General features: G+C 47.7%; 1 protein-coding gene across 1 annotated transcript; it reads right to left on the bottom strand.

The window, feature by feature from the left end:
* Nucleotides 1-84,124: 84,124 nt before the first annotated feature.
* Nucleotides 84,125-86,640, bottom strand: LOC144132571 (protein Skeletor, isoforms B/C-like). Its single transcript, XM_077665063.1, has one exon. The coding sequence runs from the start codon at nt 86,349-86,351 to the stop codon at nt 84,291-84,293; it is 2,061 nt and encodes a 686-aa protein (XP_077521189.1). The 5' UTR covers nt 86,352-86,640; the 3' UTR covers nt 84,125-84,290.
* Nucleotides 86,641-144,179: the final 57,539 nt, after the last annotated feature.

The following is a 144,179-nucleotide window of genomic DNA, read 5'->3' as shown; positions in this document are numbered from 1 at the left end:
AGCCCTTCGCTACGGCGTCCTCACAGCCTGAGTAGCTTTGGGACGTTAAACCCGATGAACTAACCGACTATCTTTTCTGCATGACATCGGCAGTGAAAACAAAAAAAATGTACACACGATTACGATAGTCGGTAGTGCAAAATTTAAGCGCAGCTCTTCACACGTCACCTGCCAGCGGCGGAAGGTGGCGTATTACGCTGCTAGCCACCCTCCTGGAAGTTCCCGTGGCAGCCACCTTTCGATTGCACAATTCTCCGTGGTGCTCGATTCAAGCCGCGGTGGTCGAATGTCGATGAAGGCGAAATTCTAGAGGCCCGTGTACTGCGCGATGTCAGTGCACGTTAAAGAACCCCAGGTGGTCGAAAACCCCGGAGCCATTCACTACGGCGTCCCTCATAGCCTGAGTCGCTTTGGGACGTTAAAGCCCCATAAACCATAAACCGAAAATTCCTACGTTCTCGCCGTGCAAGGTGGCGTTTCGCTCTGCTGCTACCTGCCACGGTTGTCAGGTGGCGCTACGCCTACGCCGGCAACGACAACTACGACGCCGAAGTCAGAAACGGGCGCCTAAGAGATTAGCTCCAAAAAAAAATATCACAAATCCTCTTGACTGGCCTTTATGTGAAACCCGCGGCAAAAAGCTTATACGGAGTTGTCAATAACCAGGATCGTAACTGAAAAATTTGTGTTTGCTTGCTCTGGCTTTCACGTATTTGAAACTGGTTGGTTTTTGAGGAAAGCAAATTGCGCATAGACTGCCTCGCGCATCGCGGTGGACACCTGAACCGCGCCGTAAAGGAACGGATAAAGGACGGAGTGAAAGTAGAAAGGAAGGGAGAGTTGCCGCAGAACGGCCATTTTTTTATTTCTCAATTGGATTGCGTCCAACGGCGTTACATGATGTTAAAGCGGCTTTCGAAATCTCCTGGCTTATAGTCTGATGTGTATTGTACTGTTTCGCATCGTCATAAATCAATTTTGTGTCAGAAAATCTACTGTAATGCCCTCAGAGCACAATGTAGAAATAAATGAACACATAACCCCATAGCTTAAGAGAGGAATTAAACACTGGAACAAGAAACGGCTCGAGATGCGCTAAAGAAGCATCTTGTGCAAATTTCTAATGCGTTGTCCAAGCAGCAAAGGATACTTTTTTCATTGCACAAAAACAGGTGTTTGTGACGCAGTGATTTGCGAGTGTCTTTCGTTTAGTTCTATTTGTACCTAATAAAAAATAAGCTTACTCCGAAAGAGCCCAAAAGCTTTTGAACGTATCTACATATGTTACATACCTTAAACATTCGAAAGTTATAAATAAAATAGCAGAACCGAGCAGTTATAAACTTATATTTGCGGTGCATACACAGTTTTCTCTCTCTAGTACTCATCATAAAACGAAATCGAATGGGTCTTGGATGAACACAATAATTCAGCAGTTTTGAAACTCTTGGCATAAGTAGTAGGCTTCACACGGAACTTTCTTTGTTAATAACGAAGCTTATTTCGCTTTTATAGAAGACATCTTCAATTGTGACGCAGACCAGCGTAATATAAAACAATAAACAACATAACTTTTGAAGACCCAGGAATTTATTCTTTGTGGTCTTGGATGGAGCACGCTGGACACCAAAGAAAAATACGTATAAATTTCTAAGAATATATGAGAGGAGGGAGCAGCATGCAAGTTACCATTGACTGGTTAGCCGAATGCGGAGGCAAGTTCGGAGCCCATGTTACAATCCGTTTAAGCTTGAAGCTTTTAGCGCTTCCAGGAAAAGTGAAATTATAACTAGCTACTTTTATACTTACAAGTTAGGACTATATCAGTGCTCTGCCTACCATAATATAAGCCTTATTTCCGACCCCTCTAAACACATGGTTTTTTTTAATTATTCGTATTTGACCCATGTAGATTGAACACGCACTATAATTTTAAGATATTTTATCGGCAATACATTGACACACCAAAAGAACTTGCGTGCGTGTTATTGAAACTATAGTTTTTCTTTGTTTTATGAATTCTGTTCTGGGATGTTTTAATGAAAACCTGAAAAACTGCCCATGGCAAAAGCGGAATGCCGTAATCTTGATTGCGGCGACTGCTTATCTGGTGAGAAAAAGGTTACATTTTTAAAATATCGATTTCGTTTGACATTAAAAAAACTTCCTCACAGTGACGTTTCGGCTAACGTCCTTGCTCCTAATAAACAGTCTGAAGTACAAGCAGCGCTTTTATGCAAGTGTGAGAATGTAGTGCAGTCACCCTGAACACAGGTGTGGATTGAAGATGGCAGATAATACCTGAGCCTTCTATTATGGACGGTTCACTGGATAACGAGAAAAGGTATTTAGGCAAAGGCTATTTTTCGTCTAATGGCTGAACCCAGACTGTTCTCAAATAAATATGTGACAGAACGAATCGTCAGACGTCAATATTAACACGTTAACTCCTCAAATAGCACTTCAAAGCCGCTTTAATGAACTGATGCCCTACAGATCATCACACAGTATCAATATCGAATCAAACTTCTTGACGGTTCCTTGGTTTTCTCTTGGTCGCAGGCACCCACACACCTTGGGCGCCTGTGCATACCTCTGCCGCCACGCATTACAGGAGACAGTGTTTGGCATTCGACGGCCGACCCGCGAGCACTTGGCTAGCCGAATGTTCCTTTTGCACAAACGGGGCAGCACCACTTTCGCGTACGAGGGAGGCTCCTTGCCAGGGATCTAAACGAGGAGCCGAGCGGCGCTTGCCCCTCTGTTTGCTCACTGCTTGAGGAACAGCGGCCACTTACGCTACGCAGAAAGCGGCAGGGCGACACGTGTAAACATATCGTCAGGCGCACTTTCATAAGACCGCGCTAGTTGGGCTAGCTATAGGCGTCTCGTGCTCGAGTGTCGCTTCTGCTTGCACTAACACACTAACACAGGCTTAGAGAGGGGCTTTAATGAAAATCGAAGAGGTAGGTCCCGTTACTTGCCACTCGAGATTGTGTTGACAGTGGGGATACAAAAACATAGGAGCTATAGAAGAACCACCCATGAAGAAAGTGTGCGAGAGCGAGATAATATAAGACCTATGACAGAATGCATAAATCGACAAGTATCCACAGCCTTGGTGCGGTGCGCTCTCCAGCTTGCCTTGCGTTCAGGGGTTCCTTGTATATCGTGCGACAGAGCGGTCGTTCGATATTTCTCTGCGCAAAAGACGAGGACATGGAGAACGAGCAACACACAAAACACAAAACGAGCGCAGACTTGCTGCCTCTTGCTTGGATTGGGAACACAAATTAGAGCCCGCGTTCTCAATCCAAGCAAGATGCAGCAAGTCTGCGCCCGTGGTGTTTTGTGCGTTGCTCGTTCCCTATGTCCTTGTCTTTTGCGCAGTTTTAACCGTTCAAGAACTATGAACCATCAAGCCTGCAAGAGCGTGCTACTAAAACATATATCTCTGTATTAGAATAGCTTGCACTTCGCTCGATGTGGCGTATGAAAAATATTTAACAAACAAATTAAAATTCAAGATGCACCTTCTTACTACCAACCAGCCAACGCCGGGTCTTTTAACAGAAACCGCGCTAGTGTTCCGGCCTGACATGGTTCTTTCCACCTCCCTCTGCAAATGCGGATAAAGAGTAATTATGCACCTAGAAGCGCAACGCCTGAACTTGTATTCTTACTGCGTAACTTGGCGCAGAGTTATCCGTTATATGTAGTACAGTGACCTGCATGCTTAGAGCTAAAGCCCTGGTTCACGATCAAAACTGCAAAAGCCTGCTCACCGCTGAAGCCTTGAATAAATAAATACTGCTGCGAGTGGGATTCGAACCCGTGGCATCGCGAAAACATCAGCTTCGCTGGCCACTGCTCGAGAGCACCACGCTATCGTATGTCGCAGTTTAACACGAGGCATTATCGGCTGCGGCGATCGCATGCCTTTCACCATGCTATCGTCGCAGCCAATAATACCGCGCGTTAAAAGTGCAACACACACTCGCGCTGTGCACTGCACATCGTCGTCTTCATCAGCTTTTATCTGGGGCGCGAACAGATCACATCAGTTCATCTTAACGTCTATCAGAGCTTGAACTGAATCTAATACCGTGGCCAGATGTGCCAACGACCCAACAAAGCAGAATCAGAATCATGGGCCAGTCAACCTAAACATGTGCTTTCGCGCATACACTCGTCTGAACTACTTTAAAACCCTGCCATTTCTTTAACCGACCCAGCTTTACTTGCTATTTGATGGGTATTGAAGGAAGTGCTCAAAATTCTCAGTGCTAGCCGGAGCCATTTCATACCCACAGCCGAAAACGTTCCGCTACTTAAAGCCTCTGTGTCATGACTGATAACAGAGCCAAAAATTGTGCACCGCACGTTCTCAGTCTATGTGCGTGGCTAACTGTGTGCACTGAGCCTGAGAAGTGGCGCGGGCACCTGTGAATATATTTTGCGCAAAGCAGTTTTGAGCGGTGTATATTTACCCTAAAACAATGCGTCATTGTGCTTGTGTTAAATGACGCGGGAAGGCCAAAGCCTACACACAGCGGTACCGCCTGCTCGAGCCCTTTCAAGAATTGTGAGAGACTGCGCGAAAAAGAAGGGAAAGAAGGGAGATGATACATGCACGCATTTACAAGGAAAGGCACGTCAAACGTACACGTCGCTGAAGTCGTCAAACTGACATGCGCAAGGTAGGAGCGAAAAAAATAGAGTAGAATAAGATAGAATTGTCATGATCATACAAATATATGATACATTCCAGATCCTTTTCAATGAGGAGCATGGAGGGTGTGCTAGCACAGGTGCTACGTGCGCTGGTTATTTAGGCGGTCGCTACTTTTTCGCGCGTGCGGCGATCCTTACGCTCGCTCGGGACAGTGCATTCGCCTAACAAAGCTGATGATCCCCTAGACGTATAAAAGACAACCACTCTGGCAAACCTAAGCGGCGACGTTGCTCCTCCTCAGTAAGCGTCCCAAATTAAGGGGCACCAATAATGCGGCATCCGGCATCTCACACTCGCATACGTAAGCCCGGCCGCCGTGCCCGGCTACCTGTCTGCCCGCCCTCGTTAACCGACGCATCGAACGGACAAAAAAAATAGCTGTGGCTCAACCCAGCTGAACAGCGAAAGCTCTGTTAAGGTAAGCGCACGAAGCTAAGCACACGCCACGGGTTTTTATGTAGTGAATGGCACGCCACACGATTTCCGTCAGCTGCGAGAGTGCCATCGGCTCCGCATACACAGCTGTGGCGGGGCCCAGAGAGTCACGTGATTCAATCGTTCCGAGGTGAGCGAGCGCCGTCGGCTCAACGCGCGCAGATGTGGCGAGCCTTGGCGAGTCTCGTGGCATGTCTTCAGATCCAAGCCTCCACTCCTCCTGGTTTGAAGGTCAGATTTCAGAGCCACATGACCTTCAGCTTTCTTACGGGCGGAGTAGAGCTTTCGCTCCAAAAAAGCGCTGGCGACTGCCAAATTGAGACAGCGGCAGCCTCGCATTCAGTTACGGTAAACCGCACGTTATTCACACCGCCTGTCGTGCATGCGTAAAATTAACTTGCCCCAGCCCTTCGAAGCAGTAGTGCTTTATAAAAACAACGCAAAAAGGAAGGAAACAATGTTGCCCGACACAGCAATTGCTATCTTATATCCTAAGCGCCCGAGCTACGGGTGTTGCAAACAAAATGGACAGGAAGTGGATAGCGAGAAATACAGGGGGAAGCAATAGCTAAAGAGAACAGGGAAAAGGTATGAACACATTTTACAAAATACAAAAAGTAAAAAAGTTTGCGCTGCTCGAGCACGAGTTTTCAAGCACTGTCCGAAATGTAGCTGCGTGCGAGTGATCACCTCACGTATCTACAAAACGCATAAAAGCACTACACATACAAAACGCATAAAAGCACTACACATACAAAGCTGTGCACACGTAGCGTCCTGTCGCTAATAAATCGCGCGCGGCGCACTGCACGATCTATACCCCGTCCATCTCCGTCACCGTCTTCCTGGAACGCAAGAAGGATCGACGCCGTGTGCACGCGCGGAAAAAAGATTAGCGCCCACGCACAAACGAAACGAACGGGTGCAAAGTGGGTGGGCACTATGCTTGTTTGCAGCTGGTGCCCTTCTGGGAGCCACACGCCCGGCGTTCAAGTTGCGCGAGCAACACTTTCAGCTTCGGAATCGGTAGTTGGTAGGCAGGACACCATCTGCCTTGCCTGCAACGCCAAACGTCCGCGCAAAATAACAGAGGCCAGTGAAGGTTATCAAGATGCGAGGACAACGTTGTGGGCATACATGATGCTATAAGCCATCCCGAAGACACCGGGGACAGAAAGTGACGGACACTGAGGGCAGTGCTGCCAGTATAACAGTTAATGGCCTCCAGAAATAGTTAACACTTTAATATGAGACCCTAAAGGAGGGATATAAGAGCATACTGCAATCGGATGAAAATGAGAATAGACTATGAAGCTAATAAAAATTGGAGGGCACGCTTTAGCTCCGCTTTAAAGGTATGACGCGATAGCGTTGATGGGTTTCTGCCCATATGGGCGGAATTAGTCATTCTCTACTTTACAATCATTGATGCCTGGGAGTCTTACCACACCTGGCGCAGTGGGGCAGCGGTTAAGCGATGCACCACTACCCTGTGATGGTAGGTGCTGCCATAGGTGGAGCTTGTGCAACTCAGTTTGATCTTTCCGACCAACCTCTCCCCGCCAATCGTTAATTTTACTGCAGCCTCTCACGGTGGCCAGTTTGCTCACAATCCGGAGGTAAGGTTGTGATGACGCAGCGGGGATGTTTCGCTCACAACGCCGACACCGAGGGCGCCGACGACGAAGCCGGATTTTCTGCATAACGGAAGCCTTAACGCTGTCCCGTAGAAAAGGGCACCTGGCATTTGACATCACAGCATCCTCTGCTACTGGGACACAAGAAATCGGTGAACTCTCCGTCAGCAGCTGATTTCTTCAACATTTTCCCATTTACATAATTATTCACTTCAATGTCTCTAGGCAGTAATCACGGCTGGAAAAAAATAAACTCCGCGTCCCTCTTGAGAATTTGTGGGCCTTACTAGGGTTCTTGGTTGAGCCCTTAAGGCAGGTGCTATGGGCCGTGCTCAGTTGTTCACAAGCTAAGTTTGGGCACTGAGATAAGTGCCTATAGTACTCATTGAGCACTTGTGCTGCGATTTCATTTGCGCAGTGCTTCCTTAGTCAGTAGATATCTATATATCGTCTCCTTCTTCGTTGTCTTTACGATAATGCATCGTCATCATCAGCCTGACTACGCCGTCAGCAGTACAAAGGTCTCTCCCATATCTCTTCATCGGTATCGTATGGAAATTATCGATATCAAAGCCTATACGTCCCCCTCCTTATGTAATGCTTTCGGGTCTTAAGGACACCATAATTGAAATGACATTAACCCTGCCCTGTTCCAGCAGTGGCCTCCTTATCCCTGAAAACTTTCTCGTCGGCCCCGTGCTACGCTTGCCTTCTCTTGGTATCCAGTCTGTTAACCTTAAACACCATCGGTTACCTCGCCTTCACATTAAGTGCCCTGTCCAAGCCCATTTCTTCTTCTTCAAGATTTCAATTATGATGTCATTAAAACTCGTTTTTTACCCGACCCATTCTACCCTCTTCCTGTCTCTTAAATTGTTATATGCACAAAGTATATATACATAGAAAGCCCGAAAATGCGTAAAGCGAAAACGATGGCCAGCGTGCTCCGCACAGTGATTTTACCATTTAACCAGCTAGCATGCTCGCCGTCTATCTAGTGCAAGCCTAACCAGTGTGACAGCGATGGTCGGAAATTAACAGGCAAGTCGAAGGCCTTTATTCTTTAATGTCGCACTCCTAATTACTTTTTTCACAAAGTGGCTTGACAGCAGCTCTAAGCTCCTTGGATAAAATGGTTCCCATCATTTATTTATAGGAGTATTTCCAAGGAATGCCCACCAGCTGTTGCGAAGATCCACAAAAACTACGCGGCAGTCACCACGAGATGCCTGTACCTAGGTCCAGCTTAATGACATGGCCAAAGACGGCAACTTTCCATCGTCTGACTGGTTAACACTGCAATGCTTCATTTTATCCGTTTAAAATTTTACTACGCGAGCATTTTTGAATACTCCACTCAGAAGAACAAGACTACACACCCGAAACACCACCGAACTCTGCAGAACTTACCTGATACACGAATGGCTGCAAAACAATAGCATGAAAAGAAAACGAGCTGCGTGATTTTTGGCAGGCCTAAAGGGCCAGGAACATCATCACCATCATCAACTTAGCTACGTGCACTTCAGGACAAAGGTTTCTTCTATAACCCTTTCCTGTGAGAGCTGCGGCCACCTCAACGGCGCAAACTTCCTACTCTCATCTTCCTAAAATTATTTTGAACCCTTTTCAATGTCCTCTAAGTTCCTGAAGTAGTTCTAAATTCCGACATATATTTCTGGAAATAGAGCATACTTCTTAAAAGGATTACTCCGGAAAGCACTTAAACCTGAAACTAACTCCCATAGCAGCTCCTCCGCTCAATCCTACAGTAGGCTGTACCCTAGATCTGATACGCCAGAAGCGTGGTGGCTGATGGCCTGCTATAAAATATTCACTCCCGCAGCATTCTAATTACCGCTCAGAAAACCTTTAGTGGTTCCGATACTGTGCGGTGGTACAAAGCCTGCTCTCCAGACAAGGTTGACGTCGCCTCCGAACCACAATGTCCAATGTCCGAAACCAATGGGCGCCTCTTTCAGACTTCAAAGGAAGTCCTTTGTTTCGCTGTCTGCTGCGTTGTTTCTGCTGGTCGGTTACTAATGTGATTCAGATGACGCTGACCCTCGCAGAAGGCATTGTAAGTTACGCCACAGTTGAGCCGTGAAAAAGAATCGGATTCCTTTACACTTTGAGCTGTTTCGTGCCGAACTTTCGGCGCTTTTTTTTCGTACATCGAACGTAGTTCAGCGCGTGGGACGTTCCCTTAGTTTTGTACGGCTCCTAATAATTAATGAAGGGAGGAAGTCGGTGGGTGAAAACAAAAAAGAGAAAAAGTCAAAAATAACGGTAGTGCTAAAGTCTCAAAACAACACACATAAATCAAGCAACTGCTGCTTGTGTACAGTCTAATCCCTATAGTTCGGACGTAAATGCGGACCAGAAAATTTCTTTGAATTATCCAGTCTTTAAAAGAAGGGGAGCCAAATCGGGATCCCCTTCATACATGTAGTGCTAAGAACACCAAAGTGCTTCCAATAAACCTGCAGGTCGAATTAAGCGACTTTGGATCAGCCTGCAGATATCGTTGCATTTACCAAAGTCGCTTCAAGCTGAAATGCCGAAAAGTTATCCTCCTAAAGGGCTTTTTTTCCAATGAACCAGTAGCAAGTCGTGCAGTTCATCATCTTGATTCGTGAAGTCTATTATTGTGCCATTTTCGCACTAACATTAATGTCGCAAGTACAACCCGAAGTGTAGCCGGGAACTTCTGATGCAGATTGAGTTACTCGATCGGCACTAACACATCGCCTTGTTTCTTTCATAGCCGGATCCAACTCAAGAACGAAGCGGCAAATACCCCTCAAATGAGGCACTCCAAGAAATTGCGTCGATCCTTTCTCATGACGATGTGGTTAATCTTTTTGGACCCGCTGGCGTTACATCGCAGGCAATGGCGGAAGAATTTTTTTTTTACCACGGCTTAATCGTATCAACTTCGGCGTCAAGAATCTCGGCCGACGACATTGGCTGCAGGGCCAACTGCAGCTCCGTTCTAGAGTCATATACAACTATGATAGTGCACGGGCTTTACCCGCGTGCTTTCCCGGATCTCACCAGGCTTTACCACACAATGTGGCTTTAGCTCTTACGTTGTGGGGTTTCAGTGAGGCTTCAACACATTTTTCCCGCTTATTCGCAGCTGACATTGCAAACCGCCGATCCCACCCCGTGATCGCGAGCGTTACTGACCGCAGGCGTACCACGGAGGGCCACGTTTCTGGGAAAAAATGCGAAAACACGTGCTGACACATAAAAAAGCCATTTATTTCGGCTACAACAACAACATCGACAAGAAACAAAAAATGCTATTGAACAGATGTCTCCCAACTCACCAGCAGGGTTACGAGCGAGTGTTCGCACATGCTAGGGCAGGGGAGACGCTCTGTGGTCGGATGGGATGAGCTCGCGGGATGCATTCCGCTAGGCTTCTTCTCGCTGGAAGAGAGCAGAGACACGGCGTAACATCAGTGCGCATTGACTTCCAGAGGCCCAAGAGAGAGAACCCTCTTCCTCCAGCGCCCGCAACACTCACGCCGTCTGTGGCGCTAATGGTGCTGTGACGCAGGTGCCGCCCATGATAATTAGGACATCTTAACGCGCCATTGTTGGGAAACTTTACGTAAACAGATCGCGAGTCCCCAAACTGTATACCAACAATCCGTCGAAGGAAGGGGATGGCCAAAGGCATCTGTCCAAGCATTTCTTCCCTGAAAAGCTGAGTACTAGGCTGGAGGAAGCTTGTTTCGATTAGAAAACTGTTGGATACCAGGTAGAACAGGGGATCGAACTCCACATCTCCCGCATATGAGGCAGATGCTGTACATTTAAACATAAGGCGATGGCGCCCGAATGCTCTCCCGTCCGGCTGATCTCGTCCTTGACTGCTCAGCCTTATTGATACGAGCCTCGAAGTTGATCAAGGAAAGGAGGAGGGTGCGTGAGGAGAAGTACCTGCAAGGAATGCTGCAGTATTTAAAGTTCCTCAAGTTGTCATCGCTGTGAAATATCTCATTCGATACTAAGTAAAGTGATCTTGCTTTGATAACTGATCACCGATTTATGGTTTATGGCTTATGCATTTTTATGGGGTTTTAACGTCCCAAGCGACGCAGGCTATGAAGGACGCCGTAACGAAGGGTTCAGATAATTTTGACCACCTGGGGTTCTTTGACGTCCACTGACATCGCACAGTACACAGGCCTCTAGCATTTCGTCTCCATAGAAATTCGGCCGCCGCGGCCGGAATCGAAACCGCGTCTTTACGTCATAACCACTCAGCCACCGCGGCGGCTTTAAATACCGATTTGTGATACAACCAGTATCCTTTTAGTAGTTTGGATTCTATGGAAGGAAGCAGGTATTTAGGAGCGCCAGACAGTCAAGTCGAGAAATGAGATAAAGAAAAAATTAGCTGGGATATAATGGCACAGAGGTCAAAAAAGATATCAGTGGGAAACACGTTTTTGCTAAAATAGGCGCAACTCGGCAGGTGGTGAAGATGCTGATCACACATTTGATAATCACGCTGTTTTGCTGAGAAGTCTACGGGCTCAGAGATCTAGCCACCGGGGGTGGGTGGGGGGGGGGGGGCAAAACAGGCTGAACGTCACGCACAAGGAGAGCCAGCATGCCATTGCAAGCTGCCGTAACCTACTGTCCAGAGAGAAGTGCATTGCGCTGAACGCCTAAAAGTGCCCGCCACGGCGGTTCAGCAACTACACCTCTCCGCCATTCCAGTGCGCGGTAATCTTCTCATTGGCTCACTACCGATCCGTAGCCGTTACATTTCGATGGAAATGGAGTCCGAAAGTGCGACTGTATTGAAACCTCGGTTTACATTGAATAATGGCAAGCAGACAAAATTTATCTGAAGTCGTACACCATGACGCTCCTGATAGCCCATCTGTTACATAGATTTGGTATTTAAAATGCGTATATGGGGAGAAAGAAGCATCGTCAACCACGGAAGGAAACACCAGGCAGCTCATGATGGGACTCAATGATAGACCAGGTCATCGCTCTATCTGCCATGAGAAAAAACCGATCAGCTGTGCCTCGCCCTTCTTCGGAAGGATGCCGCATCGAATGTGAAATGCGCGTAGCGCGAAGCAGAAGCTCTCAACGGTCCACACATAACTAGAGGCGCGAGCACAGTTCAGCCATGCATCTAAAGCCCTTGTGATAAGAGGAAAAAAATAATTATACTCTGCAAGCCTCATCGCAGCTACAGATGCTCTGACCCCATTCCACACGAAATAGCCAACACTTCGGGAGTGCTAAGTGAAAGCGCGGTACGCCTCCGCCCAAGCACGCCGACAAGGCAGTAAACAAGCGGAACCGAAGTAACTTCCGTTCGCATCGCTGACAGCCGATTCATTACCAGCCACGAGGTGCGCAGTTCCCCTTTGTGCTTGAGTCCACTCGATCAGTCGAACCGGGAAGCTGGGAACCGGAACCAGTCCCCTCTGCCAAACATCCGACCTGGCTGAACAGTAGCTCGCCGCGTAAAGCCCGGGATACAAGTGATGTTTTTTTTTTTGACGAAGTTCGTACGGCAGAATGCGCCGTGGCGGAGGGAGGCCCGGCTGGAGATACATGGAGCGAATAAACGGCGGACGCCACCGCGTATCCCATGATGCGAAAGCAAATGCGATCAACAAGACGCAAATACCACTGGGCGAGGAAGTCTTTGAGAGCATCGACGCTGACCTTTCTTAAAACCAAGAAATTGTTCATTTTTACACCACTGTGATAACTTTAGCGCACGTGCATCGGTATCTATAAGGATTTGCATTCTTGAAAGCAAGAAGTCGCGTACCTTGGGATGCCCGCTCAGCGGCGGAACCAGCGGCGCGGTTTTCTTCGACAGCTTTCGCTTCAAGGAGGAAACAGGCATTCCGATCCAATATTAGGTCATGTTCTCTCAAAAAAGCGACATTCCATCCTTGAAGAAGCGCCTATTTTCGCGATAATATCATTTACGTGTCAAAACCACTGCGCAGCTCGTCGACCATGGTGGCCATGTTGGCGGCGGCCGGCGCCAGCAGTCGAATCGGAAGAGCGGACTTTCTTCGCTGCTACTGGCCGCGGCCGCCGCCGCTTCCGGTCTCACCGGACGCCGGGCGTCAAAGATCTAGCTGGTCCAGATCGGCGGCGGCGGGCGTGTTTCGCGACGCCGGGCGTTGAGTGCGAGCCATTGGACGTAAATTGCCGGCTTGCTGCCGTAAAAACGCTCCAGATATTCCGGCCTGAACGCGCGATAGCATCGCGCTGTCAGAGCTCATAGTTGTTTGGTAGGCGTTTTGACTGGCACACGTTTTTTTTTTCTTATTGCAAAGACTACTCGCACTGAAGAACGGACCCTTCTTCGAAAAAAAAAAAAGCCAGTGTTCAGTGCAAAACCGCGGTGACAGGCTACTGAGCATTTTTAATTATAGTCGAAGAATACCATCAAATCTGCGCTAAAAGTGGTTTTAATGCGTTAGCACTTATAGTGTCACCCCCGCATTCAGCCGTTGTCTCTGTCTGTCCGTCCGTCCTTCCGTCCGTCCGTCCGTTCGTCCGTCTGTCTCAAGCCAGTTTTGTGGCAGGTGAGCAGCCTGCCCAACGTGTCAGGCACCAGCTTAGTTAATAATGATTGGCTGTTCTGGAAGAGTAACCTGGATCGCAACCCAACTCAAGCAACCCAAGTCTCACCGACGGCAGCACCTGCCATAAAAGGGCAGTGGCAATCACTTGACCGCTGCACCAGAAGTGGCAGGAAGACTCCCAGGGATCTATGAATGGAGAGATTGACCAATTTCGAATATATGAACATTAACCCATTACGCTTTCCGAACAACTGCCATCCGTGAATACTTGATCTGAACACCGGAACCGAAGTGAAAACAAGACTGCTAGCGCACCTAATAATAACAATTGGTTTTGGGGAAAAGGAAATGGCACAGTATCTGTCTCATATATCGTTGGACACCTGAACCGCGCCGTAGGGGAATAAACTACCACCGACTGCTGTAAACTGCAACTCAATCGAATCATTCATAGAGCATGTTAACAGAGTTGAATCACTGTCAGTACCACCGTGATGAACCTATGTCGCCCAATTTCCATTTGTATTTTCTTTGCAATTACATGTGTTTCCTTTTCAACCCGCTAGTTTCTTCTCCTGGCTTTGACGTCATTAGTACCCTGTGCCACTATAGCGATGAAATGTTATTTTGTACCCTTGTACTTTACGTATTCCCTTTGCTTTATATTCCCTCCTTGTAACCACTCCTGCATGGGCCCGAGAAGGGCCTGCAGTATCTGTAAATAAATAAAATAAATAAATAAAGGAGGGTGTGAAAGAAGAAAGGAAGAGAGAGGTGCCGTTGTGGAGGGCTCCGGAATAATTTCGACCACAGCACACGGGCGCCTTGGCGTTTTGCCTCCATAAAAACGCAGCCGCCGCGGTCGGGTTCGAACCCGGGAACTCCGGATCAGTAGCCGAGCGACCTAACCACTGAGCCACCGCGGTGGGTATAGCGCACCTAATTCGCATTTGGCCTAGCTACGCAAATCAAGCAACGTTCTTTAATTAAATTTTAAACCAAGCAAGCTCTTTGCTCCTTCCGGAAGGAAAAGAAAGCAAAATAACGACAGAAGCAGACGCAGTAGTAAACAATGCTACGGAATAAAGCGATCTTGACGCGCTCACATCATAGATGATTACGTGCTTAACATGAAATCACTTCGTAACTGAAAACGTAAAAATACCACACACTGTTGCTATAGAAATCGTGCTGTTAATTTGCAGTCAAAAGACGCAATAATGATCTCCACTAGCCGGTTTGCTCAATGCGATACGTGCAGGAAAATAGCCGTTTCACACTTCATCGTTATCTTAGTGGTTGAGCCTCCACCTCGCATGCGGGAGGTGCGGGGTTCGATCCCGAGTGCCCAGCGGTGATACAATGGGTACAAGGTTTCCATTGTCCTAGTGCTCGGCTTATCTGGGGTGAAAATGCTTGGAAAATTGGAAATTGGGTATGGAAAATGGGCCCTACCTTCAGAAGACGAAACACCTTGTGCCATGGCGCTCTTTGGCCACAGATGCCCTTGAGCCGTAAAAATCCATAAATGTCATGAAAATAAATGTTTGCTACTGATGACGAAAGTGAATAAACTACCGTCACATCCCATGAAACAGGCGAGAACTACGCTTAATCTAAGGGCAGCAAGATCGAGCATCAAAGCAGTCTTTGCTCAACCTTGCCTTGGAAGCCATGCAGCTTAACTCATCCGTCAGCAAAAACTCATGTAAACTTGCCGAGACGCTGATTTGCGCATTCTAAATGCGGCTTTCTAAACGCTTTGATACCTCCTTTGTGAGTTAACTTTTCCTGTCTGAGCAAGTATCAGGCAGCTGAAATTTATTGACATAGCCAAAAAAATTGCTATTTTCTTGTTCAACCAGTTGCCTTATAGCATTGTATACGTGGTTTATTGTGTTGTAAATAATAATCCTTTCTTTCTTGTTCCTTTATACCTAATATACTTGTTATAGAATGTATCAGTTCCACAGGGGAGTTTTGCAGGAATTAGTTCCTATTGTCTCTCTTTGTACTATACACTGTTCGCGTTTTTGTGTGAAATCCAAGAGTACATGTTTTGCTAGGATCCCAACCTGTCCTCACTGTATGCCATAGAAAAAGAGAGCTGGAACGCAATCAAGTGAACATGCTTCACTTGTTGTTCGAGCCTCCTGCGTCGTTTTACGGAATATAAACTGAATTTGATTTCGATTTGTGTTGTACTGCACAGGATACACCTGCAGGCTGTCAGTGCAATATTTCGTAGAAATCTCCTGTGACCAGAAATGAAGCTTCTTTTGACTTCACTTACGTAATACGCCGCCACTCGTGGTTCTTCTCGAGGACAGCGATAGATAGACTCCCGAGAGAGGCCATTCAAAGAATGGTGTTAATGAACAGTGACACGAAGTAACGCCTAAAAAACCAGGGGCCTTCTAAATTAGCACACGGGAGCTTACTCGCAGAGACGAAGGACGGCGGGGAGAATCCAGTCTTCAGAGTGAATAAATAAAGAACGACGAAGTGACGCGACACAGCAGCGGGGCACACAGCAGACACGCTTGACCGAAGTCAGCCGCTAACATGTCGCCACATTTGGAGGGGAGCCACAATTGGGGCGCTATCTTGCAGGCGCACGAGTCACCGGGACTCCCACTCCCCAACTCCATCCGCTGTAGAGTTTGTACGAACAAAGCGGTTTCTCTCGCGGGACGCGGACACACCCTAATTACGAAAGCTCAGTGAGATTGAGTGAATTAAAGTGGTCCGCGAAGCTCGCAAACCTTCGTGTCCGCAGTTCCGCAGCAGCAGCTCCTGAAATCGCTTTTTCACGGCGACTGGGGAAGCGCTTGGAACGTTGCAGCTCTCACTAATTTCATCGGCGTAAAGAGAAAATGTTAATACATTTCACACGTTGCGACCTACCGTTAGTTTCTGCCACTTTCCGCGTGGCTCTGAACATTCAAAATCACCGCGGTATTCAAAATCACTGCACCTATTCTCTATGGCTGTCGAAAATTATTGGTGTGAGCACAAGGAGCAATTTATAGGTCGGATTTTGTAGGGTAGAAAAAGAGTCAGTCACGATAATAACCATGCCCACACAGAATCTCTTGGAACTCGCGATTAGCGAGTAAACTCAACTTCAGGGGGGTGCTCCGAAGTCTGGCAACATGGCATGAGTGGAGTCATAGCTTGTCGCTTATGGCTGTATGGGCGTTGCTTGCTTGTGCCGAAATTCTCGCTGTTTATTGGGGGCTAATCGCTTTTTGACGCTAAGCACTTAATTTTGACATCCTTTTAGGGCACCAGAGACTATCAGACCAAATTTAGGGCGACGGCATGGCTGCTGATACTCGCACAATCGCGCTAAAAGACGAACTTCTTTGCAGAACCTGCCGTGGAGAAAACGAGGTGTTCCTGTGTTGCCGGTGTCTGTGAAAATGGAAACGTGTTGGCACCTTGTTTATCCATTACTACAGGTAAGGACCTTGGCGTATTTGCCATTATTTAACGCGGTGGCATCGCCGCGCTTGCCGGAGGTGACTGCGGCCGCGTTTGTTGCCGCTAACTTCTGGCAGCAGTCTGCAACGGACACGTCGAGTCGACGGTAAGATGTGTTCTCAGTTGAGAACATGGAGCTATCTGTGTCGAGAAGGGGCAGTAAATTAAGTCGGGATGAGAGTGTGCAACGCGATGGCACAAAGATAAAGATGATTTCGAAAATATTTGGTCTTGTGCATGGATAGAGCGTTCAAAGAGCATTTTCGCCGAAGTACGACAAAATTTTTGCGTGACGGATCGCGTCAGTTGCCTGTCTCGGTGGCGTTAGTTTGCCTGTGCTAACGGTAAATCCGAAATGGTAACTCTTCAGAGAAAGTTGAGAAAGCGGAGGTGGCAGAAGTCAAAGACTAGATCGTGTATGGGGGGGGGGGGGGGGGGCGTTTACCGTGACAACGCGTGCGTGAAACGTGATGCCAAAAGTCCGCGTGCTGCGTAGCCTTTCTTTTTCCTATGTGTATCCATCACAGTTATCGGACACCACAAACTCGCTTCCAAGCGAGGGCCTCGGGAGCTGTCGCTTACGCAGGCATTCTGCTCAGAAGCCCACCAGTAAAAAGATGATTGCATGCTACTCGAACTACATGCTTCGAAATACATGCCGAGAGAAGCTTAGAGAAGCAAAAGTAGATTGTCTTCATCTTGAACCAGCGGGGGCACAGTATGTTGTTTTACTTTTCTGGAACTTCACATATTGTGGTGACGAAATTATAATTTTTTTCACCAATATCGTTTGGCAACCCCTTTGAGCAGCTGTCGAATTTGCATGCCCTTTGAATTTTTATTGACCGTGAAAACACAAAGGTTAGGCGCCCTGATACTTTGCCGAAGCTGTCTTCAAGCATAATTTAATTTTCATGCAATTTCTACAAATTTGAGCGTTCCTTCGTTTACAGCTAACAATTTTCACTGTTCTGATGTTGTTTTTTTTTCAACAACGCAGCTGAAAATGTCAGTCAGCCATGCTCAACTACCTCGCTGGGGGTGCCTAGGCACCAAGCTATATACAGAGCTCATGCAAAAGGCTGGAAAACATCCTGAAGCATGTACGTGAAATATATAGCACAGAAACAGTGGTAAAAGACAAATATAGTCTGTGACATGCAACATTCTCTAGAATGGGTCAGATATCGAAATGGCGCCTTCACTGCAAGTATTGCGTATACATCTGTAGTCTGTGAAAATACTCATGCAAAATTCACATGACACATTTATTCATTCCTCACTCAAATCCTGAGAAGCAAACCTATCAGCCCTTTAGCCATTGTTAACTGAAGCACGAAAGATGAGAGTGTGTTTTATACACGAATGGCAAGAAATAGAGCCAAGGACTTGAGACGTGCAAAACAGGTATGGCTTCACACCAGTTCCCTTTCATAGGGTGTTCTGCTGATGGCATTGTCCGTTTCTCATGTAAGCGCTATAGGGCAAAGAGATGGTTTAGAGATCATGTGCCCAATGAAGCCACCAAATATCTCTAAAAATTATGAAGCAGTGACTTGGAGGGCAGGTAGGTGGCTCAGCTCACCTTAACACCTTATAAAAGAGGCCGCTTCGCTTTTTGCAGTTATGATTATTATTACTGTACTAGTGTGCATTATGATGCTACTGCTTTTCAGGCATTGAAGGACAATTGATGGAATGTACATAGCACAAGTCATGTCACATTTTGCTACAGAAAGTAAGGTGTTGGGCATTCCTAGTTGACACTGGCTTTCACACAGGTAGTTCATAAAGTATTCAATCATCACTCACCATCCTGCAGCTTAATATAGTGGGCATCCACAATGGTAAATGCTACATAAATTGGCTCTGATGTACATAATAATTGGTTTTTGGGAACTGAAATGGCGCAGTATCTGTCTCATATATCGTTGGACACCTGAACCGCGCCGTAAGGGAAGGGATAAAAGAGGAAGTGGAGGAAGAAAGGAAGGAAGAAATGCCGTAGTGGAGGGCTCCGGAATAATTTCGACCACCTGGGGATCTATAACGTGCACTGACATCGCACAGCACACGGGTGTATTAGCGTTTTTCCTCCATAAAAACGCAGCCGCCGCGGTCGGGTTCAAATCCGGCTCTGATGTACAAAAAATATAAATGAGGGTTACATTTCATGTAAGAGATCAATCTGTACAGTATACAGTAAAAAAACACCAGAATGAATGCCTGTTTATAAGTTAAACATTTTCTGGACCCTCATGTCCAGCACACATTCTCTCTGGTGGGCTTCGTTATGGTTTCATAACTTAAGAATGATATATGCTGCCAAGAAGGCTTCATGCGGCTTTATGAAATCCCACAACACTTTACTGCCACACATATTTTATATCTCATTTGCATATTCAGCTTATTGCTTTCAATCAAGTTGCTGTGTGTACTCTGTAGCTCGAGTTCTGCAAGGATTCACGCGAATAACGCTTTTGTGTTGCTGCTCTGTAATTTATTCACTTGAGGTTTCACTTTGCGTTGATGTTCACCAACGTTGTGTGGACACTGCTGGTGAATACTGATATGCATTTTTTACAATGCGCTTTAATAGGCGTGATAAATGTTTTCCAAGTTAATCTGTGTTATTGCTGTGAAGTCTCATTCTTCAACAATAAAAGCCACTTTGCACTTACTATAAACACTAGTGTCGTTTCTTTGACTACTCTGGTTTTTGGTGGGAAAGATATAATTGATACTGAATGACACTGTTCGCTCTCTGCTGAAAACCAGGAGAGTGTGATGATGTGTTTGGCACTTCTGTTTGATGTTAAAAATTGTGTCATTTTTCTGTGGTTTATAATGAAAATATGCCATGCGTAGTGTCTATGTGAGTATGCTTACTCACGGAAAAACAACAAAATTCCTTCCTAGTGCAAGCTCATTATAATGATGCTCTGGATGATGCAAGATAACACTGGTGTAAAAATTGAAAATTCGAAAATATTGATTTGTACGTCCCCTCGAAGTGAAAGCATAATGCATGAAGCGCGGCTCCAGTGGCAGTGCAAAAACTATGTGGGTACACAGCAGCCAATAACTACGATAATAACCTTGTCTATGCGTGTGGTCGAGTTTCGCATATGATGAAGCTCCACCGTAGGGAAAGTCCTAACACATGCTTGTGAGTTATGCCGCACGGCTCCTCTATTTTTTTTCTCTCATCGTACCATTTTATTATTATGCACAACTCGAAAATTGCCGCATTTGCTGCCGTTGCCTACTAAGGCTTAGGAACGATATACGAAATAGATGAAAATAGTGAAGAACAATAAATAACTGCGCAATAAGGACGGGACAAGAGAGATGAAGCACACGGGACTTGCGGTTCCGTCCTTTTTGCGCAGTTATTTATTCTTATAATGTCTACCAACTACCACTGCACTTTTCCAGTGAACGAAGCAATATCAAGAGAAATATGTCGGATCCAGGCACATCATTATGTTCACAATGTGCCTATCATAGGGCTACTGAAACATATATGCCTTGTTACAAAAATGTGCAAACCTACTGAAGGGAATCACTGACATCCTTCTCGGCTAACTTGCTGCTGAGCCTGTGTGGATTATCTATTATTCAGTGCTTAGCAGGTTTTAACAGCAAGTGGACGCACATCAGATCAAGAAGGAGTTCCTCCATGCCAACGGTGCCTCCTTGCGAGCGCTGCTGCAGCGCATACGTTCCCCCGCGCGTCTCGCCGCTGTACGTGACGGCTTCGCACCTAGGCGTGCGCCCTTCGCGGAATTTATTTGGAAGAAAGGCACTTGTGAAACGGTTGCGGTGTCGGCCGGTCGTCGCTTCCTCGCAGTCCACGCAATACTAATACGGGGACATAAATTTGCAGTCCGGCGATCGGCTTCAAATATGCGAACGATCGTGCAACTCGCAGTAACGCGCTGTCCAATATTGAGTCCGGTGCCACTGACCCGTTGAGAAAAGACACGGCGAAAAAGCCAACAACCGTGAATTGCTTCCCTACAAGCATTTAGCGATAGCTTTAACTTAGAAGCACGAGCTTGAAGTGCGCTCCGATCCCCTTTGTTGCAGTTTATGCGTGCCGACGTTGCGATATAGCAAAGGCGAGTATGAGCACAACAGCTGCGCAGGAGTTTCGCTCCTTAGTAACCTCTGGAGAAGATATTAGGTACTAGGAGACACGAAATCGTACCACCAGAACTAGTGAAAATAGTACTGTTGGTGTGACCTTTTTTTCTCAATAGGCCAATCCTGCGGCGCCGATGGTTTGAGCACGAAGGTGATTTATGAAATAATGTGTCACTGCGTTGACACGGACTGCGGAACAGTGCAGGTATCGTTCCCCGTCCGCTTTTTTTTCCGGTTTTTGCGGCCCGATGAGCGTTATGCTAAAGTGTTTCTATTAGGCTAGCGAGTGTCGTCTGCTGTTAGACCACCACTCTTCGTTTCTTGCCTGCGGCGCTAGGTGCCGCATGGATTGGAGAGTTTGCGAATAGTAACCTCCAAATTACGAATGTAAATTGTTCCCATCGAGTCACGCGCTGTTCCTTGCTCCCGGCTAACTGATCACGCTAGTTGGTGATGTCCAGGAACGCTGGGCATGGGCGGAGGCCAGACCTGGTCAGCAGCAGCTTCCAGGAACATGGGCGAGGAGAAAGAGCGGAAAAGCTGAGGAGGGCAGAATAAACTGTCTGGTGTTGCCCGACCATGTGAAATAATGAGTTCCAGCGCCGATGAGTTCGGTTTTGGAGAGATACATTTTTCAAGTGACTCACCGTCAGTAGCGCTGCAGAGAGTTGCGCGATGGCATTCAGTAGTGGTGCCAAAGCGACCAAAGCAAGAATGCGCAAACGAATATGGGAGAAAGACCGCCAAGCAGTGCGCGGGAGCCGCTCACAGTTGGCGGCGACGTTTGCTCCCGAAGCGGTTATGGGAATAACTAAAAGACAGCTCGTTCAACGTCCAATGCGCATCATCTAGCTCCTCTCAAATATACCCTACACCAAGCTACAGATTACATTACCAATACGCGGCTTCCGGACCTCATCGTGAAGGAATGTGTCATCACAAATTCTACGCTGGCTGGTCATTTCACGCTGTTTACGACATTTTTGCGCCAAGGATCTCCGCTGTTAATTGAGAGGGTGAAATATATATATATATATATATATATATATATATATATATATATATATATATATATATATATATATATATATTAAGAGCGGCTGAAGAAGGTGGACGTAAACCGACACGCCACTTGTTGACTTACCGGGGGGGGAGGGGGGGGAGAGAGCTTTAAATAATAATGAGCACGAATCGTAAGCTCTAAGAGGCAGGGCGTGTGATCTGAATAAATTTGACGAGAAAGAAGGTGGCTACTGCTCTATGCCGGTAAAGAGCAGGAAGAAGTGAAGTTTAAAAAGTTTCATGTTGATTCAAGAACCATTGCCCTAATGTTTGGAGCAAGGTCAGGACGCCTTACAACGCGCAGTTACAAAAATAAATACGCCCCAGATCATTATTCATATGCAGTGTGTCTTAGGCATGAGACAATTGAACACATCTTGTTAGAATGTTGCAGCACCCGTCTAAATGTCGATACCGGGCATAATCAGTAGTTCTGAGGCAGTAGGATTGAGTCATAGCAAAGGTAGAGCAAATGTATCCGCTGTAGACGGCAGTAAAAGCCTTTTGGAGGATTGGCGGCTGAAAGGCATGGAAGTGGCGTAATGAGGAATGTAGCGATCCAATTCGATGCAACTAAATGTCATTCGACCGCATATTAGTAAAAAGAAGGGTGACATTGAAAAATCAAACCTGTTAAGCTCGAGGCAAATTTTCAGCTCTCGCGGCACCCACCACCGGTCTGTTTCAAATGGAGCCCTCATAGCATTTACCTATCCAAAGGAAACGGGGCAGTTCACGTCTCACGTCTTCAAACACTCTAACAACTGAGGAGGGTCCTATGAAAACAAGTGCACATGTCAGTATCCAGCGCGAGAGGGCTGTGGAGGAGCAGAAGTAGAAAGGGAGAAACCCATCTGTGAAGAGGAATCTCAAATATTTTATTCCTTTTTTTGTTTGTTTTTATCACTAGAGCACTGGGTTCGAGGCTGTGTCCACCCCTCACGGACTCCTATAAGAACTCCATTGCTTTATGGAAGCCTGTGGTGGTCATTTATTAACGGGACCTTTATAACGGGATGCAAAAGCATAAAACAGCATTCTAGCTGAGGACTCCGTTCTTAGCAAGTACTTCCTTCAAGGCTTTAACCTAGGCTTTAACCTTTGGTCGATAATTAAGGTCATGTAGAGTGATTTCTCAGTGGTAGATCGTTTTCTTTCGATTGCAGTTTGTATTTGTCTGTGTGTATTTAATATTTCTGTAAACATTTTTTTCGCTTTACAATCTGCATCTGAGCCTCCCGCTTTATCATCGCCGAATCATCCACGTTTGGAGGTGTCTCATCCCTCCCTAAGAAAGAGCACGAACCATTCTTAAATATACTGTCTATGAAGCCGCGCCATTGCTAAATCGTTAATTTAGATGTGCCATGATTGTGCCTAAACACTGGCCTGCCGTGGAGTGCCTTTATGGCTTCAGAAATGGTTAAGGAAGATCGCTTCTGTTCTCTTTCTTTACATTAGATGCAAAAACCTTTTCCTTATATGTTATTATTATCTTAATAAACCACTTACTACTGCTAACAGTCAATGCGAGACGTCGCACCGAACCAAATTAAAAGAAGATAGTAAAGTTAGCAGTAAAATGAGGAGAGTCGAGAGGAATAAGAGAATACTTCGATGTTGCCTGCAATATTCTTTACGACGAATATGTGGGAAATAACGCTGCTCACTTGACACATCCTAGACATGCTCGACGCACCCATTTTTTCTAAGTTTTTCCAATACGAAACTGTACATACCCCTGGGTGAACAAATATTTTACCTTGCAGGGGTAACTGCAAGTGAAGTATCAGCTCCAGCACGGCTCGTTAGACGGATGTTTGCTGCCGCTGTGCCTTTTATTCTGTGAATAAATCTATAACATTCTTTTTCTTTGTGTAGATCAGCAAGCTTTTCCTTCTTTGATATCGGTAGGATAGCTAAATACACGTCTGTCTTTATTATTTTGAGCCGACGGTTTTCAAAATCACAATGAGCACCTGCGCTTCGTACTTGAAGACACAAAACAGAATGCGCGATTCAAGCGTGATGTGTGTTACGTTGCGTTCACCTGCAATACGCAGGATACATCGGGTGCATACGGGCTAAAGACGTCCTTACTGCGGATTCGGTGCTCACAGTCGTGACCTACCAGAGCGGGACATTCCGAACTATGGTGTCATACAAAATGGGACGAGTTTACAGGCTTCATGGTTAACCTTTATAAAATTTGAAAAATGTCTAAAGAGTGTTAAGGTAACGAGACGAAAGTCGCTGCGTCAGATATATATTGTTCGTGGGCGATGTCGAAGGCGAAATATCACGAGAAAAATTGCAGGGGACACTTAAGCTCCGCCCTACAGATATGACGGCACAGTGTAATGGGTTAATTCCCATACATGCAGAAGGTCATTCTCTATATTCATAGATCCCTGAGAGTCCTCATACCCTTTCTGGCGCAATGGTGCAGCGAGTAAGCGATGTTCCACTGCCCTGCGATGAAAGGTTAAATGTATGTGATGTTCGCCTCCTTCAAGAAGACAGGAGCCCTTCACAGTACTGTTCAGGACATTGCCTACCCGAATGGAAACCAGGCATGCAGAAGGGAGGCTGCACACCTTCTTTTAACATTTCTGCAGGACACTGATCTTGTCTCTAAATGGTGACAGCAGGAACGGACTATGGTTTACTGTGATTGAATGTGTGCGTAGATGGTGTCTTCCGGAGTGGACTATGTTACACTGTGAGTGAATGTGTGTATGGCACTGCAATAGACTATGTTCTACTGCGACTGAATATGTGCATAGATGATGACTTCTGGAGTGGACTATGTTCTGCTGTGAGTGAGTGTGTGCATAGATGGGGACTGCGGGAGTGGAATATGTACTATTTTAAGTGACTGTGTGCATAGCGGGGCAGATCCAAAAGGTTTAGGTCATTATTAACATATATGTGACGCTACGGTGCAGCATTTGCCGGAAGAACAAGCAAGGCTAATCCCACTTGTAGCATACAACAACTGAACTCAACTCAGGTGCTCTCAGTGATGGGCCATGTGTAGCCCAGGTTGCTCTTTCTGAGCGACCGGTTATTAAACTGCCACCTGCCACTGTGCGATGGAGAAATTGTGATGACACCACAAGGTCACCTAACCTAGTTTGGCCAACGTCCTTCTAGGTTGCTCTCTCTGGACCAGTTGCCAGAGCCATGCCCTTGATTTTTAGCTCACTATGCCGATGTTGACGGCGGCACCTGATTTTCTGGGGAACGGAGCCTTTAACGCTATCGCAAGGAGGCTTCGTTTTTCAGTGGGTCGCATGGTCATGCGGGTCACATGGTAATGTCGTCTGACGCACTGGTCATTGATCCTTGGTATGGGAGGAAGTCATTTCATGCACACGTCGGCTACAACAGGTAGTTCTGTATTTAACAACTGACGCTCTTAAGAGTGTAGTACGAAGAGCCACCCATGCCGAATCACCTAACGAATCAGTAGTTCTGAGGTGAGGGGTATAGTTGGAGCTATGAGCGAATAAAAATTTCCCCTCCATGGTTTCTACGATTTCCCCAAACTGTCATCATTATTCCTACTGCGCTGAATGGTAGTGCGTCGGCGCAGCCACTGGGATAGTTGCGATGCACCAACTAGTGTCATTGTTTGTTTTTTTTCGCGTGTACCACCATTAATGCCTGCTAAGGTGCACTACAAAACAGTCCTGCTCAGTCTTCTTTTTCTAGTATTTGAAACACCCATCGGCGCCTGCAGTTCGCGAATCTCAACGAATCCATCCAACATCCAATTCTTTACCGTGTCTTCAGAGCACAGGGCTAAAAGAGACGCCGTAGTAGAGTGCTCCAAATTAATTTCGACCACCCGGGGTTTTTTGACGCGCATGACATCGCTGAGTCTTAAGTACTAATACTGGATGATAATGATTACGGCTGTACAGCTACTATAGCCCTCTAAAAAGTCAGCATTAAAATTCCAATAAGGAAGGGGGTTAGACAGGGAGACAAATAAGATCTCGCTAATGCTATTCACCGCCTGTTTGCCGGAGGTATTTTAGGGGCCTGGATTGGGAACCGTTGGCAATAAGGGCTAATTATGGAGTATTCCATATAGCAATATGACATTCGCTGATGAAACTACCAGGCTAAGTCACGCAGGGAATGTAATGCAGAGCAGAATCAATAACTTAGACAGGCAGAGCAGAACAGTGGGTCTAAAAATTAATATGCAGGAAATCAAAGTAATGTTCAACCGATTCACAAGGGAACAGCAGTGTGCAATCGGTAGCTAGCCGTTCAAAGTGGTAAGAGAATGCCTCTACTTGGGGCAGGTATTGAACGCGGATCTGGTTCAAGAGATTGTAATAACTAGAAGAAGAAGAATAACGTGGAGCGCATTTGGCATGTTCTCTCAGATCATGAAGGACACTTTATCAATATCCCTCAGGAGCAAATATATAAAACAGCTGCGTCTAACCGGTACCCACCTAAGGGGCAGGAACATGGAGGCCAATGGAAAGGGTTCAACTTAAACTGAGGACAATGGTGCGTGCTATGCAAAGGAAAATTATATGTGCAACGTTAAGGCACGGAAAGAAGGCAGGGTATACTTCAGCGGGAACAAACACGGGTTAATGACATCCTAGCCCAAATAAGGAAGAAGCAATGGGCTTGGGCGGAGCATGTAATACGAAGGCAAGATAACCGATGGTCATTAAGCGTAACGGACTGGATTCCAAGAGAAGGCAAGCGTAGTAGGTTTCGGCAGAAAGTTTAGTGGGCGGATGAGTTTGCGCGGGTATGGTGGCCGCAGCTGGCACAGGACAGGGTTAATTGGCGCTCTGGGAGAGGCATCTCTCCTGCACTGGGTGTAGTCCAGGTGATGATGAGGTTGACAACGCAAAGTATATGGGCACCTTGCGTTTCACATCCATCGAAACGCAGCCGCCTCGACCGGCATCGAACCCGTGTCTTCGAGCTTATGCACTGAGCGTTATATAGGCTGAGCCACCGCGGAGGAGGTTTTCAGAGAAGGAATAAGGGTGTTCGGCCGTTTATTAAGCAGTTTCATTGGGCTCAGTATTTTATCGGCGTGTGCCACATCGAGTTGGACAGCTTACGTATCGTCTTAAAAAGACTTTTGAAAACTACTTTAGTTGTGAATCTGGGCTTCTTTGAGCGTGCGTAACTTTCGAAATTCCGTGCATGCTATGGCGGGGCCTGCTAACGCTGCCCATTATTCATTACTGAGAGGACGCTAACAAGAACCGGCACTGCGCGTATCCCTTACGAAAATGAGCCTCGAGTTTCCGGTAGCCGTTTGTTGGGCCTTTCTGAGCGAAACGTCAAGTCCTTGAGTTGAATTTACAAAATTTTTGTTGAGCACTTCAGGACTAAATACTTATTGTGTAGTAGGTGCCAATTTTTCTTTGTGTAATAACTGTGGCGTCCGCAGCGCCGCGCGCCATCTTGCCTCGTTCCCTCGTGATCTGTCCCGTGAGCCGGCGGCAGCCGGTTTATTTTCCCACATTTAAAATGCAGTGCGTGCCAACGTGTTTCTCTACGCTTGTTGGGTAGTATTTTGTGAATTAATGTGATCAAGTGTCGTGTGTTTCGTATACATATGTCATAGTAAAAGCTTGTGCATTCACGTAAATCTTTCAGTGCGCTGTATGAGGCGCCCGACGAGTGTGAGCCGATATAGTAGCTTCTTTGGTGTGCACTTCTTTGTTCTTAGCTTCCGGTAAGGTCGCTGTCCTGACGCTGGAACAGGGAAAGCATTTGTGAATTTATTCACCGTGCATGCTCGCTATCCTGTATGCGTCGATAACGATCCACTTTTCGTCCTGAGAACGCCATGATTGTTGAGGTGCCGGTGACGTGATTTTTGCACGGCGCCGTGTCTTCAAAACAGGTAAGTGACGTCCACGTTCAGAAACGTTTTCTGAATGTTTTTTTTTTGAACAGCGATTTCCTCCACGAATGCTTGTTCGCTGTTGGAACGAAGGGGACGTCTTCTCTTTGCTGCATGTCGAAACGTGATACTTTGACTCTGCACGGATTCGGAAAAATTAACATTGTGCACTTGAGAGAAAATGACTATTTAACGCGCTGTGCATCGCAGCTCGCTGAAACCATTTAAAGTACAATTGTAAATGCCAGGAGACACGTTTTGTTAATCATTTTCGTCTGCTGCGAACTGTTAGCCATTCCTCACCGCGTTGTATCTTCATTCCTTTTACTTTACAGGCACTACCACCACGTTGCCAGATTCGGGAGGTCGAGCTAGATCAGAGGCGCATCCCTAATGAGAATCGCCGACTACATTCCTCTACATTCCTCCGAGCAGTGCATGTTGCTTTCTGGCGCCTCTACCACACTAGTAACTCTAGCCGCTTAGGCGGCCCGCGCCCCCTTTACCAGAGCCTTAAGGGTGTGCGCTGTGTCACTGCTAAAAAAAAAAATTGGCTGTGGTTTAGGTCTGGTTAAACCCGGTTGAATTGCGAAAGCTCGCTTAGCTGCTTCGGCTTCTCGTCGTTTCCGCAATCGTTCTTCTCGTTGTTCCTCTGATTCCTGGGCACGTCGCAACCTCTTTCTCCCATACTTCCTAGCTTGCTTAGCTTTCGCCTTAGAATTCAACTGTTCGGAAGCAGTAGAGCAACTAGATCCAGATATAGACTCTTCGTCGGTGACTACCATGGCGAGACTGATCAACCAGCGCGTAGCGCACCGCTATATATCCCAGTGAAGCCGCCACGGAGCGAGCGCAAGGCGAGGAGGTCGTCATATCAACGGAGAGACCACCTGTTAGGCGCGGCGCCGGCTCGGGGGCCACGGCACACGCGACGTGCGACTCCCTTCTAGCTGCGGCGGGGAGCAATATGACGTCACGCGTCGTCATAGCAACGGAAAGAGCTGACGTCACACCGCCTGCTAAGCGCAGCGCCGGCTCGGGGGCCATGGCACACGCGACGTCCGACTCCCTTCTAGCTGCGCCGGGGAGCAATATGACGTCACGCGTCGTCATAGCAGCGGAAAGAGGTGACGTCACACCGCCCGCTAAGCGCAGCGCCGGCTCTGCGGGGGCCACGGTATACGCGACGAGCGGTTAGACCTGGCGTAGTATTGATTTCGCAATAAAAAATGCTGAATATGTGAGTGCGTAAGGTTGTGAAGGGCCCCGAGGGTCGCCTACACGGCGATCGCCATATCCCTCAGCGTGATGCGCTAGCGCCTCGGCCTCCAGAGAACTCGGCACATGGTCTCGTAGCTACAAACTTGAGCTTAGATTTCGCATTTGTCGTTGCGCTGAGAAAAACATCGTCGCTACCCTGCTGCTGCACCACGGTCTTTCAGCGGCATCAAGCAGTTGTTATTTGCATTCACCGAATTCCTGCTTTACACCAGCGTTGAGCTTTCGCTCTTGATCGCCGCATTGGCGCAAACCAGCCGTGCCCAAGGAGCGCGGTCGTTATTGCGACACAAATCGGCGCGCGCTTCGCAAGCCGGCGCAGCGGGGAAGAAATCTCGCCTCTGCGCGTGCCGCAGACGGTTCGAGAACATACATACATACATACATACATACATACATACATACATACATACATACATACATACATACATACATACATACATACATACATACATACATACATACATACATACATACATACATACATACATACATACATACATACATACATACATACATACATACATACATACATACATACATACATACATACATACATACATACATACATACATACATACATATGTATACGCTTAAACGGAGAGCGGGTAACCTCGAGCATGCTGTGTGATTACCTCTCCACTTCCCCTTTGGATATCCTCGTGATCCTCCGGTCATCGGAATGTCGCAGTGCCCGGTGGAGAAATTGTGTTCTGTTTTCTTTGTCTCTCTTGTTTATTAGTGCACTTTACCTACAAGATCTCTCTTACGTTGTAGCCTCTCTATTTTGTTACTTTGCATGCGTTGTATTGATTTGTAGATCACTTTGTAGTTGTCCTTACGAATGATTGTGAATTCCTCTGTATCGCCTGCTATATCTAGTTTGTTTTGTTTGTGAACCTTTGGCTCCGACTCATTCTCTGGCTTGCGAACGCCGAAAGCAGAGCACCAAATGACCACCACGTTTGTCACTTGGTGGCTGGTCTCTGGCTTAGCTCGCCAAGCTGAGTTGAAGGCAGCTCTTCTGAGACCGAGACCGCTACGCCCCCCCCCCCCCCTCCCCCCTGTAAGGCTGTATGGGACCGCATGGAACAAGTAGCGACAGATGGCACTTATGTGTGATATGACCAACATTGCCGAGCTGTTCAGTGGCGCCTACACAAGAAAAAGAAACGTTTTGTCGGTGGAAAAGCGTGCGAACGGAAGTGGTCCATGCCAGGCGCTAGGGTTACGGGCCAGTCCGCGTGCGCAAAAATGCCACTAGTGAAGCGATGCACGCTGTAGTCTGGGTTTTAATGTAATTTGCGAGTAAGCACGGAATGAAATGCTTTCGTTAAGGCCTCAGCAGTCCTCCCTCTCCATCTAGTGTCTGGTTTCGGCTTTTAATGTTATGTTCACACGGCTTCCTTATTAAATACATGAACAATTCATATGGACCGCCATAAGCTCAGTGTATTTCCACTGGCACTATTGTCCAAACATCAAGTTTACGTGTTAACAAGACATAAATGCTTTGAAAAGCTTTGATTCTCAGGGAATGCTGTCGATCATTCGAGATGGCCATATTAGCGGGGACACCCAAATAACCACCATCTTGACTTGGCACCATGTCTCATAATTACAACCCAAAGAGTATCATGAAATACAAATGGGCAGCTTTCTCCAGACAATTCGAGCGGCATGCTGCGCACTGCTCCAAATGCGCCTGCCGTTTCTATCTTGATTCCAGAGATCTCTTAGCGCTGCGTGAGTGCACCGACTAGTTGCCTCATACACTTCTGGTCACCAATTTCTAAACCCGCCTCGGGCTATCAGAAGCGTAGTACCTTGCAGTGGGCGAAATCGATGGTGCGGAATACTTGCGGTGTCACGGGGAAGAGATCAAAGAAAGGGGCATTGCCACATCTTCCCAAAGAACGAGTGCCTCAGGCAGCAAGTGGCGCGCAGAGTAACTGCCGGTGTCTCCTACATAAAACCCTACTTCGGCAGAATCAGGATTATCTGAAAAAAAAAAGCTTCATTGAACCCGAAGGCGAACGGCAGTCGTCCGTGACGGACCACGGAGCAGGCAGCCTGAACGCTCTTCTCAACTGTGTGAACGTCTGTCCACCAAAAAAGGAATAGAAAGGATGTCCAAAAGGCGTGTTGTCCTCTCTGCAATGTGCTTCATACAAATGCACATAGGTCGGCTTTCCAATCGCGGTTTCATTTCGCCTCCAAAACAGGAAAAACGGTAAAGTAAGTCTAAGGGGATGTAGGCAACAGCAATGTGTCTTTCCCTTTAACAATGGTGGCGCCTCTTGTTGCAGCTTTTATATCTCAGTTTAGTTGTCGGGAATGTTCAGCTTCCCCTGTAAGGACAAGAACTTCTGTATGCACTCCTGGCACTAAACTGAAGTTTGAAAAAAAAAACGTTTAGTGATCACGCTTAAGAGGAATGTAGCGTTGAAAGCCAAGGAAGTCAGCGATGCCTGCGTATGCGCCCGTGTTTGCAGTAGCGGCAAGTAGCCATCCACGCGAGCCGTCTCTAGACCCAGCGGCGTGCGCGCGGCGAATGGTGCTATTGAAAGTCAGCACATGTCCTCCTGGCTGCTGTGACGTGTTCGTCAAGCCATGTAACATACTGTACCGCTACTACTACATGGGCAGAAAAGGCTAAGGACACATATACGCACCGCCTAACGATGCGTAGGGATCGAGGGTAACGTAATCAGAAAAAGCAGTTCGTTAATCGCCAATCAGAAAAATTAATTACTCGCAGTAACCGTCCGGCTATCACAAAGGTAGCATGCATGTATATGCGCGCATGACCAGTTCCCTCTATAAATGTTCAAGGCAGCTCCGATATCATGTTTCTACGTTTCAGTTCTAAGAGCATTGGCTCTTACTATTTACTTTAATCAAGGACGCGTGTCTGCAGTGAATACACATTGACCAAAACAGTTACCACACTACATAACATAGCAACAGTGGGTGCACGTAGTGCCTTAGTTCATACCCATACCGCCCATAATTTCGATCAGTTTTATATGTGCCAGTATAGCAGCCACCGAAATATTTGTTAATGGTTGCTGGCTGCGCGACAAATTTCTAATTTGCTGGTTTTTCGTTCGTTCTCTTAATTTCTTTGCTTTTAGATGCCCATTTCTATGACTATATATTGATTTATGTAATTTTTTTTACGGCTTGAACCTTGCAATTTAAATTTTTCTTTCCCTGAGTCACAGCGCATTCTAAATTCTGTTGCGTGCTCGTTGACTTGTTTTCACCTTTCCTTGGCCCCTGCAACATATAAGGCTTTATCTCCCGATGATGTAATAAATCATCAAATTATCAAAATATGTATTGCACAAACAAATTTTTTTATCGCGTGCGCAGAGCGAAGGGCAGAAAATATGCTTCACTGACAATTATCGCGGTCGTTTCTGGCGCATATGCTTTCATTATTTTGCCTCATCCTCTGTGCTCCCGCTCACTCTCTAAAGAATTCCCAGCCTTTGAGTTCTTACGTACTTTTCAATGTTAATATTACATAACATTTTCACGACCGTGACTCCCCGTTACTCCTTCGAAAAGGTCATCGTTCGTGCTAACTACGCATTCTTCACTTAGGTAAACATCTATGCAAGGCGCCCTTGCAAAAGCAAGACGGCCTTCTTTGCAGCTCGTGATAAGAGTGAAGGCTCTCATGTTTAATCTGTGTTTGGAAATTGCTTTGCTGATGGCAAAATATTTTTTTCCCTTGTGCCTTCTTCACGGAAAACGATATTTTCATCCCGCCCATGACGCAGCGCTATTTAAAACGGCCCTAAGTATGAAAACAGCGCATACGCGGTTAACGACAAGCATCTGTCTAAACACAAAAGGCTTTTAAGGCACACGCCCGCGGTACGAGAAGTAACGGCAAAAAAGCGCTGGCAACAACACTTTTGGAAAGGTTCAACGTTCTCGCCTGGATAATTCGTGCTCGGCAGCGGGGCAGCCGAAAAGAAAAAATCGACGGCGACTTTGTCAACACGTGCACATGGGCAAATGCCGTGTAGCGGGCAATGCCGTTTCGACAGCTCTGTGTTGTTTGAAAGCTAGCTGCTTTTCAGAGTAGCTGTCCTGAATTTTTTTTATCTTCTTTTAACCCCTTCGTCTCTGGGTGAACGACCCTCACGCCTCTCGACACGTGTGCTCTATGACCAAGGGTAAAATTGGATGACGCTTAAGCTTCGCCTTTAAGGGTGGAATGCGGCAGCGTGTTGCAGCACTGCCAGGGAGTCCACGTAACGCCATCGCCCGTTCGGCGCGACGCGTGGTCCGTTGGATATTTTAAGGAAAGGACGCCTGTCTCACATATCTCGATGGACACCCGAACCGGACCGTAAGGGAAGGAAAATCAAATGAAAATTGCTTTTAAGGAAAGGAAATGACGCCTGTCTCACATTTCTCGCTGGACATCCGGGCCGCGCCGTAAGGGAAGGAAAATACGTTGCGAGGAGGAGGAAGAGAAATTTTTCGCTCATGGCCGACGCCGACGACACCTGCTTTTCTGCGATACGAACTCCTTAACGTTGTCGCGTTAAAATCACTAGCTTTTCGCAAAGAACTCTTGAGAACGGAACACTTTCATCTGTCAATGGCGCTTTTGTTATCTTTCGAGAGGGATATGGGCAGTATCCAGAGAGCGGAATAGAACAACGGCCATTTTTCAAATCTCCAATCGGATACTCCTCTTACGTTTGTCTCATTTCAAAGTGGAGATGTAATTACGGCTTCGGGTTGGCCTAGTGTAGAGCATCGTCGTCGTGTCCTGACAACTTCGTTACGGGCACACCTGTACTTTCGAGGGAACCGAATGTGTGCGGCCGTGAATGAAATTTAGCAAGAATCGGCTCAGAGGAAAAATAGGTTATTGCAGCGTGTCCTCGCCACCCAGTCAGCTGGTATTCATGCAACCAAAGAAGTTTGCGCCCCCCCCCCCCCGCCCCTTGCTGCGTTTTCAGCTGCTTGTTTCGCCTGGCCCTGGAAGAGCGCCTCGTAAAATTTTCGTCATAAGTGCAGGCGTGCGCCTTGGGCCGAAAGTTTTCGACCAAACGGCTTGCTTTTGTGCTGTGTACTTGCGCAGTTACTGCACACTGGTCATTACAAATAGCAGGATGAAAAGGAAGCATATGTAAGAAGAAAAAATAAGAGAAAGCCTAACGATACTATTCTGAAACGAATCAAGTGATGATATATGGAAGGGAGACAACCATTGACGCCTTTCACTGGCCAGGGCCCAATTTGCCGTGTCCGAGAGAGAAAAAGGAAAGGGGACGTTTGGCTTGATTGGCTGGCCGCTTGATAAAACACTCCGTCCCGATTTTTTTTTTTTTTTGCCTCCATAAGTGAAAGGCTCTTGTCCGCACTTGCATTCTATTATCGCGTATAGAAGCTACCTGAAGTGCGAAACTATCGAACTAAAAAACAGATCATGCGGCCTGAATCATTTTTATCGGGACTGTAGATGCTACCAGCGAGACGAGCCGGTCTCCCCGTGGCGAAGTCCGCGCCCTCTGAATGTCGCCGTTGCACATTCTCGAAACACATGCCCAACGCTCCAACTCTCGCTGTTCCTTGCGCTCGTGATTCCGAACCGTAGTACCGAAGAGTTTCAAAAAACAGACGCATTCGGCTTGCAAGAGTCGCGAATGATGTTCTGGTATTTTTACGCGCCCTAAAAAGGCACGCTGGTTGCTCGCTTGGCACTGAATGTAGCCCAGTTCCACCGACTGAGAAAAATATCAGAAAAGCATCGCGCGCTTTCGCACTGCACAGGAAATATGCTGCAAGTTACCACTGATGCTCTAACTTCATGCACTTATATACAGATGAGATGCATACGTGAGAAAGCGCCAGCTGTCGCAAAAAGCGACACCTAAATGGTGGTCGCTGAGAGTTTAGTTTCACGATACATTGCCATGCGTTTCCGACTATGCCCTAGTTATTTTGTTACCATAGTTCACAGTACTCTCTTGTCGCAGCAACGACGCGGAGGCAAGCAGGCAGGCAAGCTGATGATGGCTTCCAAAACGGAGTCCTAATAATGCAAACTTATACCGAAGGGAACTTCACTCGGCGGCGCTGATGCCGTCGCGCCAACTCTCAATTCGTCCGGACCAGAACCTCCCCTAATGTATAGTGGCACTCGGTATAATCATGTCTCGGTACTGTCTAGCTAATGTACTGGAATTATAACGGACAGCCCCTATAGAGCAACCTAAAACCGACAGACTGCCATCGCTATTCTCTGACAACCATGTTGTCGCGTTAGCAGGCCTACACAAGATAGGACGCTCTCTGCAACGAAGAGAAAATTATAATCCCGCGTGACAGCGATAAACAAAGAACACCGCGTAAGATACCCTCGGCATTATTTACCGAGTCAGAAATGTCATGCGAAGCTTCGACCACTTACTTCCGAGGGTTTGTCATTATAGCTGTTATGCATGACTCTAGCATAGAAAGGGAAAAGTTTGAAACGAGAGGACGTGCGCAGTAAGTTCAATGTGGAGCAAAAGACTGAGGGTACGGCTTCTTTTCAAACTGCCTCCGCGCATGCTCAAGGTTTCGGGTCTCTGCTGGCGAGCACTAGGTCGAAGTTTCGACACATGGCCGCTGTGGCCGTCTTTCGAAATTGGCGAACTGTATACCAGCTCGTGTGCTTGGATTTCGACGCAGGCAAAATGTCTCAATATAGGCAGTGAAACATAAACCCTACTTAGCCACCGCAGCTGGCGTATTGTCCGGTCCATCTTTGACACGTAACACTATTGAATTATTTCCTTGATTATTTCATTTTCTGCCAGGTGGGCTGTTTTGTTCTCAGTGTACAGAGAATGCGATTGGATTAAAGTGTGACACACAGTTTTGAACCACAAAATAGCTTTACTTTTTACGGGGACTCAGAGGTATAAACCCGCCAGTTCACACATCACACTGATAAATGCCCCATCCAAGTTGTTGAAGTGGCCATACTTATTCAACTCAGTTCACGGTTTGTTTCACTCGACCAGCCGGTTCGAAATAAAGGACCCTAGGAACCAGATCGGCAAAGAACAGCAGACGAAGACACAGCACTGCAGTACGAACAACGTTTATGTATCACCACCACACGTTTTATACAAAGAGCATGCGTGTGTACCGAAAGTAAACCATGACGGGAGGTTGAGGACCGGAATGATAAGTGACAGGCGAAGAAAATCTTCTCTAGGGAACAGCTTAAAATGAGAGAGGAATCGCTGAAATGGCCGGACTAGCGGATTTCAGGAGTAGAGTAAAGGAGCAGCCAATATTTTCTGATCAGGACAATAGAAGGCACGGTGAAAGAATCTTGGCTGCGAGTCCACACTGTAAGCACGAATACACCTACATGGGAGCAAAAATTGGAGTAATCTCTCCTCTAGCTGCACTCCCTTTCATTAAAGAGGGTATACTAGAGGACAGCTCACTCACTGACTCATCTCTGTTTCCAATGGGCGATGGCGGCTGCCTCGACAGTTTGTTTTTCAAGTGTCCCCTTCTTTCTTTAAATGGTTTCACTGTCGCTTATTTTCGAACAACACGTATAGTCGGATACAACCTAAGACAGCAGTTTACACCACAGTGAATTTCTCCACGACACAAAACATTCCGCTGTTGGAGCTTTTCTTGTTACCTTAACAACAAGCTAACCATCAGACGAAATTATAAGCTCTGGAATTTTATGCCCCTGGCTTCTTTGATATAGTCAAACACCAAAAAAGCTTATTTAATTTACTGTTGTGACGGGTCAGCGGAGTAGTGCTAAGCCGTGAACCATGGCCCATTGTTAACAAGTGCTGTTTTTTAAGTTGTATCCAACTAGTACAGTACAACGCTACTTTGAGCTGGCAAATGGGACCCACCAGCAGCTTTCCAGGACGCCGTGTGCACTTGCAACTGGTAACTGAAATACATACCTGTCTTTCTAATATAAAAACGGCCACAGATAAGCGCAATTATGCAGATGGCTTTTCTCGCTCAGGAAGCCTGCATTTCAGAGCGTTTCTTACTAGGGACCACCTTGCTTTGAGGTCCCTTTTTCACCAAGCAGCACAGTTTTTAAACTATACACTATGCAGAAAAAACATTGTCAACACAGTATACTTCCCAGAAATAATTTCGTGAATATGCGGTGTCCAGTAAACGAAAGTACATCCTTCAGTGTTTATTGTTAAAGGAATTTTTTTGTTTACTTACGAGGCATCTTCAGTAAGGATTCCTGCCAGGCATGAAAATTATACCAGAGCCTGCAAAACATCAATCAATAGTGCACAGAAGGGCTTTGAAATTGCCAGCGCTCCGCATCGGGCCAGACAACAATCCAACGATGCAAATGATCGCTTCGCCGATACTTGCAAGCATGACAGCAGTCAACCATTGCAAAGCGCGGCCTTTGGCTTGTCTGCTGTCGCCAAGGAATTCTCCCGGCCGGCGAACATTTCATTTAATTTCATTTTATTCGGACATACATAGATGACATAGAATGTCACCAAGGAGTGCCTAAAGGAGACAGCAATGCCTTCTGACAAGGTCTTCAATTCGGGATTACGCATCATGATAGCAGGTTGGCATTCTAAGGAATAATATGACACCTCACAGAATGCAGAACAACATTAAGAAAGCAAGGCGGTTCAATGGCAGTTTAAGAATACACGCTACTTCGTACAGTATAATAATGCAATTATTGAATAATTCACAACTCACAAAAACAAAGAGTACGTTGATATTATTTGGAGTCCTCACAGGAGATATTTAATAGTCACATTAGAACGAATTCAGAACCTAGCAGTACGCTTTGCATACTCGAACAATTCCAGGCATTCAAACATATCTAACCTACTAAAGAAAGCGTATATACACAGCCTAGCTCAGCGTAGAGTAGTATCAAGATTTAAGTTCTGATGATGATGATATATTTTTTATGGCGCAAGGGCATATGCGGCCAAAGAGCGCCATGACACAAGGTACTTTTCGTTGCTCCAGGTGGGGTCAAAGACCCAGTAAGCCGTGCACCGAGCCAGGGGAAGCTTGTACCCATTTTATCTCCGGTGGGTACCCGGCGGCACTGGGGATCGAACCCCGCACCTGCTGCGTGCGAGGCGGATGCTCAAATACTAAGCCACCGCTGCGGTAAGACTTAATAAGTTCCTGTACCTAATTTATCACGGACACGACCACACAACAAAAGAAACATACCTTCAAGAACCATTCCGCCACTCCTCAAGGACTAACAATAATATGAAAGCACTTCGCCAACCCATAAGCCACATTAATGCTCACAAATATTCCTTGTTCCCATCAGCTACTCATTACTGGAATAAACTACACTCTACTGTTGTGAACTTCAATACAGTCGAATCTTTCTTAGAACATGTTAATCACTTCGATCCAACATAATTCAAACCGTGATGCTTCTGTAATGATGAAATTGTTTTTTGCATTTATTTGTGCATATACCTGTCTGCCTTGTTCAATCCACCATTGTCATTTTTTCTACCCTGTAAGCACTCCTGCATGGGACCGAGAAGGGCCTGCAGTATTCGTAAATAAATAAAGTAATAAAAACGAACGCTGCTTTTCGCCTGTTATTGTTGCACAGAGCTATAGAACCGAATACCCTTTTGAACGCTTGTGACTGCGCATACCTGCGACATGTACAACCCGACACGTGTGACTCGTTGCCTTGGATCACTAAAAAACTTCCATGTTGTTTTTATTTTTGTTTTTTATTTATAGATAACTGAATAGCTCCTATGTGGGAATTTACATGAGGGGTGGGCGTGTGCACAGCGATAAATGGTGGCAGACTTTTGGTAAACATGGCTATGCTGAGACAGCTTTTCCGGTGGCAGTCTTGAAGCGTGCAGGATTACCGATGAGCACCAGATGGTTGGGAAGGCCGCTCCACTCCTGAGTGCTGCGCGCGAAGAATCACTCGTTAAACGTAGTTGTGCTGACACGTGGCGGAATGAAGCTGTCAGGATGGGCTGTGCGAGGTGTTCGGTGCACTGGTTGGATGAGCTGACTGTCACGGGGAGGTGTATAGAACGCTTGTGATAGAGGCACAGGCGTGAAATTCGGTGGCGAGAAGCGAGAGGTGGAAGTTGTAACTAAGATTTTATGGCAGAAATGCTGGAGGGGCATGAGTACTTCGAGAGAATGAAACGAGAGGCACGGTTTCGAACAGATTGAAGAGCTTTAGTAAGTTTAGTGTGGCGTGGATCAGAGATAGTGCTGGCATGTTCAAGTTTAGGTCGCAAAAGGGTTTTGTAAGCTTGTAGCTTTACGGAAGAAGGTTCCATGGGCATGTTACGATGAGGTATCCAAAAGTTCGATTAGGTGACTCAATTAAATGCTTTGCGAGGCAAGACCATGTAAAATCAATAGCAAGATGTACACCAAGGTAGTTAGAAGAATTGGTTGAAACAGTAATACTGTTGCCAATTTTGTAAGTAGGTGGTGTGATGACCCCCATAATGCGCAGGTCCACACGGGACGGAGAGGCAAAGAGACACCGTATGGCTCAGTTTAAACAAACAGGTATATTCAATAATTACACATGATTAAGATTATACATCAGAGGCTGGGGCGTCCGAGCTTACGTGCCGACGACTTCATGGGGGCGATGGAGTGGCTCCGGAGTTGGGCTCGAGCGGTTGCTGGCAGAAGCTGCACGCCGTCGGGCTTCGGCGCTGAAGGCCCTCTTGGCGAACGATGTCGTCCTGAGCGTCCTCCTTCCGTACTGCTCCTCGATTTTTATATCCTCTTCTCCACACTCCCTAGGGTGAGGACGCCCACGCCGGAGGGGAAGGAGGGGGGGCTAGGGCTTTCACTTGGGCGCACAAACATACCACCGCACTTATTGTCTCGCCCCCCTCACGTGTTGAGTCCGAGGGAAAGAATGTTGTCTTCGCGGTAGCGCATAGCGTCGGCTGTGGTACGGCGCGCTCTGGATCGCTGACAGTTCCCTTGTCCTGGAATGTGCCCGGGAGGGCCGCCCCTGAAACCGCCACGCCAATTGGGGAGGATAAAGCCTGTTTCCCCGCGGCGGCGGCGGCGGGTCCGGTTGGGTCCGGTTGGGCTTAAACCCCTTCGTTCTGGTTGTCACTCTCAACGAGCATGGCTGGGTAATTGATGATGCCTGTCATCTGGGTCTCCGTCTACGCCGCGCCGTCGAACGTGGAACCTCGTAGCACACACAAGGAATGTACCTCGTAGCACACACAAGGAATGTACCTCGTAGCACACAAGGAATGTCACACTCGCTCACCCTCCAGAAGAATGTTCTCCGAACATTTGAGTCCCTGCAGCTCCCCTTGTCTTTCTGAATCGCCTCGCACAGTGCGTCCGACAAAACACTTTTCGCTGCACTCAACACCACTGCACAACACCATATGCCTCCGCTGTCATAACTGGCGTCTCCAGGGGCAGCACTGATCTTCTTTTACAGATAAACATGAAACTCAGCACCCAAGCCTCTCCTTTCTAGTCCAAACTGGACGAAATAAATTTACCACAGTTACAAAGGAGCTCCCACTTCTAGCACGATCACGGCACAGGCAAAAATATAGATAACGAAAGGAAGTAGGGCAGGTTCTGCATGCGCTCCGCATGCTCTCCTGTGAAGGTGTTACTTAAAGACAGAAAGGTTTAACTACTAACTCCGATAGCTTAACACATACGCATATAGCAATGTTATGAGCTGCGGCATTACACAATTCTGACCAGTTCACAACTCCGCTCTGTTTACACCATTAGTCCGACTTAGCTTTCCGATTTCGCAGCGGATATCGGCCTTCATGAGTCATACTAAGTAAGTCTGTGACCCTTTGTCTGCTTTGGGACTCGCGAGGGCTCGTGGCAGGAGCCTCTCCTGGCGTTATCTGCGCGGCAACCTTGCGCGCTTCTTCTTCTAGCAATGCATGAAGTAAATCCGGTGGCATTCTGGCCGTCACCTCTGGCGCCTGCCGAACAAATGCAGGAGAGGGCGTTTCTTGCGAACTATCTGCGCGCTCCGCTTCACTTCTGTCCCCATCAAAATCCGCGCTTTCCCTTTCCTCATTTCGTGAATACTGAACCGGTGCCGACTTGAGGCGATTTGCGTGTATCCTTATCAAGCGCCGGTTCACGTCTCGGACTCTGAAGTTTACCGGAGAAAGCTTCTCGACAACCTCGCACGGTCCTCTCCACTTCGTCTGGAACTTACGAGCTAGCCCAATCTGCCTTTGGCAGTTTTCAATGTACACGCTGTCCCCCACATTAAACGGCGCGTCTCTAGCACTGCGATCGTGCACCTCCTTCCTGCGCTTCGCCGCTTTCTTTAAGGCCTCCTTTGCGATGTCCCTCGCCACTTGCAAGCGCGATTCTAGCTCCACCTTATAGTCGTCCAGTGAAGCGTATGGGACACGACGGGGGCCCTCTGGCACTTCACTAGGCTGGTCCGGGTCTCGGCCGTAGAGAAGAAAGAATGGCGATTCGCCCGTGCTCTCGTGTGCTGCGGAACTGTAGGCAAACATTGCATACGGGAGCCACAAGTCCCAGTCCCGCTGGTCGCGCGAAACAAAATGCGACAGGAACCCGGCCACGGTTTGGTTCAGTCGCTCCACCGCGCCGTTGCAAGCCGGATGGTACGGTGTTGTCTGCTTCTTAGCGATCTTAAGCAGCTCGCAAACTCTCCTCATTAGCTGCGACACGAAGTTCGTTCCCCGATCTGTCAAGAGTTGCCTCGGGGGTCCATGTCGGAGCACGATCTGTTCGACAAATGCTCTTGCAACCGTGTCTGCCTTCTGATCTGGGAGTGCTACCGCTTCCGCGTATTTTGAAAGGTGATCGACAAATACTAAAATGTACTTGTTTCCGGAAGTGGTCGCGGGCAATGGGCCCATTATGTCCATACCTGTCCGCTCGAAGGGAGCCGAAACCTCAGAGAACGGCTGAATTGGAGCTGGTCTTCGTCCCTTGGGTGTTTTTCTTTCGAGACAGGAATGACACTTCGCACAGTAGTCTCTAACATCCTGTCGCATGCCACTCCAAAAGTACAAACGCTCCACACGCCTGCGTGTCTTCGCTACGCCAAAATGACAGGCGCATGGCGCATCGTGAAACGCGCGAAGAACCCTTTCTGTCCACGACCGAGGTATGACGACTCTCTCCCAAGCGGTTTTCTCTAATCTCCCTTTCCTGGTTGGCCTCGTGCGCCGACACAGGGTGCCGTCTTTGTCAATGAAATAACCTAGCTGTTCGGGGTGAGACGGTGCGCCCTCTAAGTTTTCGATTATTCGCTTAAGGTCAGGATCTTTGCACTGCTCTGTGCGTAATTCGGCGCGGTCGACTACGGGGACAAACTCATCTATAGCTGCCACGGCAGCTGTGCGGCTGAGTGCATCAGCATTCAGATGTGTCTTTCCTGACTTGTGCTCAACTTCAAAGCAGTATTCCTGCATGTGTAGATTCCATCTAGCGAGTCGCGAGCTAGGGTCCCTGACACTCATCACCCATTTCAGAGGATACCAGTCTGTGACTAGCTTGAATTTGCGGCCGTAAAGGTAGCATCTGAAGTGCTTTACTGCCCAGACAACGGCGAGGCACTCCCTTTCCGTAGCTCCGTACTTTTTCTCTGTGGGGCTCAGCTGTCGGCTAGCAAAAGCAACGGGATGTTCTTTGCCCTCGATAACCTGAGATAGCACGGCATCAACTGCGAACTTTGACGCATCTGTGGCCATAACGAAGGGCAAACTAAAATCCGGGTGGCGCAACAGCGGTGCACTCATTAGCTTCCTTTTCAAAGCCCCAAAAGCATTCTCCGCGTTTTCGTCCCAGCGAAAGGCGACATTTTTGGCTGTTAAGGCGGTGAGCGGCTTAGCGAGCTTGGCGAACTCCTCTATGTGCCTTCGGTAGTAACCGATCAGGCCGAGAAACTGCCGGACCTGGCGGACGCTAGTCGGGGATGGAAAATCCGAGACACACCTTAGTTTCTCAGGGTCCGGTCGCACGCCGTCAGCTGAAACAACGTGTCCGAGGTATTTCACCTCGTTTTTGAGGAATTGGCACTTAGAGGGCTTCAGCTTGAGACCCGCTCCTCTTAGTCGCACCAAAACCTGCTCAATATCGCGCAAATGGTTATCAAAACTGTCACTGTATATGATAATGTCATCCATATACACGAAGCACAGCCTCCCCAGAAGACCTGCCAGGATAACATCAGCGGTTCTCTGCCAGACAGCAGGGCTGTTGGCCAGACCCATCGGCATTCTTTTCCATTCATAGGGCCCTGAGGGCGTGTTGAATGCCGTTTTCTCGGCATCTGCCGGATCCATTGCTATCTGCCAGAATCCCGCCGCCATGTCCACTACCGTGAAGTACCTGGCAGAGCCCAGCTGAGAAAGCGTCTCCTGTATATTGGGGATGGGGTATGGATCGATGCGAGTTACGGCATTTAGTTTGCGGTAGTCCACTACCAATCGATACGAGCCATCTGGCTTTTCCACCAATAGTGCTGGTGCTCCCCAGGGTGACTTTGAGTGCTCGACAATGCCGCGATCAATCAGGTCCTGCACCTGTCGCTCTATCTCCTCACGTTGGGAGTAAGGAATCCTGTACGCACGCTGGTAAACGGGCGATGAAGTGCCGGTTTCTATCCTGTGCTTTATAACGCCACAGCAGCCCAAATCCAGGTTGGACGCGGCGAATACTTCCGAGTAGTCGTTCAGCAAACCAGCCAGAGCCTCCCTCTCCCTGGATTTTACGTGAGAAAGATCGAACGACACCTTTGGAGCAGCCGAAGGACTAGCATGCTCTACAGTTGCGAGTACCGTATCGGTGGGCTCACGTTTCTCTATCGCAGAGGTGAAGAAAGCCAATGTTTTGTTCTTGGGAAGGCTCAGTGGCTGCTGGCTACAGTTAACCACCCGTAGGGGCACTCTGTGGGCGTCATTAACTGTCACGAGGCACGCGGCTGCCTTCACGCCATTGCTGAGAGAGTCGACCGGCTCAAGCACTCCCACGGCGCCGCTCTCTACATCTGAAGGCACAAACGCGTACAAAATGTGCTCCGACCAAGGAAGGACGACCGCCTCCTCGACCAGCCGGACGGCAACCCGCGAATATACCTTCTCCAATGATCCCACTGTTTGACGGGTGTCAATATCGGTAATGCGAATCTCAGCCCCTCTCCTGTTCAAAAACGGAACTTTTGAGCCGCCCGCATTAACCTCTTCCTCAGAGAATGAGACTACTACCTTCCCTTTTGTCAAAAAATCCTGCCCTAATATACCTGACACTCCGTTTGGCAGAGACACCGTGTCCGGGCATACGTAGCAGGGGTGCTCCAATGCAATTCCGCCGAGAGAGAAGTGTAACCGGTAGAGTCCACTTATGCCAAGAGGATCCCCCGTTATGCCTACAAATTTGGTTGCCATGCCACCAGACGCTTCCAACACCTCGCGGTCCCCCTTCCTTCGAAGCGTGTTAAAACTGCTCTCCTTAAGCAATGTCACCTTTGACCCCGTATCTATCAACAATTCCATGCAACAACCATTTAACTTGCAACGCACAACAGGGCATGCCTCGTCGGCCACACAAACTACCACCACCTCATCATCCACTGCTCCCTCCCCACGCTCCTCAGGCTGGGGAGGACTAACTAGTTTTTTCACTCGGTATCTGGAGCCCCGCTGTAGGCTTGCTTAGGGCGTGTCTCGCCTGCTTCTCTTTGTGGCTCCCCACGGCGCACGTTTTGGCAGAACCTGGCGATGTGTCCGCGACCCTGGCAAGCGAAGCATACGATTTCTTCAAAATCTCGCATACCGCGCCTGTAGCTTTGTGGCGGTCTCCGGTTTCCAGCGAATGAGCGCTGTTGAGCGCGCGCTTCAACCTGGCGTTCTACCTGCTGAGATAGCAGCTGTTCCAAGCGATCTAACCGCTCTGTCAAGAGAGCAACCTCAGGGTTGAGCACCGCTCTCTCTACGACGCGTACTCTCGCTGCGGCTGTCGTTAACGCCTCATTTCGTTCCTCATCCAATGCGGCCTCCACGGCTTGGTCGAAATTGCTCGGCTTGCGCGAGAGCACGAACCGGCGCACGGGGTCTTGCAGACCAGCCACGAACAAAGCGGTCATTTCCTCTTTAAGTAGATCCTCCACGTATTTCTTCCTTAGCTGGTCTCCTTCCTCCTCCCTGCTTAACGTATCGCGTGCTAGGCGCTGAAGCCGCGACGCAAATGTTCGCACGTCCTCCCCTACCATCTGTCCGGCGTCACGGAACCTCTGTACCCGCACGTGACGTGGTTCAGTGTCGAAATGCTCAAACGCGAGCTTCTTAAATTCCGCAAATGATTTTGTGGATTTTACTTTTTCGTCTCGCCATGCAAAGTCATGAGCAGCTCCTGCCATCTTACACCTCGCCATTCCCAGCATTTGAGCATCGGACCATCCCCCCATTTTCCCAATCTATTCTAGCATGGAAAAGAAATCGCAGATTGGAACCCCTGTCTTATCTCCCGTAAACGTCGGAATGACGCTTCCTAATGCCAGCATGCTTGCTCCGAGCGACGGCTGTGGAGTGGGAGCTCCCTCAGATACAGACATTTTTTTTTTCAAGCCCTCCAGTGCCTCAAGCCTCTCAAATGGGGGTAAAAGTCCCACAATCAGTCCCGTGATTCCCTTTTGATTACAATTTTGAAGTCATGAATGTCACAGCATTCAGAGGACATTTGCTTTTGAGACCCCACTTCTGACACCAGTGTGATGACCCCCATAATGCGCAGGTCCACACGGGACGGAGAGGCAAAGAGACACCGTATGGCTCAGTTTAAACAAACAAGTATATTCAATAATTACACATGATTAAGATTATACATCAGAGGCTGGGGCGTCCGAGCTTACGTGCCGACGACTTCATGGGGGCGATGGAGTGGCTCCGGAGTTGGGCTCGAGCGGTTGCTGGCAGAAGCTGCACTCCGTCGGGCTTCGGCGCTGAAGGCCCTCTTGGCGAACGATGTCGTCCTGAGCGTCCTCCTTCCGTACTGCTCCTCGATTTTTATATCCTCTTCTCCACACTCCCTAGGGTGAGGACGCCCACGCCGGAGGGGAAGGAGGGGGGGCTAGGGCTTTCACTTGGGCGCACAAACATACCACCGCACTTATTGTCTCGCCCCCCTCACGTGTTGAGTCCGAGGGAAAGAATGTTGTCTTCGCGGTAGCGCATAGCGTCGGCTGTGGTACGGCGCGCTCTGGATCGCTGACAGTTCCCTTGTCCTGGAATGTGCCCGGGAGGGCCGCCCCTGAAACCGCCACGCCAATTGGGGAGGATAAAGCCTGTTTCCCCGCGGCGGCGCCGGCGTGTCCGGTTGGGTCCGGTTGGGCTTAAACCCCTTCGTTCTGGTTGTCACTCTCAACGAGCATGGCTGGGTAATTGATGATGCCTGTCATCTGGGTCTCCGTCTACGCCGCGCCGTCGAACGTGGAACCTCGTAGCACACACAAGGAATGTACCTCGTAGCACACACAAGGAATGTACCTCGTAGCACACACAAGGAATGTACCTCGTAGCACACAAGGAATGTCACAGTGGTATGTTCTGGTGGCGGTCGAAAGAAAACAGCACAACACAGGGACATAGGCCGTGTTGCGCATCATTGCTGTGCGCCATGGGATTTAATATTTGCTACGGGTCCTATTGCGACCCAAAATATTACGCTTATTTTTAGAATGCGGCAGAGTGCTCGAAGCGCTCCGGCATGGGTTGGCCCTGTATTGCACTGCCTCCGGGATCGGCCCGGGTTATAATAGCACGCGCGCGTCTTTTCTTTCTACCTTTGCACTCCTATCTTTCAACTCTCCTGCTTTCAACACGAGGTAGCGATTGTGGCCCAGCTTGAGAGCCAGTGGGCAGGCTCGTGCTCTTCCCTTTTCATTCTTCCTGTCAACAACAGCAACAGCCATTATTGTATGCTAAATAGGTCATTTTGGAATGCAGAAGCATCGGACGAGTTAGTTACAGAGCGGTATAGCAACGGTGCTAGAAGTACTTTAGGTGATACGACGGCGCGCCTGCGCCGTGCAACCGCCGCAGAAAACATTCGAACGAACTTCCCAGTATGCCGAAAGAGGGCGCCACTGTGTGTCGGGCTGGTCAGGCCTACCGTGTTCCTCCGCCGCCCTATTCTAGCCCTATCTCCGCGCGCGATGCTCACGTCACTTGCTAGCTAGCCTTAGTGCTGGGCATATCATTCGCCGTCGCTCTCGCCCTCTTCACAAGAAGCGTCGCTCCGAGAAACGGTTATTCGCACCGATCATTGGGCCCAGTCTCAGAGTGATGAAAAAGTGACGGCATCGGGAGAAAGTTCTTCGTTCCTCGATGTAACTCCGGTTTCAAGACCTGCTCCGAGAAGGTGTCCCTGTTAGCATCTCCAAACAACGAGGACCGCCAAAAGCTTGGCTACATGCCATACCGCACAAGGACCGCTTGCTACAGCCGACTGACCATGTCTGCGAGAACTTTGAACCGAGCTTCGTCACTAAAACATGGGAGGCTCATTTCAACGGTCAAGTGTTACCAACTGCGCCTGGGATAGCTAGTTTGGCTGGTGACGCCGTTCCTACTTTTCCCGAATGCCCGGATTACTTGTCAAAGAAGACAAGACGAAGAAAAGAACCAATGGATCGTCAGCGACCCGCCGCTCCTAAACGTCACCGTGCTGCAGACGACGGCCCATTGGGCACACATGCGCTCAACTACGCCAGAATTTCAATCGAACTTCTGCAAGTATCCACTGTGGACAATGTAAGTGCGCCTGAAAGTTGCTCAAGCACGAACAGTCCTGATTCTGAACTCAGCAAAAGGCCTTTCGATGAGGTTTTTAACAATCCTCGGTGCATAACTTTGCCGACTGATGCGTGGGCATGCCTTAAGACTGACATCGATGGGCTTCGGGCTATTGTGTTCTGTGAGGTGCAGATTTCTCGAGCCGCAGTCGTACTGCCCGATGCGGTTGAGGCTGATGGCAGGTATATGGGTGCTCCTTCTAGCCATATAATAGTAAGGAAAGCAATCAGCGTCGACTCGGACCTGGTTGTAACTGTAGCCTTGCTAGGTAAGCGTGTGACTCTTAAGTCTCTTGAAGTTCCTTGCGGCATAACATGTATTGCTGATATTGAAAATCTGTTGTTCCATGTTCACCAGATGCGCTTGTGTGTTGGTGCGCCAGGAATCAAGCAGTTCACAAATGTTCACCCAGCTACTGCCTTTGTTGACGTCACTAGCCGGTGGCGGCAAAATAACTGTGCTCTCTTTGTAAAGGGTACCGAGACTGCATGCCTGCGCTGAAAGTGCCTAGAAACAAAGCTTCGAATACACTACAAGCGCATGCTGAGCAGAAGTACAAAAAATAAGTCTATACGATACGTCCGCATGACTACCGCTAAAACGAACGAAGGTGGTCTCTTCAGCAGGGCTCATTATGCTTTGAAGAAATCGGTTAGCTGTCTGGCAAAGAGAGTGAAGACACTGACGACTCAACTCTGAGACGCTAAAAAAATGTTATTGTTCATTTCTGATGAGGCTCTAGATGACAAGCTTCGGCATTTGAAGCTTCCAGAAGGACAGACAACAGCTATTAAAGAATGTATAGCAGCTGCCAAGTGCACCAACAAAAACAGCAAACGCTACACCGAAGAATGGCTTTTGCTCTGTCTTCCCTTGCATATACGCAGTCCATCGGGGTACTCTTTCCTTAGAGACAACACCATCTTACCACTTCAGTTAAACGTCTTGCGCTCCTACTGATGGGATGGCCGGATTGGGCTAGTCGGTTGCTCCTCGCGAGCGGTGAATGATGATGGCACGCTGGCCGGTGATCCAATATACGGCGGTTAGCGGTGCGAAGAGCACTCCGGGTCTTCGTCCGCTCGTCCGCCGACACGTTGCCGGTTGGGGCAGCAATTCCAACTTCTTAAGACAAAGCTTATTTATTAAAGACGGGATTGATAAAAAAACAGGCATATGAGCAAGGGGCAGTTTAAAAAAGGCTGTTAAAAACGGCCGAGCTTGAGACGGCGCGCTCGCACCAAGTCGTTGTTTCCCGCGGGTTTTAACCCGTTCGATAATTGAGCGGAGCTTTACCAAACCAGCTCTCGCCCAATTTGAATCAATAGCCATGCAATGTACAAGTGGGCGGAGCCCAGGGCTCTCCGGTCTGAGTCCAGTGGACACCGTTCCTCCTGAAACGTGCAGGACGCGTGACTCCGCGTACGCAGCTCGCTGCACGCGCATTCCATCGAATGCCACGCATCAGATTGACAGCCAAGGAATGTCTTCCGCGGGACATGGTTGACTCGGCGCCAGAACAGGAAAGGATTAGTTCCGTAGCTGGCATCGAGGCACCCTAAGCGGGGGCGTCACGCCTCGACGTGCATTCCTCTATTTCCCCCATGGCATGACCGCTCCTGGGAACAAGTGCGGGAGGGGGAACGGCAACCCATCGGCGCCGTGGGCTTCTAACTTAACACCTCCCCACCTAGAATGTTGGAGGAACGCTTGCTGTACACACAACATACCGAAGCCCACAATAGCACAAAGGATGCGGCCTTCAACAAAATATAGAACGCGCAAAAGCACAAGGGTCCCGGCCCCCACTGGCCGCTGTAGCAGCACAGAAAAAACAAAGGAGGGGCACTTCACATCCTACTTATGACGATAGAGAAAAGAGTATGTTCACAAGGATATCTTGTTGCATGCATTTACACTCACAAATTTACATATTTTTCTCTTAGCGACCAAATAACAGTCGAAACACTCATCACACAAGGAGTCCACCATTAATGCACTTGAGATGGCAGTCCACAAGCACTCACACACACACTCACTGTTGGGCCACCGTCCCGTACGTTCCTTGGCCCGTGATGTCTAATCCATCTACCTAGCACAGGCGGTTCCCTGATTTGTTCCTGGGTCAGATGCGTGGACTCATGTAGTGTGGATTCAAAGGTGTAACTCCCACTATGCAATTCCGGAACACCTTTTATATCCCCAAACTCTCCGTCAGACTCAAAAATTATGCCTACGCTGTTCACACTGGCGTAATACTTTCTTAGTCTATTGGCGTGCACCAACCGCTCAGAACCATTTCTGAACTTGACAACATAGCTATCGGGTCGTCTTTGCTCTTTAATCGTTGCTGGGTCCACCCATTTAGGTCGCATCTTGTTCTGCTGGTTCCTATCTAACACGAAGACTTCCTCACCTTCACAGAACCCTTTGGCCCATGCCCTTAGATTGAATTTCTCCGCATACGCTTTCTGCAGCCGCTTGATTTGGTGATCTACCCTCTCTGCTACTTCAGCCATTTGCTTCCACAGCTTGATCAGATACTCTGACGTAGCCTTATTTAGGCCCGTAGGTGGTGTCCAGTTCCCTGTCCATGTCTTTTGAAGGATGCTTAATGGGCCTTGAGGGACGCGCCCATACATAACCTCAGCTCGCGTTACGGATTCGACCGCGGCTCTCGCTTTCATCTTTGCGTCCTGCTGGTGACGACCTAGCTCATTACCAGACATTACATTAGGCCTCTTCTGTGGGCAGTTTCACTGCACGTGACCGAATTTACCACAACCATAGCATTTTGGCGGTTCTCTGTGCTCGTCCTTGGATCGATTTCCTTGGTTCCGTGGCTCGCGCGGCTTTTCCTCATACTTTTTCGGCTCCTCTGCAGCCCCTTGACGGCGCCCACGAATACTGCCTTCATATTGTTCGGCAAGTTGCGCAAGCTCCTTGGGTTTCAACCACTTATCTGTCTCCTGTTGGAGAATGTACTCGCGCATTTTGTCCGGCATAATCTGCTTAGCGCGGTCTGCCACCATCAAGGCCCGAACGTACTCTAATGTTTTCACTTTCCTACTCTGCAAGTAGTAACCCAGCGTTACGTCCAATTTGGTGACAAATTGACCCCAGCTTTCGACATCCTTTCTACAAGTGTAGAACCTCCGCTTGTATTCTTCAGCAGTTAATCTGAGCTCCGCGAGTACTAGCTCCCGAATTTCCTCGAAACTCATTACCGTGTCGACCGACTGGTTAGCCACGAATTCTCGAGTTTTTTCATTCAGAAAGGGCATTATAATCGGCCCCGCGATGTCATTCGGGATCTCACAGGCCCTTATCATATTTTCGGCGCTTTTGAACCATGCAGGAATGAGGTCGTCCAACTGTGGCATTGGCGCGAGGACTGCCCTTAGATCATCCGCGTGCCGACCCAATTTTTCCCTTCTGCTACCATTTCCCGAAGTGCCCTGACCTCTCTGAATCAGCGTCTGGAGCTGAATTTTTAGCCTAAGAGCTTCAACCTCGAGCTCCTGCTTCGTCAAGCGCGTGCTACCCTGGCTGCTGTCACTCGCCGGGGTGTTAGCGCTCTGCCCATCCATAATCGTCACGTTCTCCGTGTATTCCCCGTCAGACTCCGTGTCACTAGCGTTTTGACTTCCCACGCGCAGCTTCTGTGCTCGGGTAGTGACTGGCATCGCATTCCCGGAGAAAACGGGAAAGGGCCCACCTGTGTTCTGCAGACTTCTTGTTCGTGCTGCGCTGGGTCGGTGTCTGTCTTTCCGCTGTCCCCGTTCAGCTGGTGGCGGAAGGGGTGGGAGTCCCACCGGTGCTCACTGCGGTGCCCGTCACGTCCTCCAGGCCGAAGTCGCCAGCCACAGATGCCGCCGAAGCCGCCGCGCTTCGCTCCGTCGGTCCGCTTCTCTCGCTGTCAGCGCTGACGTGGAGCCTTGACTCCGAGGCCTCTCGAAAGAGTATGGCCTCCTTGATCCTTGGTCCCCGGTGCTCACTGCAGTGCCCGTCACGTCCTCCAGGCCGAAGTCGCCAGCCACAGATGCCACCGAAGTCGCCGCGCTTCGCTCCGTCAGTCCGCTTCTCTCGCTGTCAGCGCTGACGTGGAGCCTTGACTCCGAGGCCTCTAGAAAGAATATGGCCTCCTTGATCCTTGGTGCCCGGGGCTTCTCACCAAGATTTTGTGCCCCGTCACTCTTCCGGAAGGTACTGCCTACAACCGCTCTGCAGGAAGCCGCTCAGACGATCTTGGTCACGGCACCAGTTAAACTTATTGCCCTTCTACTAATGGGATGGCCGGATTGGGCTAGTTGGTTCCTCCTCGCGAGCGGTGAGTGATGATGGCACGCTGTCCAGCGATCGAATATACGGCGGATAGCGGTGCGAAAGAAACCAGTAAAGAAATTTTTGGAGGGGAAGCATTTATTTCTACCTTGGGGATCACATCGTTTAATCTGTAAACAACCGGAGACAATAGACCACGTTTTTTTTGCATTGTTGGGAAGGGGTATACTTCTGGGACATCTTGCAAAGGACTTTAAAAAAGGAATTTCCGCTAGACTCTCATGGAATACGGTACTTGCCTGTAGAGAGTGAGGATGGGACACCATTCGACCTTATTAGGCTAATGGGACTCCACTGTATTTGGCGCTCCAGAATGGCAGGATATCATTGCGATCCTGATGCACGGCCAGCACGGATCTATTTTCAGGAGTGTATGTATAAGTATACTGAAATTCAGAAAATCGCTCCTGAAGCTCCCGAGTGGCTCGAAAGAGTAGAGCCATTGGTGGCGCTTAGAGAGTTTTGAGTTTTAATATGACGAAGCCACAACCCACCAGGCGGATAGTGTTAAGTATTGTTCATTGTGCCCTGTAAATGTATTTGTGTATTGTAGTTCTTGCCGAAGTCAGGCAATAAAGAACAAAAAAAAAGGTTAGCGGCGCGAAGAGCACTCCGGGTCTTCGTCCGCTCGTCCGGCGACACGTTGCCGGTTGGGGCAGCAATTCCAACTTCTTAAGACAAAGCTTATTTATTAAAGACGAGATTGATAAAAAAACAGGCATAAGAGCAAAAGGCAGTTTAAAAGGGCAGTTTAAAAAAGGATTAGTTCCGTAGCTGGCATCGAGGCACCCTAAGCGGGGGCGTCACGCCTCGACGTGCATTCCTCTATTTCCCCCGGGCATGACCGCTTTTGGGAACAGGTGCGGGAACGACAACCCATCGGCGCCGTGGGCTTCTAACTTAACAACTTCCTTGCACGTCAACTATAAGGAAGTAATTATCTATGGGGCGTGTTAACTCTGGTTTTGACACCCATTTCTTCTCTGCCTTCAAAAGAAAGCTTGCGACAAAAGACACTTTAAATCGGCATGGAATTCTGATATTTGTTGAGATCCATGCCCGCAAAGGAATTAAAGTGAATGTGAGAACAATAACCTACATTGGTCATGCAGAGTTCGAAAACGAGATACAAGCAGCCAACCAATTGGCAGACCATGGAATAGTCTTCGCGTTCTGTTCTTTTGGTGAAAGTTATTTCCAACCTATTGCAGTCTTTGCAAGCCGTGGGCCAACAAAAGGGGCAATACTGGCACAGCTTATAATGAAGGCTATACTTCTACTTGAAGATGCTGGTGCACTTGTTGATGCAATTGTGTGCGATGATGCTGCAACCGACCGGTCAATGTGAAAACATTTCAGTGCAACAGGAGTTCTAGACAGCGCAATAAATAGCTTTTTGAACCCTGCATGTGATTACCGTAATGTTTTTTTTTGCTTTTTAGGACGCACCACACCTCATCAAATGTGTGCGCAATCGGCTGTTAGAGTACAAAATGTTTTGCATGAAGAGGAGCCGAGTGTTTCGGTCGCATTATGATAAGCACTTTGCGGCGGACACTAAAGGTGAAGGCCGACTTAAGGTATGCTCAAAACTGTCGTTTTCTCATTTGAACCCAACTAACATAGAAAAGATGAGAGTAAAGCTGGTTACTCAGCTTTTTAGTATGAGCGTTGCAAACGGCCTGCAGTTTTATTCCAAGATAGGGATCGAGGGGCTCCGAAATGTAGAAAGCACAGTTGAGTTAACGGTCAGAATGAATATTTTGTTTGATGCACTAAATCGCAGACATCCAAACGAACGGCTGAGGTTTGGTGGCGAGGATTTTTAAGTGCTGGAGTCTTCTTTGCAGTGGCTGAACGAGTGCCAGAAGGAAGTCAAGGCTGGAAAAATTGATCGCCGTAACGTTTTATCACACTCAACTGCCGAAAGGTTGCAAGTCACCATTCTTTCCACAATGCATCCTTCTAAACACCTTTTGGAAACATGCGACTTCAAGTATGTCCTGACAGCAAAACTTAATCAAGATGTTCTGGAAAAATTTTGGCATAGTCTGCCATGCAGGTGGCCAAAATGAACTCCCCTGTCTGCCAGCTTTTCTGCAGCTTTACAACATGCTGTCTGTTTACAGTCTTATGAAACCGGCTAAGTACAGGAACTCCCAGTTGGAGGTTAAAGAGGAACCGCGTCTGCTGAGTCCTTCAGATCTGACAGCTGCATTTTAGAAGATGCCCCCAGTCAATCTAGATTGAAAGAGCTTAAGGCAAAACTTGATGGCTATGTCGAGAACGAAATTGAATGCGAGGCTGTATTTGAGAATGTCTCCATGGCAACCAGTGAGACAGATTGCATCGTGTACTATGTGACAGACTTTCTGTCGAAGAAGCTACTGAAAAACACGGGTTGCCCACAATGTGGAATCGGGTTATTTGCAAAAGATAATGTGGAAAGAAAGACTGAAGCAGCTCTCGTAATGTGCAAAACACGTAGAGGTCTTAAACCTCCTCACTCTGCGCTCTTCTACTTCATGAAGCAGACAAAAGAAATATTTCAGAACCACGCTGATCACAAAGAATTGCATGACACAACCATTGACTACGCGCTAGAAAACTTCAATCTGCCTTTTTCGTGTCCGTTACATAAAAGAGATATAATATCACAATTGTTGCACTACTACGCCAGATTGCGAATGCGCCAGTGCTGCAAACACCTTAAAAAAGGAGCCCCACAAAAGTCAAAACTTTCGTAAACTCTCAAAGCTGGCATAGGCGGTAGTCCGCCTTTTTACTGAACAATGTAATCGGTTGTCATGAGATGATAATGTGTGTAGGACTGTGGTTAAAGATGTACTGAAGTACTTTTAGAGTTCATAGTTGCCATGTGTTGTGTCTTTTTCTGCCATTGCTGTAGGTATTTCGTTAAAATTTATGTCACTACCGTCTTTGTCACTTGTCAAGAACTGCTAGCATCGTTTATGGTTGCTCTCCTTCACTGGCATTCGTCAAAATAAACCATGTGTATCGCAAACTCTGCCACTTTACTTGCCTCATTTCCTCAGTGTTGCGAAGTCGCATCTGCAGCTTGTTTGCGGCTTCACACAAGTACCAGCTTCAAGCATTAAAAATAAAGATATATATTGTCACGTTCCTTCGTAGAACATCGACGGAAGAAGAAGATCAATGGTTGGACGGATCGGTATAGAGGAAAAAGAAGAGGAAGGGCAGAAGGACGTTTGTAGGCTTCGTCACGGTCCTGCTTCAATCAATCCCTCTGTAAATAAACCACCGTGCCTGCTAAGCAAGTAACAGTTTTGGTGAGAGGTACCGGGTATCGACCACGGAGTGTTCCTTCTATCGAAGTACGCGTAGACTCGCTGGCTTACCACCTATGCCACCGGACATGACTGGAGACAATACCGAGCAACCAGGGCCATCCAACAACTGGCCACATTATCGAGAGCCCCGGACATTCTTTGGAAAGCCTGAGGAGGACGCTGACGAGTGGCTGAAACACTACAAAAGTGTGAGCAAATAAAATCGCTGGAACGCTGTTACTAAACTGGCTAACGTGGTGTTCTTTCTTGCCGCCACTGCCTTCGACTGGTTCGACAATCACGACAATTCACTAAGTACATGGGCTACCTTTATAAGCGAGATCAAGAAAAATTTTGGCGACAAATCGGCAAAGAAGAAGCATGCGGATCAGACATTGCTTTACCGGGCGCAAGCTCCCGAAAAAAACTTGCACTGCATACATCGAAGCTATCTTAAAGCTGTGCAAGCTAGTGAATTCCAGTATGCTTCAAGAATACCAAGTCGGCCACCTCCTAAAAGGAATTACGGGAGAAGTTTATAATTTCCTGATTAGCAACGAGATCCTGAGCACCAACGCCGACGTTATAAAACATTGTAGAGCATTTGAAGCTCTCAAGCTGCGTCGAATCACTCTTGAATTCTGAAAACTGGCCAATGTCACCTTTGAAGCCAGTGTTGAAGCCTGTCCTCCACATTATATTGCTGATATGATACGAGAGATAGTGCCCGAGGAATTGTCCAGATTTAGGGACACCTTCTGCCGTGCAGAATATCTGCGGCACAATTGTGCACTGCGGGTAGATGTCGCCGCCCTGTCCACTCCGTGGGCCCAACCTAGCGGCGCTTCGCACATGGAAGATCGGAGCAACTTTGCCCAACGTTACGCCCACCAGCCGACGGCAAGGAGGCCTGCCTACCCAGAAGACCTGGTTCGTCAGCAGCGAGAGCCTGGCTACCACCAACGTCGCGACTTTGTTCGCCAGGACTCTTATGGCGATCGCTGGCGCTCTCAACCTTTCTGTCACCGGTGTATCATTGTAGGACATATTGCTAGATATTGTCGTCGCCGTTTCCCGACTGCTCAAGACTGCCGACCCCCGGCGAATATTCACGGACAACTGCGCACCGAACAGCAGCGATCCCCGACTATGTCCGCTTGGGACGCGTACCATTCAACACATTTGCGGAGTTCATCGCCTGCATCTGATCGCAGTGTGACGCCATTACCTCAGCGCCAACGGCAGTCAGCTTTCCCTCGATGTCGTGTCCGCCCCCCCCCCCCCCCGCCTCCGGGAAACTGGGTGGCGCAGCCGATGGAGGTGAGGCCGCCGGCGAGTCCATGACGTCCATACTCTACCCGTGTTTATGTTGACGAACAAATTGGAAGTGTTTATTAGGGGTGGGAAAACAATGGTTCTTGTAGACACTGGTGCTACAGTATCCGTTGTGAGTTTGGGGTTTAAGAACCGTTTAGGCAGGGAAGTAATGTTTAGTGGTGTGTGTGGGGGGGAGACCGTGCAGCGTTATTCCGTGGTCTCGGTGGTGAACCTTTGGTTCCACTTAGTGTGTGTGCCTCGGATGTTGTTATTGGTGGCCTAACGTTTCGAACGGAATTCGCAGTGCTACCTCAGTCAACGCATGATGTGATTCTTGGAATCGATTTTCTGCAAGAGTGTGTTACAACTTTAGACTGTCGTACGGGAGAGATTGCTTTGAATTCTTCACTACTTTCGGCTCTTGTGGATGACTCGACACCTGATTTTGGAGCATTTGCGGTATTCGTGCGGGTTTTCTCTATTCGCAATCAGTGCGAATCTTTTTAAGCTGTAGTAGAACATAAGAAGAGCTTCCTCATGCCTCGTTGCGTCATTCCCGTGTTCAGAGGCCGCACCGAGCTGTGGACAGCCAACACTCTGAACAGCCAGCTGTGTTGCCTCGGGGCCTAAAACTCGCCCGTTTCGAGGAAGATGTGTCAGGTTCCGCCGCGGCGTTAACCAGCCCTGTCATTGAGCAGCCCGTGCAACGAGATATAGAGACGCAAGTTAAGGCTATGATTAATCAGTCTCTTTCTACAACCGAGCTTCGCATTCTAGTGGAACTACTTTTGAAGCACGTGATCGTGTTCGACTTTGCCAACGATGGCTCAACACCGCTGCTTACCAGTCGTATTCATCATACGATCTACACCGAGTCCGCACCTCCGATACGCCAGAAGCCCTATCGAGTCTCAGCAACTGAATGTAAATTAATAGATGACCAAGTTCAAGGGATGTTAAAGCGCGGCATTCGAGAATCTTCAAGTCCTTGGGCAGCTCCAGTTATCCTTGTTAGGAAAAAAGATGGCACATGTAGGTTCTGTGTTCACTACCGTCGCTTAAATACAGCCACGAAGAAAGACGTCTACCCGCTTCCACGTATGAATGACGCAATTGACTGTCTGCACACATGCAGCTTCATACTTTTCTTCTATTGATCTGAGATCAAGCTGCTGGCAAATCCCCATGCATACTGCAGATAACGAAAGAGCGGCCTTCATAACACCAAGCGACATTTATGAATTTAACGTTATGCCTTTTGGCTAGCGTGAGGACGTGAGTGCGCAAGCACCCTTCGGTACCTCTGCTTGCTCGATCCCCTGGCCGGAAAACACTTGGTATGATCGGAATAGGATTCCGTCTTCGAAGTGAAACGTATAGGCGGTGTCGTTCTTGCTTGTATAAGTCTCGCTGACTTTGTTCCGGCACACATACAATGTTGCGTCCTCCTCTTGTGGGTCTTGATGCCTCCAACGCGTTGATGGACGCGTCCCTTCACGCAATAGGAACTTCGCCGTCCCCAGCATGACAGGGCCTTCAGTCTCTCTCGTCCCATCTGGGACAGTCAGATGTCTTGGTGGCACCATCCGGTTGATGGAAAATGGCTCCTTGGCGCTTGGTACATTTCCAATGATGACGTCGTACAATGGGGTCTTTAAACATCGAGCGATGGGCTTGCCCGAAAAATATGGCGACGAGATCAGGACCTCCGCCTCTGGGACCTCCGAACTGCTGCCATCCACCAGGAACAGAGTAGCTGCATCACCAGTAAAAGCTGCTTCGGGAGCCAGGTCCCTACGCACCACGATACTGTTGGTACCGGTATCTCGCAAAACAGAAACCGGCTGCCCAAACAGCTCGCCTTCCTGCACAGGCATGCTGACACTGAGGCCCGCTGGCCGGTAACCCGCGTCAACATTGGTGAGATCAGGCCGCAGTTCAACAGGAGGACTGGCAGGATGCATACAACAGGTTGACGGCTCGCGGCCTCCTGGGTTCTTGCGCCTGCAAGACTGTGCACCGTGCCCTTGCGTGCGGCAAACCGTGCAGTACGCTTGTTTCGGCCGCGTCCGGCAGTCCGACGCTTTGTGTCCCGCTTGATCGCACGGAAAGCATCGCACCTGTGATTTGGATCTCGGAGTACTGTCCTTCGCCTTTGTGCTGTTTGGTTCCAACTTATCCTTGAAAATGAGAAAGTTAGTATGCTGCTCGGCCTCCAGAAAATGATCCGCGGCTACCGCGATCTCGTCGACTGTCTTACAGTCAAGTTCGTGAATGAATGTCGCAAGCCTTGCGTGGCAGTTGTTCAAAAATTCTTCGGCGACAATCATGTCGCGAACCTCTACGAACGTTTTGCCTCGTCCCCTCCTTTCAACCTAACGATAAAAAAAACTAGAGTCTCGTAGCGTACTGCCTACCGGTCTCGCCATCGTGGGGCTTACTGTGGCGAAATTTTTTGCGGTACCCCTGCGCCGTGAAACGGAACCGTTGCAGGAGCGCTATCTTAGCTGTTGTGTAGTCTAGAGAGTCTTCCGGCGATAACCGACCAAAAACACGAAGAGCTTCTCCTCCCACGCATAGGCTCAACGCCATGGCCAACTTGTCTCTTGGTCGACCAGTGGCCTCGGACTCAAATCGCTTGAGGTAAGTGTCGAGATCATCGCGACCTTCATTGAAAACGGGAATGAGCCCGTAAGGGTTTATGGGCCCAGATGATTCGGCTCTGGGAACACTTGGTTCAGCAACTGCAAGTCGCTCCCCGCCCTCCATAAGCCTCACTCGTATCTGTAAATTCTGTGCCTCTTTCTCCAAACGCTCTTTCGAAGCTTCCCACTCAGCGGCCCTCTCATCCCGCGATCTCTTGAGCTCCTCTTCAACCCAAGAGCGTAACTCTGCACCTTGGAGCCCCATGCGCTCTCCAGCCGCCACAAGCTCGGACGCGCTAATCGTGTCTAAAAAACCGTACAAAAGCAATAACAGACGGCCTCGTCCTGTCGTAGTGGACGCCAAAATTTGTGAGGGGAAGCACTGCAGGTTACATTACCGCACGTTAAACGGAAGAAGAAATAGACCAGGTGGATGAAGAAGACGGAAGAAGAAGCAGATCAGTGGTTGGATGGATCGGTAAAGGACAAAGAGGGGGAAGGGCAAAAGGACGCTTGTAGGCATTGTCACGGTCCTGCTTCGAGCAATCCCTCTGTAAATAAACCCCGGTGCGTGCTATGCAGGTAACAATATTATCCACCCTCATGAAATTGAGTCCGAGGCATTGGACAAGTGTAAAAATAAAAATTAAAATGGTGAAAACTCAATGTATAAATCACCATGCGCCACCCCAACAGCAGCTGTCCGTTGCGACTGCAATCCGGCACATCGTGATCAATGCCAATTTCGCGTTTAAAAGCGCTTATATTCACTTCTCATGAAAACTGAAGTGTTCAGCGATGATAATAGTGCCGTGCAACGTTAATAGCATCCGCTTAAGGCGCGTAAATCAGCGCCGCAGCGCCAGAGTTCACTCGATCACCCATGAGACAGAACGTGAAACAGACTCGGCAACGGGCACGGCCGGCCCGACTCATGCTAACGCCATCTCGAAGCGGACGAGGGAAGTAGGGACAAATGTGGCTGGTCTCCGGGGGCGTCGTCGTATCACCTGAAGTAGTTCTAACAGCGTGGGTATAGCACACAGCCAACTGCGAAAAAGCAGAAGAGAGGTTACTGATGAAAGGAAATCGTTAATGTAAACTACAAAGAGTAACGGTCAAGGGCAGGGCCTTGTAAAAGAGTAATTTAAACTCACAAAAGTAACCGAGGAAAAACACGCGAATAGCCACTTGTATTTTGTGGCGAGGGATTTCACAAAGTGGTAACGCTGAGGCATCAGGTAGCAACTAAAAAAACTATTATAGAAACAAATGGTGCCTTTCTTCAAAGACACCATTTTCATCTTAATCATGTTCAGAACTTTCATGCGCTTCCTCACGACCGCAGCACTCACTCTCACAAGCTGCAATCAGTATATGGCCAGCTGCGACGAATTTTTAGAAGACCGCCCTGTTTGCACATTGGAGAGGTGGATATTCGAGGTGACGCAACAAAAGACAAAAAGAAGCATCATAAGCAACTTTGTTGCTTCGCGTGCAACCAGCCTAACCAACGATTACACGCACAAAACAAAGCATTAGTCCTCAAGTAAACTTTAAAGAATATATACTAGCCACCGGTCTTGAAATCAGCGAGAGAAGTTTTTTCCTTCCGCGTCTGCGTTCTTAGATTTCAGTACACGAAAATTAGTGCCAAAGCGTGGTGCGCCTCACTGTTAGAAAAAACCCGGACGTGTCAAGCATACGCGAATCAGACAGCCGTGATTCTGCAAAATCTATTACCGCATGCAGTTAGACCGACGTGTGATCGCTATTTGTTAGAAAACCCGTACAGCCATACGAAATGACACATGTGCTTAATGGAATGCGAATATCCTTTTTTTTCAAACACAGCCCGCCTCCAGATTACTGTTGAACTCCTTACCCTGCGTCGCCCTTCAAATTTTAGTGCGTTTTTTTTTTCATTTCGTTTCGGGTTTCCAGGAAACGCTGACAGCCGCTGCTGACGTACACCGCACCACGCCGGATGAAAGAAGCAAAAGAAAGGCTCTGACAGCGTTCGATTCTTTCTATTCCTTTGTTCGAACTGTTGTGCTGTTATAGCTATTCAATATTTCCATAAAACGGGAAGCTTTTTCTTTCGCAAATTCCTTTGGATCCTTTCAGGCGACACGTCGTTGCGGGACGCTGTCGTCTCTGCTGCTGCTGGCAGCTCATGAGTTGCGTCGTCACGGCATTGTTTTGCCCCGACGTTCACTGGCGTTCTGTTTTCGCGATAAAAGCGGCTCCAAGGCAACAAGTTGCCGCAACAAAGAGTCTTTTCATTCGCTGTCGGATGAGCTCACCTTATCGATCGCGTAGAAGTGTATACTTTGAACATTCGGAGGTTTTTCGCTCGCTTAGGAAAGCGTAACACGTAAGCACTTTAATCCGCTTAAACAGATTACGCAAATAAACGAAAACCACAACGTACAAGTCAGAATTTAATAATTGCTTAACACATAAAAGATTAGATTTTTATTTTGGTCACGATCGAGTCTTGACTTACATAAACTAAAGTCACTGTCCCTGGTAAAAATGCGTCAATATAGTACTTCCACTACCGCAACCACAAACATCAGGGGCCTTGACTGATGTCGCCAGGGTGAAAGATAAGCACAGGAGAAAAGGCTCCACCATATCCCTGCAGAGAAGCGATGAGCGATGAAACACCGTAGCACAAACTTTTAACATCAGTGTTGTGTTCGGCTAAGTTTTCTTCTCCGGAAGAAAAGCAATAGTAATGTCAAGACAGCGTTAGCCGAGTCTTAATATTGCCCTCATTAATGCACGTATTCTGAGCCTACCGGCTTGGAGCGGAAACCGTGAGAGCTGTCTCCATACAAGGACGCTAAGGGAAGCATTCCAATTTAAAAGTTTGCCGATGTGTTCACACACCACAGATACATGGCATTGATGAGGGAGAACGAACGACTTTAGCGCCATTAAGATTTATGCGTATTTTTATGCGTCAAAGCAGGCAGCTCGGGACGAACATAGGCTAAAAGGAATTAGTGAATATCGACGGCAAAAATAGTGAAAGAGAGAGGTTGAGTTCCCGCCATGTAACTGCTATCATTTATCCATCAAATAGTTTATTCCCATCAACCATCAAAGAGATGGGGGGGGGGGGGGAGGGGGGGGGCTGCAGGTGAAAGCTGCCCGACGGAACGGCAGCTTGTCCAAAGTGCACAGCCACCTCTTACAAGGCGACAGTAAGCTCACAGGTGGAAATCCAGCCAAGGAAAAGGGAGTGAAGTTCGGCAGCGGAAGTCTGTAGAAGGCAAGCCGTGAAATACGCCGATTACACTCAAATCTCCCGTTTGAATGCGACCATATTTGCAAAGAAAGAAGTCAACGATTGTGAACATTGTCTTCGGCACTATTGATTATTTTTACTTATTCAAGATCACCAGATATGCGTCCCTTTATGCCCTGTGTTAGGAAGGGAAGTAGTACGCCATTGAATATAAGCACTAATTCGTATTCTAACGCCCACAGAAATCGCTTATTCTCTTTGGAACTCTTCCAACCGAGTGCAGAGAGGACAAGAACTTCACATTAAGTATTCCGAAGCAAACAGGAAATTTCAAATAAGCTCCGATAAACGGGGGTGTCATCAATAATAAATAGGACGGTGGAACATAGCCTATTCGGCCATGCAAGAGCCGAATTTTTTCGCTTTGAGGGGCACGGTAGGGTAAATGATTACCTTGATTTCAGTTGAATATCTGAATAACTGCTGCGTATTTTATCATTAAATTGTGTGTGAGGATTAGAATTACTTTCAGCCTTAACGCTATGAAACCTTTTTACTGCAGTATGCGTACGCTTTTATTATGTGTGAGAATATAGGAGGACATCTAATAATAAATGAGTCTTTTTGATATAGCTAGAAATTTCATTCGCATTACATTTTGCATGCAGGCCCGACCTGTTCGCAGCTTTGAATCAAGAATAATAAAATGCTCTTCTACATGCGTCGTGCTGATAAATGTATTACTGTCAATTGTCATGAGCTTAATGAGAGGGCTCTAAACATATTTTCTACAACAATTTAAACAAAGGTACATTTCAAAAATTTCAGATTAAGATTATTCCCTGCAGGAAATTATAATCTGAAAATGGCCCCGTATCATCATCATCATCATCATCATCATCATCATCAGCCTGATTACGCCCACTGCAGGGCAAAGGCCTCTCCCATGTCTTTCTAATTAACCCTCTCATTTGCCAGCTGCGCCCACCGTATACCCGCAAACTTCTCAATATACCTAACTTTTTGCCCCCCCCCCCCCCCCCCCCCCCGCTATGCTTGCCTTCTCTTGGAATCCACTCCGTTACCCTTAAGGACCAGCGGTTACCTTGCCATCGCAGTACATTCCCTTCCCAAGCTCATTTCTTCCTCTTAATTTCGACTAGGATGTCATTAACACGCATTAGTTACCTCACCCACTCTGCCCACTTCAGGTCTATTAACGTTACGCCTCATTTTTATTTCCATAGCTCACTCTGTTGTCCTTGACTTAAGCTGAACCCTTTTCGTTAGCCTCCACGTTTCAGCCCCGTAGGTAAGTACCGGTAAGGTACAGTTGTCGTACACTTTTCTCTCGGGGGTTACTGGTAAATTGCCGTTCATGATCTGAAAGAACTTGCCATATGCACTGCACCCCTTCCTATCTTTCTAGTTATTTCCCTCTCATGATCCAGATCCGCTCTCTCAGCCTGCCCTAAGTATATTACTTTAGCACTTCCAGCACCTCGCTACTAACTGGGAACTGCTGTTCCCTTTCTAGACTATTGAAGATTGCTTCGCTTTTCTGCATGTAAATTTTAGACCCATCGTTCTCCTCTGCTTATCTTACTCATTGAATATTCTTTGCAATTCATCTCCTGAGTGAGTCAGAAAGGCAATCTTATCAGCGAACCGCATATTATTTAGGTATCCTTCATTAACTCTTATCTCAACTGTTCCCTAATCAAGACCTCGAAATACCTCTTGCAAGCAGGCGGTGAATAGCATTAGCGATATCATGTCACCTTGGCTGACTCCCTTCCTTATTGGAGTTTTATTGCTTATTTGATGGAGGACCAAGGTAGCTGTGCAGTGGCTAAATATATCTCGCACTTTTTCCATGAAAACATAAGGCTCTTCTACACCCCGATTCCGCAATGCCTGCAAGACTGCTTAGGTTTCCACTGATTGAAATGCTTTCTCGTAATCAATGAAGGCTAACTATAGTGGTTGGTTATACTCTGCGCATTTCTCTATCGTCTGACTGATAGTAGGAATATGGTCTGTTTGGGAATATCCTTTACGAAAGCCTGCCTGATCACTTGACTGATTGAAGTCTAAGGTTGCCCTGACTCTATTAGCGATTACCGTAGTGAATACCTTGTAGAGAACGGGCAGTAAGCTGATCGGTCTGTACTTTTTCAAGTCCTTGGCGTCCCCTTTCTTAAGAATTGAGTAAAGTTAGAGTTCTTCAAAGCTTTTGGTACGGTCGAGGTCATAAGGCATTGCGTATGCAGGGTGGCTAGTTTCTCTAGCACAATCTCCCCTCCGTGCTTCAATATGTATTCCGTTACCTGATCCTCAGCAGCTGCTTTTTCCGCGCCTCTCTCATTAGCGTTCTGATTGCATTGGTTACTGTATTGATTTGTGTAGAACTCTTCGGCTACTTTAAGTATCTTACTCATATTGTTAATGACACTGCCCGCCTTGTCTCATAACGCATGCACCTGGTGCTTACCTGTGCCTAGTTAATTTTTCACCGCTTTTAGGCTACTCGGTTTTTTAGAGCATGCTCCATTCTCTCCATAAAAAACTTCCTTATGTGGACAACCTAGCGCTTTTTTATAAACATCGATAGCTCGGGAATGTGTTTTCCAAGAAAATTTAATGTGTGAAAACAGTCCCGTAAACGGGAATGTTGTCTCCAAGAAAAGATACAATCTCTGGAAATGGCCCCGTTATCGTGAATGTACTTTCCAAGAAATTATGTGCGTAAAATTAAAAAAATAATGAGAAAAGTTTAGTAATCAGAACAACACGATTCTATGTTTCTATATTGCAATCTTTCAAAAAGCACCAGTAGAATGCACAGGTTTTCCTGCTTTCTTGGCGTATACCGCAAAGGCCTTCAGTTTTGTTTTTTCCATGTCGCTCCTTACTTTCTGAGGAGCTGCGGAACTCTGCCTTCTCTACGAGCTCTTTCACAAGCTCATTCAGAGTGATTTCACAGAATACACCTGATCTGAATCCGAGTGTTTCTAAAACAGCAGTTCATGCTTCTTTTTTTATTATTATAGTATGCAGCAGCATCAAAAGCAACAATGTTAACGGAGTAAGCTCCAATAAATGTTCTTTAGGGGCAGCACCACGAGATCAGCTGGTTCAGTCAGTCATTGGTTGTCTGGTGTTCTGCACCTTGCCATAGAGGTACTATCAGCAAGAAATCAAATGCGAACAAGGCAACTGAGACACGAACTGCGAAATAAGAAGCACTTAGCCAGTGGAAGGTCACTACAAGCTCAGGGTATCTTAACTTCGAAGGCGCGAAGACTTGCCTTCAGAAATGTCATTCAACCTCAATTGTATTTCCAATCCAGCAGATAATACGTTGGTATTTTTGTGTTGCCACCTCAGTTTTCTTGTTCGCGTTTCACTCGATCCAGATAGTAGTTGCGCAGAACTGGCGGCGATAAAGTCTTGAACACTTGCTTATCTACTTCTTGAACAACATTTGGAAGCCTGTTTTTGTGGAACTATGCCTCAGGATTGCTGTCACTGAGACTACGGTTTTACCCACTTTGATGGCGATTTTAAACTTGGGCTACAGTCAATGATTCTGCTGCTCGCTTGCATTGTGAGGACTTTCCCCCACAACGTCCCCTTCGGTTTGCTTTCTCTCAATGCACCCTGCTACAGCCTCGCCTCGAAAAGGCGCGGACTCCGTGACTATCCCTAGTTAGTTAACGTAACTAACAAGGGAGGGCGCCGGCGCCGCAGCCACACGAGCGCCACGGACGGCGTGACTGCTGTGGGCGCGGGGAAGATAACACACCAGTGATGCCAACCCTAGAGATTTATCCCTAGATCTAGAGATTTTCTCTTTGCATTAGGGATTTAGCGTCTTTTTGTGAAATCTAGGGATTTTGAGGCCTTATATTTCGTATCGGATTATACTGCCTTTCGAACAGAGAGAGAGAAAAACTTTATTGTTGGAGAGGAAGTCGGGGCACGCCCCTGGGTCTCCGCACGACCCCACTGCACACAAGTGTTTATGTCCCTAAGGTCCATAACACTGGCAGCCCGGCCGGTGGCGATTGTCTGCACGGCCGGGTCCTCCGAGCGCAGCAGGGTCTCCCAGTCCTCCCAGGTCTTGAGGTCCTCTAGGCCGCGCGGGGTGAGGGTCCGCCGGGCAGAGGGAGAGGATGTGGAGGGAAGAGGCGAATGGTTCTGGGCACAAGGTGCAGGCAGGAGTGGGGAAGGAGGGGTGATAGTGGGCTAGGGTCAAGGGTGAGAGGAGTGTGTGTGTGTGTGTAGTTTGCGCCAGTGTGTTGCGTGTTTGTTATCTATGGAGGCGTGGGGCGGGGGTAGAGCTGGCGCGAGGCTCTGTAGGCCTGCGTCATCTCGCTGAACGAGTGCATTCGCTCCCTCGCGAATCCCCGATCCGAGGCCACCTGAACCCGGTTTAAAGAACCTCGGGCTAAAAGGTTGGAGGCCTCGTTTCCGGGATTCCCGGAGTGCGCAGGTACCCATATAAGCTCTACATGGCGGGGTGGGGGTGCATCGGGCGAGCCCAGTATGCCAAAAGCAGGGACGTGGACTCGGCCTCGCGCAAAATTTAGAATTGCAGTTTTAGAGTCTGTTAAAAGGTACTGGGCTTCCGTGCGGGTGATGGCAATTGCGATGGCGGCTTCCTCTGCAGCCTCTGGGGTGGTGTCAGGGGGGAGAGGTAGTGTGAGGAGGGCGGATGAAGAGCAGTTCACCACGGCTGCGGTTGCTTCGTCACCCGTGCAGGCGGCGTCCACCCATAAGGCGTCCGGCTCGGAGCCGTACACTCAGTGGAGTGCCTTCGCACGGGCTCTGCGGCGCTGCTCATGGTGGAAGGGGTGCATATCGAACAGAAAAAACTGAAAAATCCTAGTTACTGCTCCTCTATTTTTGGTGTTGTGCCCAGCCGATAGATGGCGAAAGCAGTTCTTCAACGCGAAATAATCGGCTGCTGCACAGAGAGGAGAAACGAAACCATGTGACTTTCAAACTGTTTAATCGTGCGTGTCATCACTGACGCTACGAGTGACTGCTGCTCTACGACAGAAAAAAGTTGAGTTTTGACTTGTATTGTTTGGATCAACGCGCTACGTTTACACTCACCGCGTACCTTATCCGTTCAAACGTGCTGCATGTCAGATGGCAACTTCTGGACCGGGAGACATTGAGGAAGGTGAGCCAAGCAAAAAGAAAGCGAAGGCATACAACCAAAAATATTTGACAAAAGGGGAAGCGGATCCAAAGTACAGAGGCTGGTTGTCAGCCAGTAAGAAAGGGCCCTTGTTCTTTTCCTGCAAAGCATGCAGATCCGATTACAAAGGGGGAAAATCCGAAATCGACCGCCAGGTACCTTGCGAGCTTCAAACACAAAAAAAAGCGCTGCATGCTTGCAATCGACCCGCGCGCTGACATCCATGCCTTCAATAAGTGGGCAAACTCAAGTAGACAAATCTGTCACAGAGGCTGAAATAAGACTTGCGGCGTTTATCACGGAACACAATCTAGCCTTTAATGCCATGGGGCATTTAGTTGATGTTGTCAAAGCATCGTGTGACGACTCGCAGATTGCAAAGAACTTAAGTTGCCGCCGGACAAAGTGCGCTGCCATCATAAAGAATGTGCTTGAAGAGGAGAGTCGCGAAGAGCTCTGTGAGCTTTTGCGCGCGCAAACAGAAGTTCTCCCTTCTAGTCGACGAATCCACTGACAAGGCAACGGTGAAGCATCTGTCCCTCGTCGCCCGAGTAATGAACGTCGACGGCGGCATAATGGATGCGTTTTTGGACTTAGTGCCACTCAGTGATGCGACTGCAAGCTCTCTCTGCACTAGCCTGAAGGCAGTGTTCAGTGCTGCGGAAATTCCGTACGACAAAAATTTGATTGGTTTTGCGGCTGACGGAGCGAACGTGATGATGGGTGCACATCATTCCGTCGCGTCACTGCTACAGGCAGACATTCCAGGCCTCTTCATTATGAAGTGCGTTTGTCATTCGTTCCATCTGTGCGCCTCGTATGCATGTAAAACACTTCAGAGAGGAGTTGAGGATCTGGCACGCGATGTTTTCAACTACTTTTTGTCGCCGAAGCAGACATCTGCCTTCCAAGAATTCCAGAAGCTTGAAGAGGTGAAACCACACAAGCTGTTGCACCCAAGCCAAACAAGGGGGCTGTCTCTACAAGTTGTTGTGACACGCTTACTTGAGCAGATGTCTGTCCTGATTTTGTTTTTCAAAAAAGCCGCCACTGATGACCGCCTGCTTGCTGCAGAAGCCATTCTGGAAAAACTGATTGACCCGTCAACGAAACTCTACCTCGAGTTCCTTGAGTATGTCCTAGTGAAAAAAGGCAGCTGCATTTTTTCACTAACCTAAATAAGGAAATGCAGTCGGAAGAAACCAGAATTCCCCTTCTCCATGAAAAAGTTTCGGCCATGCGGAAATGCATACTTGAATGCTACATCAAGCGTTTGCTAGACCGCTTCGTTTCAACGTGCTGCTCAATTCCAAAACAACATATATATTCTCAGTTTTGACGATCTTTGATTGAAACTTTGATAAATAAAGTACTGGGCGGTGAGGTACGCCATTTCACCGCTTCTGAGTGTTCTGTTTGAGGCGAGAAGGGGACTTTCACGAAGTCAAATGTGTTCGTCTTTCTGTCTGCATCTTAAAAACACTGTTAATGTTGTCTGAACAAAATACATTGATGCGTTAAGGGGCTTAGCAACCAATGCAAGCTCTTTCAACTTGGAATCAACTCCATTCTATTTACAAAGGGCTGCAAGGGTTCTTTGCGCGTAAAGATGAGCCTGCTGAAGGAGCAGCTCAAAAGGCGGTGCGGTGAAACAGGAGTCGTTTGCTCGAATTTTACTTCAGATAGAGGGGGAGTCAGGAGATTGTCGTTGCTGACTCCTCCTTTATCTGGTGGTGCCTTCTGTGGACCTTCTTAATGGTAACTCTACAAAAAATTAAGAAAAGAGCTACAGTAGCGGCTAACACACATTTATTTATCTCTGATAAAATGTACAAGACATGGAATAAAGCGTGAACTGCGTTGAGACTTTGTTAAAGATGTAATCGCCACGTTAACAAGTAAAGAACTAAAAGCTAGGGATTTTTCTTCAATCTAGGGATTTTTGGGGGTTCATTTTAGGGATAAAACGTTGACCTGAGTTGGCATCACTGTAACACACTCTTGGGCTGGGACGCTCGTCGCGTGCGGACGTGTCGCCGCGGCTCTCCGCCAGCGGGACGAAGTCTCGCGGGGAGGAACGTTCTCCCGCAATCTCGACCCGTTCGGCCGCGTAGTATCCCCTGCCCTAGCGTGGGCGCACATTCGCTCGTAACATTGCTGGTGAGTAGGACGATCTCTGTTCCTTAGCGTAATTTGTTGCTATCTGCCGTTATCTTTGTTGTAGCAATAAATGCCTAAATGCAATAAATGCTTCAATGCGCTACTTAACCGCCCCTACTAGCGGCCGCGGCAGCTCAGTGGTTATGGCGCTGAGCTGCTGACCCGAAAGGCGCGGGCTCTATGCCGGCCGCGGCGGTCGCATTTCCATGGAGGCGAAATGCAAGAGGCCCGTGTACTGTGATGTCAGTGCGCGGGTCCCTCATAGGCCGGGTCACTTTCGGATGCTAAATCCCCCTAAACCACAACCTCCCCTTGTAGAACAATAAGGTGTCAAAACTCATGAAAATGCCAGATATTGAATATATTTTGCACATATCGTCACGTGTCTTATAAAAAAAATGCATTTAAGCGAAAAATAAGGAAACGTCTAAAGAAACTCTATTCAAGTCCAGCTTTCTCAGGCAAAAATTGGACAATTGCAAGACACTGCTATGGAAATATTGAAGGGAATGGTCCATTATTCTGATGTGCAGCAAAATATTTATTTTATCGTGTTGCCATGGAACAGTTAAGACTACCGTAGAAAACTAATGACGAATGTTTTCACGATATCAAAAATGGTGAATAACAAATACAGAATATAAAAAATAAGGCAGGTAAATACGGCTGTCTTCGGGTGATCTGCGGATGTTTTGATTATTATAGTGAAATCTTACACATTATGAAACAATTGAGGTCATAAATGGTTTCCCGCTCAAAATGCATTAGTCAAGAATTGCTTAATATGTTTTGAATGCTAGGAGCATTGAACACAGTAGAAAACTTATGTTAAATGCTCAATATGCTACGTTACATGCTACATGTTCGATTTCAACATAAAACTTTTCGCGTCATGTTGAAAGGACTTGGAACACTTCTCCGCACTCGTCGCTGCATGGCTTTGCTCGTCACTGTATTATACTTCAGTCTATGCGCCCTACCACATCTTTTCAGTAAGTTCGGCTCTCAGATTAGTGATCCTCTGCATAGTTAATGATTCCTTCCACTACGCTGCAACCTTTTTTGTCAGACTCCCACAGCCTTCAATTAATTTCTCACGTATCTTATGTACGTATACTTTTACAGCGCTAATACTGCCGTAACTATTGCACACTGTGTGCACGTGTGAGTGCGCGCATATGTGGGCGTGTGCAGCTCGCACGCAGGCACAGAACATCAACCCATGAATTCGCACAAGAATGAAATGACAATCGCCTGAATTTGAGATTCAGTCTCCACTCTAGTAAAGTAAATGAGGTACAGTGCTGTTCCATTTGTACATAGCGAAGAATTACATTGTTCAAAAAGAAAAATTGCAGTCCGCATTAACCGAGTTCACATCGAAGGGAGCCTCAAATTCAGAAGGTAAGGTGCCTCGTAGTAAAGCCAAAGATCTATCGATTTCAGTGTCAGCCAGATCATCCGAACTCGGCAGACCAATCCCTATTCTGCTACACTTTCCATGGGAGATTGCCGAACGTATTTTCCTCACCTTTTTTCCGCGAAGCCGTACAGTAAAATGATGGCTCCCAATCCATGCCGCTAGTCTGAGATTCCACGCTGTAGACATGAGGATGTAGATTATACGGTGGCATAACATTTTCTAGGGCGGTTACAGCACTATTGTCCTAGTCGAAATATTGAGAAATGAAACCGAAACACGAAAGCGAAGACACCATGTAGGCACGCTGAGAGTACGTTTGTGTCTGTGTAGTCAGTGGGAAAAGTCTCCGCCGCGTTATCTGCCACCATCATGGTAGTTCGGACTTTGTGATGGATGCAGGTTTGGTTGTACCGCACCCGCCTTCGTCGGCCACCTCGTATCACAAAGCGCGGTCGACGAAGGCCGGTGCGGTATAACTAAAGCTGCACTGCCCGCTGACAGCAACACGGAGTGACGAGGAAACGAACAGCGCGGCCAAATTAACCGTTTACATGCGAGCGATGCGACTGTGATTTAATTAGGGGAGTTTCTGGTTAGTTTAGCTTCTGACTGCCAGCAGAATGATCGGCACACCATTCGCATGACGCCCGTGATCCAGAGCGTGCCCTCCAAATCTCCCACGCTGTCCCATATCCGGTACGTGTTCTTTGTCCCTGATGCGCTGAAGCGCGTAACAAATATCGGCGGCGGTTGCTCTGGACTCCCAACGCTCTTGATGGTGTATTGATAAAATGCTTGACAGTTGGTTCTTATCGCCTTCCCCAAATCGCTCCTCAGTGCCAAGATCTCCATCAAGCTGAGTGACTAGCATGAGCAGATAAGGCATGTGAACCGATTGCCGGGGCGAACGGGACGCCAGCATAGATGGTTGTTTCTCGGATTCCACGAAACGCTCTGGATGTGTGCGTTCCGAAAAGGGAGGCAGACTGAGCTTGGATTTGGCTCCCGAGCATGGCAATAAATGAAAAGTATACTATCTCAAAGCAAGCAGAGATGCGTCAACTCTTGTTGATTGATCATTCCAGAAAAGTTCACTTCTGTTTGGATCATCCTGGAAAAATTCATTTATGGTGTTTGAGGATACATAAACAAACTAAACAGAAAGCACACAAAGAGGCAAGACGAGGCTTCGATAAGTTTTATGGGAGCGGATTGACGCGAGTGCGACTTGGACGAACGGCGGAAGGAAGGAAATGGGGCATGCACGACATTGTTTTACCGACTCTACTACTTCTCTCGAAAAAATACTTTTCAGGAACACAGAAAGAAAAAATGAAAAATAAGGATGCAATGTCCTCATCCCGATAACTTCACCAGTATGTGCAATCAGAGCTGGCTGCCTGCAGTCATAAAGATGGGCCACAGTTCCCAGGAGGAGCGAGGCGCGCACTTTCCTGCCGAATGAGCATGACGCCAGACGGCGTAGCGGCTCTAAAGATCGCATGCAGGATGAAGAAATTCGGAGCTCCAATATTCTTTATTTTCTTTCTTACGAATGAGACGAAAAAGAGGCAGGTGCGTGTTAGAATTATTCCGCGATGCGTCGGCGCTGTAAACAGAAAACCTGCGGAGCAAAATTGGGAGGAACGCTGATTACAGACACACTTAAACAGCCGCGTATCATCAATCAACTAAAATCTGTGCAGAAGGAAGTGAAAAAAGTGGAAATCCCCTTGGGATAAAGGAGAGCATCGCGATCTTTTTCTCTCGGGACCCGACTGTACAAGATCCGCATGATTAAAAATCGACGTGCACCGGATAGATGTGCAGTTTTATAGTGAGACGTTTCCTCTTATTCTTACCCATCGCGGTGGCTCAGTCTCCGAAGCCACCGAGCCGCCGCTGTTTGTAACCATCATGGCAGCACATGATGGCAGGGTGTGCATTGTCAAAGCTGTCTTTTGAGAGCTTGGAAACGCCGCGAACTGGCCCTACTATTTGGCGCCATTACTGTGGCTTACTTGCACAATGAAAACATCAAGCTTACAAGAAGACGAAGACAGACATCAGCAGCGGAGCGCGGAAAGTAGCTGATTCATGAGCGGAGTGTGGCGTTAATAACACTTGTAATGTTCATTATTACATCAGCAGAAAAACTCGGACATTGGAGAGGCGTTTGTCCTGCAGTGGGCGCAGTCGGGATGATGATGACGCTTTCGAATGATTAATTTCCATGCTCTAGTATTTGCGCTATCGCCTTTCAATAACAGTACATTCTGAACTGGTCTATCAGGTTACTAAGTGTAGAAGATATTAAACTCTCATGGGAAGAGTTATTTGTTAGTGAAGCTAATATGATCAACGCGTACAAGGTCCTCCCAACTCTTAAATCAGAAATGCTTAATGTGCGCACAAAGCTGCAAAAGAACACAGAACAGTTTGTCTCGCCCCACTCGGTATCCGGAAACTTGGCTCGTAACAGTCCGTCGTGTGAATCGGCATTACGGTGGAGTTGGTGGAATCGCGGCTCGGATCATCTAGCAGAAATAAGCTTCCATTGATCAATCCACACTTTTTCTTCTGCTAAACGCTAGAATAGAGAGCAGGCACTTTACGAGGCATTTATTTAGTGACAATAACCATTAACCACATTTGTAAATATTGTTTATAGGTACTAATATAAGCAACTCTGTCGCGTTCTCGTCATTCTCAGTAAACGTTTATCTTTGTACATTCCTTTAAATAAATGTATCTGTTTTTAAACATTTACCTTCCTTATTTCTGTACCTACAATTTTATGGAGCGCAGCTATGATGTGAAATGGAACACACTCGATTAGCTTCACAGCTGCGTATGTAGTTTTATAGGGGACAAATGTATTTATTATAATTTTGCTCTCAAGACAAAAATATGCACTTACTTCCGCCGTCCACCTAATTAGAACATAGAAAGCAGATGTCTTCGTTTGTGGATTTAGAACTTCGACTGGGGTCGACACAGCTGTTCTCAGTGCTCACAAGTAGCTCCACCACTGATTTCTTGCTGTTTTTCTACAGATGGAATGGAGAAATTGGTGCCCATCTTCATTATCGGCGTCTTTACGCAGTAAGCGGTCATTATAAAATCAGCTTTTACGGCAGTAAGATATTTAATGCTTGGAGCTTGGTCTGCAATATGTGCAGTAAATAAGGCGTCCATTTCCTTAGATAAGATGCCAGAACGTATCTTGCTGGTTACATAGTCTGTCAAGCTTATAATCTTATCCACTTCCTGCTCTTTTCGGAATACTTCGGCAGACTCTTCAAGCGCTTTTTTCAAAGCAGCAGGCTCAATACGCGTTCGCTTCGAGTCGAGGACATCTCTTGAGGTGCAGATCAGACGGGCATTCTGGAAACTTTGTTCGAATTGTGGCTGTGCGAAAGCGGTGCAGTTGTGGTGATCTCTGTAAGCTCGTCGACGTCGGAGGCCTCTCGCACGAGTGAATTTCTCAAACCTAGAGGGAAGTTCAATTTTGTTTAAATAGCAGCTGAAACTAGGCAAGAGAGCTATTTCATGAAGCGTTGGATTCGGTGCTTACAACTGTAACAATTAAGCTTCCTGGTTTACAGACACTTTTCTATGGTGCAGCGCTAAGTCTATCCTATTTTTCAGATGAGATTATTATTTGGAGACGTTCCAAACACTTCACCTTGGAGTGCGGTGACACAACGAAATTTGCTCGTGGTATAGCCCTAATCCAGGCGTTACTGTTCTTCACCCCGGGGAAACTTCAAAACGTGGTTTTTGGGGCCCGATTTGCAATTAATCCGGCAATTGGGCACGCAGCACTTGTTAGGCGTATCCTGGCAGGAAGGTAATCCACATTCCGCTCCAAGTAAGGCACTAGTACATCACCTCGACGGACACACAACCGCTAGCGCAGCACGAGGCGTAGACTCTGCACGCACGGTCAGCGTACAGGAAAAAATTGCGTTCGGAAGCATGTCGCGACGTGCCACGACTTTGCTTTCCCCGAGGCAATCAAAGGAGTTTCACGTGCTTGCGGAAACCGGCTTCCCGACTTCCGAATAGGTGGGGTTGACCATTGTATACCTTCCTGGCCTCATCTGCAACACCCCTACATCGCTCGTAGCATCAAAACGCGCTGCACGTAACTTCTATGTAGGCCTCTTTTGCGTGACGTAGCTCGGGGGGGGGGGGGGGAGAGAGAGAGAGAGAGAGAGCCAGCAGGCCTTAAGTGTTGGAACAGTCCGGCCTCTCCCTCCTCTCCCCTACAAGCGGAGAGGAAGAGAGTGGCGGAGAGAAGAGGTGAGAGGCGGCGGGAGATAGAGGACGGTTGGCGGGTGTCAGGTATTGTTCTTAGAAACAGCGCGATGAAACGCGGACAACACGAAGAAACGACACACGAGCGCTGACTCACAATTGAAAGTTTATTCTGATTGAAAGACGCTTAAATAGAGGACATGAGAGGGTGGGCAACAGGGCTGCAATCAGTGTGGTCGCGTCACAAGATTTCTAAAACAGGAACAAACGAAATAAGCGATGAAAAGACGGTGTAAAGAGCCGCAAAAAGGTGGTCAGGCGACAATAACAAAATCAAAACCAATGAAAAATTACCCAAAAGAGCGGAGAATGCGTTAAAATCATGAGGGACACAGAGGGGAATATAAAAGTGAATACATAAAAAATGAAGATGGTAAAACCTTGAAAAACGTGCCCGAAAAGGTGTGATTAAAAACGTTAAAATCTTGTAAGACGCTGCGGAGGATAAAATAACATGAAGGCACTACAAACAAGGGATAATTGAATCATTCAGCTGTATGTGGCACAAAAGAAACCCTAGGTGTTCATCAAGCCACCCAGAAAATTCAGCTCATTTGATGAACACCTAAGGTTACTTCGTGTTGTACGCGTTTCATCGCACTGTTTCTAAGTGCAATGCAATCCAACTAGCCCGAAACCTTGCTCTTCTGGGGTGTCTGGTGGCAGGTGTAGCCGCCTCTCTGGTGCGATGACGCCGGTTGCAGGGTTTTCACTTCAAGGATGCTTGTACGCTACTGCATGAAATAGTAGCCGACTTGTTGAATGAATCACACTGTTCCGCCACACACTTTCGTCGGGTTTATTTACGAGTTTACTCATTTCACAATATCGCAAGAACAATTTCTCCGGAGCAGGAGGGGCACGATCGCGACAATATAATTCCCCATGCGAGCAGAACATAACACAATATATGCTGCACGATAAAAGTAGCCAGAAGAAAAAAATACACTGAAAAAAAGATGCAGCAAGTCGGAAGTACAAGTGACGAAATGCAACTGTAATGACGCAAATAATTTTTGGGCCGCGTCTTAAAAGGCAGACAAATGAAAAATGGATTCCGAAAGCGCGATCCACGCAGAAATTGCTTGAGTTCAGAATACTGCGCTTTGATGTCTTTGTTTTGAAGAAACAAAAAGGCTGCTTTGAGGAATGCTTCCTTTTGGGGAGGGGTGTTCTCGTAGCGCAATACTTAATAACTGAAGGAGGGATGATACTAACTTGACAAAACTGCGAAGCAAAGGAAATATGGTCCACAGTTCTGGGTAGTCTTTGTGATATCACTTAGCTTGTTGGAGAGATGCATGCATTACGCACGTTTTTTTTATATATAAAATGGCATTCTTTCTCTCTCTTTCCCCCAGCTTGGATGGCGTTGTGGCGGAGCACTCTTCATCACTGAGCGACATTGGTACACCCTTCAATACTAAGGACGGCGTAGCGCTGTTTTCCGCGAAGAGCATTTGTACTCCTTCCATTAAACGACGCATTGTTTGTCGAAAAAAAGCTTTGTCTGATGTTCACATTGCGACGTACTGAAAACTTCTTTCGCAGGCCTCAGATCAGCTGCGATCTTGAAACGCATGGAACATTTCCTTTTTGTCAACAACGCATGACCCTTCTCAATGCTGTAAACGACTGAAGCCATAAAAAAGCACCACCAAGCGATCCACAAAAACAGGTTCACAAAAGAAAGGGCGTCACGTCCTAAATACTTTTGTTTTCAGACTTGGGTTGCAAGCATCTCTTCCATGTTTCATGTGTTTCCGCTTTGACTGCGTTCGCATTTGAGGTGTTCACCGCTCAGTATCAAGTAAAGCGCAACGTGCGTAGACCAACAAACCATATTCTACTTCCAGTTGTATGCCATTTCTTGGGCCAAAATTTCAGTCGAATGCATGTAAACTGCCCTGGCAGTCTAGCTTACGTCAAGGGCGTCCCTGAATGCGGACGTCACGTTCTAGCGCAAGGCGCTCCGTGTTCTGACGCCTAACTGGTTTTAACAGCTTCTTGCGCATTCCCTGCGTGCCAGCTTGTAATCTGGCCTCAATCACCTTGGCTTTGCTTGCTTCCCGCGGCCGCCAGTACAGTCATATATTGACACATCAAATAGGGGTGCCTCGCCCATATGTCGCTGTTGCGCTCTTTGGTTGCCCAATTTAAAGCTTCGCCCTCGAATTCGTTCGTGCGTAGGACCTGGCAGCTTCGCATTTTTTATGAATCTAGAATCGCTTACAGATTTTCCTGCCTGAGAATTGCTAGTTTAAGCTCGCAATCAACCGCTTAGGTGCGGCTTTGTGCAAATATTTAGCATGTTTTGGTTGTTGTTGTTGTTGTTGATGTTGTCCTCTGTTGGAATGGCACATACCCACAGTGGGGGATTGACCAGGGTGCCTTCTACAGCCAAACAATTCTGAAACGTTGACTCATTTAAGGTAGTCGAGGCTGAATTTTGTAGTTCAAAAAATTGTGAATCATAACTAACAAAAGTCTCCCTGACGCAATGATGTAATTATGCCAATAATCGCAAACTGGTTTCAGGACATATTCCCTGGCGGTTGCTGCAAAGAAGAGAAGAGCGGAAATAGAATGAGGAAACCTTAATCGAGAAAGGGGAATCTGCAGATAAGCTTTTCGCAGAGAAGGTTGCAACACACTCTCGATCTATGCATTGCACGCCGTCGTCTTCATCAACTTCCATCTGCGGCGCGAACAGGCCAGATCATCTTAACCTCAATCACAGCTTAACCCAAGTTTAATCTCGTCACCAGACGTGCGGAAGACCCAGCAAATCAAGCCATGAGCCAATCATGGCTAAACACTTGCTTTTGCACTTCAACGCGGTTTAACTACGTTAAAACCCTGTCATTTTTTATTGCCATATAATTGCAAGCGAAGAGACATTACATAACCGATAACAACTGCAGATGACGGCTACGTGTGCGCAATAAGCAACAAACGCCACTTTGAAGCGTTAGAGCGTAATTGGGAAGCAATTTGCGTACTACAAAATCGGTTCATATACTGCCTTCACGGCAATGTACGCTTACCGCTCTTTTAGTTAAGAGAGTAGTAGTAAGTGGTTTTATTAGAATAATAATAACAAGGAAGGAAAAGATTTTTGCTAGCCCCGGCATCTGCCATCGATACTGAAGCGCCTGAGCTGGGGCAGCGCAAATTAAGGATAGCAGGCAGAATGGAGAAATGAAATGAAAGAGGTGAGGGGACAGGAAGAGAAGATATGGGGAGAAGTAATATACACAAACTATTTACACAATATAAAATGAGAAATAACATTTATGCCTAATTGACGGAATGAGCACAACGATTATATTGTCACGTAGTGGTGACAGCAGACGAAGCAGTGCGGAAAACAGCCAAAATTAAGTTCTAGAAGAGAACTCTTTATTGTGCTGACCTGCGCCAAGAATGGACTAAATCACTCTGCGGCGGCAAAAGCAACAAGCATGCTCGGCGGTCGTCGAACAGAATGTCCGCCGCTCTCAGACATGCTAAATTTAAAGCACATAGCGAACTTTCGAGATTAAAGCGCCCAAAGTTACTAGAACATTCTCGAACAACCTAGAATCGGCACCGCCTGAATGCGATCAATCGAGATAAATCTGGTAGCGTCTTGCATCCACAAAAAAAGCGATAAAGCGGCGTGGCGGCAATTTTGAAGAATGAGCAAACGAACACTGCAAACATTCGTTCTAATATCACCGACTGTGCAGAATCTGTCTTCGGTGTCATATAGCTGAGCATCTTGAAATGTAACCTTCCATACCCGCTTCATTTTGGATGTGTTCTCTCCCTCTTCAAATAATTCACGCGTTTGTGTGGGTCCATGCACTAACGAAATTATTGCCAACCTTACAGTTTTAAACAACTTGAAAGGACTCAGAACAGAGCTGGCAGTATGATTTTTCTGGAATAATGACGCGCCAGTTAGAATGACATCCACTCTGCCTAACTTACACCGGAAGTACGAGTAAGTCATATTCAAGAACACAAACCTGCAGCAGAACCTTTTTCTTTACCTCTTTGTGAGGCATTTACTGTAGCTCAGAAAGCCGACAAACTTCTTTAACTCAGAATTCAAAATCTGGGCGTACTTACCTTCTGCTTAAGCTTTCCACGGTAATTGAGTCGTTGAATCAAAACGTACAATTACATTTGAATACTCATATGGTACAAAAATGCACAAAGTATTAGGCCACGAAAACCCTGTGTTTAGAACATTTCGATATTAGGGTGGCCTATAACGGCCTATACAAGAAAAAAAGAAAGACAATATATCGGTTTTTTGTTTCGTCTAAATTAACTTTGCAATGTGCTCATGCATTTAGCCAAACGTGAATGCCACTGCACATAGTTTTCAGGGAACTGAACGGAGGCATAAGGTTCATTCGATTCACCTGCACGCCCTGCACTAGTTCTGTAAAGTTCCGCGGCGGCGCCGTGGCGGTGCCGCGAGCGTGCAGCGCCAGTTCCAGAAGTTTTTCTTCTGCTTGGCACTGGCTGCTTCCAAAACGAATGGTCGAGTGCAGGCCTGTTCGTCTGCTAGCCTTGGCGTCGCTACCAAATTGCGGCTAGCAGCATGGCGCCCAACTCAACGGCCACCAACATCCCGAACCGCATGAAGAATTTTCCAACAGCACATCACAGCGAAGTGTTGCCATGAATCAGCCTCCATGCAACCTGGCGGCAGCTAAGCGAAACGCAGGCGTGTTCGTGCGCCGACTTGCATGTTAAGCGGTTGTTGCAACAACGTACATCATGCGCTGCAAGCACGTGTTTACCGTTTAGTTAACATAACCGGCTTCGTGTACTAATATAACTTTTTTAGTACAAAGAAAAGACACCGGTGACGGGTCCCTCGAGAGCACGATGGTCTAGAGATGCAAGGTGCCGGCGAGGGCCGCCGTCCCCACCTCCGTCGTCGCCTTCTCGGGTGGCCTGTCACGTGCCATAAGAGTTGGCGGGCCCTTGTGAGGCACCGTTCTCATCGACAAGTGGAATAAATTGAGTATCACCGCCGTTCATCGCAAAGCGCAAGCCATCCCCGCGCAAGCGGTCGTCTGCTTCCATGGCGGCTGCAGCTGCACCGTTTCAGCACCGACCATTGAGGAGGCGCACAGTTTTCCTGCACTTTCCTGAACTAGACGTGCACAACATCAGCACTTCTTTTAAACGAATGGCATCGTGCAAACGGCGCCATCTTGCACCGCTGAAACGAATGGCCAAGTGCAGCACAGCGAGAACCAGTTCACGTAGTCAGGTGAATCGAACGGACCTATAATCTTTGGGTTCTTTTTGACAGCTGCCGATTTAGAAAGACCTACACTTTTCTGGTGTTCTAGATGTAAAGCTCTTATCTTACAAATTTCAGCTGTGTTATAATCAAATAAACATGCCCAAAGAACCAAACGTCGTCCACTGTGGAGAATCGTGTTTCATTGAAAGTGTGCCCTTCATTTACGTTGAATTATTTAGGCATAAGTATTGAAATTGAATGCGCTGACGCTACAAGAGTACCGATGTGACAGCTGTAGTGATTCAGCATGAAAAAATATATGTATCAGCAGCGCGAACAAAACCAGGAAGAACATGCAGATAGCACAGAGCGCTGAACTTCCCACTTCCGACTCTCACGTAACATTGATTATTCCCCTTGGAGGGCATTTACCTAGTGTGTGTGTCCATGAGTGCGGATTTCAGTTTCTTCTAGTAAAGTTGGAAGTTCAGCGCTCTGTTCTTTCTGCATCTTCTTGCTGATTCTGTTCGCGCTTCTGATACATATGGATCGCAACCAACTAGCCCGGCAGATCCTGTTATTCATGAAAAATGGAAGGTGTTTAATTTGCATAATCTTCTTGTCAAATAGGTTTGCTCTAGCCTCATATCACAGGCGGTTTCTTAAATTATGACGCTTGTGAATGACATTCCGGGGTTAATCACTCTGTAGAGACGCATTTTTAAAGGTGTTGCGTAAAAGCCTATACGTAAACCAAGGATAGGCCTGGGATAAGAATTCCTTCTGTTTGTTTTTTACTAAAGAACTCGAAGATATATCACTCCTGTTACTAACGAATATGACTAGCTGTGCAGGCCAAGATATAAAAATACTGCAGACCTTCATCATCAGGTGTCGCCAGATTTTGGAATATTTGATTGACAAAATAACGCTGCTCCACGTTTATTCAGTTTTTTTCCCTGATAGCTCACCCCTAACATCGCTTCGTGAAAATCAGTGAGATTATTTGGCCTTGTACATTAATTTGAAATATCAGTTTACACGTGTCCGTAAGCGCAGCTCGAAGTGGTTAGGTTCTCAGCAGTGCATAATCGAAATAACACATGTACAGTCTTTGTCAAATATATGCAGGCCAAGGGGTTTGCTTCCATGCCGTGTAGCGGGGCTAGTTTCAACATCTGACAGATCTAACGTTTGGAGTGTTGAGTACGCAAATTCCTCCCTCCTTCTTGAGATTAGGGTCCCTGAGTATGCAAGAGGAGCCGCTCTGCAGGGCTCAGATGCAGACCCCTTGGGCTGTATACTTATGACAAAGACTGCACGTGGTCGACGGAATGACGGGACCGCTGACATGTGATTCGCACTGCGCCCATAAAATTGGAACGCTCAAGGAGGAAGAAGGAAAAAAGGCAAAGATAGCAGCGGTGGTTTTACGGCTGCTCTCAAGTAGAAGAAAAAAAGATAAGACACAAGGAAAAGAGACTTAAACGTGCGCTACGTGGACGGGAGGTCGCGGTAGCAGCTGAAGGAGCCTTACAGCTCTTGTAGCCATTCAATTCGCACGCTTCTTTTGAAGCATGTATATTGAAGAATTCGACGGCAATACAGCTAAGTAGCGCACGTGCGGTCGAAGTTCATTGTAGGTAACTTGAATTGCTTTTGGAGCCGGAGTTGCTTCTTAATGGCAGCGCGCTGTGGTGACCTGGCTTATCGTGAATAGAACTTCTGTTACCATCAAAGCAGTAAAGGCGCATTCGTGTACGTATATTAAACAGGTTAATGCGAGTGCGCCGTTAACGTTGAAGTCTTCGCACGAGAAACGTCGTCTGCACAGTCTGGTGAACTCCCGAGTGTAATAAGCATCGTCTATGTTTCCAGCCCTTTGTCGCGGGATCGGAACGTGAATGTCAGGGCTACGCTTGCAGTAGAGCCGAACTGGAAGCACTCTGCGTAAATGTTTAAGAATTGACGATTGAAAATCATAGCATGGGCTGGTGGCCCAGTGAGTTCATTCTAAACGAACTAGCGCAGCGAGACAAGGAACACACGAAAGACAATACAAGCGCTTCGGTTAACGCCTTCTTTCGCTTTGTCCCTCGTTTTGTTGTCTGTCTACAGTTTGTTAAAAAAATTCACATGTCTTCGAGATGAATGCGCACTGGCAAGGTAACCTGCTACAAAATGTACAATGCATTCCGAATATGGCAGACTACGGCTCAGGTGTTGGTTACCAGCTAACTTAGTCCCGTCTCGTGTAGACCTATTTTTAGGCCAGTTCTCCCTTCATTCCTAAAGGCGCAGTAAGCCGGTGCATTGCTATGTTGCTTCGCTCGCTGCAGTATTGAAGAATTGGCAACCTTTGTTAAGGATGAAAAAGGCGAAATACTATTGCGATGGCTGGTTAAGATTTCTTGTATATCATATCGTCCATATGTACTCGTAAGACGCGCGGCAGCAGCATGTTGCCAAAACAAATAAGAATGATTCACCGCACGTCTGGAATGTCATGCGCTGCGGGAGAAATATTCCTTCAGAAACCCAGGCCTACGACCTTCAGGAAGCGCTGCGCTGTCCTTAAACTGCAACACTGGTAGGAACAAGGGGTACTGAAGTTTCGCGTTCAACTACGACTGCAGCTTTTCGCAACGATGCTCTCGCCACAGTGATTGGAAGCAGTGAGTGAAGCACACAATAAATGGGTAACCGGCGGTCCCACACAAACCGATGTTTCACAAACCGATACGAGGGTCTTTAATCACAAAATAAATACGCTTAGCACATGCACACTCAGGCGGCGTCCATTGTGGTGGCACGACACAATGTGAATGATTTTAGACAGGCTATTTAGTAATAAAACAATCGGTCTCAAACGTCCAACGAGGTACTTGCTCACCTATTCTAGATTAATTCTCAGTAACAGCGACAAACTTGGCAGCAACACAGCAAGCACAACACTAGCCGATGAAACATGGATGTGAGAAACAGCCCCACTGCCAGTCACTATTTCATCCACGACAACGATCTTCCAGCCGACGTACGGCGTCGTGTAGCTCTGGTAGTAGACGACGTCCGGCGTGCTTTCGTTTGGCGACCAGGACAGCACGGCTGGCTGGCCGTCGTCACACTGCAAGCGCAGAGTGTTGCGGAACTTTGGGAAAGTGGCGAACTCGTCCGCCTGCCGCGGCTCCGACGTATTGTACACCCACGCGCAGAGTCGGCCCGCCGCACTGGGCTGGGGACGTCCTCGGCGGTCGAACTGAATGCCCGCGTACACCTTGACGCTCTGCCTTTCCTGTTCGGTGAGCCTGGCGTAGCCTCCGGCGCGGCTGTCAGTGATGTACAGGGGGTGGTAGTAACGGGCATTATGCGGGTTGTTGCCTCCTTCGACGCGGAAGGTGTAAGTGCGCCCTCGCTGCACATGAATCTCGGGAACGAGGACGCCGTTCATGTACCAGCTCTCTCCGGGTCCGCTGTGACCTGTGATCCCCATGTAACCTTTCCATCCGGCGGCAGGGCCGATTCTGGCAATGAAGGTGTCCACCGCCTTGTCGCGGATTCGGAAGGGTGGCCAAGGAGCCGGCCGCCCTCGCGTTTGGCCCGTAGTGAACTCGAAGCAGTTGTCCTCAGCCTCCTTCCTGCCAAAGTTAATCTTCAGTGTGCCCTTTGGAAAGGTGTGGTGGAAGGAAGGTTCCTTGAACTCATTGTACTTGCCTATAGCCCACACGAGATAGGTGTCGCCATCAGGGTTGAAGATTTGGTCCCCGTCGTCGTCAGGGTTTAGCAGTGTCCTGCGGAAGATGAAGCTCGTGACGCCATCCTTCCTGGTGAAGGTCAATATCTGATAGCTTTCCTTTCCTTCGACCTTCAAGTCGGGGCACACGCCCCGATAGCGGCCCAGCACGTTAGAGCACGGGAATCGGTCGGAGATGTTGTAGTCCACGGCATTCGCGTAGTGCCCGTCGAGGTAACAGACGGCCACGTCAGCGCCCACCATCTTTGACGCGTTCGGAGCGCCACTGATTCCAAACGCGATGTATTCGTCCTCCTCGATCTGTCCGATAAGTTCCAAAGAGATGCTCCGGCCCTGGATCTCCCAGCGGAGTTGTAGAGTCGAGTGCAGCTGCTCGCAGTTCGGTAGCCGTGATTCGTGCTTCAAGGATCCCAGCTTCGACGGCGGAATGTCCTGGCCGTGCGGGATGATCACCGATCCGTAGTTCTCGTTGGTCTCCTTGTTCCACACGCTGAGCCAGTCAATGTCGAAGACTGTCATCTTTCCAGGAAGGGTAAGTTCGATCGTCTTCTCCTCGTAGCGACCGAGAGATTCCAGGTATCCCTTCTCGTTGGGAATCTTCTGGCCAGCGCTGTTGGGCTGCGGACCAAGGCCGACCCAGAAGTAGGTGTCAGAGACGTTTCCGTTAAAGTAAAAGTCTGGAATCTGGATCGTCTTGGAATCCACGATCACCACGGTACCAGAACGCACGCCGGCGCCGCGTCTTGACAGTTCCGAGATCCTCCGCGGTGACGGTGGCTCGAAACCCTCAGGGAAAAAAATGTCGCCGTAGTTTGCATGCTCCCTCAGGTTCCAGATGGCCAACCAACGGATGCTGGTGATCTTTCGGCGGTTGGGCAGCTGCAGGTATATGTCCTTGTCCGTGTACGGCTGCAGCTTGTTCGTCTTGCCTTCCTCGTCGGGAACGATGAAGCCGACATTGCTCGGCCGGACGCTGGATCCAGCCCAAAAGAAAGCGTCCTGGCCCAAGCCGTCGTAGAAAAAGTTTTTGATGAGAATCGTGTACTCGTCAATGGCGTACACGTGACCGGACACTTGATGTGCGTACGTGTTAATCTTGCCGATGTAGAGACCCTCGTGCTGATCAGCGAGCACCGGACGCAGCAGCAGACAAGCTGTCACCAAGATCCTTGCTGCCACCGCGGACCGCGCCATCGTCGTCATCTTGGCAACTGGCACACACACTGCACAGCGTAGCTCGCGGGGCGGATTCACAAACACCTTCACTTCGCGCACTGATGCACTCCCATGTCATCTGTGGAGACAGAGTTGCCACTTATCCTCCGGCGAGCGGATCACACATCTCACCACACCGATACACATGGCCGTTCGATGCTGCACACACACGTAGACGACGCTGCGGCGTTCCTTCGGAGCCCCTCGAGGACGAAAGTTGTGTCCTATTTTCTTCACCGACCGTAAGCAAGCCGTGTGCGCCGAGCAACTGGGAATATGAAGGCCAGACGGGGAGGGCCGGCTCTCGCTGGCCCACATTCTGGTGGGTTGTTTGACTGCTCCACCCTTTCCCGGCTCACTCTCACCAGCAGCGGAGAGGGAGAAGCAGAGGTGGTGCGTGGCCCGCCGCCGACGTTTCGGCTCCAGAACCGGTATGCGCAAGGTCTTCCTTCCCCGCTTCGGTCCTTCTCTCTTCCTCTCTGCACTCGCGACTTTGCGAGATTAGTCGCGTCCACGCGGGGCTTCGCTTTGTGCCGTTTTTTCAGAGAAAGGATGTTTGCAATGGAAGGCGCAGGCAGAGCTAATAAAAGCCGCGCGCCAGCCTTATTATCTGTTCGCTTTTGCTTCCAGAGTACACAGTCAAGTTATCACTGCAGTCGAAATAACAATAACAACATCCGGGCACAGTTATAAAAATTATCTCTGAGAACAAAACGTTCACAGTAGAACTAATATAAGCAGTGACATTACAATAAACTTGTTCCGCTTCGCAGGAGCGTTTAAATATTTCTCCCTTACGAGGCAGGCGTAGAGGACTAGCTCTTGTAAGGCGTTGGCCGTATAGCAAGAGTTCGGGTGTTACTGTCTGTTACGACACCGCATTCGTCACGCCCGTATAAAATATCAACAATTGGCGCTATCGACACTTAAAGAGTTTTATTTCATTTGCTTACTACGAATAACACTTTATTTTTTATAAGGGCTACGGATTGCAAATCTACCATTCAAGCCAAAGCTAGAATTGTACGATACTTGAAAATGTACGCGAATTCTCCCCCTTCAGTCTAGTTGTCTGCGTCTGCGGAGTGCGAAATAATAAGAAACATTCGAGTTATTATATGTTGTATATTATTTTATTATTAGTATAATTTACTAATCAGCCGTAAAAATATCGTACTTTCAGAGAAAACATGTTTTGCGATGTTCCGTTACGAAACGAGGCAATTCAAGACGACTTCAATGCTGAAATTTTCTGTAGAAAAAATTACTTTTTTTGTTTGATGACTCTCAGTGCACTTGGTCATATTACAACGCTCCACGTGCGCCTATAGCTGTCTATGCTGCGAAAAAGAATTATGTATCAGCGCTCATCATACTGTAACTAGCAGCTCTTCACAGGTTCTTGCTCAATGAGACCGCAAAGAGTTGCAGCAAAAGGGAGAACGCTAAAGATGGTGCCTTTAATCTTGACGTTAATCTTTTTCAAATCTTTACTTGTCCTACTTTACAAGACACTTTGTGCGGCACATTGCATTATTTTTAAATTTACCAAACAAATGCGCAAGTCACCGCTCTTTTCTTTTTTACAGTGTAGAAATACCTTATGCGCATTAGTTCTCCGGTCGTTGATTATCAGAAATTCTGGGAATACACTTGTGAAAGGCACTGTTTAAATCACCTAAAGAATAAAATAGGGGCCGCCCCCCCCTCCCCTTGTTTTCAATTTGACATCTCCACCTGACTATTTTTTTTTTACATTGTACGGTACCAATTTTAGAGAAATAAGCTGACTTGTGGCTTATTTTCTTTCCGTGAAACCTGAAAAATCACAAGAATATATAAGTAACCTTCCTGATCACAGGGTTGTGTAGGCCTGGAAGATAGTGTGCAAAAAAAAAAACACCATTTCTTACAACGTTTATTTCTCACCTTTTTCACATCACCCGCTTGTGCTGTGTTCAGAAATACGAAACGGCCACTGATATATACAAATAAAAATTTGTTGAAATAATCAGAGCAAAAAGCATATAAGCAATGACTTCACGTACAAAAATTTAGGGAGCGCGGGTTAGAAAGTCAGAAAAGTAAGCGTTCAAAAAGCATACGCTGAACAAGTCTTCATTTGTTCTCCATTTTCGATTTCAGTGCGGCAACATGTCTTGAATGCCAGTTCGCATGCCTGCGACGGTGCCTGAGCGTCTTTTGCACCTGGGGGCCGCTCGCCCTCGTAATGTTAAATTAGACACGGGAGGGGCGACTAGAGGACACAATCCGCGTGGGCACTGGGAGGGGATTAGCCGCCCCTTTCATGCGTGAGGAGAAGAGGAGAAAATTCAAAGAAGGAATGTAGAAGGGGATCAGGGACCTCTTCGAGTCATTCCTGAAAGGGCGGGAGCGTCAGAGAAAGACAGTGTGTGTGTGTGTGTGTGCGGGGGGGGGGGGGGGGGGGGTAAGAGAGAGGTGCTTGTCAAGAAAAGAAAAGCAAAAAAAAAGAATGCGTACAGAAATCGTGATTAGCCTCTACTGGCTCAGACAGTTGCGATGCTGAAAAACAAGTCAAGGAGCCATCCCCTACCGTGTAACATCAGGGAGCGATTAATAAATAAGGCACATAAGATGTCGCTGTCGACTGACCTGCTGTAGTGAATGGACAAGAACGCATGTCGATATTCCACACTGAGCCACACTACACTACACATGTGTTTGCCGTCTTGTCTTGTTGCGTGTGTCAGTGTTGCGCGTTGTCCCGCAAGTCAACGTGCAGAACCAGCTAGCCCGGCAACATTCGTATCCTGAAGCACATGAGCTCCGACTCCCGTTTACGCAGGCTGGCGGCCACCGCGAACAGAGCTGAATTGAAAAGGTCAGTGTTCTGCAATTACAAAAGGGTAAAAACTCTGCACCAGGCCCACGGGCGTTGTGCGACACTTGCTGGCAAAACGTTGTTGCGCACTGTGGGTTCAGCGAGCAGCGACCAAGTGAGTGAGATGGAGGGAACCAAGAAGCCCTGCCTCGTCCCGCACCATAGCCGTATACCTCGGCAACACTTCAACCTCGATAATGCGAGCGCGTGAGGTCAGGCGAGTCACTGGGCAGTGGGAAAGTTCTCACGCATGGGTTGCCGTTGTTGTCGGCGTGCGTGAGCTACTCGCCGCCTTTTCACCGTATGCTGATGGTGAGCACCGTTTAACGCGGCACCGGGCGTACCGAAGGTCACGCGAACGCATTTATTCGAAGCCGATACCGCCTAGCGTGGCTGGCTAGGCGTGAGTGCTTTCTCGGCTGCTTTTTTTTTTTTTAAACAGCGAGGTCAAAAGGCAGACACCGCACACCGATAAGAGGCGATTTGCGCTACGTAATAGGTGGCACCGATTGTGCGCAGCGGAGAAAGGAATGGGTTCGAGGTCAACGAACGCTGCACCCATCCACGAGGATCATTGCGACCGGTGTGAAACACTGCACGTAGGGCCAACAAGAAGAGGCGCGGTGTGCGACTCCATAGCGTGCACACAAAAAAATTAGGCCAACGCTTTGTAAATGCAAGGAAACAAAGCGAACGTCGAACTCATTGTTTTAAAGGGGCTGCTGATCACAGAAGGATATCGATTATTTTTCGTCTCTATTTAACGCTGCGTATAGAAATACTATAGTGGCATCACCCCATGCTGCCCTTCGTTTCAAGGACTGTTGGCTACTGTACCGAGCAGGTTTGTATAAATAAGACCCGTTCGACAGCTTGTTGCTCGTTAAAAACCTGTCTGCAGCGCGGGGCTGAATCATTCTGGCGACACGAAGCTTTCATACCCGGTATCCTTCTTTCCTTCGCTTTTGAGCATTGCGTGCATCGAGCAGGCAGACTTGGTGCCCCGCTTGCTCGTCGCCAGGTGGTGCGCGCAGTGACGTGAACACTCCGCGTGTGCTACTTCGGATGCGGCCGGCCACCCCACACTGGCCGCTCGTGCAGTGTGCCGCGCTCGCGGTTAATTAGTGCTGCGTGCGTGCTGCGTTGCTATGCAGGGGTTTATGGTTTGTAAATATGGGAAGTGGTAGCGCGCGCGCAGCTAGTTATATCTCGGACAGCCCCTGCACACGCGCTTGCGAGCGGCCCGAACTTATTTACTTTTTGTGTTTCGTAAATGCTGCACCTAACTCCCCTCTGTCCTTTCTCTCCATGGCTCCCCCCTGTACTTCCCTTTGCTGTCCTTTGCCTGTTTCTTTATTTCTGTGGGCCCCAGCTCCGGTGCTTAAGATATTAGATAACAATCGCCGCAGCCAGCACACAACATTTCCTTCTTTTTTGTATTGTTTTAGTCAACCACTGCTACAACTACCACTATATTTTGCAACATTTGGTACTTAGTGCCCGGCCACATAATTGCTTCAAGAGTTTTTTTCTTTCTTTTTTTTCTTGTTGAAGGAAAGAGGGCGGAATTCTAATTGTTCGAAATTCGGCGGCACGATGCTACTTTAATTAATAAATTTCGTTGCGAGCTCTCGTTTCATATTTACGAATTCGGAGAAAAGTATCGAGTCTCCTAGCACTCTATTATAGCAGTATGGGGCTACTACGTGGAACTCTGTAAGAAGTTCGTTCTAGTATTTTCCTGCGACTGCGTTCTTTCACTGTGTACAGCGCAACTCGTGAAAAGGTCCAAAGTACTTCTGTTTCTGTCTTGAAACACTCCTCAAAGGTCTGCATTAAACTTTTTTCTCCTCCTGTGAGTGAAACCCAAAATTATGCTTCATGTACAGTCTTTGTCAAAACTATACAGCCGAAGGGGTCGGCTTCTGATTCCTGCACTGCGGTTTCTCTTGCATACTCGGGGACCCGAATCTCACGGAAGCAGGAGGAACTAGAGTTCTCAACCCTCCCAAGTTTAGGACTGTCGAATGTGGTAAAGAGCCCTGGCACGTGGCTTGGAAGCGAGCCCCTTGGTCTGTATAATTTTTACAAATGCTCTACTTCTATAGCCTATTCGCCAATGTTCGCAGTGATGTGACTTCTTTCACCTGCCTTGTTTGCCTAATGATCAGATGCGGTGGCAGGCGAGAGAATGAAGGCGCTGACATGTCGACGGTGCACCCGTACCAGCTTAATTGTACACGGACTGGTGGCTAGCATACGAACAACGTACAGCGCCGCCTATCCGCACAATGTGCTTGCATTGGAGGGTGGTAATGGGAACCGAAGGCGGCATTAATGGAAGCGTCACCGCTGCCAAAGCGCTGGCGGCCACCACCACTCACGCAGTTAGCGGTCCCATTTGAGAATTCTGTCCCGGCAAAGGGGGCCGCGAAGGAAAGATGCCAGCGTCGCGAGAACTGATGTCACACTAACTCTCTCTCTTGTTCTGCGCCTAGTGGGCGTGACTGCCTTCACTCCTGCCAGCTGTTTTTCTTGACATTGTTTAGCGCCAATGACGGCCAACGCCACCAACCGCTCACTGGGGCTTTGTGCTTCTGCCCGCAGCGAATTCAATTACAAATTATTTAGGCAGCTGCAGGTGGATCAGGGACTCCGGAACAGGAAAGGGGCGGTAAAGGGCGGTAACCCCCTCCCCTATCTCCATCTGTTTAATCTCAGGTCAAGTTAACGACAAAGGTTTCAGTTTTAGGATGTTATTAATGTAAAGCACAGAGTGGCTGAGTTTTAAAGGTCTTCGTTCGAGCAACCCAAACCAATCATTTCCCAACTAAAGACCACGGATTCGCCGACACCTGTTCATGATTCATGAGCATGACTGGCAAATTCGGAACAGACTGTGCGCAGATTTTTTTTAAAAGGAGTTAATCACTTCTCGCGTATATGTGTCTGTAAGGGTTCTTGTCGGATGCGTCCATTGGCTCGCTCCGGACGAGTGAAACGAGCGGTGTGTTTGTGTGGACGTTCGCGCGGCTCAGGCGACAACCATGGGAGACCCCCCCCCCCCCCCCCCCCCACGAGCGGCGTGAAGGGGGGTGGGTGGCCGGCGCCTGGCGGACGGCAAGGCCCGAAGATGAACAGCAGCCACAAGGACGCCGCGGTTATGTGCGTGTGCGCGCGGGCTGTTCGGCGCGCTCAAGAAACGGCCGCGTGCACTGACCGAGGGGGCGGCAGTTGGCGCCGGGTGGACGGCTGACGGCCGAGGTGAGATGCTGGCCCCTGCGAAATACGCCGGAGAAGGATGTCACCCGATAAGACCAAGGTCTCTGCCTGGAGAGGGGCGGTGCCTCTGTAACGGCCGTCGGATTCCGGGAACCAGTGAAGATGCCTTCACAAGGAGCCGGCCGGAGGGAACGACGGGGAAGCAAGGAAGAGAGAGAGCAAGCTGAAAAGGAGGACCGGGAAGAGAGGAACGAGAATAACGGGACAGATGGGTGGTGGATGCCGAGACGAGAGGCCGCATCCCGACGGCAGATTGGTGTAACCACAATTGTGAATAGATGTAAATAAATTAGGTACTGTGTAATCGGAATGCTCGATGTGGTCTGGCTGAATCGGGAGGAGAGGAAAACAAAATAAAGGAGGGAGGAAGGAACCTGCCTGACTTTTCCCATGTAAGTATAAGTTTTATATGCATTAAGCAAATAAAAAGATAAAAAAGAGAAATATTGAAACCGTATATAACTAAATAACAATCAATAATGAAAAAATAATAAAAACTCAAAGCCGCGACCCCAATCAAAAAGTTTAGGGGTCCCAGGTGGTAATTCATGTTTAGAAATAAACTACACATCGTTACAAACAAGAAAACATGGAACCAAAAATTGGGTGTCCATACTTCTTTAGGAGTTTCATGTATAACTTCTGGAGGAGGGAGGACGCTTGTGAAGGTACGGACGACTTAACAGTAGAACATGGTACTGTCGCGAAACACTGTTACACTTCTTTTCGCGCGTATTATCTGTTTATCGTGATCTCATAGTTTGAGGTTCATAGCACCGCGCGAGTTGGCTTGCGTGCGCCCGCTAGACCACACGCGAAGGACTACAGTGACGCCCTGTACATTCCGCAATGCTCCAGACTGCTATATAGCAACAATTACAGCGCATCATCCTCGGCCATTTTCATGCAGGCGACTACGAAGTGTTTCTTCTTCTTTGTCCTTCTTTACAGTCTCCAGTTTGCCGGAATAAACGAATTGCTTTGTAGGCCATCGCCAACCTTGGTTCTGACCGTCTCCAGCCTGACAATGCGAAAAAATGAAGCTTTGCGTGTGTGCCGCCTTGCTATCATCCGGCCCAGCGTAACACGGCCACGCGCTGGACGGCGTTGCCGATAAAACATCGCGCCACCGCTGCATCACCCGAGCCATGCGTCTCCGACGGTGGCTACATAAACAGGCTACCCGGCTGGGAACAGAAGCTTTCTTCCTTCCGCTACCGAGTCGTGCGTCGCGCTGGTATGCTCGTCCGCTGCCATCGCTAATCGAATAAACAGTTGTTACGTTTCTATGATGGCATTCGTCCTTCAGCAGAAACGACATCCCACACGTGTTATGTTCGGCTACATAGCCAAGGACCTTACCAGCGTTATAATCACTCAACCCTGTACTGTCTGACATCTGAAGTGGTACCTATGTTCTTACGTCATAAATCATGCAGCACTGGGGAAGAACTATTCCTTGGTCACACCAACTGCTCAACTTCCTATGTGGCTCATGCGTTGAAATTCGGTGGTCCGATTGAAGCCAGAAGTCAAAGGTCAGCTCCCTCTACGCAGAGGGCAAGGAAATTAACTGCGTACAAATAACAAGCTCCAAAATGGTTCAGAACCGCAAAGGTACTCGACATCAAAATCAGTAAAAGAGATGAAGTAACGACACATGTATTTAACAGTTCCATAGATAACATGCAACGTCGTAGCCGTGCCGCGATCAGATATGCCAGGTGTTTCATTGAAGGTGAACCAATTTTTTTAAATAGGCTTTTTCAGGTATGGTTTATGGTTTGGTTTATGGGGGTTTAACGTCCCAGAGCGACTCAGGCTATGAGAGACGCCGTAGTGAAGGGCTCCGGAAATTTCGACCACCTGGGGTTCTTTAACGTGCACTGACATCGCACAGTACACGGGCCTCTAGAATTTCGCCTCCATCGAAATTCGACCGCCGCGGCCGGGCTTTTTCAGGTATGAATGCAGCTCCTGCGGCATCAGAAAACATGTAAATAATGTTGACTAGTTAGCCGCTTAAATACTTTCTGCTAACTTTTGACTATAACAGGTAGGCTACGGTTGCAATTAGATACTTGTATCAGGTCGTTAGTAATAGCAATATCATTTTTTTTAGAATTTATAAAACGCGATTACTCTCGCCGCTGTGGCTCGACAAAATCTGACTGCATCGTGCGAAAATACATACGCTGTCGAAAATATGCAGGCAAAGCAACCCCTTCAGTGCGCGTAACTATAGATAAAGCCAACTTTTGTCGAGCCATAGCAGCAATGGTAATCGCCCTTTCGAAATTCTAAATAACTGATATATTTATTACTATAACGACCGGCACTACAAGTCTCTGATTGCAACTAGTAGCCTAACTGTTATAGCTATAGAGTAAATTATAAGAAATTAGCTAGCGGCTAACTAGTTAACATATGTACATGTTGTCTGATGTCCGCCAAGGCCGGCATTATTGTGCCGCAGAAGCCGCCTTCATACCTGAAAAATCCTATTTAAAAAAAAAATTCCTTCCACTTAAGATGAAGCACCCGGTCACTAAGCCGCAACGGCTGTTGGCACAACGGGGTAATCGTTGCACAGACGATTTTTAAGAAACACTCAGCCTTCCTTCCGCCAATCGAGGTGCGGGTGCGAGATGCTGTAAGAGCCACGCAATGCTGCCAAGACTTTTCTGCCCTTGGTGCGTAGTAGTCGTGGCTGCTACAAAAAGCTGTTGCTTGGTGCTGGCGGCACGGGCAAAGCAAATGCTACGCACAGCACCGGGAACCACGAGCGAGGAATTACAGGCACAAGAGTCGGGAGGGCTTTTCCTTTTCCCGCTGTACTGTAATCTAATGTGTGTCCATGGTGAAAAGCAAAAAGTTCACACTACGGAGTGCTTTCTCTCTGCAACGTCCGTGCGATGTGAAAATCGCCGCACTGGGCGTTCTCGCAGATGTGTCCTCTTTTTTATTTATTTATTTATTTATTTGTTTGTTTGTTTGTTCACATTTCCTGCAGCGCCGTGAAGGCATAAATGCAGGGGGACACAAACATACAATTTTCAAAGATACATCTTCCAGCATGCGACATGGGCTCAACCTCTGGTACAAAAAAAGTTATGTAAAATGAAAAGGATCGTCAATGTGAAATCACATCAGTCAAAGTAAGGAAATGAAGAAAGCGAAATATGAAGAGTGGGAAAGAGTATCCAAGTTCATAAAGCACATCAGAGGTCCGACAACATTGCACGAAACTTTGCCACGGACTGGCATACAATGGATACAAGCTTTCCCGTGGCCTAGTGCTCGGCTTCATTAAAGTGACATCCCATCTGGCTTTGTTCTTTCACAACATTACGCACACGTCCCTAAAATTTTGCCAAAACTTAATTGTAAATCATTCATTACTTGCGCGTGACGTCACGTGCGCCATTGTGTTGTCCAGCGCATAGCTTAAGCACTGCAGGCCAGGGCAGAATATGCTCATCCCTTTAGACACGCCCGCAGCCTTCCGCAATGCTAGCTCCACAGACAGCTGAATGGCCACCACCGAATGCTCTCACTGCCACGTCTTTCACTCGGTCGCTCACACACGCACTACAGCTGAAGAGCGGCACCCCTCACTAGCCTTCTTGAGGCGGCGGCAAACGTTGCGGGGTGCAGAAGCTCACGAACGCTCGCTCCTAGTCGCTGATCCTGGCTGCGTTCCAATTCTCTAGACGTCCGACAAGACGTCTAGTGTGACGTCTAGGAAGCCGTCTACATGTCCACACATTGGAACTTGTCTACTTTTCATGCCGTCTCGGGGCATAAAAATGTAACTAAAGCTTATGGATAGTTCTACTGTAATTTTTCTTAAATTTTGCAATGACGATCATAAAAACGCGTTTTCAACGGTTCGCACATTTTTTGCTGCAATAATTTTACGCGTAAATAAGATTGGTGGCAGCGCCTACCTGTCAGTATACTCGTAGCAGACGGAAGTGTCCGCTCTCCGAAGACGACGCTAAAGACACATGCTTCTTTTATTATTGCGCTGTCCTCAAGAGGATAATGCTCCTCGAACGTGCTCGTCCAGACGACCCTGTAAACATAAAAAAGAATACGAAAGACTGTAAACACAAAATAATATGCGCGAAAGGTGATACTGCAACAGAAAAACACATGCGTGCCATTAAACCTGCTCTCTGCCGTCCGTAATGCTCGGCGAAGGCTAAAAACCTATATACAGCAGCGAGCTTTAATCCTGCACAAATTGAAATCAATTCACAACGTGCCGGTGTGTTTGTTCTGAGACTGTAGAGATAAAAAAGAATGTGCACGAAAGAGTTGATGCAGCTAATATAACAGCAAAAAACACATTTGTAAATCGTTACGCCAGCAGTCTTAAAGCCGGCGAAGAACCCAACGACCGCGACGAGTTTTAATTCATAAAATCAAGGCGCTAAGAGCCGGCATCGTCTGATACAGACCATGTAAACAGACCTACAGCGTCTGCTGCTGTAGCTAATCTCTCAACCACACGATTCTCGCCTGCGTGAATCACTGCTAGAAATTGCACGTCCACGAAGACTGCTTAATTAGCCACTAGTTTGAGTACCAATTAACTTAAAGGAATGACTCACACTTGAAGGACGGTGCCTATCTATACCCGCCTACAGTCCGACGCCCGCAAAGAGCACGACTCGCTACGCGTGCGTCCCCTGCATCGATGTTGACTTCGGCGAAGCAGTCTTATTAGACTGCTTCGTGAGAAATGGAACGCGTCCAAAGATGGCGGCTGTCCGGCTAGACGTCTAAGTAGCCGTCTACTTGGAGGTATTGGAACACACCCCCTGGCTCGGAAGGAGCCTCTCATGCGGCCCGGCTCCCGAAAACTACTCAGCCCCTCCCGTGACGAATTGCAGATTGCCGAGAGGAGAGTTTCCGGCAGGTGCGGCAATCGTCGACATACGCGACAACATGAATACACGTGCACACAAGTGAGCACACGGAAAAACTGGGGATTCTTACGCTCCCTCCATACCCTTTTCCGCGTGTAGGGTAGAGCCGGGTGTCTTCTTGTTAACAGTTCTGCCTTCCCTTTCGTGTCTTCGGGCCTTTTCCAATCTCACTACATTGACAAAAACAAAAGAAACTATTGAAACTCAAAGCTAAACATTTCCACATAACTGCCTGTTTGCTTGGGAAAAGCTTACAGTAAACTCAGATTTCTCCAATCAAAACTTCCTAATTTTAAAAAAATCCCAACATTTCGGAGCCGGTTCGGCTCCTTATTCATGGGTGACAGCGGGCTGTTTATTTTGCAGTGCATGGTGCAAATGAGAGGGAAGCTTCGGGACGTTGTGCGGCGTTGTGAGTGATGCGAAAGGGGCGAGGAAAGGGTTTGGACTCGAGTTGAACGGCTATGAGTCACGGTGCCGGTTTCCCAGGGTTGTACGGGGACGCCTGTCTATTCTTCCTTTGTTTTCGTTTCTGCGAGCTGCGGAGCGAAGTCCCTGCGCATACACCGGAGCAGGTTGCACCTTGAGCTACCGTGAACGCCTGATGGTGTTCGGCGGGTTTTTTTAATGCGCCAGGACTCGTGCAGCAGTCTTTTTCGGCCATTAGTTTCGGTCGGGAGGGCGGCTGTTTCTTGGAAGTTGATTCAGTTGATTCTATGGGCTGGGTGTTCGGAATGCTTGGCTACTGCGTTGAGTTCTCTTACGAAGTTGCGGACGTCGTTTTTGTGTTCTCGTATTCTTTCTTTTAGGCTCTTTGCTCCGCCAATAAAGCGTGCGTCGCCGTTGTTAAGTGGAAGCCCACGGGGACAATGCCCCCCCCCCCCCGCACCTGTTACCAGGAGCGATCATGCCCGCGGAAGGGGGGGAGGGGAATCGAGGAATGTACGTCGAGGCGTGACGCCCGCTTAGGGTGAGAGCTGCGCATTCCACTGGGCTCGCGACAGCCCACGGGGAATCGAGGAATGTACGTCGAGGCGTGACGCCCGCTTAGGGTGAGAGCTGCGCATTCCACTGGGCTCGCGACAGCCCACGGGGACAATGCCCCCCCCCCGCACCTGCTACCAGGAGCGATCATGCCCGGGGCGGGCCCTGGGCTCCGCCCACTAGTACATACGATGCAATTGCTTTGCTATTGGTCTAAATTGGGCGAGAGCTAGATTACTCAAGCTCCGCCCAATTATCGAAGGGGTTAAAACCCGCGGAAAACGACGACTTGGGACGAGCGCGCCGAGTCTCAAGCTCGGCCGTTTTTAACAGCCTTTTTTAAACAGCCTTTTTTTAAACAGCCTTTTTTTAAACTGCCCTTTTTTTAAACTGCCTTTTACTCACCTGCCTTTTTATGTCAGTGCCGTCTTTAATAAATAAGTTTTGTTCTAAGAAGCTGGAATTGCTGCCCCAACCGGCAACGTGTCGCCGGACGAAGACCTGAAGTACTCTTCGTACTGCTAAAGGCCGTTCCCATTCGGAAGGAGGGCAGAGGGAAGTTTAACTGCCGTCGACGCAAGGGATTTTATTGGAGAGTTTTAGCAACACCGTACGGCAAACACGGCAACTACTACCGTACGGCAAACGGGGCTATATAGGCAAGACTGGCAACGGTTGCAACTGCAACGCGTTGCCGTATTTAGCGGACGGCTCTCTGTCTGCGCTAAAACAGTCTAATGCCTTCGTCTCTTTCTTTCGGTGGCCGGTCTCTGGGTAAGCGGCGACGCGTTTCTGCTTGAGCGAAACTCCGAGGTCTGCCTTCTTCAATACACTGACCGTTTTTTACATTTTTCCTTTGTCTTTTCTCGCTGTTCCTCCCCTCTGCACTTCCCCTTGCTATCCCCTCCCTGTCCCTTTATTTCCACCGGCCGCACCGGGGGTGCTTAAGAAGTACGGATTATAGAGCAAATGCCGCGGCTGGCAACATCTTCTTTTTTTGTATTTTTTAAATTAATAAACCACTACTAGTATTTTCGTCGGCTCCTCGGACATAAGGGAGAGTTGGGTATTTCTGTGATGGGGTTGATTGCTGCTGGTTATTTTACCGGAGCATGTCAATGTCTTTTTTTTTTTTTTTCGAAGCGAACGGCTTTTCGAATGAATTTTTCGGGGTAGCCGTTATTGGTGAGTTCCTTGAATATCGCGCGTTTTTTTTTTATTCTGTAGGATTCTTTGCTGCAGTGCGTTATGATTCTTCGTACCAATGCCTTCACGACTGATGTTTTTTTATGGATTGTCGGCTGGTTTGAACTCAAGTGCAGGTATCGTCGGCCTGTGTGGGTCCATTGGCGGAAGTCGGAAAATTGCAGACTTTATTACTGCGCCAGCATTAGTCTGTCGTCTTGAAAAAACCACTGGCTTCACACGTAACGAAATTTCCTCCCTGCCAGAGAAGGTCCCGACGTATTCAGCACCGCCAAATTTGGACACCTGCGGACCAAAATGTTTCAATACCTTCCATTGGTCCCTTGGATTCTCATGTAAGATTATGCTAGCCAAACTAACTCTTCCGCCTTAATACACATACTAATTACTATTAATATTAATTTGCTAGCTAATTCCCATAAACCGACCGCCGTCCATTTTCCATGGTGGGCCTATTTCCGATATTTGGCGCGCGTCCTTTGAAATATTTCGGGGTGGGCCAACTTCCAAATGCTGTCGCATTTTTTTCTTCAAAAATGTGTTGAAGGCGTGAAGTTTTTTCTTGTTGACAGGAGTATGCAAAAATAGAAGGGAACATTCAGGATATAGCATCCAAAATTAATCCCGTCGCAAAAAAAAGGCAAGGTCGTATGTCACAAAAATGGCTCATTGATCGAGGAGGTGTGACGTCACAATGACGGCTTAAGACCACGTGAGCAGGAGGTGTGACGGCACATTAACTTCATCAGATCGGAAGTGACGCCAGCGACAAAAGAAAGATCACTTCCAGTAGAGGCATTAACAGCTACTAATGCTGTGGCATTGCCAGTGCATAAAGCAATTGTGTGTCCTTGCGTTTTTTCCCACTTCTACGCTTCTCTAGAATTTAAATGAGAGAAAAAAATTTGGGTTTGGGATCTTTCGATGACTAAAAAGCAGTTACCGATGTGCCTGAGAAAATGCTTTGCCTGTGGCTGGAATGAGTTCAGAACTCGTTATTTGATGCATTCCAAGTGCGCCGGTACGGTGGTGCCACCAGCGACCTTTCACCAGCGCCGCCTTTTTCCACTCGCCCTGCTAACTGAGCGCCCAGTGCATTCCCGTCAGCCTCGCCGCAGACCAGGCGCGCACTGACCGTGTTGCCAGGAGGGCATCGCGGTTGAGTCAACGCCTGCTTCTCTGCGGATTTCAACGCACTGGAAGCCTCGACGCCACCGCTGCTACATTTACTTTCATTTCCATTCAGGTTGGGCTGATCATCGGTTTCGAGCAACCATGATTGTGTTGCAGTCCCGACGGCACTGCTGCATCCGGCAGCGCGGCTTCAACTTATTGAGATTAGGTGTCTTTACAGTTTGAGAAACGAGTGTCTGATTGACCCTGATAACGATATCAGCTGTGTACCTTGCGTACACTATGTAAATGGTCGGTGAGAATATCGAGAAACGAAAACTTACTACACACAGATGATAATTCTGTACATATCCTGAGGATTGACATTGCTTTGCTTAACTTTTTTTATTGTGACAGTGTGCCTGCTGGCATAAAGTATTTACAAATATAGGTGCGTATTACCCTCAGAAATGCATAGCTCTATGAATACAAAAAGACGATGCGTTTTTTGCTGAGCGTTTTCCAAAGTTAAAGGACTTTTATTTTAGGTGTTTAATGAAGGCGCCAATTAAACCAAATATTTTGGTCGTATTTTTCGTTTTATACTTGAACTCCACAAAGGCCGCCTAGATGGATCAATGGTTATGGTGCTAGCTCCTGAATCAAGTAACACGCGTTCGATCCGGGCTGCGGTGATCGCATTTCGATGAGGCGAAATGCTAGAGGACTTCTTCAGGAGGTCGGCTTAGGTGGTCGATGATATCCGCAGCCTTGCACTATAGCGACCCTTATAGCGTTAGTCTTTTTGGGTCCTTATACCACGCAAAAATCGGAAGATCAAATCCAGAAACAGTTTAGAAATAGATGTGTTGAAATTTAAACCACTTCCTATTTTTTTTCTTGATCCTTTAAAGGGATTGAAATGTAGGGAATGCAGCAAATAAATGTACACAATTCGAAACAATTGCAGTCAGTAAAATGATACAAATACATTCAAACGTTTTAGATGAAACAATGTGAAAAGCGACATAAGCACTCTCAGAAGTTCGACGTCGCGCCCACAGCATACACACACACACACGAAAAAAAAATCTAGGAACAAAATTGACGCCCTGAACCGCATAGGAGCACAAAAAACGATGACTGAAACTTCAGATGCTAGCTCCAAGAACTCCACCATAGACCATTTCCTCTGACTCAGTGAGCGCATTCCTTCCCTCTGCATAAAGACGTAAAGCAACTCCTGACTCCTGCCAGTGATGGCACGTTCAAAACAACCCAGTAAGTGTAAACCCCTTTCCAGTTCACACTCATGAATTTAGTTCCACAATGCACCCTTTTCCAATAGACAATCTGTGCATGAGCAAGAATGCAAGATCTCCAAGGAAAGCGTTGAAATATATTCGGTGCCTTGACACCAGTGTTCTTATAGATGTTTTGGCATCGGGAAACGCGGCAGTAGGTCCACCACCCATAATTAGATACGTTTGTTTCCGCCTTCGGAAGAAACACCTTACCGCTCGCCTCGTCACTGCAAACTGAACGAGAGAGCTGCGTTGGCTGTGTCCGCCTTAAACCACCGCTGTTAACTAGATGGCGCCACTCGCGCTCGCCAAACTGCAGCGAGCGCAGCGACAAAGATGGTGCTCCCATTTTTGTTCTTTTTAGCTGCCAACAGAACTTTCTTTTAGACGACAAATATGTGCTTAATAAGTACAGTTCCAGGAAGCGGTACACTTCGTCTAGGCGGGTCGTCGGATTCGAGTTCGCGAGCTACATTTCCTTGCACATCCTTCTCAAAGTACAGACGTTTTCTGAAGTAAAAATTTCTGAAGGCGAGCTGTCTTTCATGTGTCCTATGCTTGGGGACAGCTTTTTGGGGAACTGCAGTATGACTTATAAGTGGTCCCACGTGATATTTTTGTTGCGGCACCGACGGCTAATTTTCGTCAAACATAAAAGGAATGGTTGAGCAGCGCTATGGTAAAAAGCAGTGGGACGAGATGGATTAGAAGTGGCATGCACTTTAGGCCCACGAATGCATTTTTGACCCCTCTAGCGTCTTCCTTGTGTCATAGTGCCCTGTAAAGAAGTCTGTTTGGCAATCGCATGCTATTTTTAACAAACTGCCTGGCTTTACTTGGAGTGATTTTAGCGCCCGCACTGGGCACCCGTATACACTTATCACATGCCGTCATCGCTGAGGCAAGCTTCAAGAGCACGTCATATAATGTCGCCAGTGAAACAATTCTTGGTCAATGTTTAGCAGAATCCCTCAAGGTGGGGTGATATGTAAACAGGGAGTAGTTACTCATTGGAATTTACCCAAACGCAGCCATACGCCTACCAAGGAAAGGTATGCCTCTTTCAAAGAAACTTCGCTGCTAAAAAAAAATTCTTCCTGGCCCAGCGTTCGAACCCCGCACCAAGACGAGTGTTTCTTTAACTACGAAGTCTCTGTAGAAGCTGTATTGCTTTCCTTTGTAGCCGTAAGGCTGCGTTTGGGTAAATGCCACTGAGTAAATACCCCCTGATTATGAAACCATTCTTCTGTGCGCATTGCTGGCGCCTGGCTGTTCGAAGGCCTGTGCGTCTCGTTGACAACCGAAGACATCCACTTTATGTCGGTCTACCAACGACATATCAAGACAAAATCGGAAGAACAGCCTTTTTTCGCTGAACCATTGCCAGGAGTAGGCCGAATTATAGGCCGTGGCGGCCAGTGGAGATTTTATAAATTAGGGCGCAGTCATCTCTAATACCTGCAAAGATGCTGCATCTCATTTTCTAAAATAATTGCAAGAGCGGAACACTAGGCGAGTGCGCAAAAAAAGCAAATTCAGGAAACAAAGCGAAAGCTCAAAGTAAGAAAGGACCGGACGAACGCTGAAATTAAGAGTGTGCTTTCTAAAGCTCAATAATATTTTAAGAAGTGATCAAAATAAAAATGACAGCTTATAAATCAGATAAAAGAAGCGATGATTCTCCGCACAACTCGCGAGTACACTGCACGGTCGACTTCCCAGCCAGCGTGTTTTTTAACTTTATCTTATGCCATATATTATGCCCGGCTCATCACTTATTACAGCAAGTGCAAAGTGTTTCATTTGTGCATGTAGAACTACGTTAATTGCTGGCATAATTGCAGGAACAGCCCGCTGCAACATATTTAGCACATAAAATGCAAAGTACCGGCGGCCTGAAACGAAGGAGGCCTCCTGAAAGATAAATTCCTTTGGCTGTAACTGTGCTTTGGAATGGGAAGTGCAGTGGTCGCTCCCGCGCGAGCGGCGCAAAATTGTTTAGCTTTCGTATCTTGTAAACATTGTACATAGCTCTGCCGTATCCTGTCTCGCTATGGCTCACCTATGTACTCCTCGCTATTCTCTCCCGGTCCCTTTTATTTTTGCCGGCCACCGTTCCGGGGCTAAAGATATTAGATAGCAATTTCCGTGTCCTGCAATATCCGCTCCTTCCTTTTTGTATTTTTGGATTAACCACTAATATATACTACTATAGATAATGGAAGGAGTTAAAATTTTGCTCCTGATTTACTTTGTACGCCGACGTATTTGCACGAACTTTAATTGTTTTTGTACATTCGAAAATTATTGGCGTTATTGAGATCTTGCAGTAATTATCTTTCCCTAATTAATATCTCAGGTTTTTTATGCGCCCGCAGTGAACTGACAGTGATGGGGGAAATCCTGGAAGTTCGTTTCTAATGCCCGGGCATTGGAGGGCTGTAACAATAAGAGCACATTTCGCAAGAACGACTGAATAGTCACGCTTGCGAAGACGGGAAGCGAATTTCGTTACTTCCGCTGCAACGGGGTGCAGCGTCCTTTGTTCATGCGTCATGCTTCTCACAGCGTCGCCGGTGGGCCTCGGCACGTTCGCGCTTAAACCTCACGTTGCTCCCCAAGCGAGCGAGCACGCTTGGCTGGATGAATCATTTGCACCGATTTCCTTCGACACGAGCAATGCGTTTCGATTCATTTTTATTTCGACTCTGCGACGTAGAGGTCCTGCTCTTGTGCGTGTGCTCCTCTTTTATTGCTGTTGCGGCACGCAGGTCTGTGCACTTGACGGTCTCGGAAGATAACCGCCGCGACTTTTCTGCCCTGAATGAAGTCCTCAAGAGTGGAAAACCAGGCCTTAATGTTTGCCCTGCGGCTAAGTAATGACCACGAGAGTTGTCCCACAACCTGCCCAATGGTCTGTTATTAGGTATAGTTGTAACAACAATCACTCGCTGCTAATAGTTATTTCTATGCTTGGTTTCAAGGTTGCTGTTCAGAAAGAGCTCACCCGGATCTGATTATGGCAACTAACTAGCTTTTTGGGTGTGCACAGAGAGATATACGTATTTCGTCTGCAAACTCTCGCTGGCACTCATTCGCTGGTTTAGCGGGATCTGCTATGACTCGCACCGGATAGCGATGTTATGCAGATTAAACTTAAGCATGCCGGCATGTAAAACACAACCGTTAGCTTAAAGCTCATATAGGCGCACTCGTTGTTTTTTCACTGCCGATTATTCATTCACACGATTACTCACGCGTTCCAGAGACCAGAACAAAAAAAAAAGAGCTACAGGGTACAGATCATTGGAATGAAAGCTATTAAACTCACTTTTAAGAGAAAATGCTCAGACGAAATCGAATTCTTCAATCTACCAGATCCAAGATGGGACGCTGTGGTGCGGAACCTTGCACAGTACTGTTGCCTTGCGAAGGCAGCTGCTGGTGCTGGTGCTGCTGGTAGTGGTTTATTAAAAAGAAAAAAAGTGAAGGGAAAGAATGTTGCTGGCCGTGGCAACTGCTATCTATTATCTTAAGCACCCGAGCTGCAGCCGGCGGAGGTGAAAGGTAAAGGAAGAGGAGAGCTACGAGAAGTATGCAAGGGAGCCTTAGGGTAAAGCTTTGTACACTATTTAAAAAAAAAAACAACAACAAAAAGGTTATGAAGTTCGCGCCGCTCCAACGCAAATGTGCAGGAAATGTGCAAAAATAAGTGCGCGTGAGCGACCACTGTGCAGAATTATTTGCAGACAAGAAATAAACTGTGTATACATAGGCGCGCGCGCGTAGCGTCCTGTCTCGAACTAATCGCGCGCGCGGAACACTGCATGAGCGCGAAGGCAGCTCGCTTGCATGCAGTTTGACGGCGTCATCGTCCCGCGTACACAAGTCGCTGACCCACAACGTTCGTCGAACTTTTCTTTTTTTTTTTTTACGCTTCCTCCTTGGTACGGCCCATTTGAAAAGCAGTGCGCCCCTGAACGACAGCTTCAAGCGAGATGAAAAATGACAGCCCTAGCATTGCTCTCACTGGTAATTAAGGCTTGTTTTCAGTTTTATTCCTACGGGGAAGGCTTTAGGTACCCAGACACATCATTTTTATTAGTTTCCTGAGTATGGATCATAATTTAAGGCGGAATCGTAAGGCGGAATGTAAGACATTAGTAAACGTAAACAACCACGTCACATTCACCTACGCTGAGTACCTAACTAATGACTGAATTTATTCTTCCATGCATTTTCGGTTACAGCAGTCGAAAGATGGTTCAGACGCCACAAATTAGCACCAGACCACATGATAAATACAAAAATTGCAATTTAGTAGCTGTTTCTTCAGTTGCTGCGATTCAGCTTAAGAGTGTGAATGAATTAAAACTATAAAGCAGCGGTTCTATATATTTTTCTGTGCGCCTCACGTGATTTCATACTCACCTGTTACGCCGTAAACATCGTCTGGCAAGTAAAACTGAAATTGAAAGTAAGAGGACAAAAATTTGCTTAAAAGTTTTTAATGCCAGCTGACGCATTCCACGTCGTGATCTATGTTTACTGATGTCGTGCCCATCATTCCAGGGCATAGACACACTCCGAAAAAAGTATTGCCTCATTTCAGGACACATTGTGGGCCGTTATATATAGCCAGACAGCATTCAAGCCAGTCTAATCTATTGCAACTTAGGTTTCCAGAGAAAGCTTAAGCTTTAGTAGCTTGTAATCTAAAATGCGGGAGGTGCGGGGTTCAATCCTCAGTGCCGCCGGGTACCCATCGGTGATACAACTGCCTGGTGCTCGGCTTCTTTAGGGTGAAATGCTTAGGAAGAGGGTCGTTGACCCCACCCTGAGTTGCCGAAAACACCTTGTGCCATGGCGCTCTTTGCCCACAAATGCCTTTGCGCCATAAAAATCCATCTTCATCATCATCATTTTCATCATCAGCATCATCATTTACTGCATCGAAAGCTTTAAAAAATTTTAAAAGTAAGCGATCTTCCCTTGAATTTCTGTCTAGTGCAATATACGGAGAATGTTTAATTTGAACAAGCTGTGTTTCAGAAGAAAAACAGTCGGAAACTGCGCTAATTTGACGTGAAAAGTGCATTAAATCCTAAAGAGTCCAATATGTGCCAAGGTGGTGGCGCAAATGTTGAGGCAGGATTACTTTTACATTCTCTGTGGAGCTGATCCGCTTGTGTCTCCTACTGGCACATAGAAGTTTGTCCTGTCTAGTTTCTCCTAAGTAGGAGGGCAGTGTCCCATGAAATATAATAATTATAATTATAATTGGTTTTTGGGGTAAAGGAAATGGCGCAGTATCTGTCTCATATATCATTGGACACCTGAACCGCGCCGTAAGGGAAGGGATAAGAGATGGAGTGAAAGAAGAAAGGAAGAATTAGGTTCCGTAGTGGAGGGCTCCGGAATAATTTCGACCACCTGGGGATCTTTAACGTGCACTGACATCGCACAGCACACGGGCGCCTTAGCGTTTTTCCTCCATAAAACCCATGAAATCTCCAGGGCTTGGTTTTTCAAGGGCGCGCCGCTCAGTTTTTGAACCATCAGAAACCGCAATGCGAGAAACGTAGTCCAGTAGCGCATTACATCTACTGGTTCCACAGAAGTGTCTCACTCTCATAACAATAGCATGATACACACACAAAAAAAATGCCGACCCCCCCCCCCCCCCCCCCCCTGCAGCAGCGCTCTTTTAAGATCGTCAGACCATGGCCATAGCAGTCCACTGCCGTCAAGGCCAACAAGGACATTCCTGAGAGCGACTGGCTTGAGTGACAAATTGTGACTGTGCTCCTTGCCCCTTCTCTCTTCTCCTTTCGAAGCCCTCATCCCTCCTCCCCGGTACTGGGTAGCCGACCAGAACACCATTCTGGTTAACATCTCTGCCTTCTCTCTCTTCATCTTTATCTCACTCTCTCTCATACGCACAGGCATAGTGCCACGGTAAACCTGCGCAGCCATAGCGGAGTTTAAGTGGAGTCAGTGCATATGCAGCGACAGAAAAGTAGCCTTCACTCGAGATAGACCCCGTGTAACGCAGGGGCGGTGCAGAGGAGGTCAAAATGGTGTGCCACTACAAATTCTCGCCGACAGCCACCAAAAATATAAAAGATATAATGGGACCGCGGTGATAGCGGTGTGTTCTGAATGCGTTGCGCACAGATGGTAGGTGATGAAGACAACGATATTGGATGCACAGCACGAGATACTGGCACTTAAACACACGTGATGTTCGGCTGCCTACAGTAGAAAGTTCTAAGGTTCCGCGTGATATCTTTGTGCTAATGGGATCATGGGACTGTTTATCCTGTGGAGCAGCCGCATGATAGATCGCCAGCAGAGCCGCGACGTTCGTCGAAGCCTCTGTTCAGAGAGCAGTGTGCTTTTGTGCGGGGGACAGATGCTACCCAAGATCGACCTCCTGTTGGCTGCATTTACTGGATGCATGTATGTGTCTTCCCGAATTGTGATGTGCGGGCAGAGTAATAGCACGATGTCGATGTTAATACGTGTGACAGGTTCGCGGGATACAGCCTGGTTAAGTAAGGCTCGAAGCCTGTCAACATTGTACATACTTTCATGTAGAAAAGAAAAAAAATGCTCAAGAGCACGTAAAATTTCCGTCTCGTTGTGTACAAAGACATCTGTCCATAAGCTATGTAGCGAGACATGGCTCGTTAAAACGTGGTTATAGAAAATGGGCATCTTTGTGTCTGCGGTATATGCCGCCTTCGTGATGCTCCTGTGACGACTGCGCATTATTTCATAAATTGCAAAGATGCAATACTCTGCTGGGTTATCATGCACCGGACGATGAAAAAGGGGACGTAATGTGACACCGCACTCTGTACGATATCTAACTGTACTGTCATTTGCTGATGAAATCATAGAGATATGTTCTTTCTAATTGGACTACAAAGCCTTGGAAAACGCATGTGATAGATCGACATGGTGAATTTGTTGTTTCTGCGAAAGACCACTTCAGTAGAATGATTGTTCATCTAAAGGAAGTGTATGCCCAGACCGAGTTCCAACTGGAGTGGCACTCACTCCTTCTGTTGCGCTCCTCCTCATTGCCTTTTTTTTTTTAGTGCTAGGTTGCTCAGGTGTGACATGGTATGCACTGTGTTGATTTGCCACTATTTTCCTCACAGTATGCACATAGGACATGTACATGGAACATTATTACATCACTGTAATAAATACCATGTTGAAAAAAAAGAAACGTCGTTGGCATAGTAGTCAAGTCGCCAGCCAAGCCGATCGAAGGCTGCTCACGGCCATAAGTATTGACTTACCTATTTATTTATTTATTTATTTATTTATTTATTTATTTATTTATTTATTTATTTATTTATAACGTCACCAGGCCACCAGACTCTTAGACGCCCCCTGCAACGCTTTCCTTCTCGGGTAGCGATGTCGCGACTAACTGCGCAGCCTCCAAGCCACTCCGGTGGTAATGGATTTTCAAAATTGGCGGCGCGCTATGACTAGTCCTCGGAAGTCACGTGACCCCTGTGACGTCAGCACTGTCGCGACCAATCAAGAGAAATCCTGACATCCAGTGGAAGCGTTTTTGGTGTTGTGATGTTGATACTGTCGCACCCTCATAGCTCCTCCAGTGTTGATGGATTTTCATATTTGGTGGTGCGTTGTGACTTGTTCTTGACGCGCACGTAACACTTACGACATCATCACCCTCTTGTCTGATCAGAGAATTTCCTGACATCCGGTGGATTTTAGTGTGACGACCGTTGTATTGCTACCGCATTAGCATTGTGTTATGCTTAGGTTAAAGGTTGGTGGTTCAAAAGCGATCGCTCATTGTAATATGGGAGTGATCCGATCGACGTTATTAATCACTCACCGCCGCACACATTCTTTTTCTGCAGCACAATAAGCACCATTTATTCAATGGAGGAGAAAACGCGGCACGCCACATCACCGACCACAGCAAGTCAACAACACAACATTCACTAACCCCGTCTCCCAGTCCCCTCCAGGACCGTCCGTGGCCAGCGCCAGTGTCTAGGTGGCTTTGCCCGGGCCTTACTTTTTTCCTTCCTCTGCGAGGTCCGGCGTGTCCGGCGTCCACTGGTCTCAAGGTAAAGGGGCAAATCCCAGCGCGGCTACCACCTCCCGTTGCAACAGTCGTTAACTTATTTGTACAACCGAAGGAGCGTCCCGATTTTAACGCCATAGCGTCAAGGCCCCGTTACGCAGAAAATCTGGCGACGGCGTTGTCACCGTTCCGAGCGAAAAATCACAAGCATGGCTGTGGCATTAGTTCAGTGGGATCAATAGCAGCCGTTAGTCCTCGTGAACAGCGCGAAAGGAGCAACTGCGACCGAGTGCGTGCCGTGTGCAAGCTTCACGGACCAAATGCTTAGTCCTTGGCCTGCAAAAGACTACTTGAAGAATGAACGACAGAATTTGCTTCATCTGCGTCGCTGCGGTTAATCCACGACCAAACATGGCGGCGTCTTTCGAAGCAGGACCCCTCACTTCAGACTGATTTTGTCATTGTTACTGCCTTTTCAGTGCATTCATTGAAGATAGGCATCGGACATGTGGCATCGGTTGTACGCTTCGTCTCATTTGGCCTATAACAAAACGTGTGAGTGATAAATTTGCTTTATTTTTCATTTAAAGTGGCGATTTTGCCGCTGCTAGGCTTAAAGGGGCCATGACATGGTCGTTCTTCATATTGCAGTTTGCTGCTTCAGTAACTAATGCAAGAGCTTATGATTCAATTTTCGAATTTTGGCTGCCCTGGACGCGCTGTATTGTCAAAAAAATACGATCGAAATTGAGACCGGGAAACTCCTCCCACCGGCAGCGACCGCCATATTGAAAGCTCTCGTGACGTCACTAGCACATGCGCGGAGCAACGTCGTCTGCTTTCGTTGCTGCAATATGCGCAGCGAGGTCTCATTTCCCCCTATACTTTCGCGGGCGATCGAAGTAGCAGTCGTCCCCCATGTATGAATGACTGGTACCGCAAAAGTGATAACAGTAACGCAGTTTTTCTTCGGTATAGGTAGAGTCCGGTCACACTATAGGCCGATGCGACGGCGATTGACGGTCGGTGGGCTGATCGGTACGCCAATGCCATCGCTGACGCACTGGTCTGCCACGCTAGACCAACGACGACGCCAGCACAATCAACGATCGCGTATCGTAGTAATGTTACAGCGTCAGCTTAGTGGGAGCCAGAAGAGAGGGGTAGGGGACTAGTTGGTATGACATTCTATAAACTTAAGAATTTTAAAAGTTATTGAACCTCATGCTAGCCAAGGCGACATACGCTATGTGCGTGCACTAGCGAAGATGTGTTTTCATTCGGTGCCTGCGTATAGAAACGATCGGCGGGGCAAGCGACACGGAAGAAAACGCCGCACGACGGAACCGCTCGCCGCCGTCGCCTGGGCGTGTATGGCCGAGCGAAAGCTTCAGGCCCGGTGAGGCGACGGCCCGAAAAACAGCGCTTGTGTACCTTATCCGTATCGAAAAAAGCAAAACAAGCGGCCACATATCATACCTTCACACTTTGTTACCAATCAGTGAGGAACTTTTGCCATATTCTTGAATTTCGGTTGACGGTGGACCGCCGGCCCCTTTCGTGACGAGGCCTAACGGGTATGCAGGATTCGTGTGTGCGATTTCGGCGATTGCGGAGAGCTCCTGCAAATAGCTGTCAAGCGTAGTTTTGGCTACAGTGCCCTCAAAGCGACGACTGCCTACATCGCAGGACGCGAGTACAATAAGGGGGAAGTGCCGCTATTGTGACCCGGTCTGCATAGCATGTGCAGAAGGCAGCCGGCAGCAGCCGTCGGCGTCGACTGTGGACAACAAATCTGGTTGTTTTCATTAATTAAAGTAATTTCCGAACGTATTTTTAGCTAAACCGATCTAAAATTAAATTTTGGTGACTTATGAGAGAACAGATACAATTAGCGGAACGCGCCGGTATCCTACGCGAAGCGTTTTCCAAGCAGGCGATATAGCATCATCGGCGCTTATTGCAGTACTATCATGGTGTGTAAATGAGTAAAAGTGCAATTTGTGAGCAAGAGTACGTAATATTTAAGATAAGGATAACCCACCTGGCCTTTTTATGCGACGCAAATGAGCAGTACGCAAGCAAAATGCTGGACTATTATTTGGAAGCACTCATTTAGACGGAGGCGACTATTCATCGGTGCGGACGGTGAAAGCATTCGAGTGACGTAGGGTTTTGCAAGCGGCTTGGTTCCTGCAACAAGGTTCTATGAGTCGAAGTAAATGTATGTTCGACTTACAAACGCGTACATGCAGCGCGGAAGTCGTCGCACTCGGCACTTTTCTCTGCTCTTTACGTGCCTCAAGGTTACTGCAGTGCACCTTTTGATAATTTGAGTTTAATTATCGAGCGATGAATAGCAGACAAAACTTGGTAGCTATAGCTACAAAACGCCGCGGCTTTCACGGCGCACATTGCCGAAGGCATTCACGGCACGTGCCGCTTTTCACATACGGGAACGCTTGACTGCTCAATAGAGACCACACTCGTAGCATACGAACAGTATGCTTCTAAGCGTAAATAATAATGAAGGGGTCCATCGATTTCTGTTTCCTCAACAATAGGAAAGTGGGCATCACGAGCAACTCCGCTTTTCCAAGGATCACTCAGCTCGCGTACTAAGTTGAAGGCTTCCCAAAAGAGAACACGGAAAATGCATTTTATTTCGCTAAGCTAAACAAAAAAAAACTTTTCGAGCGACCGCTGTCTACGGTGTGCATGCAAGCACCTCAACAGCCCGCAGCAGACGACGCGTGGCATGTATGCGCTCGTGAAGTCAGCGATCAGAGGTTGCCAGACCAGCAAGCGGTTTGCAAAAAAACGAAAAACAAAATCGTTTCTGGGTGCCGGGGCACAACGGGGTGACTGGGAATCAGAGGGCCGACGATCTAGCTCGCGAGCTTACCAACCGAGCAGATACATCAAGTGACCCTGAGCCCACCACAACTGTGGAACCATCATACGCGGAAATCCTAAATCACTACAGAGGACAGAGGATAGCGTATCCGCCACCACACCAGCTATTAACGCAATATGAGGCAGTCGGTTGGCGTAGACTGCAAACAGGAAGCTTTCATAACTTACACATACTTCACAAAATGTTTCCGAACCAGTACGCGGACACATGCAAGTGGTGTGGAGTCACCCCCACTTTATACCATATTACATGGGAGTGTAAAAACAATTATTCATTCCATAAACTAAAAGAGCCCAATGCGGAACAGTGGGAGAGCCTGCTCACCAGCAGCGTGCTGGCGGTCCAAAAAGGACTGGTCCAGCATGCGTATGAGGTAGCAAGACTCAGTGGGGTCCTGGAATAAGGGCACCACTCCTGGAAGACTCGGAACTTCAACATGAAGACACCCGGGTCCCATTGAATCGAACATTTTTTGACGCCAATAAAGTTTTTTTTTCTCTCTCTCTCGTTTTAAAAATATTTACCGCACATCAACTGAAAATTGGGGCAATTATAATTAAACTTGTTAGAAATTAAAGGCGATAAGCACAGTATGCGTGAAAATAGGCTGTCATGGTCCCTTTAAAAGTTGCATCGGTTTGATGACAAAATTTTTTGCCGTCATAACAACCAGATGGCGCTACTAGTCGGCGCTTTTCCTTGCTTTTCTGTTCGCACACGCTGAACTAAAAGAGGGATTTTGAGATATGGCGTAAAGTCCCGCAATATACATACGTTTAGCGTATGAAAGCTTCCATGCGCATATCGCATGCGCATCGACAGCGTCGCGTTATACACTTTTCTAACCGTATATGCGTACGCCAAAAGCAGCGGTGTGGTGACTGGGATGTATGAACGAGGCAACATTTCGGCGGCTGCGGATTTCGCTTTCTCTCGCCGCCGAATGCCCGAGTATAATGAGCCATAAGGCCAGTGACAGCACTGCCACTGTCCGTGCCGAAAAGGATAGACTGTTTTCGTGAGAAAAAAGCTTCGTAGAACAGAAGCGAATAGGATAGAATAGAATAGAAACAATTAATGATTGGTCGCTCGGGAAGAGCAACCGTGGCCGCACAAGGCCCACCGCTGGGAGAACCTGCCATCGCAGGGCAGTCGGGCAGTGGCGCATCGCTTAACCGCTGCACCAATGCTCCAGGAGGGGTATGAGGACTGCCAGGGATGTATGAGTGTAAAGTAGAGAATGAACTTCTGCCTGTAAGGGAATTAACTTATTACCATATCGCGTCATACCATACCTTCAGGAGCAACTTTGGTGTCTCCTCCAGTTTTTCCAGTCTGAGAGAGTTTCATGTGCTAGTGATTGTCGGCATAATGCATTATTGCATCTTACTTTGCTGTCACAACTTTCTCTAAAGGCTTCCAAGCGCGTGCGGAGTTTCAGTGAATAAATGAATTTCAAAAGGCCGCAAAAACAAGTTCAAGCAGGAAACAGTGATTAAATATTATTGCTTGGCGCCCTGAATGTTCCTTTCATTTAGTTTAGGGAACACTGAGTAAAAATCATCGTTCAATACAGTGAGGCGATATGAACAGGCTCGCCTCGGCGAGAAATGAAACCTGACAATTTTGTCTTGGGGTTCAGATTGATCGTGGACTTTTCGGGCTACCGGATAATGTAATAACCAAGGTGGCGGTAAAATCGTACGCTTTAGCGTCATGCCATGCTTTCAGGTAAGTCTGTTTTGATCACTCGCAAAATATGATTCGCACCGGTTGCTCACCTTCTTGCTTTTACTGATGTGACAAGGGGCGAGAAAGTTCCGCGTGAAGCGGTGGATCACTTGTACTACATCGCGGGCATTCACTTGCGGTACCTCTAACCTAAGCGAGGAACAACTCAAAATTTTCTGATACACTTCGTAGCAGGAGGCCTCTCAAGAACGTGCGTATATAGACAGCTAAATACCTTTTGATTAATGACGTTAACGCTTACATTGCCGAAATCGCGTGGATCATTCAGAATAAATGCCACAAACCGTAATCGTTTAAACCAGAACATATGTGATAGGAGAAAAACGTCCCGAATGTATTGTTAAGATCGAAACTAGTACTTTAGCTGTCTCTGCGGTATGTGCGGTTTGAAAATCAAAACTTAGCGTGCATTGAAAGCACGTGCCTGGAACTAAGGATTCCTGACAATGCCAAGAAGGGGGTTTCATAAATGAAATAATGCCACGCGCTGCGAGGCGTTGTCAGAGCTTGCATTAAGCCTCTCAGTATTGTAACATGGAATGACCTATAATCAACGCCAGCTATTATACATAGCTGTCAGTTAAAGCGGTGCTAAGCGGCAGAGCAAACCAGACTTGGCATAACTTTCGTTGCGCTACTTTCACTGAAAAAGTGTTCACCGAGGAGAATAAAGTGATGATACAAAATAACTGCGGTGGAGGGGCCTCGTTTTCAAGACTCCGCACCTGGTGCATCTCCCTTAGTGCCCTTTGTAGCGGCATCAACACGCGCGAATAATGACGCATGTACTCCTTTTGTGAATTCCGCGCTTCTTTAAAAGCGCGGATAAGAAAAAAAAAGGATTTTCAGTTGTGATGTATATATTTAAATGACATCGTTGTGGGTTCATTTTGATGCTCAGCAACTCTGTCATGAGATTATGGAAAATCGTTTAATGTTTTCTACGTCGTGATCGAGTGGTGTGTAGACTATTAATTTATTTTATATGTTTTTCTTTTGTGCCGTCGCGGTGGCTCCGTGTTTGTGAAGCTCGGCTGCTGACCCGAAAGACGCTGGTTCGATCCCTGCCGCGGCAATCGAATTTTGATGGAGGCGAAACTCTAGAGGCCCATCTACTATGCAATTTCAGTAGGTGGTTGAAATTTCTAAAGCTCTCCACTACGGCGTACGGCCTCCCTCATGGCCTCAGTTGCTTTGGGACGCTAAGCCAAAAACCCAAACTCATTTATTTCCTTTTGTTTATTTATTTTTACAACCTCTAACTTCTCTAGAAAGGGCATTACACCAAGGAAAAGTAATTGCAGTAAAAAATAAGACGCATTTCTGCTTTCTACATGTGATGGGTAAGCAATGCTGTTCACGTTTGCTACAGCAGTATATGCCAGTTTTCTTTTCTTGTTATTTTATTCCCACCGTGGGGCACCCGGACTACTGTGGTATCTACCTCTGTGCTTAAATTCCAGAGTGTGGCGTCTCTGTGTCTGTGTGCACTGGTTCCTTAGCACTAGATCGCGCAATAACGCTTTCTTCCCTGCGATGCATCAGCAGCTCCTTCAACAATCTGCACGCTCTGAGAGCACCCCCGTTTTTCTATCTCTTTTTTTCCAACACAACAGAAAAATCGGCGCAGTCGCTGCATGTTCTTTCCTCTCGTTTTCGTTTCGCCCTGGATATTAAAAGTGTCCGTTCAGTTTGCGCGACGTAAAGTTGTTTACTCTGCTGCCGGGACGTTTAAGATAAGGTACGCGTAACCCGACACTAAAACCGGACAGCCTGTTAGTGACAGGTGGGTGGCTTGCTTTTGCAGAGCTGCATAGCGAAGCGGTGAGCCGTTCAGGAGAGCACGTGCACGAAAAAAAAGGCCATTGCGCAAATGAAAGGTAGCCACCGTCGCCGGGAGATCTAGAAATTCCAAAATGAACGTGACAAGCATTCCCTTATCTTGCGTTTTCCTCCGATCGCCTGGAAAGCGGCAGAACCAATCTCCTCGAGGTATTTCGTAACACTGAACACAACTGCTTGTCCGTTGGTTCCATTATTTGTTGGTTGCTTAAAAATGAGTTTCTATGAAATGAAGCCCGTAGCACCGATACGCCGTGTGTCGGATGAAGCAGGCAGTTGTCACGTGACCTTAGGAGTAAGCTGCTGTGCTCGTTTATTTCAGCCTCGAGTTTTAATTACACCGTCACAGAGGCAGCTCGGAACTGAAAATGAACGGCTGCGGACGCAGAGGGTCATGACAAGTAGCACGCCATATACCTGGGACCGAGCAACGTTATGCTTGGAACTCTCTGGAATGGAAAGTCACGAGTTCGCGAAAAAAAAAATAAGAAGCCTAGGACAAAAGGTTACGGATACGGCTGTGCCGGAATTCAGGCGCATTACGCACAAACAAGTAAAATTCTCTGTTTTATATTTTGCTTTGCTGATTTTGTGTAATAATGCAAGTCATGCCTGAAGCAGATTTTTAATCGCACGAAACGAAATCCCTTGGCAGCAGGTGCAGTGTTTTAGACAAGCTTTTTTTGTTTTCCCGCAAGGTTAATTTAAAAGTTGTCTCCGAACTCAGATGTGAACTCTTAGAACTCAAATTTTATCCACGCAATATTAAGAGCGGCAAGCCTTTTCTCGAGTGAAGGCTGGGCGGCACGGCTATTTACAAGGAGGACATTTTAGTGACATCCAGGAGGACGGTTTCTTGGCGATAATGTGTTGGAAAAGCTGTATGTGCAATAAACCAGCCTCTTATATAAGTTCTGCACCAAGTTATTTAAAACCTTTGTCCGTAAAGTTCCGAGATGGAGTCCATTAAAAAAAATGCGTTTAACATTAAAACCCATTTGCGCAGAAGCCGTTCAAAGTAGTCTCTCTTGCTGTCTATACACAGCTTCCAACGCTTCTTCAGGTCTTGCAAGCAGTTGGAAAACGCTTCTTTTGGCAGGGCTGTCAGCTCTTTGGTAGTGGCGTCTTGAGTGGCCTCCGAGCTCTCCATACCCAGTCACCTTTTACGGCTCTCTTCACAAAAAGGAAACAGGAAAAAATCGCATGGGGAGAGGTAAAGCAAGTATGGCGGATGGGGAAATACAGTAATGCTGTGTTTGGCGAGAAATTTTGTCACGCTGAGATCAGTGTGCAGCCTTGCGTTATCGTAGAGAAGGCTCTATTGCCCATATGCCCATAAGTCAGGGCGACAGCGTCGCAGTGCATCACGCATGTGTTGGAGCACGCGGATATGAATCTCTTTATTCACCGTCTGCCTTTGTGGGACGAACTCGTGGTGTATGACACCTCTGTCATCGAAAAAATCTATCAGCATCGTCTTTGTTTTGGTTTTCTGTCGCCGCATGCACCTGTCTCGACGCCGGAGAGCTTGTGGACCGCCATTCGGCGCCCTGCCTCTTTGTTTGAGGATCGTATTGAAAACACCATGTTTCGTCTTCAGCAATAATGCTGTCGACAAATGCAGCATCCTTCTCTGCCTCGGAGAGCAAACCAGCGCTCACTGATGTCCGCGTATCCTTCTGGTCCAACGTGAGGAAGTGCGGCACAAGTCTGGCATTCAGCTTTAGTTTCCCCAAGTTCTCACGCAAAATGTGGTGGCATGTTGTCTTACTACTGTCGAGAGCATCTGATAGCATGTGGACTCTAATAGTGCGCTCTTGCTGTACGATTTCCCTGATCCGAGCCACGTTGCTTTCATTCCGCGAGGTTGAAGGGCGCCCCTGCCTTGTGTCGTCTTCCACCGACGTTCTCTCCGATACGAACCTGTTGTGCCACTCAAAAACTTGCGCCCGCGATAATGTGTCGTTGCTGTAAGTGTCACGAAGGAGCTCATACGTCAGTGTGGCGGTCTTGCCAAGCTTCACACAAAATTTTATCTGTTCGAGGTAGACGTCCATCTCTCATTCACTCACAGTAGAATGCGCAGACGACTAGTGACAGCGCATTTTTCTTCATGTAATGCCATCTAGCGGCTGCCACAGCAATTAACATAAATAGCTCTGGTTAGCCCGAAAAGATAGCGCTTCACATGCGCACCAACGTTTGTTTTGGGGGAATCACTTGTAGAGAAGAAAATAAATCAGTCTCGAAACTTTACGGACAAGGGTTCTAAAATAGTTCCTCGATAGTTGGTGAAAATATAACACTGCAGTTTCTTTTAATGTCCCGTTGACAGGAATAGAGATCCATATTTTGGAAAGCTTGTGGTCTAAGGTCTGAACATATTCAGCTGAACTTGTTGGGTGACTTTCTGCGACATGTTTTCTTTCCCATCAAAGATGAGTGCTTTTCGTTATAGATATGGTCTGTAGATTACTGTGCAGTTCTTACAGAGTATTACCTTGCTCTACATATTTCATTTTCTGTATTTATAGTGTATAAATAATCTGTAGACAAAAGTCTACTACAAGTGTATGTCCATAAATCTATAGATTGTCTATGAGTGCCTATAAGATTTGTAGCCTATATACTGGTCCATAGCATTTGTTTATATTGAAACGGAGGAGATCCTACGGGAGATCGAGCGGCCGTGATATAAAAAGTCTGTAGACTTTACTGACAAAAGTCTATGGATAGTCTATAGACTTCTAAAGGGATGTATGGGGGTATTCAGAGGGCGGCAACGCTATGAAAAAAATTTGGCAGCGTCGAACGAAGTCGGCTGGCGACATACTGCACTTATTGGCGCTCTGCCCGGCTTTTAGCTAAAGTGTGCAGAATTTAACCTTCTCAGTCTTGTTGCACATGCAAGGTCCCTTTTCAAACATTCAACTCGGCGCCGAAAATTCAGAAACTCTATTGGTTTCTCAGTATGAAAATTTTATTATCAGAGGTCGGTAACGTAACAGACAAGCGATTATGTAATAATTAGACTGAGCGAAATGTCCTTAGTGTTTGTCACGCTTTGCTGTGGGCGTTGTACGTGGTCGGGGGCGAAGTGGAAAGAGCGCTTGACACGTAGTACAGAGGCTAGAAGCGAACCTCCGTGCCGTAGTGTCACGTTCGCATGGACGGCCACGTTCTTAGTTTTACGGGATAGCGTATAGAGCTCGTTCGGTCGAAAAGGCGTCGGCATTGAATTAGTCGGCACCACGTGTAGGAGATAACCGGGCGCTGAGTAAAACAAAGTGTCATAATTGCTGTTCTAGCGATTGAATGTTGATTGGTGTGTGACATGTAATTATGTTTGTAATCGATTAATTAATGAAAGAAAAAATGGAATGGGTAAAAGGAGGTTGAAAGGCGTCAAAATGATCAGAATGAAAAGCCAATGCTTGATGATGGTAATTTAGAAAATTGAGAGTGTGCAATTCATCAAGTAAATAATTGAAACAATTGAAAAATTGAAAAATGCATTCAGAGGAGTAAAACTGCTCAGGTTGGATATCCAAAGTTTGCTGATGCTATGTACTGGTGTATGTAACAAAATAAGTTTGTAAAAAGAAATCTTAAAGAGTCGCATCAGCTTCAGATGACGCACCAAACGGCGTACGCTATCGCGTCAATTCGATGATGATGATGATGATGATGATGATGATGATGATGATGATGATGATGATGATGATGGCCTCTGGCTGAATGGCACGTACTTTCGGTGGGGGATTGACCAGGGTACATTGTTGATACAAACGCACACATGGGTATGGAGTGGAGTAACTGAATAATTTTGTGAAGACGCAAATTTGAATGAAAAAAGTGAAAAAAAGGAAATGAAAAAGCTGTGAATTCACAATTTAGCATAAGAATCGACCTGATGCAATTATATACCCGCGAATAAAATCGCACACAGGTTTGAAGGCGTCAAATCATAAGCGCAGCATAGGAGTCTTCCAACGTCTATCTTCTCTTTGATTCGGTCGGGCTCTTAGGCGCAGCCAAAGTAGCGCTCTGCAGTTAAAACCTTCAACGCCTACATTTCTTCATGTTTTTCTGACGAAGCGGCAGTTTTCACCAAGAGCTTGTGCGACTCCCCTTTCCCGATTTTCCTTCTCAGCCCCCAACTTCTTCCACGAAGCCATGTATTGCAATCTAATCGGAAAGTGTTTACAGGAGAAGGTGGTATAAAAGCAATGTCCCTACAATCCGCGAGTTGAAGATGACGAAGAAAAAACAAACACTGAGCGTTCACAATGATGACATTGAATTTTAATGACGCGAGCAGCTTCGGTCAGAGGGCGCCATCGCACTAGGTATTTTTCTTTTAAACAAGGAAATAAAAATTTTCCAAGCATTTCACTACAAAAACGATGTCATGAGCTGCAGGTGCCCGCCATCTTGATTTGTGCCTTCTGCCCATTTTTTTTTTCTTCCTCACCCTGTTATATTAAGCTAGGCATTGGAGCACTGCTGGAGCAATGTATCCGTCGCTGCTTGGTGGGCGCCGTGAGGTCACTTGTTTGGGAGAAGCAGACTTAGATTATTGGGCGTTTTATTTCAGGAAAATCAATCCGCTTCGCATATGTTGCTGATTAAGTCGTCTGGGTTGCAATATTTAAAGTGCACCTTGTTTGGGGGAACTTTAGATAATGAAGGCCTGGGTCTGTTCTTATAGCAATTAGCCACCTCTCGGGGTAACCTCGTAGGACATCTGTATAAGACGTTATACGTGGTATTACGAATGATTAGGCGATGCTGCCCTGGGTTACGACAAGCGAATTTGAGAGTTTACGCCCGACAAAGAACGGGGATGAATCAAGCCCAGAGGCTCCGCGGCGCCTAGTAACTAAGGCATCCGGCTGTCGACCGCAAGGTTGCGTGGCTGATCTTTTCCTCAGCGACAGCATTTCTACTTGAATGTCAAATACTCCAAATATATCCGAAGCCTATGCAAAGCCTCTTGCAGCCCGGATTCAGTTCCAGAGCAAGAAATCACACAGGCGACCGTATTGCTTGCTATTTACGTTAACGAATGAAAAGTGTATGAATTGCTCAAGTCGCCACGCAACTCGGGGTCGACCGCATTTACCCGAACATCGTCCACTCACCTGCGCCTACACGAGCTAGCGAAAGAGCTGCACATTTCCTGGGCAGCTAACAAGCACGTGTCTCCAGCAGTATAACTGAAGAGTTGCGTAAGAAGTGCCTCACGCCTACTTTGTAATAAAGGGTCTCTATTTGCACAGCCGCCTTGATCAGTTGCTCCACGGCCGCTGGGAACTGAGCGCCGAGGGTTTATTGGTTTGTTCATAGAAGGTTGTGGCCGAGTACTACACCAGGCTGGCCAAATCCTGTTCTGGTGAGAGAGTGCGTTGTCTGGTCAGAGAGGTCAGGCCGCACCCCAGGCCTTTTTACGCAATTCGATCGACACGCTGAGTTTTTATTTTTATTTTTTCAAACCCGGTGGAGAATTGCGCGGAGCCGAGATTCGAACCCCGGTTCTCTTGCAGGCGAGGCGGACGCTCTACCTTTGCTCCATCGATGCATCCCTGGCAAAAGACAGCTGGCAAAGACAGGGTTAATTAGAGAGACATGGAAGAGGGCTTTGCTCTGCAGTGGGTGCAATCAGGATGATGATGATGATGATTTGCATAGGCGGGTTCTTCATTTTTAGTGTTGGCCCCTTATGTCGATGCCATCGCGACGCAACCAAGGCCCGCTTGTAGACCTGCGTAGTTAAAGCATTACTGCGGCGTTTCCGGACAACATCTCCCAATAAACTCGAAGTAGTAGTCGGTCAGCAAAAATTGGCAAAAGTTTCAATTATTCGCCGTGAAGAAGCGCAATACCAGTAAACTTGCTCGTGTTTGCACTACAGGAACCAGCAGGAGCGTACAGTCGTCAGCTTTATGAAAGGGAACACGCGAGCACGTGGCAGATAGTCTCGAACTCTATTGTGCCGATACGCGGTCGCTACATTTCGCAACGTGGTGAAAATGGTTCTGCTACCTTGCCTGCTTCTGGAAATTCCCTTCTGGCACCTTCTTTTCCGCTTTGTTTCTGAACGCGGCCGCCGCGTATTGCCACAAGTAGGGTTCGAGGTTATCTGCCATGCCCTCGCGCGCTCCCCTTCATAAAGCTGTGGACTGTGCACATCGTTCGGCCGTTCTCGTCGCCATAACCATCCTGGTGGTGTAGCGGAACACAGCAGGAGTGGACTATTCCGAAATGTTCAATGAAATTTTGAATTACAAAAACAGGGGTACAAGCGCTTTCGGCAGACAATGAGCCCAACAGCGTAGCGTGGTTTCTCACCCCGACGCTGATTCGCATCTCTCTCCGGCCTTTTCACAACATGGCGCAGGCGTGCTTTAATGCGGGTGGCTGCCGCAAGTGGCGTACTTTTCCACAGAGCTTATTAGCGGATTTATTTGCGCGAAACGAACATCAGTTTCGAGACTTGTTCAGAGCTAAGCCAGTCGGAACGAAGGTCGCATGTGCTGCCATAGCATTCAGCACAACGGTTGCTCCTTTTTCGGCCTGACCCTATTTGAATCAAACGATAACAGTTCATGTCATATTATTTAGCAACGACAAATGGCGCTTCGACCTCGGCGATGTCGACATGTGCGGCAATTTGATGTCCGCTTTGCCAAAAGTAAGCAGGCTGTCCGGTTTGCTTCTCAATTGTATAGCGGGACACCTATCGCACCCATCAAGCTATAAATCGCTTTGAGGTAAAAAGAACCCTTGCCCTCACCTTCCAATGCCTTTTGGTTTTAGGGAATCCGTAGGGGCTCCATTATACGAGGCAGAAGCAAACCACAGCATGGTTACTCTTGGCTAAGACTGTACCTGCAATGCAGACACTACCAGTTATTTTAACACGTTTTATTTCATGAAAATGATAGTAATCGATTTTAATCGCACAAGGGTAGCTTTGTACGAAGAGCGCCACGACACAAGGTATTTTCGTCTACAGAGGGTGGAGTCAGGGACCCGTTTGCCAAGCATTTCACCCTAATTAAGCCGAGCACCAGACAGGGAAAAGCTTGTGTTCATTTTATTACCAGTTTGTACTCGGTGGCATGGAGATTGAACCCCGCACCTTCCGCATGCGAGACGGATGCACAAACAATTTGGCCACCGCTGCGGCTGTTTTTATTGAAGTCAGATCATGCAACGTAATAAACGAGCGGGTAAACCTAAGCCATTAGTAGACTTGTGTGGGAAAACACGCCATAAGTGACAATTCCTAGTCACAAACACAGTTATAATGAATCGTCAACGACAAAAAGATCATATAACATATAAGTGCACTGAGCCACATTCATACATGCTTTTCAAGGACAGAAATAACAGGTGAGATCTCTTTAAAGATTCCAAAATTCGTTACTGTACTCGTTCCAAGCGTAGGTGGCCGCTGCTACGATAGCACCTCGAGCTTACTGCGCGCGTAAATGTGATCGATCGATCAATGAATCAATCAATCATTCAATCAATGTTTTATTTTCATCAGAAAATGATGATGGTTGGTCCTCATCAACTACAGCACAAGTGCATACATTTCGCTCAATGACAGAAATTTATCAAAAAAAAAAGGAGAGAACTGTACGTATCGAAGCAAGGCTTGCTTTTCAAGGCAATGAAAATGGGCGTCAATGCTCAACCGTTTTTTTTTTGTCCTTTCAAGAAGGCAGTTGTAAAGGGAGAGACTATGGCTCAAGAGGGACGTCCTTTATGTAGGCACTCAGCGCAGGAAGAGGGTGAAGAATGCAGACTGGTATTGGAAGAATTATGTGATAAAAACGGTCTCAATCCAAGACGCTAAGATGAGAGCAGCGAGGAGTGCCTCTTCCGGTCGACCAACTTTTAAAGGAAAACTCTCGGGCACCGAACGGCGTTTCCTTTGAAGAGGTGAGTTTTTGGTCTGTCTTGATTCGACAGAATGTCCTGGATCTAATATCGTCGTCTCAAGTACGGCAAATTGGTGTCTCGACGGTGCTTTGTAGCGCTCGCACTACTGCGATAAAAATGAAAAACCTTATCGGTATAACCTGCCCCGGGCTTCGAAGTCTTGCTCGCACTAAATGTAGGGAGTAACTATACGTACTTCGGGTGACGGTTTGTTCTATGTGGTAGCTCATAAGACAAGAGGGCTCTCTTGGTCAGCGTTCGTGGAATTTTTCAGCTGTATCATTTTGCAATAACCTCACCGATTCCTTCAGATTTTTGTGTGTGTTTTTTTGCGCGCGGTATGTGCGTACACATCGTTTTCTACTCTTGTTAATCCCAGGATTCCGCATTGCGGATCGTTAGTCGCGCACGGATCCCGAGGGGCCTTTGTCGTTTCAAGACGATAGTGCTCGTCCGGTCCCGCCGAGTGCTGCGGCTTTCAGCCACGAAAGCTTTCTGGCGAGACATAACCACTAGCTTATGAAAGCGAATCACCGAGGCTAAAGTGCTTGGAAAAGCGGAACGCGAAAACAAGCTGCAGTCATCGAGAAGATAAGGAATCAGGCTGGAAACAGGGCATTAAGGGTTTGACCAGAGAGCTACGAATCAATTTGCCGGATTACCTGCGGAGTGCTGTGAGCTACAGCCATCGCGAATTGAAAAAAAATAAATTGACAAAAATTGAAAAAAAAAATAGCGAACCGGACTGCTCTTCCTCTAACTGAGAAACGATCCAAGTTTCCGCCGCTGTGTCTTGATTTTTACTTTTTGTTTTGCAGGCTGTCCGCTGATTTCACTAGGCGCCCCTGCAGCATACTTTCTCCTGTTATTCTTTTTCCCCGATACACGTCGGTATCAGATTTTTAGAAACGTCAATTGCCTTTTTAGTTCTTGACAATCAACAAATAAAGGCGGCAAACACAGCGGCGTTAAAAAACAGTGAACCTGCAGCGTTACGCCATTCTGGGTTCTAGGAGCTAGGCTGCCGTTGCTAGAGAGCACTCAGTCTTATTGCTCACGAGTATCGAAGCGCTGGCGAGCCGATTGGTTCTTTTGTTTCTTTTTTTGTTCACTGACAAAAGAACGCTGGAAGACACTGCGCGCCATCTTGTGTGTGCCAAATGCAATAAGCTCAAAGCAAACCCTGATGCACTGGCGGATATCGATGTGAAGGCCTGGCTTGCTTGCGCCGACGTGCATGATAACGATGGCTGAGCTTAAGTTTCCTGCGCTTCGTGCCTTTTTCCTGTTAGACACTGCAAGGTCACGCCCCTCGCCACAGTAGTCATCGAGCCGTGTGCGGCTCGCTTTTGGCTGTGCTGACAGACTGTGGTTGCTAAGTGGTCAAAGTGGTGCATCGTGTTTCACTGAACTGACGCTTTGCAGAACGAGCCATAAAATAGTTTGTTTCACAATCTCTTAGCTGCTCGTGTGAAAGACTCGTCGGCCAGCGTTTGCTGGTTCTGTTTTTTTTTTCAAGCAGAAATATTGCAGCGACAGAACGCGCTTGGGTCTGTCGCAAATAGCTGCTAGTCTTTTTCTTACTCTCTTCTTGAAAAAAAAGCGACAGCCTACTTCAATGAACTTCGTACTAAATCAGCGACCTTCATATTGCTAGCATGTGCACCGCAAATGAAGGCCAGACCGACAGGACAGGAGTGGGTAAGCCTTGGGCCGTATTTTATAACTATCCATTTGAAACAGATATCCATTTTCTATCTTAATTTTGGAGCGACGTCCGTGTGATGGCAGCATCCGCGGAAAGCAGCAAGCAGCAAGTCATAAAATCGCAAGTTAGTGGGCGCCCGCGTCGACGATAGCATTCGGCACTCGCAACACGCACTGGTTAATCGCTGGCTGCTATACGGAGCCGATGGCGAGGTATAGTTGCCATTTAGCCAATGGTGCGATCGCTTCCCACGAACTCTTGAAAGCTGCAGCTGGGTCACCGAACAAAAGGGATCAATGCCAGAGCACCAAATGGATCCGTAATGGAAAATGGATCGTTTTAAAATACGGCACTTCCTCTGTCTTTTCCCCCGTGTCCTCACAGACAGTGTCCGAAAACTCGTGAGCTTATGGATCCCTACTCTCTCATTTGAAGAAAACTACAATATAACATGTGACCGATGTCGCACTATGGTCGATGATAGAGTTACCTTTGATTGTAATGCAGTAGCTGCTGTATCACCCCCAAAGTTTGCCTATGTTCGCCTGATTTTTATTAGCAGGATGTATTTCTTTCTCCTCGTTATACAACTTTTGTCCCTAAAGTTTCGACACTGATTCATTTTCTTCTGTAGAAATGATTCGCCAAAACAGATGTTGGTGCGTATGCGTAGCGCCATCTTATCGGAATAACCTGAGTTATTTATGTAAATTTCTGTGGCAGCCATTAGATAGCACCACATGTAGAAAAATACGTTGTCACTAGTCGTTTGCGCATTCTACTGTGAGTGAATGTGGAGAGATGGACGTCCACCTCGAACAGCGTGTAAACAAAAAATTCTGTGTGAAGCTTACCAAGACACCCACACAGACGTATGAACTTCTTCGTGACGCTTACAGCAACGAGACATTCTTGCGGGTGCGAGTTTTCGAGTGGCACGAGAAGTTCGTTTCGGGGAGAACATTGGTGGAAGACGACACAAGGCAGGGGCGCCCTTCAACCTCACGGAATGAAAACAACGTGGCTCGGATCAGGGAAATCGTACAGCAAGAGCGCACTATTAGAGTCCACATGCTATCAGATGCTCTCGACAGTAGTAAGACAACATGCCACCAAATTTTGCGTGAGAACTTGAAGAAACGAAAGCTGAATGCCAGACTTGTGCCGCACTCCCTTACACAGGAGCAGAAGGACACGCGGGCATCAGTGAGCGCTGATTTGCTCTCCGAAGCAGAGAAAGATCCTGCATTCGTCGACAGCATCATTGCTGAAGACGAAACATGTTGTTTTTAATACGATCATCAAACAAAGAGGTAGAGTGCCGAATGGCGGTCCACACACAACCTCTCCGGCGTCGAGAAACGTGCGGCGACAGATGACCAAAACAAAGACGATGCTGATAGTTCTTTTCTATGCCAGAGGTGTCATACGCCTCGAGTTTGTCCCACAAGGGCAGACGGTGAATCAGGAGTTTTATATATGCGCGCTCAAACGCATGCGTGATCCACTGCGACACCGCCGCCCTGACTTATGGGCATCTAGTCAATGGAGCCTTCTCCACCATAACGCAAGGCCGCACACTGCTCTCTGCGTGACAAAATTTCTCGCCAAGCACAGCAATACCGTATTCCACATCCGCCATACTCGCCTGACCTCTCCCTATGCGACATTTTCTGTTTCCTCGTGTGGAGAAAGCCCTAAAAGGTCGAGGGATGGGGAGCGTGGAGGCCATTTAAGACGCCACGACAAAGGAGCTGACCGCCCTGCCAAAAAAAAAAGCGTTTTTCAACTTTCGAAGACATCAAGAAGCGTTGGAAGCTGTGCATGAACTGCAAGGCAGACTATTTCGAAGGGGTGCTGCACAAATGATTTCAATGTTAAACGCATGTTTTTTAATGAACTCAGTCTCGGAACTTTACCGGCAAAGGTTGTACATTAAATATTGCTTTGTCTCCAGCTCTTCTGTCAACAATAAGGTCGCTTACTGCGTTGGAGGACACATGCGAAAACGAAAGAAAAACGATTATTTTGCCGCTCCAAACAAATATTTTAAGCCCCCACCATGAATCCAGGGTGCGTTAGCACCAATCACAGCACGGAATGAGCAGCACACGACTTGGGACGGGCATCCACTTGCGATGTAAACAATCGCAAAGATCCCGATTATGTAAAATCTTGAGCGATTGTTTTTCTATCCAGTAATCAGGTGAAATAAGTAGCTTACGTCCCGTATTTGCTGCCATGGCCGTTTAAACTCTTTAATGCGAGAATATAGGAAAGAATCAAATAAAAAATTGATCACCTCTGAAATTTGCTAGCTAATGTAACCGCACTTAACAGCCAATGTAAAACTTTTCTTGGCACCGCAAAATAAAATGAATCAGCATGTCGCCAATTAGCGTCATATGCCGTTTGGCCAATATTGTACAGTTAGTTCGAGTTGAGTAAAAAACCGAGTCGAAGGCCTGGAATCAATTCGAAGGTGTACGAATAGTTAACAGTGCTTCATTAAACAAATGCGTTCCTAATTTCCACGCAACAAGTCTTAAAACGAGAGACGAGGAATAGTTGGAAGCGTGGCCGGAGGTGGCACACTGGCGTCCCGTTTTCCTTCGCACAGCTTGTTCACAGGTATTCCAAACATTCTGATCCGAATGCGCTGGCTCCTGAGAGCACGTAGCCATCAAACTTCATTTGCATGCAGGCTCAATGTAGAGACTAGTCAACGGCGTGCAAGCGACATGCCACGAATCCACGATGCTGCGAATCCACAGACAAAACACCAAGGAGGTCAAGTGGCGAAACATAAAAACCCCCTCAAGGATTTGATTGATAATTTGTTAGCACTGAGCCCGCAAATATACTGTACGTAGGGGCGCCCTTGTCAGTTTGGTGGTACTTGAACCAAGTAGGACCACATCTGTCTGTCCCGCTGTCCTAAAAGTGTTAATTAATTAGGGGAGGACGCTTCTTCTTTCACACTTAGAACAGTGCCTGCCTTGAACACCAACTGATTTCTTTGCTACCATTTTTGTAGCGACCGATACATTACGCTAGCATTTCGAGCCTTCAGCGTGGCGGCGCCGTGGCTGGTCACGTGGTTGGGCACGTGATGCGCCTGCGAAACAGAGTGGGGGGTGAGTGGAGAGGGGGAGGGGGAAGAAGGAATCCACGTCCAGGGGCGAAGATGAAGAAGGAAGGCCCAGCGAGACGGAGCGGCGAAAGACTGACTTTGCAATTCGACTGAGCGAGTTCCACTCGGCCAGATGTAGCTATCGCTTCACTCCAAGTTTAACCGGAGCTAAACCATAATTTTTGTGCCTGAATGCTGCCAGCATTTCAGCCGTGACGGCGTACAATTCATTCAGCTTGCTCTCGCAAAGCCTTCATCTCAATGCAGGCTTTGCAGGAACACATGCAGCAATGGCACTTCACGAAAGGTACTGCACTGCACTGCGTGTTGCTACAGTTGCTTGGAATTTCCTTCTCTGTCCGCTACACGAAGTACTAGTACATCACCTTTTAGCACGTTTCAGTACCCCTCAAATCGCCCGTACGACGATACAGCTGTCAGCAGTTTGTTCTGCGTTTCTGACAGATGTAGTTTTGGTTGGTCTGGTACAGTTTTAGGAGAATGCGAGCATCCGGCTACTACAGCTACTACAGCTGCACAGTTAACAAAAAAAATCTCAATGAGATGTTTACTGAACACTTTGTATACCTATTTTACACGCCGGTTAGCGTTGCTGAAAAGCACGGACTGATGGGCGAGTTGGTGTTGCATTGCAGACCACATACGAGCGGTCACGAATAAGGACAAAGAAGGACGCAGGCAACACAAGCGCTCTCTTCCAACTAATGGTTTATTGACACAAATGAATGCTATACACATTCCTTCATGACGTCATCTAGCTGAAAATGCCGACATCAGGTGGGAGGGCTTAGAAATGGTGATTCTTTGACATTCAGTGAAATGGATGGTGCGCTGACACGTGATCCACCCGCTTTTCTAATCCAATCTGCTTCAGTGCTTTCCCTTACATACTGGCTCCTATGACAGATAGTATCATGCACGCTTCGAGAAAAAGTTTAGAAGGCTTTCTATTCTTCAATTCACGGTCATTACAATTCCTAGAAAGGTTCCCATCCCTGTAATTTCCGACATTCCTCCTGTGCTCCATTAATCTTTCAGTTACACAACAGCCGGTTAGACTGATGACACCGGATCCTCAAGACAAGGGAACTTCATACACCACACCAGATGAACATGCAACAATTAGGTCACAATATTTGATTGTGCCAGTCTTATTACTTTTTTAAAATAGATTTGTCGTCTTGCAAAGTTTTCCCAGCTTCTCGGGCGCGGATAGCAGAACACGGACGTTGTTACGACTTCCTATGTTTTTTTTATGTGGTGCGAAGTTTTATGTTGGTAAGGAACTGTTACAGCGCGGTTTTTATTTCTTTCCTTTGAGGCATTTGTCTGTCTTCTTTGTGTTTCCTAGTAACCCCTCAGCTACAGATACAAGAACGTTATTGGGATAGCCCACTGACACGAGGCATGTTCATTACTTGCCTCTGGAAACTGTTTGACACTGAATGAGAACAGGATTGTTTAGAGCCCTATTTAGGCACTGTCTTGCTATTGCTCGCTTAGCCTGTTTAGAATGGGATTAATGAAATGGTAACAGGAGGTGTGTTTGCCCTTAGATGGTACTTTGAGCACAAACGTTTTTCTGCGAGTGCTAGCTTAAAATCTAAAAACTGTAAAACACCATATTCTGGAGCTTTGTGCGTCAGTTTCAGATGGTCAAAACAATCTCTAAACAGAGCTAAAAGCTGGTTTAAAGTCGCAGGAAAATCATCTTCACTCCTCTGCAGTAATATCCAAATATCATCTACGCATCCGAAAACATGCACGCTTTTAATACCTTGGAGGCGGTCAAAAGCGACTCTTTAACAGTTGGCTATAAAATACGTCACAAGAACCATTGCTATGCCGATACAAACCCCTTGTTTCTGAATGAAAGCCTTTTCATTGAATTAAATGTAGTTTAGTTGAAATAAAATGAGCGCAATTCAAGGAAACCACCCATGGGCAAAGCTGCTGCATTTTGAAAAGCTATTGAGCGAAAGCTGTCAATGCACTATTCCACACGTAACAGGAGTTTTTGTTGTCTTAAATAGCAGTACAAATCTTTTCTGTCAAATAAGGAGGCCGGGAAGTTTTTGTTAAAATTCCGTTCTAAGAAATCCAACACTCTTCCAGAATTTTGGAAAAGAGGTATTCAATATTTAGAAGTTTTACATTTCATTGCAGGAAGAGTGCAAGTGATTTTTGCCTCGTGCTGTTTTCTGATAAAATCATCCTTAGAAGACACTCTACTTAGTGGATTTTTGCGGTGATCCTGACTTGCAAGAAGGTGGCATTACTTTTTTAATTGTTTTGCGCCAATTTACTAGGTTTAGTTTGGTCCAAAGAGATGCCTTTGGGACTACATGCATGACAAAACATATTGCGTCTGTAGCGGCGCTGATGAAGTTGGCGACCTGCCTCGCGCAAACCACAAGCTCTCACTCGTGCAACAGAGAATGATTTCGGCAGCTGGGGCCTTGCCAGCAATGGTCAGCAACGTCAAAAGCCCGCTCCTCCGTCTCAGCAGCCGCGGCTACCGGGACGTCCAATAAATGTGGACTACCTTCCACATCTGGTGACACCGGACGACAGTTTCGACGCACGCAACGCCGCTCCCACCGACTCTGCGCTCCTACCCGTCCTGTACCGCCACTTGGCCTTGCCACTGCACGCCCCCTGTTCACACCAGGCTTCCGGCAGCTTTTCATCGCTATGTACGCACCTCCCATCACATCCGGTGAGCTCCTTCAGCCGTATCAACGCCCCTTCCTTCCTCGGCTGCCCGGCCTGCCCGCGTTTTATGCCAGGGACCCCGTTTTGTGGCCGGCGCTGCTGGACTCGCACTTTCATGTCTACAACGTGTCCAGCCAGCTGCTGCGCTATCAGCACGCCAGCCGCGAACTACCACCCGGTCTCCTGGCACAGCTGCGGTTGCCGCCTCCCGGTCCCTACATATACGCCGATTTCACGAAGGGTTTGACGGCATATTTTGGTTTGGAGCTCCCGCTGACTCTCTACGCTCCTGTTCCGGATTCTGAAGCTGCGGCGTCACTCGACTCACCGCCCCTGGCCGCATTCTCGACCCGAGCTGCTTCGGTTTTCCCTCCGCCAGCTTATGCACCGGAGCCGCCCCCACACCGGTGTGTCCACTATTGCCGCCACCGTATGTGCCCCCATCCACGGTTCGGCAAGTGCCACGCGAGGACGCGCCAGTCTTTTGCCAACCTTCTCAACCAGCTGCCTCAAACTACACCCCGATCTCTCTCAAGTTTGCTTCACCGGCCCCTATGGACGGCCATCCCCCTTTGATCTCCTGTCCCGCGGCGCCTCCTGCCCAGCCCTGCTTCCCAGCTGTGGCGCCTACCCTTCGGCCATCACCAGCAGCACCTTCTCTCGATCCGGGCCCGGACTCTCTTCTAGTCGCACGTTCGCCTGCTCCCTCAAACCCCACCACAGTGAGCACAACTGTCATTCCTGTCGCGAGGCCCGCATGCACGCCACCCGAGGGCCTTGTCGCACCTCACGCGCCACCCGCAACACCTGCCACACATCCCTGTCTACCTGGCGCTTTCACCAGTGCCTGTGCCTCCGCGACAAGCGAGACAGCACTTCCGTATGCTTGCCATTCCGACAACTACGCCCCGGACTTGCTTCTTGTGCCCCCAGCCACCCGTCCCACTGCCACAGTGAGCTCGGTTTTGCATCAAGCCGCCCCTCCCCGTCGACCACTTCGACCACTTCCCTACGTGGCAGCCCGAAGCCCACACAGCAGACCTCCAGCCCAGTATCGTGTACCGTCGTTTCAGCGTCGCCAGCGGCTGAGGCATCCTCTCCTCTTCTACGGCTGCGGTTTCCGCACGCCATCCCTTCGTCTGCACCCGCTGGGCTGGCGCAAAGCCCGTATCGCCTGTAACTCCCGCTGCGGGTGCATTTTCTGCAATGGCATTTTCCGGCCTGTTTCAACCAAACTGGCGGCCCCACCAGTATACCTTCTGACTGCGGCACGCCTAGCTCGCCTCCTCTTTCTCGACTTCTCCCGCCTGTTCCTCACGTCATCATTCTCCTCCTTTGGTTCCACTCGCCCATTGCGGAGCAGCCAGACTCGACCGCCTGAGTTTGTTTCATACCCCCGGCGACCTTCACGAACCTAACCGTGTCCTGGACTTGATTCACCTGTACAAACTTGTACATACCGTTTTTTTTCTTTAACGCGCACCGCGCTAGGGGGGGAATCTGTAGCGGCGCTGGCATCGCCAGCGGCGCTGATGAAGATGAAGTTGGCGACTTGCCTCGCGCAAACCAGAAGCTCTCGCTCGTGCAACAGAGAACGATTTCGGCAACTGGGGCCTTGCAACGAATGGTCAGCAACGTCAACAGCCCGCTCGTCCGTCTCAGCAGCCGCGGCTACCGGGACGTCCAATAAATGTGGACTACCTTCCACACGTCCAAGGTATTTTTTTCCACCCTGGTCTCTTGTCAAAACCACATACCCAACTTTCTTATCAGAAGGAAGAAAAGATGAAAGAAAAACACAAGGCTCAACAATATCCGCGACATCACACTTCCGCCGCGTTTCAGTGCGTGAACAGCTTCCAAAATACATCTTTCTGTCTCTCTGCTTTCTGCATATCGCGAAATGCGTCGTACAAGAGACAAATCTTCCGGACCACTCAAATTTGCCTCGATGGCGAACTGGGGTCCGAGACTGAGGATGCGACCCACATTCTCCGGTAGACTCACTTGACCAATGGTTCTTCCTTGGCACCTTGTCGTGAGGGGCATCCTGGGCTGACCGGTTCGAAGATTACTCAGCGCTTGCTGCCACAGTCATTCTATGAAGCGCTCCACCATGCTGAAGACGGAGCGCAAAGCTTGGTTTCCACCGGGTGGCTTTCTGGGATCCCGGAGGTGCGCGTAGAGGAGATCTCTAAAGGCGCGCTTGTCTCCGTCACTCATACCTGCATATCTTGCATACCCTTGTAGCATAGCCGACGGATGGCATAAGGACACCAAAAGCAAATCGGACGTCGACTGGTAGAAACTTGTTACGAATGCATAAGGACAAGGCACACCCACGGCATTTGGCATTCATAATAAGGGACTCGACGAAGCAAGGATTCAGAGAGGAACATGAAGAAAGGGAGCGCGATGTACTTGAAATTAAGCTCAAAAGCACAGACTGATGGCCGAGTTGGTGCGGCATTGCGGATCACGTACGAGCGCGAACGAACAAGGACAAAGAAGGTTGCAGACAACGCAAGCGCACAAGCGTTGCGCTCACACATGCGACGTAAGGTTTTCAAGTCGTTCTAAGCTGTATGATGAATAAGTTTAAGCGAATTGTGTTTCACATAATCACTTCTTTGCGTACATTACATTGAAATTTCTGCTGGCACTTTTAGATAGAAGCTATTAGGCGCCCGTTCCTGGATTCCGCGTCGCAGTCGTCGGCGTTGTCGGGATGACACGTCTCCTGAACCATGACAGGCGGTAGCAGAGCAAAACGCCACCTGTCACGGTGAAAGCGGAAGAATGAACAACCGGAAGGTGGAAGACACGGGAAGATCCAGGAGGGTGCCTAGCAACTTGGCACGCCACCTGCCAGCAGTGGCAGGTGGCGTGAGAAGAGCTGCGCTCAAATTTCGCATTACCGACTATCGCAATCTTTTGTAGTTTTTTCGTGCTTCGAGGGGTGTAATGCGCTCTGGATGAAACCGCGGCCTGAAATTGCAATAAGCTGACCCGATTAGGTCCGAACAGTTTACAGCAGCGATGCATGTGCAAAGGCTCATCTCCTTGCCCTCTTCCGCGTAGCTTTGGCAGCGGAGCGTCAGAGAGTTGCCGCTGCTTAGTATGCCAATGCTGAAAGGAAGCTCATTCGTCAGTATCCAACACTGACAGGCCTGAATGAACCGTGAACACCACCTTATTAAACTACTGCTGAATAAGCAGCGCCCACTGCTGCCTCTCTCTATTGCGGTTGTGCTCACGTCTGCCTTTGGCTGCCTCCACCACCACCGACCCCATGCCGAAAGATGGCAAAACTTGTTCACTAACATGCATATACAGCGTAGAGGACAGCTAGAAGACAAAGTAGTAAGTGTGCAGGAAGGAAGAAAGAGCGCGTCATTTTGTTAAAGAGCGCAGATAAAGTGCTCAGTGCGCCTGGCTGACCACAGCGAGTTGGTATTTTGCAGGAAACTAGAATGGGGAAATAATAGGCGGTTAACGCAAGGCTGAAGAAGCAGAAGCTGTAAATTAGAGAAAGCGCGAAATGAATATTGAATCGTTTATAACATTTCAAAAGCCACAGCCCAACTGGTGTTGGTGAAAGGTTGTGGAACTTTGTTGGAGCGCAGTCCTAAAACTAAATGCCTTATTTTCAGGTGCACAAGTTGAAAATTTAACGCTGGGCAGGATATCTACAGGTGCGGACTAGTGAGCAATTTTGTATTCAAAATAATTCCTTGTAACCTGCCAGCTAAATTGGTAAATTGGTTTCTGAGGAAAACAAATGAAACAGCAATTTTCTCACCTATCTCGGCGGACACCCGAAAGAGCGCAGTAAGGGAAGGGATAAAGGAGAGACTAAGAGAAGAAAGGAAGAAAGAGGTGCCGTAGTGGAGAGCTTCGGAATAATTTCTACCACCTGGGGATCCTTAACGTGCACTGACATCGCACAGCACACAGCGCCTTTTGCGTTTCGCCTCCATCCATACGTGGCCGCCACAGTCGGGTTTGAACCCGGGAACTCCGGATCAGTAGGCGAGCGCCCTAACCACTGAGCCACCGCGGCGGCGTCTCCCGTCTTGTATGTGGCGCCTCCGAGTCCTCACGCATTGATTTTGCTTCTGAAATTGAATTTTCTAGTGTTCCCGGATTCGAACCCGACCGCGGCGGCTGCGTTTTTATGAAGGCAAAACGCTAAGGCGCCCATGTGCTGTGCGATTTGAGTGCACGTTAAAGATGCCCAGGTGGTCAAAATTATTCCGGTGCCCTCCACTACGGCACCCTTTCTTCCTTTCTTCTCTTAGTCCCTCCTTTATCCCTTCCCTTACGGCGCTGTTTCGGGTGTCCGCCAAGATGACAAAGATGCTGTTTCATTTCTTTTCCTCAGAAACCAATTTACCAATTACCCGCCGCGGTGGCTCAGTGGTTAGGGCGGTCGGCTAATGATCCGGAGTTCCCTGGCTCGAACCCGACCGCGGCGGCTGCGTTTTTATGGAGGCTAAACGCTAAGGCGCCCGTGTGCTATGCGATATCAGTGCACGTTAAACATCCCTAGGCGGTCGAAATTATTCCGCGGCCCTCCACTACGGCACCTCTTTCTTCCTTTATTCTTTCACTCCATCCTTTATCCCTTCCCTTACGGCGAGGTTCAGGTGTGAGCCGAGATGCGAGACAGATACTGCGCCGTTTCCTTTCCCCAAAAACCAATTTTAATTTTTCCGATCCGACGGACAAAAGAGTAGTAGTATTAAGTGGTTTTTATTGAAATAATATTAAAAAGCAAGGAAAAGATTTTTGCCAGCCCTGGCATCTGCCACCGACACTGAAGCACCTGAGCTGGAGCAGAGACAAAAGAATGGATAACAGGCAGAACGGAGAAATTAAATGAAAGAGGTGAGGGGACAGGAAGAGAGGATAGGGGAAGAGGTAATATACACAAACTATTTACACAATACCCCGACCAACGACTAGAAACGCTGTTTAGTGTTACGGCATGCGTATCGTTACTGTAGCGCCGAGGGTAACCGGGTTTTCGAAATTCTAAAAACTGGTATGCATATTGCCACGCGTGAATGCGGTGATCACTGAACACAGGAACGCAGGATCCGACGAACGTCTGCACCACAGCTCAAGATCGCTGACACCTGCGCTTCCTCTTCTTCGAGACGGCGCGTGCTTCAGGTCAGCGCTAAGCGAAAATGCGGAATGCACAGTGTCACTGGCCCCCGGAAAAAAAAAAAGAGCATCGTCCCGATGCGTAGCCGGTGTGTTGAAAAAAAAAGTTCACCAAGGGAAGTTCACGTGTTGTGCGGCCGTAAGTCCAGCTCTAGCGCTACCGCTCGTAGTAAGGCTTGAGGCGGACAACGTGTACCACCTCAGGGTGCTGGGAGTGCCGAGTCTTCTGAAAGCCGTCAGGAACGACCTCTTAGTTCAGGTCTACAAGCGGTCTGACGAATTTGTAAGGTCAAAAATACCAGCAGAGGAGCTTTTCGCTAAGTCCGCGTCGGCGAATGGGAAACCAGACCCACACACGGTCTCCTGATGAGTACCGAGCATCACGGCGTCGGAGGTTATAGTGTTGGGCATCTCGGCATTGTTGGTCGAGAATCCTCACCCTGGCCAGCTGACGAGCCTCTTCAGCGAGGTGCAGGAAGGTGTGAAGATCCGCATTCGGGTCGATGTCGTCCACATGCGGTAACATGGCGTCTAGCATCGTGGTCAAGTCGCGGCTGTAAACGAGACGGAATGTTTGTCGTTTCCTGAACGGCCGTATTGTATGCAAATGTGACGTATGGGAGAACTTCGTCCCAAGTTTTGTGCTGAATGTCGACATACATGGAGAGCATGTCACCTAGCGTTTTGTTTAAGCGTTCCGTTAAACCGTTCGTCTGAGGGTGGTAGGATGTCGTCCTTCGGTGGTCTGTATGACTGTGGAGTAAAATCTGCTCTAGGAGGTCAGCCATGAAAGCTGTACCCCTGTCGGTGATTAGGGTCTCCGGGGCACCGTGACGCAAAACGATCTGATGGATGAAAAATTTTGCTACGTCAAGGGCTGTGGCACTTGGCAGAGCTGATGTTTCTGCGTATCGGGCCAGATGGTCAGTTGCCACGATGACCCACTTGTTTCCCGAATGAGAAAGAGGGAATGGGCCCAGCATGTCCATCCCGATCTGCTGGAAAGGCCGCAATGGTGGTGCTATAGGCTTCAAGAATCCAGCAGGTTTTGTTGAGGGCACTTTGCGACGCTGACAGCCTCGGCACGTTCTGACGTAGTGTGCAACGTCCGACTGAAGGCGGGGCCAGTAATACTTATCTTTGATTCTTGCAAGCGTGCGGGCTACACCCAAATGTCCAGAAGTCGGTTCATCGTGTGAAGCTTGAAGGATTTCGTCCCTTAGGCTCGTCGGTACAACAACAAGGTATTGCTGATTGTTTGCGGCGAAATTTTTCTTTACGAGGACACCATGGCGAACGCAGAGGGACGCTACCGAGCGCTTGAAAGCCTTCGGGACAGTCGGGCGGGTCCCGTTAAGAAACTCAATGAGGTCCCGAAGTTCTGGGTCGGCGTATTGTTTGTCAGCAAGGCTCGTTGCACTGATCGCATTTAAGGTGATGTCGTCGTCGTAGTTTCCGTCCTCCGTTGGGGATTCGACGGGGGCACGAGAGAGGCAATCGGCATCCGAGTGTTTCCGGCCGGACTTGTACACCACTGTCATGTCGTATTCTTGGAGGCTAACCGCCAAATGCAATGCAGAGATGTAACTTGGCTCCGACTTCACTTTATTTTGGCGAAGTCCGCGCGGAGTAGCCAACTGACTTCAAAACGCCCAAGTCGGCCAGCGCGATTCATAGACGTTCACGCCGGCTTGCTTCGTCAAGTCGAGGGCGTGCTTCGACTCAATAGCACATTGAGCGTCTGTGATCGAGATTAACAACGGACTCATTTTCAGAATGCGTGTTACACGGCAAAAAAGTATATATTTCGACGAATATTCGTTGGCACATAAGTAATATGACCGCGTTTTGAAGAAAAATGCTTCCGACGGGCGCTGCAAATCGGTGTTCTCGGCATTCATGGCGCAAATGATGTCTTCGGTTGGCAACTTCGATCACATGTGATCAGGCTAGCCAAACTGTAGCCAAACAGGCCGTCCACACTATCCACGCCGCTTTCATCGTGTTGGTGTTGTCGCACACGGTCGCAAAAGATGACCCAGCCGTCCCAGCAACCTTTGTCCCAGCAGTCCCAACTGCCTTTGTCGTCGCTGGACAATAATGCGTCACCGCAACGCAAGGCGGCACCGCGGTTCACAGTGGAAGAGAAGCAGCTGCTCACATCAGTGGTGAATGAACACAAAAGGTTCCTTGAGTGCAAAAAAACTGATGTCGCCTCTTTAGCGAAAAAAAATGAAGTGCGGAAAGACGTGGCAAAGATATTCAACTCACACCACGGTGTTACGCGGCGCGACCACCTCCAGCTCAAAAAGTGTTGGGCCAACATGAAACAAAAGTGGAAAGAGGAGGATGCCAAGCAAAAGAGGGAGCGCCACAAGACCGGTAAGCGGACTATCGCATGCGATTGGCGCATTTGGGCCATGTTTACATTTTGTTCGCCTGCATCATCTGTATTCGTTAATTAACGCGTGACAGTTCAGTGTGCTGAACGTGAATCCGGTCGTACACGGCAAGTGCTGGAATGCGTTGCTATGGAACACTAGGGCACGCAGATAAAATTTAAATCGCGCTTTCTGCGAAATGTGCTGGTTGCTTTTTGCTCGTTCCGTCTTGATTGCATGAACCATCAATGCCAGGAGTAACCAGGCTGCCGTGACAGCGGAAAAAGCGGGCTGGCGGCGAAGCGGTGACGCCGCGGTCGCCAGTTAACCAGGATAACCTGCGTGACGTGAGCGTGCTCCTTAGCTATGCCCCTCTGGGTATCCTGATGACATGAGAAGTGGCAAGGATAGCCCTTGTTGCTTTTGGCGAGGACAGTACGTGCATCCTGTGTTTGTGTCAACAGTGCTCTAGCAGCCATGCGCAGGGAGCAACCAGCCTTTTGAGTACGCGTGGAAACACAGGCTTGTGTGTCCTACAGTTTTTGTATGGGAGCAGTTTATAAAACCTGGTTTCCAATCAACGTCAGGAAGGAAAAGAGGTGGAGGATATTTTGTGACTGAAATACTTTGTTTTTAAAAGCTGGCTTCATTGTATGCTAAATCATTATTGTTTTCCAGGGGGAGGGCCAGCACCGGCTGCTATGGATCCTCTCACCGAGCAGGTGGGAGCAGTGGCAGCACACATGGCCACAAGGATATACAATGAATTTGACAGCGATGGGGCAAATGACCTGCCCCCTGTCCACACACTGCCCGTCGTGAGGCTGCTTCAGCCCATGATCGACGGTGGAGGTGACACGGAGTGCGACTTCACAGGTAGGGTGTTTTGCATCAGTAATGTACTGGAATAACCCTAGGATGCTGTGCAGGACAGAAAGAGATGAATCTCTCACGGGTATTAAACAGTAGAGCACAATTTAAAACAACACTGCATAAAGGCGCTGTGCGTGTGGCTGCAAGTGCCTCTTCAAATAGAGAAAGGCTCATCAGTGGGCATTGCAAGGGAAGGCTGCTCCAAGCAACGCCTGTACATCGAGGACACGTTTACCTTGGCACTATATGTGCATGTCAATGGTGTGTTGTTTTTCTGTGCCAGGTGGTGGGGAGTAAGCTTGACTGGTGTGGTACTTGGCATGTGTTGACAACGTTGCAGCCCTGACACCTGCAGCAGCGTTCTCACATATGGCTGGTTCCTGTGTTTGCGTCTGGTTTAGGCATTCTTGCATCAGTTCCCCAACTGTCAGCTTTAAAACAGTTTTAGTTTGCGTGCAGTTTCTTGAAATGTGTACCATGCCTTGATATGCTTGCATGACGCAATGATCATCAGGTAAGGTAGCGGACTCTTGTCCAAAATAATTACTGCAGCTTGTCTGTTTGCAATGCTTACAGCAGTAACCCGGTCACTCTTTTGAGCACGTTTTAGCTTCGTATGCACGGATCTTACTGCACAGTAATTGATCTGTTGTCTTCAAAATTTCCTGTCCAGGCTGTGCTCCTTCCTGTTATAATATAGTAGGCTGCTGTTTAGCTTGTATATGTAGCATGAACTTGGGCAGCTTCTGAGGTTTTGAAGATAGCACCACTGACGACAGTTTTTTTGCACACAGGCGAACTGTGCAGCAATAATTATGCAGGCAGCATCATAACAAAAATAGAAGAGTGCAGAGAGGTGAAGCCAAGATCTTTGTTACAGCTTTTATTTAGTTGCTGTTGTCATCTGTGCACGCATTCTTTACAACACAGCACCTTTCAGAAAGGAAAGTGTGATTCCTTTGCACGCAGTTGCGATAGTGTTTACAACAATGGCACTGTAACACAATAACGCAGCAGTTTTAAATTGCTTTTTAATGTAGGAATGGCATCTGAAGTAATGAGAAAAAGCAATATTACATTGTAGCTTGCACGTGGAGCTAGAAAACGAGATGGATAGTGTTTCACAACCTTGGATGTACCTTTCCCACATATTTCGTTTTTGTTTATTGCAGACGACCACTGGGAGCCAAGCAGTCTTGTTGGGGGGGGGCACTCGGGGCCATCAGTGACCACTGCCGGAGCAAGTGGGACAGTTGCGGCAGCCCCAGAGGCAACTGAAGACAACAGCATGTCGTTGCCCATCGTGCAGCCCGCTGCTGCTTCTAATACAGTTGCCTCTGGAGCAGATGCCAGCTGCACCATTGCTGTAGCAGTGGCCGCTGGTGACAGTAGGGCTCCTAGAGGGCGGAGGGCCCAGTTGGAGAAAGCATTAACGGACGAGAACGAAGTCAGGGCTGGTCTCCTTCGTGAAGAACATGCAGTGCGCCTGCAGATGATGCAGGAAGAGCACCAGCATACACTTGGTGAACTCGACCGCAAAAAGGCTTTCTATGAGCAAATGTACAGGCTGCAGCTCCAGCAGCAAGCAAAAAAAAACAAGTTTTAGGAACAAGTGCAGGCACTGGAGCTGGAGAAAAAACAGCTCGAAGTTGAAATTCTCCAAGCTGAGAAATTAAGCAGGAAGAGCTCCGAAGAGTTTAGGGATCCTTTTCTGTCTCTTCTTGTTCGCTATCTATCCAATCGTTCACAACTCGTTGAAGTAGGTAAATTTAGAAGTGGCCTGCTGCAGATTAAATCCGGCGTTCATCAAGGTTCTATACTTGCACCTATTTTGTCTAATTTATATGTCAATGACTTGAGCTCTGTCTGCAAACTGTGCAGTGTTTTTCAATATTCAAATGCCCTTTAATCATACCTGTGTCAACTGTCAAATACTTAGTTGTATTCTTTGATTCCGACATATCTTGGAATACCCATCTGTCTTTCGTCTGTTCTCAGCTTCGGAAAATTGCTTGTTTGCTGCACTCTATTAAGACCCTTTGCCCTATGTTTGTACGCAAGCAAATTGTATACGCCTTAGCCTACAGTGTGTTATGTTATGGCATTTGTTGCCTTTATTTCTGTTTCGCCTTCTGGCAAAAGGAGGTCAACAGCATTCTGAAATCTATCCTTAAATCAGTTTTATAAGGTAAGGCACGAAATGAAGGTAGTAGCGTTTTTGAACTATTACACATGCCTGAATTCTCTCACCTTTTTTCTGAATCAGTAGTTTTTAAGCATATTTGGACAAGCAATTTTTGTACACCATATATTCCGGTCAAAGATCTGTGAACTCGTGATTGTTTTCTCGTGCCTAGAGTGCGAACCCGGTACGGCCGGCGTCTGTGAAAACATTATGTTCCTTCTGTTCTCAACCGGTTACCTAAAGAAATGTTTCCTGCTAACTCCAAAAAAATAGTGAAAGCTTGTCTTGACAAATTACATTCTTAGATCCAGCATTCTGTTTTGATTCTATTATTTTACATTTTCTTTGTTTTCTCTTCGCTTGTGTGCATTTTTGCGTCCGCGCTTTTCAAATTCATTTTAGTTTTCTGACCCTCCCTTTTTGTTTTTGGCAATTTGTGTGCTCGGTTCATGAGTTATGTGCAGTCTGCTGCCGGGCGCTGCCACTGAAGCCTTCTAAGGCTCTGGCAGGCCCGCATTTGTATTACAATGTGAAAATTAAAAAAAAATATTATTATTAAATAAACAGTGACCCAGGTTGGGTGAAAATGGAATAATGTACTGTGAATGTTTGCGCAAATATTGCAGGTGGCAAGTCCATATAACTGCACCTTCTTTGCATGCATGTATGCTTTTAAGCACATGGCATCCCTGCTGCTCCCTTGCATGTTGCATGCAAGACAGGATATCGCATATCAGGTGGCAAGCAGGATTGCTGTGTGACATTTTTACACCTTCGGATGAGCATTCAAACAGCACTTTGTGTTCACAACAATTAGCTCGCTGTATGCTAATTAAGTTGTACTGCTCTTTAGAGAAAAGACCAACACCTCCTGGCACAGCTTGTCAAAACAAACTGCACAAGAGCTTAGTACAAGTGTCTCAAGTTGTCAGTAAGCAGTTTGATGAATTCGCAGCACACCTGCTGAAGCAATCAGAAAATGCACGTATGCTGCCAGGTCAGTATGAATTTTTACTGTTGAACAATGCACAAACAGCATACCTGCCCTACGATCACGCCGTTACACCTGCAGCAAATCAAGGCAACTTTTACGCATGTGTAAGCAAAGCCAACGAGGCGGCAGCTCCTAAACCAAGTGAATTGTGCTACTTGAAAATCCTTGGCAGCATGACGAGCAAAAAGATATTTCCTTCTTCAAGCAACAGCCCCGACATCAATCACGCCTAGGACTGCATGAAATGGTCACAGCATCAGTTTCAACCTACATACTGGCTCGAACAAGAATGCTATAACCTTGCATGGAATCTGCAAAAACGGCTTATGCAATGCGATGTTTCTGCATGGTTTCCTGAACAAAACCTCCCAGCTCAGCTGACTAGGACAAAGAAACCTCAT

Source organism: Amblyomma americanum, chromosome 5 (assembly GCF_052857255.1).
Source record: "Amblyomma americanum isolate KBUSLIRL-KWMA chromosome 5, ASM5285725v1, whole genome shotgun sequence".
Taxonomy (NCBI): Eukaryota; Metazoa; Arthropoda; class Arachnida; order Ixodida; family Ixodidae; genus Amblyomma; species Amblyomma americanum.
This window is presented reverse-complemented; position numbering and strand designations above follow the sequence as displayed.

Coding starts and splice junctions, on each gene's coding strand:
- LOC144132571 (XM_077665063.1), bottom strand. CDS start 86,351: ATGACGACGATGGCGCGGTCCGCGGTGGCAGCAAGGATCTTGGTGACA.